We start from the raw sequence: 144,179 nt of genomic DNA, 5'->3' as shown, positions 1-144,179 counted from the left end.
TTTAATCACCTGTATTAGTAGCTCTAGTATCAATCAAATTTAAAGTATGGCTGATAAAATTCTGTCAAAATAAAAGGAGAATGGATACTACGTAGGATACAAGGTAAATATGGAAAAAACAGAGGCTATGGATGTCAATGGTAACATCTCAAGAACTGTAAAACTCCAAAGTGGATTTAAGTGGTCAAAAGACAGTATAAAATACCTTGGCATACACATCCCCCCATCCTTACAGAATTTGTACGAGGCCAATTATAGTAAAATAATTCGTTGCATTAATAGTGACCTGGAACGATGGTCTGCGCTCCCTTTATCCCTACTCGGTCGTGTTGAAAGTATTCGCATGAATGTTTTGCCCAGAATTCTCTACTTATTTTAGATGCTACCTATAGAAATTCCAAAATCGGTATTTGATAATCTAGATAAAATCATTTCCAAATTTATCTGGCAAAAAAAGCGCCCTAGAATTAGACTTAGAACCTTACAACTATCTAAGGTAAACGGAGGCCTTAAACTTCCAAACTTAAAATATTACTTCACCACTCACAAGTATTGGATCTATGAAGACCTTCACACCTAACAATCTAGACACTGGCTTTAGAAAGTGGTCAGATACGGGATTGGTCTACCTGCATCAACTATTTAATGAGGACAACCTCAAGACATTTGAGCAGCTGAAAAGGGATTTTAATCTCCCCAGAACAGATTTCTTCAGATATCTACAATTGAGAACTTTTCTAACATCACACAAAGAGTGGGGAAAGCTTTTAAAACGAACCCCTCTAGAGGAGTTCTTAATAGAAATACAGATGGGGAGCGAAGATAAGAAAACAATAAGTAAACTCTATAACATATTTCTATCTATGGACCTACATAATTCCCTACAGATAAAGCAGAGATGGGAGGCGGAAATGAACGTGGTCATACCACAGAATATCTGGGAGGGGATGTGCACAGAGGCACACCTAGCTACAAATTCAAACACCTGGAGGGAATTTAAATGGAAAATAATTACCAGATTCTTCAGAACACCAGAAATATTAGCCAAGATAGGCCCGACTCATTCCAACTTGTGCTGGCGGAACTGTGGAACACTTTCTGCCAATCACACACATATATTCTGGCTATGCCCTAAGTTAAACACATATTGGAGAGAAGTCTTTGATGCCCTCAAAGAGATATTCCGACAGGACATCCCGCAAGACCCCACAGTAGCACTACTGGGAGCAATGCCTGAAGGCCTGAATGGGAGGGCCAAAGAATACCTGCTAAACATACTACTCACAGCAGCATTGAAATGTATAACCATCAAATGGTTAAAACCAGACCCACCCACATATAATATATGGACCCAAAAAGTATGGGACATCTACCAAGTGGAGCAAATCACATATTCATTAAGGCTCCAAAAGTCTATCTTTACTAAACGATGGGGTCCTGTCTCTGCGTTTTTTAATACAATGAGGGTTACTAATTAATATCGCTCTGGGCCTCTGATTGTGCGGCTATCTGTCAACTCTCCCTACTTACGTACACCATACATCATCCTCTGTTAGGAATTTCAAACTTTTAACTATAGGTTGTGTCTGAAAGAACTCTTAATAATAAAGCTAGAGGTAGTTTTAGCTAGATATAATGCACATACAAATTAATTTAATAACCGTTGCTGTTTAGTGCCAATAATGTATCTTTTAGTTGTCCTCATAATTAACTTCTTGGATATTAAAGCATATTTTCATTAGCTGTATTCAACATCAGACAGAATTCAAGGAGCTGTCCTTTCTGGGACAAAGTCAGTATGACATTGTTTAGTTTCGAGGATGCGAATGTTTACACATTCACAGTCAAGATTGTTTTGATGGGCCAAGACACTTTCTACTCAAGGCTGAATTACGAGACAACATCAGACTGTCAGGGTAGATAGAGTTGCCCTAGCAACTGGTAGAGTAGCGTAGGTGCATGACGGAGAGCTGCTCGCTGTCACTTCCTGGATTCGGTGACAAGAGGCGTGGGACTGCGGCTGGACCAATAAGGGAGATCCAAAGTGATTTGCGGTGACTCCCCTCCAAATATTCATAACCAATCACATCAAATCTACTGTTATAACTATACCAAACCCCTTCTGTTCGGGGCCATTTTCATCTTCCTACTGCTAACTTAATTAGCATAGGTTGTGATAATTGTCCATAGCTATGAATAACTCTTCATTGTATCTTTAAATAAAACATTTGATTGAACCAAAATCTTGGATCGGCTTCTCTCATTATATAGGATAAAACAACACGCCTTAACACCTCTCGGGAAAGCATATATAGCACCTATGATACTACATTCTGGAGTGGACAATAACTATTTCTTTATCCCTGGTTTTGTTTTCATTTACTTGTTTTGCTTTTTTCTTTCCTCGTTTAATTTAATATATTATGTATGCAATCAATCATCTATTCTTATTTTTATCCCCCCTCTTTTTCTCTTGGAGTGAGCACTGTTTGATGTTTGTTGTTTCTTCTATGCATTGCACGCTATACTTGAATGCCATGTATAACAATATTGTATACAATTGAAAAATGGAAAAAGAAAGTAACTGTCTGGACATGCATATTGTTTTGTTGAAAACCAAATAAAAAATAAATTAAAAAAAAATAAAAATAAAAGGAGAATACATTTTAAGTACTTTAAAAACTATTGATGCATCTTCATATTTAACCTTGTCTCCTTGAGAGTATATTGCTGTGCAACCTATGTCTTGATCATGTTTAGAGGCAATATATACCCTTTTAACAACCAAAAATGGGGTATAAGAGAATTTTGTAAAATGTGGCTAAACCTGCTAAAAAGGTGATCATTTTTCCATTGCTGGTCGAGGAGTTTGGCATTTCTGTGGGTTTCCCCCTGGTGAGTCACAAACGTGCCAGTCACTGAGAAGCTCTCTCACCTCACTGTCTTGCCAGTGTTGCATTTTGCCAAATACAAAGAAGACAAAATCGCTCCCAAGCTGTAGAAAACAATAAGAATACAAATGTTCATGGGTATTTACGCGCCAATGCCCATAGGTTAATTTTGTGTCATAATGTAAAGTGCTGTATCAGAAAGGTTGTGGTTCAAGCCTAGTCTCCCCCATTCGCTGTACACTTAGATGCACTTCATGGATGTGTGGCAAGACTGTACTGTAAATCACGTCGTCATCAAGACAAGGAAAGTGTTTCATAAAAAAATACTGAATGATCGGAGTGCATTGAGGTAAGTAATACAGACAAAGATTATATAAAGTTAATATGAATGTATAGAGACATGTAACCATATTTCCTTTATTGAAATAATCATAATGAAGCAAAATGTTGTAATGATGGTGACAACAGCTTTATTTTATAGTTCTCAAAACTCTTTAAGCCTCTGATGTATTATATTGCATGATCAGATGTCTTCTCTTGTAGCTGATGAAAAACTGGACTTCCTCATTTCCTGTTGTTCTGTTGCTCCAAGGAAATCAAACTTCATGTCACGTTTTGTCAAAATCAGCGAAATACTTAATTTCCACTGCACATCCCTGTGTGTGTGCACCAACTTTACAGTAGGTGCATGGTCGGTGCCTTATAATTCATCTGCAGTTGTTCACATTGTGCACAAAAAAAATGTCTTCCCTTGATGAGAGTTTTATCTAATTTCATTGTCTTTCGTGTACAGATGCAAATGAATATTGGAAGTTGTGATCTTATTATAGCAGATATTTTCAAAACACTGTTAACGTTTGCTTGTGCTGTTGCATTGCATGAAGAAATACAAAACAATTCAACTTAAAACAAAGCTTGTTCCTTTATCCAACTTGAATATTAATAATTGAAGAAGGATATCGAGAGAGGGAAACAGAGACAACTTGCCATTAAAGTGAAAATGTCAGATTGTAAGGCATGTTTGCTGCATCAGAATGTATTATTTAAGCCTTCAAAGGTTTATCCATGCATTTGAGGCCACTGTGGCCTATGTTAAAATATGAATGTATTCATATTTTATGTAATAACATCGCGTGACTTCACTATCAAAGCTGTAAACGTGACAGGAATATCCCTTGGTGTGTGGCAGCAGGGGTGGGTTGGCCATCGGGACATTCAGGAAGACTCTCTAACAAAACAGTACATTCCTGGCCAAACCAGTGGAGAGTATATACTGACAGTATTCTCTCTCTACCTACTCACCACTATGCCGATATAGGGGTGTGTGAAGTGCTTGGGTCCAAAGAACACTTTCAGCGTTCCAGCCATATCCAATACATTTAAAGTAAATGGTGACCACTTCTTCTTCATGCATCGATCACAGCCTTTAAAGGCGCTAATCGCAGTTTACTTTCTATCAGGTTTGTGTAGCAACAGAACCAACTCAGCAAAGAAAGAATTAATAATTAAAAAGAGAAAATTGTTGGTTCTAGATGAAGCTAAATGCACCAAACTGATGGAGAATTTCCCTGGTGGCAGCTGATCAAGCAGGACTCGGCAGCAGGGACCCAACAGGTGCACCATGAATAATGCATTAAAATGATGTATGTTTATATTTATATGCAAGCCCATATATTATATATTGACTTTTACTTCAGACAATAATGGAGTTGTAGACAGAGTTGCTCAGCTCAGACGCTTGCTGGTAGTGTGAGGCTGGTGTGTAATGATCAGACAAGTTCATTGAACTATGCTGTGCTGTGCTTTAAGTCATTGTCTAAATTTCTCACATATGATGTCTCGTCCTCCAACCTATATAGCATTATAACTGTAGCTATTTGTTTCTCTGTAACATTATAACTGCTGCTGTGATAAACGTAACCATTATATATAAAATAAACCATGGGATTAGAAGCAGAAAATGATTGTTGTGTTATTTCTTTCATGCCAATTGTCCTTTTTTCAGTTGTTAAAAACATAACAACAAAACTCTTCTTCCAGCTCTTGCCTTTTCTGTTCCTCTCTCTCTCTCTGAAACACATCACTCTACACAGAATACCAGATAATCCTTTGAAGGTGACAATGAAAGATGGCTGATAGTAAAATAAACATTCAGACTGTGATGGATCATGGGAATACACAGAACCAACATAAAGTGAAACTGGATGATAGATGTGTTTGCTCAAAATGTGCATTTGTGGGTGTGGGTGGGGGGCTTTGCATGTATACGTGAGTGAGTGTGTGTGTGTGTGTGTGTGTGTGTGTGTGTGTGTGTGTGTGTGTGTGTGTGTGTGTGTGTGTGTGTGTGTGTGTGTGTGTGTGTGTGTGTGTGTGTGTGTGTGTCTGTGTGTCTGTGTGTCTGTGTGTCTGTGCGTGTGGGACATGGGAGGGTGCCAAACAGAAGTCCGGCTCCGTCCCATTATCCTGGATTCAGGTGCAAATTGTGTGTAGATACCTGATATCAGAATGTGCTTGTAGTGACCACTGGTGGTCAGCTTTCCCCCCCTTGCCACCCCCCCCTTTGATCTGTGGGGTAGCTTCTAATGCTGTCGGTCACTGTTTAAACCTCTGATTCATTTGAATCATGCCTGGTAGTGACAACAAAAAGTTGAACCCTTTCTCCTGTCACAAGTGATTTAGCATGTCATTAGGCAATATGAAAATATAATACATTTCATATCACACCTGAAGCAGTGACTGGAGCAGCTTGCCACTGCCAACAAGCATATCTAGCTGTGTTTGTTGTGTGTTTCTCCTCACATTGTATTGTATTGTTGGTAAAGGAATAGAGCTAAGCATCAAAATGAATCCATGTACTGTATATCTCAGCTGAATAAACTCCATGGAGATGGAGAGGATTATCTTGTTTTGTTGAAATACAAACCCATTAATAAAAAGTTATCTGTAATGGCACATCAATAACAAATGAGATAACAGTTTAAAGTAAGGATCTCCAAGTGAAAGAATAGTGAATTTCATTTTCCCTCCTTTAAGCTGTTTATTCATTTAACTGATGCACCTTGGTTGAACTGTAAGCTTACACCAGACTTGCTCTCCACCTTAACGCGCTCTGTCTGTCACCGCCCGGCTCTTAGGGCCTCAGTACATGTAGCTAAGTGCTGCTCTTTGTGGAAAGTGCTTGGATGGTAACCTCTGAATGCATTCCAGACCTGGGCATTCTTTCACGCCTACTCTGTCTTTCCCTCCCTGTCTTCTTTTCAACCTTCTCTTTTTCTTTGTTTCATGATGTGTCTGATCCCCTTCACACATCCCCCCACCACAGAAACGACTTTGTTGTTATCAAACTTTCTCTCTGTCATCCTCGATCTCTGTACAGACACCAATGTGATTCACTGGAGCTGTGGCCAGACTGTACGACGCAGAGATGACTCAAAATAAAACTCAGTTGTGACATCGTCCATTTCTGAGCCTCACAAATATGTGTTGGACTTTAGTTTATCTTCCATAAATACCCATATCTATATAAAGGGACTCATTTTACATTGTTAACAGAGATGGGACCGGAGAGCTCAGATGTAAAGCGTAATCTGACTTTTGGGAAGAGCGATGAGGCCTATTTCTTTTGTGCCATGCTGGCAACATGTTCCTGGGGATAATCACATCTCTCAGTTGGTTTCATCCCACACAGAGATCATTATATCACATTATTTTATTATCACTAGAAATGCAACAAGAACAAGATAACAGTTTACACAGACGCTTAGTCATCAAAAAATAACTCATGTAAAGGCTCGGTTCGAATCTGGCATTAACAGGAGTCATGGATGACCCAAACCCAAATACATGAACGTATGAGAAGAACGTATACACACTGACAAGTGTAAAAAGTACTTTTGGATCGGTATGAAACTGTAGAGGGTCAAAGGATATCATCTGAGTAGGCAGTCGTTCAATATGGCCCAGCATTAACGTTCACCCAACTAAAAGAATGTTGCCATATGTGACCTCTGAATGTGTGTGCGTGTGTGTGCACGTGTGTGTGTGTGAGAGAGAGAGAGCGAGAGGGGTTTTCTGTCGTTCCTGTCAGTTTGATATAACAGCTATATTGGCGTCTGCTCCAAGACAATAGCCTTTTTCTTTCTTTCTCTCTCATCAAAGGACTAATCTTCTCTGAGATGTGGCATAGACCTGTTAGATCCTTTGGCCTCTCCATGGCACTCTACCACACCTTCAGATAATCTGAGGTGTGTGTGTCGGTGTGTGTGTGTGTGTGTCTATCAATGTACATGTGTACATGCAAGGAAGGATAACTGATCTGTAGTGTAAATATATACTTAACAATTTATTTGTTCGATTTTTGATGTCCAGATTAACATGCCTGTGTGTGTGTGTGTGTGTGCGCATATGTGCGTGTGTGTGTGTGTGTCTCCGAGACATCAGAGAGTCTACTCTGGGCAATCAGTGCTTATGGGGCAAGGTGTGGTATTTGGATGTCAATGACGTGTTGGAGTTGTTAACATCACTGGAGGAAAAGTGTTGTTTGTGTCTTTTATTTCCTCTTTATTGTCTTTTTGATGTTTGATTGCTCCCCAGGCTCATGAAAGTGGGGAATCCTTGTAAAAGTTCAGTGACGTGACCCTTGTGACCTCCTCACCTTCTCACCTGCTCTGTCCTCTAATCCTTCCTCAGCCTTTCTTTCAGCCTGAAACAGAGGGAGAATGTTAACATGATACCCGTTGTGGATCTTAAAAATCAGCAGACGTGTATTTGTTAGTGCTCTTTTAGAAAATGTAGGCAGTTCATATTCAGGGTCCTCACTTGAAACGAAGTAGGGGTGGGAATCTCTAAGCCCCTCACAATTCGATTTGATTCAGATTCAGAGGGCTACAATTTGATGCTTAACGATTATCGATGCATCAAAGAATTTCATTTCTGTACATGATTTATTTCTTTACTACTAGAAGCGTGCATCTTCAACAAACTTGTGTGTTGCATCTCTAGCCTTTACTGTATCATTGTGAATTGCTGTGTGATAATCCGTGAGATGTACTGCTCTCCTGTCTGCAGCCTGTGTGTGTCTGTCGCTCACAAAAACTGATTACCACATATGTATGTAGTGTAGTGGTGATCATGAGTCGGATCATGAGTCCTGATCGTTCTGGTCACTCTGATGTCCTGACTGTGCGCATCTCGTGCTGTGGGTAGCAGATGGACTTACTTACACACTGTGCATCTCAGAATGAAGAAATGTTCCACCTCTGCTATTAAGTATATTGATAAATGGACATAATAACTGTTTGACAGTACATTACTCAACGGCAGTTTATCTGATCTTGTTACACGCTTCATACTCCTGGTTTCAGAGTGCCCACAAGATTTTGAATCCTGGCCGCAGTGCTTTACTCAAATTCAACCACGAAAGCATTCAGGGGGATTTATAGAGCATTCAAAGAAGCTATGGAGCAGTATCCTGCCATACAGTACAACATAGCTGAATGCCTACTGCAAATGTGACCAGATACATTTCTGTTGTATCCAAGATCTTAAAGCATGGCCTTTCTGATGTGTTGGATCTGATACAGATTGGGTAAGATTAAATAAGGACTCTACAAGGATGGAAACTCACTAATCACAGGTTTTGACAGGAAGCAGATGTAAATGTTAAACACCCAAGATTGAGCACTTTATCAGAGCAAGCAGCCATGAATGACAGACGGTCAGAGAATTTAAAATAAAGTTATTTTTATTTAAAAATGGAGATTGGATTGCTGATAGAAGTGGTTGTTGGCAGAGATGGAAATGATCAATAAGAAATAAACGGGAATAGCCAATAAGATTACAGCCCTAGAGAATCCAAATCCGCTGATGAGTCACTTATCATTATGAAGAAGGAAATCTCTGTGATCGCTCAACACTCGTTTCCTCCTATTCCTTCAGCCTCCATCAGTGCCTCCATCCATCATGCAGCATGACGTGTGACACAGCAGTATTAATGTTCACAGTAGTCAGACCAATTGATTCACACCTTATCAAATTTATCATGACAATCAGTGGTATCCTATCCTCCACCCTGGGACATCATCTGTAAAGGTAAGTTTGAAGGTGAAAACTTTACTAATATTTTGAGAGTGGTCTCCAGTGCACTCTGTGCACCTGACCTGTCACGTTAACTGCAGATTTAATGGCATTTGAGCATAATTTGGGTTCTCTATGTGCAAACCTCTCAGTTTTACACAATAAAATCACATAATTAACGAAATCCAGCCCAACTTCAACACTAAGTTTTATTAACCTAGGTTGTTTATTATGTATGTATATAAATAATCATATATTTAAATGAAAATAATGGATTTTGTAAATCAGCATACAGCATTTTATGTATTTATTATCTTTATTATATTGTTATGTTCTTTGTACTTTTTTATTATGTTGAAAACTCAACAAACATATTGTTTAAAAAACAAACAGATTCAGCGCTTTATACAGTAAAATACTCTGAACTTATCATCAACTGTCTTCCCTCGCCCACACTGACGTGCTTGTCATTAGGTCACATTAAGAGTCAAACACGGTGCATCCTCTACTTTCAAATGTATCCAGTGCATCACCAGATGATAACTTTGACATGTTCCTTCCTTCCTTTGTCTCCTTCTCTCAGTTTACGGATCACTAATGACAATGTGCATACCAACACCAACTCTGCAAGCTGTTGCCGCCGGGACTTCCCAGTTCTGGACTATTGCTCAGACATTTTTTGCACATCCTGGTATCGGAATCCTTTCGCTTGAAATATGGACACTTTAGATCATTTCGTTTTAGGCATTTTGTGTATGAGGTAACTACTAGCTACCTGTAGGCCAATGTTACGTAGTGCCAGAGACGTATGTACCCATTTTGCACCAAAGTGAACCGCCTTAGAGCCACATCATTATGTCACCATATACACCACTGTCTACGTCTCTACGCCTCAACTGCCCTGAACCTGGCCTTCTGAAGGTGATGGCGTCCATATTTCAACTTCCTGTATCAGATAGACTCTATCTGATAGAGTATAGAGCAGAGGTCACTAAAAGTCAGACCTTGTAATAACCTCTTTTATCTCTGGGTGAAAAAGAGGTGCGATACACATAGAGCGTGCCATCAAGGATCTCTACTTGGAAACACAACGATATTCTGAGAATCTGTTGTTGCGTTGTTCATATGTGTGAAAGGCAAACTCTGGACCCAACTGTAAGGACATTCTCCACAGTTCATGTCTGAAAACAGCTTATTTGTGACCATAGTGATGTTTGCTGTTTGTGTGTCATCATTTCTTTAGAAATAAACACCAGAGTAGTCTAAACCTTACAAATCTCTCACGTCTATGCCCTGATAATGTTCATCTCAACCCAACAACGCAACAACACAAAAGTGTAACTTATTGGGAAACGAACAGTTCTCAAGATGTAGATAAAGTTACTTTAACTAAGATAGTGTTCAAGTAGCCGTGTACTCCTCCTTCAACAGTACCAGGAAAAAAAAAACCCTGCTATCTGGGTCATTATACTTCTATCTGTAATGATACCTGACCTGTGGGTTTCTTTCTGTACCATAGTAAGGTCAGCAGCCGTCAGGGCTGACATGTCGGGACAAACAACCATTTACACTCGAATTAGAGTCGCCAAGGAACCTAACCTGTGTGTGTGTGAGGAGAGGCACACACAGCAGCCTTCTTGTTGTGAAGCAACAGTGCCGATCAGATGCAAACCACTGTGGTCTGTTTAACGCACATTAACAGTACCAGGAAAACAAGCCCTTGCTATCTGTGTTACTGTTCTCATATCTGTGACGACTCCTGACCTGGAGGGTTTTTATGGAAAGTTTACTGCTGCAGATGTTTAGATAAATATAAACTCATGACATCAGTGAAAATGATGGTCACATTGTGTTTGTATGCTAGAATTATGAATACGAGCATGTTTTATTACCTGTTATTGGGAAAACCCTTATATAACTCAAACTGAAACAGTACAATATGGGGTTATAGTTAAGGTTACAATGTGTTTATCTTCTGTGACAAGCTGCATCATCTGAGAGAATAACCGGGGTCTGCATTTTTACACACATTCAACCATTCACACACATATTTTACACATATTCTTAAGTCACACATGCATTCCCTCCCAAGTGAGAAGTGCAGGCACCTGGACCACTGTCTTCAATCAGAGGTTGATTTAGGGTGGATGCTGGGAGAAAAAGACACAAGCTTAACTGAAAATAATAAATGGCAATACCTAGTTTCATCCGTTTCCTGGTTTTGCCTGTGACTATCTCAAGTGTGTCAGAAGTTCATTCATATCCTACTTTGAGGAGCCGTGTCCAACAGCTTACTGTGACATTACAACATTTGGTTTTGGTTACAACTTTTGGTTTTCACCATCCATCCAAATCTAACACGGAAGCACAGAGATGACATATTCTTTAGCTAATCTTTTCCATTCCTTTTCCCCTTTGTCCTTCATCTCCACTTGTGCTATTTAGTTGACAGGATGACAGAGGGTGTTCTCAAGCTGTCAGATGTTTTATGTTCAACTGTGAACGGTGAAATCCTCTATAGCAGCTGAAATGGACACACTGAATCAGAATGGCACCCCCTGCTCCAATATCCCTTTAGCAGCACAAACTGTCCCTGCTCAGTACCAATGAGTAATACTATTTACCTTAGCAACGTTTTGTTTTTGTCGTTTAAACCAAATTCCCAGATAATAATGTAAGGGGATAAAACAGGCATAGTTAGGGGAATTATAGAACTTTGAGGAATCTGGTGCAGCTTGATTGAATTTAAAGGCCACTGGCCATTGTTGGAGCCCAGGTATAGCACATGTTTTAATTACATTTAACATAAAGAACCTTTGAATGTCAGACAAGCTGTTCATTAGTTAACAGCACTAGTTCTGGTTAGTTTGAAGCAAGTTCAATCAATTTAAACCTTTCCATAATTTACACATGTAATTGGAACGTAACTATGGAATCCATGACAAAATATAAGCTATAATCTAATTACAGTTGTCAAACATTACTTGTTTTTTAGTTCAATTCAATTCAATTCAGTGTTATCTGTATAGCGCTGAATCATAATATACATTATCTCAAGGCACTTTACATAGAAGGTCAAGACCTTACAAAAAGATGGAGAAACCCAACAGTTCCCACAATGAGCAGCACTTTGGTGAGTGTGGAGGGAAGCAACTCTCTCATTAACTGGAAGGAACCTCCAGCACAGCCATTCCCAAATTGAAGGATGCCGTGGACCAATTTGAAACCTGAAAAATTTGTGCGGCCCACCCACACCTTTGATCACAACTATATGATCCACATTCAAGACTAGAATCAACTATTACCATATATATTATTTAGTTTATAGCCAAAATAATTGTGGGCAAATCCAATAACATCCACATTTATTCAGCGTAACAATTTGCAAAGCAACAAATGTAAAAAAACATGAAGTGCAAATAATGGATTGTTAAACATATATTCTTGCTATTTGTATAACAGAGCACAACAAGAATATCATGGAGACGAAAAACACATTTGAGGCGTTTAAAGCTCACCTGCAGTGACTATATAGCCATTTTCAGATATAAACTCAAGAGAATGTCTGCAGACTTGGGCCCAGCCTATCTTTCTCGCAGGTTGCCTTTCACTACGGATCAACACAGTGGGAGATTCTCCTCTCAGAAGCTTTTAGAACACAGGAATCTCTGGAGTGTTCAGGCAGGAGTGGTGCAGCAGCCAGAGGCAGGATGTAACAAATTTAAACTTCTGCCGAGATTATTTATAGCTCATTAAGACCGATGTCAGCCCAGAAGCAGAAGGTCCCTAGACATTTTTGAATAGATGTTTTTAGTTTTTATAAAAACAAGCCCAGTCGCTCATGGTGAATCCTGCAGAGGGATCTCCTGTTGTGTTCTCACACTGACTCCTGTGGACATTCTGTGGACTTTTTACTAGGGGGCTGAAACTGAAACTGAATGTCCAGAGTGAAAGCAGCTCATTTGCCCTTTGGGTGTCCCTTAATGGCCCTTGTGTCTGACAGAAAGTAAATGAGACGTGACTTGAAGATTCCAGAGACTCTGACAGTCAAATAGTTCTGTCCAAGTTATCTGCAACTAAGCACAACTAAAGGTAGGGTAACTCTTTCATGGGGACCAACAGTGCTCACTGCTCCTTCAGAGGCGCCCCCCCCCCCCCCACACACACACACACACATTCATGCACAGCCATTGTCAAGGTGCACCACTGATCTCCAATAGTTGGAATTATCCATCACAAACAGTAGCATTATCTGCAGACAAAAAACAGCCTCTGTATTTATACAAACGTTCAACAAACCAGAATCAGTCTCGACAGTGATTGTCTGTCTGCTTTAGAAGACGCACACATTCAGTGACTGATGCATCATTACCTCTGTACCACTGGTGTTCGTGTCTGGGGGCTTCCCACTCAGAAAACTCTGTTTGGTCGCGGTGGCCCGCAGTGTGGTCCGCAAACAGGAGGCGTTGCTGATCACAAAAAATTTAAATTAGCCACAACAAACATAATCATTATCTGAAGACCAAATACACCCCCTGTATTTACACAATTAAAGAGTGAATTTCACTCCTTTGCTCAGGGAAAACACAGAGCCAGAGAGAGTAAGGATACTGAAACAGAAATTGATTCAGTGTTCTCATCAAGCCAGATCAAATGCTCAACGTTGTACAAAACAACCTAAATCTGGTTTGGCTTTTCTACCTTTTTCCTGTTTATTTACAAACATCAGTGGTTGCAGCGGAGGATGTGGTATGCAGGTCATCTGAATAACGCAGAGGGTTTTCTGTTATGAACGAGTCTGTGCAGAGAGCCTTCCGCTTTGAAAGGAAAACTGGGGGCGAAGTCTATAGCCAATTCCCCATTTTTTACCTTGACGTCATGTCTGAAAACGGCTAAAGATGTGATCCTATGTTGTCATGATGATGTGGGCGGCTGTGGCTCAGTAGGATGAACGGATGGTCCATAAATCAGTGGGTTGGTGGCTTAAACCCAGTCTCCTCCATTCCGTGTGCCCAAGATTTACCAAATGTTAATGTCATCCTTAAACTCACAAATTTGATACAGACACCTACCTGTGTGATATGGGTTTAGGAGAAAGAAGAATGATTCCAATCTCTGACCTATCTAAGATAAGACTAATCGTGATGAACCCTTGGTTCATACAGTTCAATGAGAGGTTACAGTAATTTGTGAAAGAGACTCTATAACACTGAATGCATTTCACCATTACCACAACAAACAGTAGTTGTTGAACCTTGATCAGAGATAGTGTGATAAAGAAATGTTGATGCAATAAGAAGCTCTCCCAGAGTGCTCACCTCTATCTGACCTGCTGAACTTGTCAACGCTCTCTCAAATTATGAATAATCACAGTGAGCCACTAACAACCATGCTAACGATCCCATTAGCATCTCTTCCTGGGCACGCATACAGCTCCACAGCAGGGGCCAAGGGGCCATCAGACGCTGTGCAAACGCAGTTTGAGGAATTAACACTTTCATTGACTTACATTGACTTTTTCACCACAGATGCTATAAGCCAATTGACTCTCTGTGAAACTCGGTCATCAAACCAAACAGATGCCCATTGACATTAAAGTGCATCCTTACTGTGCGCGATTAACCACACTGACTTTCATTTGATAAGACTATTTGCCCCCTCTACCATATGTTTAATGCACGCATACATTTAGGCCCTGATCAGTGAACAAAGGCCTTTAGAAAAGAAAAATATGACATAAGAAGTTTTTGTCTGTGTAAAATTGTAAAAAGCCCATCACACAACTTATTTACATCATTTAAAAACATTAGCATTTCCAGTTGTTGACCAGCTGTTGTTATATAATAGAGCTCAATTTGCCAGAGTTGTGTTTACATTCTTTGATTTTATTTTGGTATGCAGCATGACATTCGAATAACCTTCTCTCATTACTGTTATGGAATCAATGCTATTCAAACTGTGTTTACTAAATATACTTTTCTGTGCTGCATATCTGTAGTAGTGTAAAGAGGCAGATGTAGAGATAACATGCAATAATGTTGTCAAACACTGGATGATCGTTGCTCACGATATTGCTGCAGGAATATTATCATCTTATAAATTCAAATAGAATCTTCAATCTCTTGACTCGCCCCCTCACCTCTCCTGTTCATGGCAACAAGTGGTTCAGTGTATAAACACGCTGCCCTCAATAACACTACTTCACCAGCTATTACAATGATTTACTCTGGACCGTGTTCAGGCCTGAGGATCTAATTGAAAGCAAGCTAGTTTCAAACCTCTTTCAACACTGTGTTGTAAATTCACTACAATGGTCACGAATGTAGACAAAAATGGCCTTGGCTGTGGTAAGTTTGGTCTCCACTGGGTGATGGGGAACAATGGAGGGAAGCAGACGGTTCTTTAGAGGAAGGACAGGAGGCAAAGTTCAGAAAAGTTCATTCACATCGTTCGAGGGCTGAACCAGCGTGGATAGGATGGCTGGACATAAAGGTGTCAGCTACAATTTAGTATTACAATCTGGCCATTAAACTGAAACTCTGAGCCACTGTGACTAACAATAAGTACAACAGTTCAGCATTTGTGGATCCAATAATTGCAAGTAGCACAGTAATAAACAATGACCAGGGACAACAGTACAATGCTAAGAAGTCGGTGAGGAGTGGAGGGATGCTGGGTTTAAATCAGAGCGGCACCAGAGAGAGAGAGAAACAACCTGTGAAAAAGGCACATCTGCCAGTTAGCCCACCATCAGCCTGGAGGCTTTTATTTGGCCACCTAAGTGAAGACTAGTGTCTTACAAATCAAGCAGTGAAAGTGTTCCATGCTGCAGCTGAGACTGACAGCACCTCAAAACATCCACAATGAGTTGTTCTTATTACCAGGTAATCTACTGCAGGTTTATTGTAAGGGACATAGGGTGTATACAGTTTTTAAATGACAAAGATCAGCTCTAACCTCCAAGCAGAGAGGGATATTATCCAGCATTGTTATTTCTAGTCTTTCTTAATTTGTGTAATTAGAGAATGAACAAATGTAAAAATGAAAATGTGTGATTTGTGTGTGTGTTACATGCTGGAACTATGTATTCTGGTAAGAAAGAGCAGGTGCAGGGACTGTATCCAGATTCCTGAGGTTTTGGCATCACAGTGACGTTGCCTGTGCCTGTGTGCAGACCAAAACCTGTGCTCACCAACCGTATTCCAAGAGGCCGCGCTACAGCTTCAGATACTCCACAGAAGGGCTGGGTCGATAAATACATTGCTTCAGGGGTGCTGGCAGGAGTGTGAAGTTAAGATAAGATAAGATAAAACTATATTGATCCACACACCAGGAGAGTTCAGAATGAGGTAGACAAGAGAGCACAAGATAACATTTAATTACAAAAAAATACAGAATATACACCTTTCACTACAGAAATACTGTTTGTATAGAAATGTTGTTGAGTAAAGTGCAGTGGCAAAGTATTTAAAACTATACTACTACTACTACTATACTACTAGTATTTTAAATGTGTGCATAGGTAGGTCTAATCAGTCTAATCTGCACATATGTCCACATATGTGCAGATTAGACTGTTTATACGTATATAGGCAGATATGGTATACAAAAATAATAGGTCTAATATATAAAGGCTGTTTGGGTAATGTTTTGGGGTTGTCTTGTTCATCCCATTCCTGTTGACACAAAATCACCAATATAAATTGGTACAAACATTCCCTCCGACTTAAAGATGAACGCATTTGATTTGTGTGGTCGAAGGTCAAAGTTCAAGGCCACCCAGACTTCCCGTTCTTGTGCATGTGATATGTCAGGAACATTCATCAGTAATTTAAATACATCTGGAACAGACACTCACTTGGACTCAAGGATTAACTTGGTCAAGGTCACAGTGGCCTCACAAAAAACGCTCTTGGCCTGTTGATCATTAGGTTGCAAGTATATCATTGTGGAATTTGGTCAAATTTGGACCAGAGATCACAGGTAAAGGTCATGGTGAATCTGGAAACAAACGTATTTAACTGAAACTGCATTGGTTGGCGGAGGCATACAAATGCAGGACGGGATTTCTAGTCTCAAATGAAACTGTTAGAATGAGCTCCACTCCCCTTCTCCTTACAAAGTGTTGAAATAAAAATAGTTTAAATGGTGTGATCCTAAAGATTAACTTTGGTAAATCACATGTAACAACAATCCATTTACTGGTTGTTACCCTAAATATGCAGAAGGAATGATCCCTGTCAGTGACCATGTATCCATACTGCTGGCCCTCTTCCACTGTTCCAATGGGGGCGGAGTGTCCTGAAACTGAGCTGAACAGTTTGAACTCAGTTTCACCCTCTCTGCTCATCTGCCAGGGTCAAATTTGGACCAGAGATCACAGGTAAAGGTCATGGTGAATCTGGAAACAAACGTATTTAACTGAAACTGCATTGGTTGGCGGAGGCATACAAATGCAGGACGGGATTTCTAGTCTCAAATGAAACTGTACGAATGAGCTCCATTCCCCTTCTCCTTACAAAGTGTTGAAATAAAAATAGTTTAAATGGTGTGATCCTAAAGATTAACTTTGGTAAATCACATGTAACAACAATCCATTTACTGGTTGTTACCCTAAATATGCAGAAGGAATGATCCCTGTCAGTGACCATGTATCCATACTGCTGGCCCTCTTCCACTGTTCCAATGGGGGCGGAGTGTCCTGAAACTGAGCTGAACAGTTTGAACTCAGTTTCACCCTCTCTGCTCATCTGCCAGGGTCATTAGCCTGTTTTGCCCCCCCCCCCCCCGATGGATTTTACATTTGTCTTTTATTTTCCTTTTCCTGTCACAACGTATCAATTAGATAAAGTTAATGGAATGTTTTTGTGTTTCTCAAACCCACCCAGTTTAGTACATTACTGTCATCAGTGAACATTAACTCAAGTTCCAAACACAATCTCACTGCTAAACAAAAGTGTCCACACGTGTCTTTGTGTTTCTCCATTCAGACCTGGCTTTAGAATGTGACAGTGTGATTGGACCTCACTTCCCAGATGTATATGCTAATAAACACGTATATCATCTCTGTTCGTGGAGAACAAATGATTTGTTTTTAGCCAGCCTGACTGATATGCCTGCGGTCAACTGTACCTGTTGGTATGACAGAGAAAGCGTATAGCCAGGAGGGGCTGAGCAAATCAATGCACTGTTCAGAGCTCGACCATTGAATACGAATTTAACTAATTCGAAAAAAGAAAATAATGTGTGCCAGTCAATGTTACTACTTCGGTGGTGGACACTACTAAATCGATGTATGTGACACACTGAGAAGTGTAAAGATCTTTCAGTTCCATCAGGAATCGGTTGTGGGTCAGGAGATATCAGGTGAATAGGCGGTTTTCAATGTGGCCAAGAACACAGTTGTGATCACACCGCTAAAAGAATGTTGCCACCTGCGTACCGTGATCGGATCTCAGATGAGATGAGAGAGAGAGGCTGTTGTCGGGAGGGAGGTTCCAGTAGATGTTCTACACATTTAACCTTATTCTATCTAGTTTAAAATAAAGGTAAAAATCAAGATTTAATGCAAAACAGTTTTATTAAATAAAAAGCTGATACAATCTAACACAGGTCATTTAAATAAGGTGGGATAAGAAAAAGAAGTTATATAAACAGACTCTACATTATATATGTACATAATCCTATAGATACACCTCTGAGTTGATTTAAGTGTTCCATGTTTGTGTATAGTGCCTCTTGTTTAGTTTGTTCATATGTTCAAATAATGAATATATACAAATTCAAAATTAACACTATCATATAAAATATGAAATACATTCTCAATTCATTTACAGTATATACAGTTCATGCCAAATGACCACATGGACACAAATCCAAAAGAACCTCTTTTCTCTTCACGTCAAAATGCAGCCTTTGTTTCCTAAGAACACCTGAGTGCTTCCAAAACCTTTGGATTTGGAAGTAAAAACATACACGCCTCATATTTCACACCACTTTTAGGAAACAACCCCTTGTAGTCGCAGTTTAATTTTGTACATAGCTGGTAAACTTGGTTGGCAGATTGTCCACAGGATAGACAGTTGGTCCTGTTTTCATGGTGGGCAGCCCATTTAAAAGAGTCCAGTGACACTGTGTGACCACTTCCACCAGGAAGATCTTCAACAGGACTTTGGCAAATTCCTTGCCCACACACATTCTGGAGCCGCCTCCGAACGGGATGTACTGGAACCTGGAGGAGTCGGCTGAGAATTTGGTCATGAAGCGCTCTGGCTGGAAGGCTTCCTTGTTGGGGAAGATCTCTGCCACCTCATGGGTGTCACAGATACTGTAGATGACGTTCCAGCCTTTGGGGATTTGATAACCCTGAAGTGGTGAGGAGAAAAGAACGAGTGAGCAGCTTGTTTGGACACATTCTGTGAAATGCTTGTGGGACCCTTAGGGTTGCATGATCTCTAAACAGTGCAATCAAACAAACTTCAGAAATCTTTGTTAACATACATTGAGTTTAAAGGTCTTGAGGGCCACTCTGAAGCCCCCGGGCACAGGAGGGTTGATCCTCAGAGTCTCTTTAAGGACACAGTCTGTGTATTTTAACTGCTCCAAGGACTCGATGTTCAGATTCTGGAAGTCCATCCCCTGCTCCTCCTGAACACAATGACACAAAAAGAAGCATATTAAGAAAAGAATGGTTGGTAATTCAATAGTGCTGGTTGGTCATTTCAGCTTGATTTTCAGATTTGCTAATTTATAGAACTGAAATAATCTCATTGGTTGAATCAAATTACCACTGGTTTACTGTTGACACACTTGCTAGTTCAGCTCTCCTTCCAAGCTCGGACAAGACTTGATATCCAGTGACTCAAATTGCATACATAAATAAAGGCATGTTTGTCATTGATGTGAGCAGCTCGGTGCTGTTCATAAGACCTGCCTTCTTGATCAGTGTTAAACATGACCAATTTATTTTACTTTGCAATAGTGATCTCTATCGCAGGCACAGGCGATACTAAACATACCCAAAAAACTACCAGCCTTGATTTATGGAGCTCAAGCTATGTAAATAACTCACCTTTTCCATTAGTTCCTGCCTCAGTCTGTCCACGACTTCAGGGTTCAGGCCCAGGAACATGATCAGAGAGGTGGCTGTGCTGGCTGTGGTTTCATGCCCCCCGAACAACAGTTCTGTAGCAGACTCCTTAATTGCCTAGAAACACAAAGGCAGACACTGCATTAGGGCCAAACTTAGGCAAAGGCTTTATGAGCAGGATAGAGGCAAATGTGATCATCCAGTCATTACCTGCATACTGAAGGGCTCTCCACTCTTTTTGCTGCTGTCGATAAGCTGCTGCAGAGCGTCTGTGTGATTACACCCCCGGTCTGACTCCTGCACCTTCTTCTTGATGTTCTCCTCTATCTTGGAGTGGATGAAGTTCCTCGCTTTCAGACCCTGGAGAATAGGAAGGATGACAAGAGCGTGAGTCAAGCAATTCCCGGCAGTGAATATCATGTGTTTGAAGCTGATGCTTTAGAATGTTAAACATTGTTAAATATCATGTGAAATGACTTGTATGGTCCTTCGAGTTTGGATCCCTTAGCTCCACTTTAAAACATTGAAAACGCGGCGTAGCTACAAGACAATTAGGTGTTGGTCTCTTACCCTGTACAGTCCGCTGAAGGGCACCTCGATAGGCAGAGAAAAAAGATTCTTGGTCATTTCCTCGAAAGCCTCCACCAGCTCATGTTCATCAGTCTTGATCTGCTCTGGCTCAAATCCCAGCAGGATCCTCATGGAGATACGGAACATAAGCCGCTTCATCTCGGGGTACACCAGCACGCAAGGGTCCCTTGCCAGCCACTCCTTCACCGAAGCCTGCACCTCCTCCTGGATGACAGGGATGTAGAGCTCCAGAGCTTCCCTGGAGAAGGCTCGCATGATGGCCTGGACAAGAGCAGAGAGGTGAACATCCAAACTTAATTTCTAATGACAAAAAGTTACTCTTTGGCCAATGTGCTAAATCAACAGATACGACAACTCAGAATATACATTGTTTTAGTGCATGGCAAAAATCCTATCAGATAATCTGTGTGTAGTTCTGTCTTTAAAGTGAATTATTTTATTTTATTTTATTTTTATGATCAACCACTGCTTTAAGAAAGTTGACATTTAAAAAAAATCCTGTAAAGTGCCAATTTCTAGTGAAAACAAGTTCAAAGAGCTACAGAGCAGATATTTTTGTTTGATTTGAAAATAAGAGGTTTCTTGTGAACATCCTCATTTGGTCTCGGATTAATATCAGATGCAGTACTTATAATACAACAAGCTGTAGATTGGGATGTAATATAGATATTTTCTTCTCACTGAATAACATGCACGTAAATCTATTATTTGCTTTCATCAGACTGCAGTGCCACAGGCCGGGCCATATTTATGAGGACACTGAAGTTTCACAGACTTTCTGCAGACTTTCAAAAAGAATCCGGACGTACCTTCTTCTTGCTCCTGTGCAGGGCTCCGTGCACATTGGACAGTGTGTCCGGGCCCAGGATGGTGCGGACAGACGCGGGCCACTGCACAGACACGAGCTTGTGCTCCCCCAGCAAAATCTGCTTGACGTTATCCGCTCCGGTGACGCGCACCGTGGGGTTCCCGAAGAGATGCGTGCGGTAGATGTAACCGTACTTCTGCCGCTTCATCCGCAGGAACTTTCTCCTCTGCAAGAACACACACACACCAAGACCTTTAAGCAAACAGTGGAATACGCCTGCAAACTGGTGGCAACACACAGCAGCAATGGATGGGGCAGGCAAAACGAGAAAGAATTTAAAGTAAGTACATCATTTAAACTAGAATATTTTACAAACATACATTTCAAGATCTTTAACATTAAGTAGATATGGATGGAGTTAATTTAAAAACGTGCATTTCATTCATATAAAGAGCTGGTGGAAACGCAGGAAGTTGAATAAAAAGTTCTAATTGATCTGGTCAAATTGGAACATGTAAGGTGTCTAATCCCTCAGTGTGTGGAGCAGCCGTGGAAAGTCCCCTTGAGACAGATGCATCTGGGTCGTGCAGTTACCTGGAGGATGAGCTGCAGCGTCTCTCCAATGAAAGGTAAGCCCATAGATCCGGGCGGCAGCGGGCTGGAGCAGCTCGGATCTCTGCCTCGGATCATGTAAACCTCCCACAGCTTCACCGCCACCAGGAAGAGCAGGACGGGCAGCACGATGGTGCACAGCAGGGTGGCCAGCAGCGCGCTCATAGCCATGGTGAGTGGGTGTCAGGCAGCGTGTCGCGGTCCGAGGAGCTCAGGTGAAGCGCTGTCAGCTACTGAGGCTCCGGGCTGCTCATCCAGCGCTTTTATAGGCTGCCGTGACTGCGGGCAGCCCGTTACCTTCTCCTCCCTCAGATAAATTAGTTCACTCAAAGTTCATCTTTAATTGTGGGTGTCGCTCGGCTCCGCCTCCGGCCTGTACCGACTGACTTGCCTCGGCCATTTGTTCCAAGGGCCGCATCTTTTAATCCCTACCTCCTGTTGCACGCAGACAATCCGCGGCGGATTTCACTGAGAAAAGGTGCCAATTCCCTCCGAGACAATGGCAGCGCGGCCCAAGACGCCTTTGTTGGCGATGCGGCAGCTAGTTTACACACTCATTACCTTGGTTTAAGGCCGCTGGCAGGCTCAGGACTCATGCCTGCAGGGCGGCCTGCATTCAAGAGCAAAGCGCTTTACGCAGCGCATTTTCAGCTGCTTCACGAAAAGGAGAAGAGTCTCGAGAGCGTCCTAATTCGTCTCCTGCGGCCCCCACTGGTGCCATTCAGAGTTTAGCTGTGTTTCATTTTCACATTTTTATTTATTTTTATGATATTGCCTGACTGACAATTGAACCATCTGGGATTACTCCAACATGAGGGTGGTGCCAACATCAGGAGGCATACGAGTGAAAGATGATTAACAGTGGAGTGAAGCGGTCCTGTCCTCTGAGTGACACAGCTTCTATCTGACCACTTTCACATCCGACCTCTTCCTAATCTGGAAGACTTTAAACCCTCTCTCTCTCTCTCTCTCTCTCTCTGTGTGTGTGTGTGTGTGTGTGATAAAAATGATCTCTCTCTCTCTCTCAGCGAGTTCAACCCTGGGTCAGCAGCACAGGCAGCCGGAGGGACGGGCGCACACATTGGCGCACGCGCACGCAAGGTCATCCCCGGCTCCAGCTCTTGAAAAGTAAACACGGAGCAGAGGCTCATCGGCCGTTCACCACATCCTCACCCCGCGTTTGGACTCTTGTGTTTTTACGACCGGCCATAACGTCAGGGTGTGTGTGAGCCGGGGCGCAGTGAGACAGCCTGGCTACTGCTTTTACTGCGACACATTATGCGGACGGATCCCTCTGTTCTGGCTGACGGAGAAGCTGCCCTGAGGTTCACCCTGGTGGGAAAGAACGACAACTATCATTATTACAGTCTCACAAAAAAACCTGGACATATAATCTGATCTTCCATTTTGGCTCGGATGTAACATTCTTTTAACCAGAGGACACATCCTCCAGGGATTTGATTTATTGTCTGTTTTTGGACTGATACTAATTCTTCGCTATATGATTGCTGATGGATAGCCAGTAAATAAATAAACAATTTCGTTAATCTCTACCTGGATTTTATTCAGCGGTAAGAAGAATTAGAAAAAACAGCCACATTTAGATGCTATGGGGCCCTGGGGCAAAGATTAGCCAAAAGGCCCCTCATGACCCCCACCTTTTCTTTCACTCTGTGCAACATGTGGAGTATTTCTCAGCTTGGATATGACTTGGTCCTGCATCTATCATGTTGGTCCATAGTATACTTTCATGGTGTGGTTATACCCCAAAAATGTTTCAGTTAAATTAAAAGCTCCAGGGGCCCCAGGGCTTCTCCCAGTCAGTAGCCCAGTCTTGGAAACAGCAAGTGGACCTTAATTTCACTAAAAAAGCAGTTATACTGTAATGAGTGTACACTTTTCTGATAAGGATGAACTCCCGGAACTAACAATATAATCAATTACTAATCCTTTCAATACATTTATGTGAATTAGAACAAATTCTGTTTTCAGAGGGATGTCCTTAGAACATCCTTTCCAAACAAATATGCCTTACTGTCTGCTGTAAAAAGATTATAGAACAACCAACAGTTGCACATGTTTAAAATAATAATAATATATATATATATATATAAATATATATATATATATATATAACTCTTGGCTATATCAACAAGAGACATTATTTTTTACTTTAACAGTCGACTTCCATTCCAGTAAGTCGTTTAATGTGATGACTCACTGCGGTTACATGTGTCCGATTGAAACCCGATTTCTGGCGTTGTCGGGTTTCAATCGAAGATCCATTTCATGTAACTCCACAAATCTAGAATTCTTGTGTCCGACTGAAGTCGGATAACCACCCCCAGATAAGTACATCGGATTTGGCTGTATATCGGACAACGCGCGCATGTAACTCTGGAAGCTAGACAACAACTGGAGATGACGTCTTTGCGCATGCTTGAGATCCTGCCCCCCCCCCTCCCTCCCCCGTTCGCCGTTCGCATTCGCAGTACTCCCAGAGTAAACATGCACAACATCATGTAGAGGGACGTAGCTTCACCTTGCTCTCCGTTCGTCATCTTTCTCGCATACTGAGTTGAAGGCTGTTGTTGTTTTTTGTTGGTAGTGGTGACGAGGTCAAGCGGAAATGGCTGTATCACCACTAGCTGTAATGAAAACAGCGCCACCTATCGTAGCGGGGTATGAAATGCTTTCGGACAAGAGTCGGATTTCTCAGTGCCATGTACCCTGAGATAGAGCAGTTAACCCCCCATGGATAGAGAAACCGGGCTTCAGCCGAAATCGGGTTTATGCCATCATGTAAACGTAGTGACTGAGTACGTTGGAAAACGTGGGCTGCTTTAATATTCTAAGGGATCACTGTGTTGATGGCAGCAGTAGTGGACAAACCCTTGTTTACTGTGTGTTCAGGCAGAGGGCAGTGGGTGATGCATGTTCAGGGTGAATGGGTTTCCAGCTGGTCATGCTGTAGCTGGTGAGTTTTTCTCATCACAGTGTGAATGTGTGAAACAGGATTCTGCAGTTCAGGTGCGATAAAGCAGGAGGAAGGAGGAGTGGGTGAAGTGAAGTTCAAGTGTAGACAATGTTTCCTGCTTGTTTATATGTCCACACTCATGTATATGTCCACATAAGAGCATAACGGTATAACTTAATTCAACTTTTTTTTAACCTGGTCAAAATACTAATTTCCAGGTCCAAATATTACAGACTGGAAACATCAAAATATTTGGATGAACCATTTCACTACATGAACTCTTATCAAGCACCAACAATATCAATTTCACTTATAACATCCTCTCCACCCGTGTATCCTACAGTCTAACAGTAATCAAATAATGGAACATGGTCCCCACATGTTCATTCAGCTTATTATTGTGTGAGCTAAAGGACACTGCAGCCAGTGGGGTCCACAGGAGGGTCTTTGGGCCTTTCAAAGGCCACGTCCACACTAATGGGTTTCAGTCTTAATACATCACTGTTTCTATTTATGTCTGGCATCAACACCACACGTTTTTGAGCCCATACAAACAACTCTCTGCTATGGATACACCTGTTGTCCACACTACTCCGGAGTTTTAGAACAGCTAAAACGGAGAAGTTTTAAATGCTACTGGTCCGTTTTAGCTTGAAAGTCAGTGGTGGCGTATTTTTCAGGACAATGGGTGGAAACAATGACATAATCACTCACAACCGCTTGCTGATTGGGCCATTTTGGTCCCGACATAGCTTTCACTGATTCGTCAGAATTATGGATGTAGCCAGAGACTTTTGGAAACACTGCTGGCCCCGTTACGACACCGGCTTATGAGCAGCAGCATAAGGATATGTGCCAATAGTCTGGTCCACATGTAAATTCTTTAAATTTTCTTCATTTTAACAATGCATGTCACAAAAACGTAAGGGCCTTCCTGTTAACACAATTAGAGAAAAATGTGGCTCCCAAAAGTACAATATGAATGGTCAGGTATTGAAATTGTTTAAAAAATGTATATATATTCATAAATAAGACTCAAAAATAATATTTGCGAAAAACTGAGAATTGTTTCTTTAAACATTTAAATTTGTATGTGAAAAAGAGAAAAATAATTACTTTTCTATATTTGTTAGCTGTTCTCTATTTCCTCCACCAAATTTTTCCTATATTGAATTATTGGTGCTACAGAAAAGAATGCAACACCTTTTTCTTTATCACCAAATGAATGGGGATTAAAGAAAAAGTTTAAGGCTTTTTAAAACTCACTTAGGATAATTGGATATACCTGCCTTCAGTTAAAATCTTCACTATAGAATTTGAGCCTGTGTCTGAATAGTTCAAATAGATTTGGGTACTTTATTTTACAACAGTTCTAAACTTGTCATACAATATTTTGTAGGTTAAACAATATGCTCCTTAGAATGTACATTTCCCAGCTCCGAGTTACAAACTAAAGAGTATATTTCCTCTGAAATGCAGTGGAGTACCTATCATCTGTCATTAAATTGTAAAACTGTACTTAAGTTGCCTAAGTGTATTGATTTACTTTTCATCTGTTTTATGGTGATGACGGAAGCTGCAGGTAGCATGGCTCTGTTGCAAAGCTGCACGCTCACAAGTACACATGCACGCACGCTGATACACTAAAGCGCGCAGTCAGCACAAGCGCTAAACAAGCGCTGTGCGTGCGCACGTTTGTTCTCTGCTTCCTCCCCCAGCTCGCACACTGGCTGACCTGCTTGTGACCCTGACATCTTGGTGAACTCCATGGCGCAATCAAGTTCACTGGCCGTCAAAGATAGGGAGAGGTTGGGTGAGGTAGGGGGGTGCTGCAGAAACATTAACTGGTAGGTTACTCCCTTTTTAAATGATTGAATATGGTTTGACCCCTGTCTACATCATGACTTTTCTCTGTGCTGTAAGACTGTGGCAATGCAGGGCCACTCCAATGTTTTTTGGGGGTTCTACTTTAAATTTGACGGCAAACAGGCTCCTGTAAAGAAAACACAACATACACAGTAAAAGAAAACCAATGTCTCTTTCTTGTGAAGTGCAGCTTGAAGCCTGTGCACCCTCCCACGACCCTCAGGACCATGTGTGTGTGGACAAATTGGCTTTGACTGACAGCTCCACACTCCTGTTAACTTTGTAGCAGCCGTCGACTTGTTGACCTGTTGTTATTCTTATTGATAGTTAGAGTTTTGTGAAACCATAAACTCTCAGGGATCAGGCACTGTATATACTATGCATTAAAATCCATCTGTGGTGATCCAATCACAAACAGACAGCTCTAATTATTGGGGCCCTATGTCGCCACAGTTTTTGCATCGTGAACCTGAATGTGAACATTGAAAGACTCAGCTGACTAAGTTATTTTTACTGATTCACTCAGTTCTCAGCTGAATGTTGAGCTATCTTTGTACTTGATAAAAAAAGACCAGAACATGCAGAGAAATTGGTTTTCTTCTTCCTTTAGTCTTTATTTTTCTAACCAATCAGAGTGGGTGCTCACAGCTTTCAATCAGTGTGTGATTGGTCCTCTGGTCTTATACTCCCGTGGCACAAGACTTTGAGCTAGTGTAGTTGCATGTAACATCCGGAGAGTTTACCCACAGTGTACCTTTCACACATGCAAAACACAGCGGGAGGTTCTCTGCACTGATGCGTTCACAACAGAATCAAATCCTCTTCATTATTCCGGCCAGAGGTGGAGCAGCCGGGTGCAGCAGACAGACGCAGGAAGTGACATATTAACTCCGCTGCAGAGATCAACTGATTTTCTTGACAATGCACTGACACCGTTGTCACCTCTTATCACCACAACTCTCTTGACACCTTTTTCAGTGTCTTCTACATGTGTGTCACTGCTTTTTCATTTTGAGATATTTGTTTTCTTTTAACTTTTTTTAATTTTTGCATCTGTCGTTCGTTAGAAGCGTCATCAACCCCCCCCCCCCCCCTGCACTCGCTCACTGTCAATCCAGCAGGAGATCCCCTGAAGTTTTTAAACATCGGATTTTCCTGGATTTCTTTGGAAATTACATAGTATGCAAAGTGGAGAAAGTCCGCAGAGACTGTGGAGCGTCTCACTAGGACATTTGCGTTCACACATGCACCTCCTCCTGAAAAAAAAAAGAGGAACTGCGGAGTCCAGTGCATGTCTGAAAGCAGCTTATGACTGAAGGCTACAGGCGCCTGATTCCTGCATTAGCTGACACAGCAAACATGATAAGGTGCAGGTGAAGCTCTGGGTGGAGAGTAACACCACTGTGGCTGGAGGAGGAAGGGATGAGACAAACAGGGTGGTGTTTCTGCATTTTCTCAGCTTTTCACGGTCTTTTCGCATCTTTCTGCTCATTGTTCTTCTGTCTGGACCAGAACTTAGCTGTACTGGTTCACTGTCACCACTCTCATAGCTTTGTCTCTGCCAAACAGCTGTAAAAAGAAACTGTGCTCCACCTGCTCAGCAACAAACACGGAGATGGTCAGAGAGCAGCTGGTGAACATAGTGGAGCATTTAGCAGATGTTTCCCTCAGGAGGTGGTGGAGACCAAATCAGAGGTAAAGGCAGAGTGTATATTGGAATATTTGACTTTCTTTAAACATTCACTTAATAATTCCTACCTCTAACACTGACCTTGTAATGCTGTATACATATTTATTTATATATATATATATATACTTTGTATCTGTTTAATATTATATTTCTAAGTTACTTAACATTTTTATTTCTGTAATTATATTCTTTTGCTTCGCTACAGCACTTTGAATGTCCTTTGTATGAAACGTGCTTTATAAATAGCTCAGGTCTTACCTTTGATTTGATTTCAGGAGGCAGACTCAAAAATGACTGAATGAACGTTAATGTTGTTCTGTGTGCTTGATCCTTAACTGTGCACTTAAAGGAAGACAATACTGTATGTCAGTATAATGCTAACGATGCAGCTTTAATAATACATTTGGACGCATCCCACTCAGTGTCCTTGTTGGGAAATTATGGCAGAAAATGTCCGAAATGTTACAACTGCCTCCGGTCACTGTCATGACTCTTGTGGAAGAATTCTTCAACTCGGTGAGCAGGACTACATTTATGCTGATTTACAACACACTTTATGGTAACTGGTCTGCGTGACTCCTGCGTTTTTTAGTTTGAGGTGCAAATCTGAGGTGCATTCCCAGCGGGAGGAGGTCAGAGGGAGTGTCAGGCTCCTGGTTCAACACCAGGTCACTCACAGTTTGTCTCCTGATGTCACGGTCTCTCTGCCCCTCTGTCTCACATTGTGAAACTCTTAAGGATTTAACAGGAGAGAGTGAAAAACAAATTATGTTCACTAGCTGCTTAATAATAACAGTTAAACCAACAATCCATGGTGTCAGCTAGATACAGAACATTCTGGGTCACAGAGTGGGGTCTTCTCCAGACCATATTCTATTCATCACTATAGATATGCACTGTATCATAAGATATAATGCAGTATGGATCGGTATATAAGAACTCTGAATAGAAATGATCCCGGACCTTAATAGAATCACCTCTACCGAAGTAAACAAACTAGGGAGATTCCTGCATAAAAATCTGCAAAAGCAAATCGGGGTACTGCAGAAAACTTTAAAGTGAGCAGACTCACAAAAGATTGAAACTAAGAGAATGTGACTTTTTTACTTTTAGTCTCCCAACATGGTTAAAATACTGTATCCAAGCTTTCCCAACTACTTCCAAGATTCCCTCTCTTTTTCAGACTCCACACCTGAACTAACTCTGCTTTAAACTTTCTGTTAAAATGTTAAGTCTCAGCCCAAGCTCAGCTTCCCCTGACGACATCCTCCTCAAGAGCCACAGATGCAGTTATAGCCGTACACAGGCTCTCTACTAAACTGTGTAAGAGGTATCTATAGAATAATTAAATTCAACCCTGTATTCTACAGTCGAGGAGGGTTCATTAGATTCAAGAAGTGAGACTTAAGTGAAACACTACAATACTGGTGAAGTCAGTATGTGGGTCAGAGCATGTGAATAAGCAGAGGTGTAGAAGTACAAGTCTCCTCCTCTGTCTGTCTGCTGTATTGTTGAAGTGAATGTAAAAGCTGTTTACTGCCTTGTTTAAGTGTTTGATCTCTGCACTAAAATACTTGTCACTCTTGTTGACACACAGGAAGGACCCCCACCTCCTATTCTGGTGACTTATAAATAAGTCATAACAGGCTGTAAATAAACACTAGCAAACCACATGTGGCCTTAAACATATATAAAATGTAATATATAACATTTCAGGAAGCAGTAAAGGAAAAAATACTCCACTACATATCAAAATTAATCTAAAAAGTATTATCAGTCAAAGTAGCTTTAAAGTAAAAGCTCCAGACAAGAATGGCTGCCATATAATAATATATATTAATATTACTGAGACTTAGTCTATATTGAGCATTTTAGTGTAGTAGTTCGTTTTATTCATTAAATTTTTACAATGAATCTTATAATCAAACCACATCCATGTTCCGATTGTAAGATTACATATTTGATTACATACATTTATATAGAAATGGGATATTTAATATTGAGCACAGAGTGGACCGACCAGTATAGTGGTGACTGAGCTCTATTTTATTAGACCAATTAGATTTTTAGGTACTAGCACTCAAACCTAAAAATGTACTAACAAGTACTGTACATGACTGCATGACACCTCGTCGCTGCACTATTTCTAAACATGAGCCAATACAGGAGTCATTTACTGTATATCTGGGAATTTGTATCATATGAATATTATGTGCAACTGCGAGGGACTTTGTCAATACTGATGATGATTTCCAAGCACATGAAGTCTACCCAGGCACGACCACTCCTAAACCAAAGGGAAACATTTCCAGGAGGTGAGAGCATGTGTCACATGGACAATGTAGAGTTGTGTGAAAGGGCAACTCCGGACAACAATCCAGACAATCGGGACAAGGTCCGGAGTTCATATGTGAAAACAGCTTAGGTGTGTGAAAACAACGAGATGAAGGTCATACTGTTGCAGGGTTAAGACAGTAGCTCTTTGAGGAAAACAAACACATTTGTGTGTGTGTGAGTTGGCAGGATGGCTGCTGTCCAGTGATAATAGAGGTTTCTAAATGTCTCTCGCTTCATTACATCTGTGGCGACAGGGATCCTCGCATTCAAATGCTGACCCAGGCCAAAGTTCACTGGCTGTTTGTTAGCGTGTGTGCGGTGGAATACAGCGAGGGTGAAGACACAAGACAGAAATCCTTCACACAACAAGTGACGCTTCTGTCTTTGTCTCTGTGCGAGCGTGTGTGAGCGAGAGAGAGAAAGAGCACCTCAATTACAATCTAAGGCTTTAAAGGGCCACTTCACCCAAATTAAAAACAAAACTCAACCTTTCCTGTATGATAGTATCTTAAGCACTATTATTGGCTTCTCTATATACAGATAGCTTTGGTTTTATTTGTCCAGGTTTGGAAAGGTTTGTCTCTTAGATTTCTGCTTTCACCAGTGATGTGCTGTCAGGACAAGTAAGGTGCTGGAATGTTTAAATCTAAAAACAGACATCAACCCAAAGAAGACTGAAGCACGGATTTCTCTTCTCTCTTCTGACCTCAGAACAACGTTCTATACTATACAGGAACTAATATTGCCTGTTTGGATCCTTTTTTATATTTACTGCCCTCTTGTGGCTGCAGCCGGCTAGTGTCTCTAGAAGCTAGCTCCACTTTGAGCCGTTACATTGTTTCTGTCATTGTTGTGATGGTCTTACTCAATCAACATGGTCAATAGGTGTTGACAAGCCGTCAGGATGTATTGTGCAGCAGCTTTAATAACTCCCCCTGGAAGGGAGGGAGACCAGGTGGTCATAAAGGAACGATCTAGATCTTATTATGTTGAGCATTATACCAAAATCATTGCCAGCAATTAAGTTGTTGTCTGCTATTTAAACTCTAAACTGGCCGGATTAGCTCCCGGATGCTTAGCTCACATGATCAAAGCTAATTGGAAACCAGTGCCGGGCTGGCAGAGCCTGCAACATGAATCAGATCCAGTGTCCAGGAACACTGGGATTTCCCACTGACTCAAAGCAGCTCTGGACAAAGAGAGGATTGGACAAAACTTGTGCACCAAGGTTTTCAGCTGAAGTTGGATGTGCATCATTCAAATAATTGAATCACTCTAAATAAGCATGGTGGCATTGACAAAAGTGTTATAATAAGAATCTCTTTGAAAAGCCCTGCAAAAGACATTGAGGACAGCAGAGCAGGAGCGTTTCACCAGACTTTGGGGGTTCCAGGTAAAAGGGACCAAGGGGCCCCTGCATCCAAAACCAATAAACCACTAATGAAACCAGCTGTTCCAACGGACCTCAGGCTATTGTCAGCTTTGCCTTACTTAACACCCCGGAGACCGCACCACCAACCACAAAATGGTCTTCAAAATGGTAAGATTGATAAATATGCAATTAGAAGGTTGATAAATATGAAATCGATGTGCAATACTTATCTTCATGGACATTTTTTTTTCTTTTTCTCAGCTCTACCCAAGTGCCAACATTTTCCCAAAACTGCTTTGAACATGGAGACACAGAAAATTCTGAAAACAAATGACAGATGTTTTATCATTGTTTCTTGATTTGCCAGTTAAGGAACAGAACAGTGACCCCAAACCTTTGCATGATTACACCTCTCATGTCATATGAAATTACCCAAACTACATCAGAGCCAACTTGTAATCAGCTCGGATTAACCTTTATTATTCACAACAAAGTTCATGACCCCTTGTTTTCATGGCAGCGTTACAGGAAAACTCGCTACAGGGCTCCATGAATAATGAAAAATGTTAAATCAGCATTATGTCAGACATTCCTGTTGAATATGTTTTTATTACAGCACACAAAATAAAAATGACAAAAGTAGGAAAACGGTCAGGGTGTCTCACTGAGAACAACAAAGGTAAAGCTGTTAACATGTACCCTCTCTCCATCTCTGTTAAAGCAAGAACAACTGTCCCACCTTTTATCTGAATTCAAAGAATCACTAACATAAATTATGTTAAAACTTGATTTGTGCCATTATACTAGTAAATTTGTACTAGTAAAGGGTCAGATCAAGTCAGCAGGAGATTATGTGACCACATTTTATATTATATAAATCCACATAGATTTATTTGTTAAATATTTCCCTCAGGTACAGAGTAGTGAACCTGCACAGTTTCAATATTTCCTAAGTATTTGATAATTTTTTACCTATCCTCAACGTTCTTTAGCGAGCTTGTATTTGTTTAGACTCGTTCTGCTTACATTTCAGACTTGACTGTAATTCGAGTATTGGCTATTATAAGAGAATTTATGGTAAATTAGGCATGAATACCTGCAGGAGATGGAGAACTGAATGACACAGGCCTCCAGCAAGGAGAACCAGAATCCCTGCCACAAAAACTGATCTGTAAGTGTAACCACACTCTAGTTTGGATGTCTGCCTGTGTTGAATGGAGAGAAGGTACCAACATGAGTCACTGATCTCCTCATACTGCACTCATCTGTGTTCACCAGGTAAGCAAACAAAGAAAATTCAGAATCTTATTAATTACATATTTACTGTAGGTGTAGACGGAGGGGCATATCACAGTGTCAACCTCCAGTTCAGTTTGTTGCAGACAACCTGCTGTAATAGTTTCTTTACAAAATATGCAGTATATACAGTGGCATTTACAAGCAACTATTAAAAAGGCAAAATAAAAATCAAATAAAAATAAAAAGAATCATCAGCTTCAGTGCAAAAATGCTAAAAGTAGAGCACAGACCCGAAACATAAACATAATAGAAACAGTCTCATTACAAAATGATTTTATCAGGAGTCCTGTGCAAGTTTTAATTAATTACTCAACGTGCCTGTGAGGCTGTAAAGGAACCAATTATTATTGCTGTGCTTTGTGGATGTCTGTGGGTTATTTTATTCTAAAGCTTATTTTCACCCTGAGGAACAAAAAGAAAGAATTAAGAACGTGAAATATATAAGTTAATTAATACAAGTGTGAATCAAATCATTTGGGTGGACAGCTATTAACTTCGCATAAATAATGTCCACTACTGTACAGCTGAAGGATTTACCGAGGGAGGAAGAGGGCATGCTCTGTCACCTGCCACAGGAAACCTCCCTCACAGCTATGGAGTCGCCCAACAAAGCTTTAGTCGCAATCACTGAGTACAGCTAAAGGTCGTCAGATTAGACCAGGATGTGTTTGACTTGCCAGCTGGTCTGTGAACACTGAAATGTACCACCCAGTACTAACATGTCATCTGACTCTGAAACACAACATCTGATTACAGGCCTGTGACTTAAATTTGAGCTAAAGAAATGTAATCACAGCCAGTAGAGACGCTTGTTAGAAGTATTCCTGGCTTGGCTAATAAGACTGTCATGTGGTTGCTCCACTCTCCTGAAGGGATACCCTCTCTCTTTCTCAAATGAAATGCATACTGGAAACATATTGTGACACAACTGTCTTATGAAATGAAAGAAAACATAGGTTAACTATAATCGCATACTTCCACCAAGGGCCAACAGTTCCCTTAAATTCAGTCAAGCTGCACTAAATTGCACATAGTCATAGAAATAGACATGTTTGCTATCAAGATCCATGAATTATTCTCTGGGAAGAAGGTGAAAATGTTAAAAATCACCCTATCTCGCCAAGTTATCGAAAGTTAAAAAAATCCTGGATCAACCCCCAGATCCAAATTTGCAACAAAATTGAATGGGTTCTTCCCTGACTCATAACACATCCTTCAAACAAGTTCTGTGGTAATCTGTCCTTTAGTCTTTGCATACAATCAATCAAACAAGGGTTAAAATACAACCTTTATGCCGCTGCTGTCAGATAAACTACACAACAGATTATACTGAAGAATAACAGAGGCTGAGGTCTCACTGCTCTGTCTATTTGTTTACATCTTACATAGTGGGACCAGGCTTTTGGAGCAAGCTGTGCAACCAGATACAGACTGCATTTTAATACCAGGTGTCAGCTTGCTGTGACAGAGGCATACTTCTGATGTGCTGGCATCACAATTTGAAATGTTCTGACCTATGTCTGCATGAATTGCATTAGTTGGTTCAGGTGTTATGTTATGTTATGTGATCCAACTTCTACACACAAATCATTAAACACCTCTATTTATGACATTCTTCCAAGCAGAAAACATGTGACGTCTCAAACTTCAACCTGGGAGTCAAAGACTCACAATCACAAACTCGTCCATGTTGAGTCACTGTGAGGGTCTGTCTGCAAATTTTAAATGTACAAGAGGAGGAAGAAGAAAATGAGACAAAAAAACAAAGCTACAAATGAGAAAAGACAACACTCCACTCTTTTCATGAACATCAGTCTTTCAAGACGTCATCATCCACTCCTCTATTCTTCCACCAATCCATGACCTAAGCATTTCACACACTTGCACGGCCGCACACACAAACACACACGCATGTACACACACACACATGCAGTAACAAGAGTTCAGGTATTGGGACAATGAGCTTAACTTGGTCAGAGCCATCTAAGGCTACAGTCCCATAATTCTGGGGGCATAGACAGTAGGCGAAAACCATGTGGAAGCAGTGAGATTTTCCAGCAGAATCTGCAGCACATGTGGTCACACCAAAAAGTTCCAAAGCTTCACAAGCGTGCTTCTTAATGATTATGATTGTGCTGGGAGTTTATCTGACTATTCAGAATAAAATGATCCATGTCAATTAGTCGGCGCGTTTACAGAGAAAATGGTGTTATGGGTAAGAATTCATGAGAAATAAGTCCTAACATCAAGCAAGACGATTGCTTTAGCCAATTGTTGTCGAGAGGTGTGGTTGAAATTGAAAATAAAAAATTTTAACGTTACACTCAAAATCTGTACAGTTCTTTAAGCATCTGAATTTTCTCCAGACAGTAAATTAAATAATTTAAGATGAGGGAATCTAGATTACACTCATCTGATTACAGTCATTTATAAGGTCCATCTCTCTAGATTAACAATGATTTCCTCCAAATAAAAAGCTAAACAATGTGTTCCAGACACCATCCATCTAGAAGAGAGGTACTGTTATTTTGTTTATAGCACAGGTGTATCTACAGGAAATGGTTCATCCCATTTACGTGAGGGGCAGAAAGTGTTGTTGACCTTAACCTCATTGTGCCAGTACTTAGGAGTGTCACTTCCTGTGCTGTACCAGTCTCCCTCTGCAGCTACAATCATAGCACTCTCACCAATGTACAAACATAGCTTGTCTTATCATCATCATGAAAATACTACAAACATTTTTACTGTTCAGTCCAATAAAACTGTTAAGTGTGTGTGTGTTATTTACATTGGATATTCAATCTAGTTAAACAGTACGGGGAGGACAGGACTTCATACAGATCCTGTGTCTGCTTAATTTCCCTGCATGCCTTGTACAGTGTGTATTGCTGTGCCGTTGTGTGTGTGTGTGTGTGTTTGTATGTGTGTATGCCAGGCATCCGTCTCTTCCTGTTGTGTGTGTGTGTCTGTGTGTGTTTGCATGCATGCTTCATCCCCTCCTTGTGACAGCAATATGTGCGTGTGTGTTCATGAGGACATTCCGTTGACCAGGCTCCTCAGCTGTTTGACCACAGTCTCTATCAGCTTCTGTTTGTCTCTGTCGTTCTTCCTGAACTGGGAGAAAATGTTGTTCTTCTTACTGGTGTCCTTCATCCTGGAAACAGAGAGGCAGAGGCTGTCAGACAGATGTATTCTCTTCACTCTGCCTTAATTGTGACAAAAGAAACTTATGATATTATGAATTTAATTTAGGTCAGTAGACTTAAATTACGCTTTGTCTACGAGTGGAGGTGGAAGACTTTTCTTTTGAGGGCTGGTTTTGGGCATATTTAAGGTGCACCTGGTTCACTTGGGGGGGTTTGAGAGATTTCAATCAAACTCAGCAACTAGTTGGTTAATTTCATTTGTTTATTCATAACTTAAAAACAAAAAACAAACCAAACACATAAGTGATTTAATGTTGATTAAAAAAGTCTGAAGTAAGTTGTGAGGAGCCTACCTTATGTAAACATGGAAACAATATGTATGTAACGCGAAATTTTATGTAATAGAGTGAAAGGGATAAAAAGAGATACAAAATAAAAGTGTGTCCTGCTTGTTTCCTACTTAGTAGGTTTGGTAGTTCTCGAATAAAAGTGAGTGAGACGTAGTAATCACACAGCAGGATATATCCCTCTGTAACGTTATGCTACAGTTGCATATTTTTATCTGTTATTCACTATTTATGATATCCTATATGCAGTTCCCAGTTCGAAGGACTGAACCGGACAGAGAAATGCCCTCTCTGAGCGCCTATTCCCTATATCACAATAAACCCAAACACAACTACAATTCTACGATTAATGTGACAAGTGTGTTAAGCCAGCGGAGTTGTCCGGCTGACGGGGGCTGGTTAGAGCACTAACGGCATGTGTGTACGGTCACATACGTTATAACGAACTTTCATAACGGCGCTAGCGTGCTAGCCACCATGCTAACTGCGGTGGTAACGGCGCAAAAACCCGCTGTCACGACATTAATTCCACGGCTATCATGACACTGTTTCTCAAATACCGTCAGGTTAGAAGCAAACACGGGTAGTAGTTAGTATCGGGAGTCCCTGCTGACTGTGTGTGGAAGCTGGGGGGGCAGCTAGCTGCCTCCTAGTAGCTTCAAGCCGTGGAAATTAGCAACGCAGTTCGGAACAAGACCGGGGAACCGCTGCGCTAAGAAACGATAACATCAGCATTTTGACCCGCTGGGCGTCACTTTATTTTATTTAGTTGCAATCGTTCACTGTGTGTGAGGAAAGCCGGGAGGAGGTAAATAAACAACGTGGACTTCTTCTGAGAACTCATGAGGTAGGCTTCTCTAAGCTCGTCTTCCATTGCGCCACCTACTGTTCTGGTGGTGAATTGTTTTTCAGCGCCCCAGCCTCGCACAAGCATAAATGAGAAAGAGTCAGTCGGATCCGTCCGTCTGTCCGTAACAGATTTGGAGTAGCATACTGGAGCCTTAAGGAACTCCAGGCCTCACTTGCCTCAGTTAAGGTCAGTGTTCATGATTCAACAATAAGAAAGACACTGAGCAAAAATGGCATTCATGGGAGAGTTCCAAGGCGAAAGCCACTGCTGACCAAAAAGAACACAAAGGCTCGTCTCACATTTTCCAAAAAACATCTTGAGGATCCCCAAGACTTTTGGGCAAATATTCTGTGGACTGATCAAAAAAAAGTTGAACTTTTTGGAAGGGTTGGGTCCTGTTACTTCTGGCGTAAAACTAACACAGCATTTCATAAAAACAACATCATACCAACAGTCAAACATGGTGGTGGTAGTGTGATGATCTGGGGCTGCTTTGCAGCTTCAGGACCTGGATGACTTGCCATAATTGATGGAACCATGAATTCTGCTCTCTAACAGAAAATCCTGAAGGAGAATGTCCGGCCATCAGTTCGTGACCTCCAGCTCAAGCGCACTTGGGTTATGCAGCAGGACAATGATCCGAAACACAACAGCATTTCCAACTCTGAATGGCTAATAAAAAACTAAATGAAGGTTTTGGAGTGGCCTAGTCAAAGTCAAGACTTAAATCCGATAGAATTGCTGTGGCATGACCTTAAACAAGCCATTTATGCTCGAAAACCATCCAATATTGCTGAATTAAAAGAACTCTGCAAAGAAGAGTGGTCCAAAATTCCTCCACAGCGATGTGAAAGACTCATTGGCAGTTATCGCAAACATCTGATTGCAGTTGTTGCCGCCAAGGGTGGCACAACCAGTTATTTGGTTTAGGGGGCAATTACTTTTTCACAGAGGGCCAAGTAGGTTTGGATAGACTTTTTCACTTAATAAATGAAATCATCATTTAAAAACTGCATTTTGTATTTACTCTGGCTATCTTTGTCTAATATTAAAATGTATTTGTAAGTGTGGCAAAAATGCAAAAAAATTAAAAATCAGGAAGGGGGCAAATACTTTTTCACAGCACTGTATGATCAACCATGCTAAAAGTAAAAAAAAGTTGAATAGATGAAAATTAACAATTGGTTTATAAAAATGTGATTACGCATAGTCAAACAATTAGGCAGCATTTGTGCTGAACTTAAGAATAGGAAGTAGAATCAATCCTAGATGTGAGAGTGTGTGTGTAGAAGACAAAAAAAGGATAGGAAGCTGCACCTACCCCCGGTAGACTCTGAGTAGCAGCAGCGGAAAAACAGTAGACAAAATAGGATTTAGAGGAGCAGTTAGAAAATCTTTACCGAAAAACAGAGGGGGAGGAAACAAGCAGCCACATTCAAATTCAATCAAGATTGAGACCTTATTTAAAGTAGAGCATGCAAACTAGTGAATGTAAAGTCAATGCACAGTCCAAACATTGGGCTACATGCACCAGCCCCTTAAGAGCTCGACGTGGACATTCACATGAACCTTAAAGCCTTTTTTGAGAAAATTGGATTGATTTTAATTTTTAAACATTCAAGTCCATATACCCAGATTAATCTGAGAGCAACTTTGAAACCAATCACAGACTCTTGACTCATCAGTGTCTAAATAAAATGGCACTGAAAACTTTTAGGTTCAAAAGACATTTTAGCTGATTTGTTTCCTGGTTCACAGATCACGTCCCGAGTAGTGTTGCAATATGGAATGCACTCACTTCTCAAGTAGAGCCAGGGCAGTGGCTGGATTCACTCTCAGGTATTTGGAGGTTGGCTGGCCGTAATCTGCCAGATAGGTTGACCAGTCCCACACCATGAACAGGTCCAAGAGCTATGAAACACACACAGCGGTATACAATGTTTAGATATAAACAAATGAGAAGCACTGATCATCACATAATTGATTCTGTCCTTGATTCTACGGACATTTGGGAGTTTTCACACTCCTGAGATGTTTTACTGTTGCAAAGTTGAGGCCAGAACCAGAATCCTGAAACTACATGGTCAACCCATATGTCATAGGTTAACAACTTGTTTGTAAGTGTTCAATCATGAGATAGGTCTACAATATAATTTAAACAACAAAATGAATTAAATCTATGGTAGTAACTGGGGTGCAACTATCAAGCGAAACAGATTCATAGTGACGGCAGCTGAAACTATGAGGTCTGAATCTCATATGCTAGGTGTATGCTAGTGCCAATAACTGGAAAAACTGGACTTCCATTTGATCTTGTGCATTTCCTATACAGAGATGTCAACTTTCAGGCTGAAAAGAGAGGTTTGGAGTTACCACTTGTATATGATTGTTTGGGAGACACCTTCCAATTTTTTCCTTGTGGAGGTTGAGGTGACCGGTGTGTCGGTGCATGAGCGAGATAGCGAGAAAGCAAGATGTGACAGGATGAGCTCTATGAATCAATGATCTACTATGATGAAAGACTAAATATCTTCATATATGGCCCAGGACGTATTTTGCACACAGCAAAAAGCATGTGGCCACTTAAATCCATGACCACCTCTGAAATGTGGTGTTATTGGATCTCATTATGTACTGCGGACACACTTGGGTGCATCCAGACCTGAATTTAGTGCTAACCACTTGTTATCCGGTTTGAATGGGGTGGGGTCAATGTCAGTTTCTGTACGTCCTGACTAAAACCCAATCCTCCAGGTTTTCAAACTAAAACAGGGCCTGCAGCATTTCCAAAATTTTAGGGGCTCAAAATCTTAGGAGCAGTGTGGATGGCTGACAAATGTAGCAGAAGTTAAGTGTTTAAAATGTCTAAATTAGTGTGGATGTAGCCAGAGACACAGAGAGCAGGCAGAAGATTGAGAGTTGCAGAGAGAAGAAGATAAGGGGGGTGCCTCTTCTCCTACATGATTAGTGTTAAGTGTGATCAGGAACATTTAAAATGACCACCCCACGACCCCTGGATAACCTGATGGAGATGACCTCCCTGCCCCACCCACACACACAAAGTATGCTAATGTCACAGGGTGAAACAGCTGGGTGTTTGGGTCACGTTGAAAGAGCGGTGAAAGAACAGCTTAGTGATAATAGCATTATTCAGCTGACTGAGAGACTCTGACACACAGAGAGGGGCTTAGCAACAATGCCACGATTCTCACCTGGAGCTAAGTGATGAGCAGGCACGTAGAGGAAGCCACTCACTGATCTCACCACAGTTCACAACACTTCATAGGATCCAAGTGATTTGGTACAATTACAACTAGCAACTATCATTATTTCTAATAGTTATGGACATATTGTATCCACCAAATTTATTATCGAGACCTGGGAGCATATTACTTGATTGTTCGACTTTGGCCTGAAGTTCTTGCTATAGTTGTCTACACAGTTTTCTTGTGCAATTATTAGTGACATTTCAGATGTGCAAACTAAATGGATAGCTATACTGATGATAGTTTATCAATCATGAACTTCAGCTAAGGATCCCTTCGTTGTGGTTATTTTAGAATAATGACCCACTTTAACAGCAGAAAGCGGCTCCTTCCGTATTGGCTGCACCATCCTCAGGTTTCAAAAGAGCCATATTGCAGTGCCATGTATTTACTGCTGCTCTCAGTCCAGCACGGTTCCCACAAACCCCCATCTCCAAAGGACAGTACTTTTTCTTTCTAACAAGCCGTTGCTTGCTGTATTTGCAAAACTAATCTTATGTTGACAATGTGAACCTCACGTAAACAGACTGATGAAGTTAATATTTTTTCTCTCTTGATATCTAACCTTGCCTGTATCCAGCTGCTGCAATGGTGAAAATCTCCCCCTGTGGGATTTAAGTGATTCTATATCTGACAAAAACAGTGTGTAATCTCACAGGATCCTGCTGGGCAAGCTGAGTCATGTTATCATACGAGTGAAATAGTAAACACCTCTGTGTTGTGTGAGGGGTAGTCCACTGTCACTGTGCAAGGGTTCACAGGTAAGAATACAGAACAAGATCTACTGGGAGTCATTATGTTCACAGCTTGCGCCAAACTCTCATCATCAATTTTTAAAATGAGTTTGAGTACAGAGCCGGGGGTACAAGCAGCCGAAACTGAGTTTTATGGATTCCTGGGTTCTTCATTAGACGTGAGGTGTCAGTGAAGAACTGGCATGTTGCCACCACAACTTGCAACTGTATAACCTGCAGAAAATTGCCTGGGTCACATTAGCAGCATTAGCTGCATGTGTGCATCCCAAAACGTCTTGCTTTTCATTTAGGAACTCATGAGACAGCATCAGACGGGAGTCTCAGGTGTGTCTCAGCAATGCTAATCTTCTAGAGAATCGGAGTCTCGCTTTTATCCTCCCTGTGCTGCATGCGGTTCGCAGCAAAATAGAAGATAAAAAAATATCACAACACAGTTTCAATGTCTATATGTTGTATATGTTACAAAAAAATAATATTTGGAACACTTCCTTATCCGTTATAGAGTAAAACACTCTGAATACACTCTGACTCAATCCATGTATATGTTTTAACAAGATTTTTGTGGACCAGAAGATGCACAGCTTCCCACAGTACAGTCATGGCATTAAGTAATCCAGCTCACTGACTTGGTCAATGTTTATAACAATATGTTTGTTTGAGCATGTATTATATGGATTCAAATAGTACAATTAGGTATTATAAAAATAAAATGCCTGAAAAATACTTGCATATTAAAACAAAAAATAGTTCATACACATAAAGAAATGAAAATTGTCATTAAAAAAACCCTCCATAAATGAGCTAGTTTCTTTTAAGTTGTAGGATATCTCTGAATGTAATTGTGGTGAGGTTATAATATGTCCTCTGAGCAACACTATGTCTTCAGGGCAGGCTGGAAGCTACAATGACGAGACAGACTGGGGCTAGCTCCTTAGCAGGCTAACTTCAGGAGAAGCAGTAAAGTAATAGAAGCAATATGAGAGTTAACTCTGACGTTACATTACACCATGGACTCCTCTTGGTTAGTATAAATTAAGTTGCATGCTGCACTTACATTTCTGATTGGTTGGTAAAGCTAATCTTAACTATATAGCAATAACAAAACCTACAGGTTATTTAAGACCATTTTGTTAAATGGCGCATTTAATGACTGAGGTGTGATATGTTATTAACTGTGAATGGTTTTAATTGATACATTAACATCAACCCTACTGCAACAACTACAAAAATCCATTCAAATCTCCAGCACTTTATAGAAATTCCCTCTATCACACACAAGTTTTGCTTTTCAGTCACTAAAGGCTTACAGGATAACAATCTAAAATGCAGTTACAGCTTAGAAATTTAAAGCCATAAGATAAAGAGAAAGTAAAAGGATGACCTGTGTGTAACCTCAGCCTATGGATGCCTCCAAACCCCTTTACCCAAGGCTGGGATTAATAGGTCAACCAAGCAGCATGTATGAAAGAGAACGTGGACACATCTTGTCTAATGAGGTGCATCACAGGAAACCTAAGGTCTCCTCAGAATAATATACATTTTGTATGGGAATTTAGGCATTTAAGCAATTTGTCGAGATTGAAAAATATATTGTATTTGGAACGAAACCATTTTTGTATCCAAATATAAAAAATATAATAATACTACTAGTACTACTACTACTAATAATAATAATAATAATACAAAAGACATTGCAAAGTTCAACATTTTACCTTAAATTTTGTGGATAAGTCAGTCAACATAATATAAATCAACCGTTTGGATCATCAATTAAGTCCTTCAATTTTTTCTATTTCTTATTTTCTATTCTTTTAATGAAACTATTGTAGGTAAGTTGCAGTGCGAGTTGTGTAAAACTTATACTCAGCGGCTGATTTCTGGTAGGATTTCCCTGAAAGAACTCAAAATATTCATTCTTTATTTATTTATATTTGGAGCTTTAGCTTTACATATATGTTGAATTGCTTGTTGAAATATTTCACATGTTGCGACTTGACTGAAACTAAGACGTTGTTATCCTTTTCATGACATGACATGGATTTATCAGGAAATGACGCCCATAAATCTTACTTAGGTCAGCTAAATAAATAAGACCCTTTCAAGTCTTTAAAACCTGAATTTAACTCACGTCATGCCATGTCAGCTTTGAAACCTCCTTTAGGCCTTAAAAGCCCCTGGACTCAGTTAACACAAGAAACACACCAATACTACACACACACACACTATGTATAACATAAATCTAGCAATATGCCTTCATGTGCACATTGCTTACTACTGGTTTTCCTTTGTTTTGCTTTAAGATTTTAATTTAATAAATAGAGAGGGAAATTTGATTCATCCACAGTACTTTACTAGTCGCGATCTTACTTTTTTCAGTGGGCTTGCAGTGATTTCAAGAAACTCCCTCAGTATAGTGCGGTGACCTGGACTGGATGAAGCACTAAGCCTCCACCTCAGGCTCAGATTAACAGGTCAACACAGACTCAAGTTAATGAGACGAAGCAGCACTTTACATACCAGTGGTGTTTACAACAAAAAGGGAAGGGGGGCAATGTGTGTGCGTGTGTGTGGGTGTGTGTGTGTGTGTGTGTGTGTGTGTGTGTGTGTGTGTGTGTGTGTGTGTGTGTGTGTGTGTGTGTGTGTGTGTGTGTGTGTGTGTGTGTGTGTGTGTGTGTGTGTGTGTGTGTGTGTGTGTGTGTGTGTGTGCGTGTGTGTGTGTGTGTATGTGTGTGCCTGGTTGGTGGGGGGCTGTTTTCATGAGCAGGTGAACTACAGTACAGGTGAAAGTTGAAAAGGCCAGTGAAACACAATATTGCTGGTTGTGATAAAGTGAGGTGAAACGTGGGGCAGCTGAAGTACAAAAAAAATGTATGTAGGAGAAACACATTACACATACTGGAAGATGATTTGGATAAATCGAGCAGAAAATGTGAGCTTTTAATGAAATAACAACAAACGTTTGCTGATAAGTCTGTTTAAACAAGTAACTTTAGCTCAGGGAGAAACTTTACCTGTCGTAGATCGATGAAGGCTAGCTGGAGTGTGTCTCCTTGGAAACCAGGGACGGGCTCAGAGCTGGCAAACACTGAGAAAAAAGATAACTTAAAACTTGCAGTATACAGTACACAAAGCTAGTGTCAAAAATTGCAGCTCCAAATCTTCTTTTTACAACTGGGATCATGTAAAACGACAGTGTTTATGTACCCTATTTAAACTCGGAGCTAAGTCACGAAAGGAACACACATCAGTCTTACAAATGCACCGTGTTACCTGCTTCATGCCAATAAAGACCACTTCCTCTTAAGCCGGCAACTTTAATCAATAAATTAGAATGACCTGTGACATCAGAATGTTTCTAATTTTTAATGATGTGATATGTACTGAGCAAAACATTTGACACTTTAATAAAAATAAACTTCTCAGTACTTTGACAAGCATTTTTTTTGCAAAATTCGCAACTTTTCAATATAAAAGCTAGGTAATTCTCCTTGAAATAAAGCATAACAGCAAAAATAAAACGAAACAATGATAGTTGTGCTTTTACTTTGTAGAGAAATTGTTAAATAGGAAGTGATTTTATGTACGTTGTTGCCATGATGGGGATCAGGATCCATGACACCTGTGAATGTCTGTTTCAGTCCAATGTGGTTAAATAAAAATGAAGATATTAAAAGGATCCTGTAGGCCAAATATTATTCCTTATGGGCCACATTTCTCTTTGATTAATAAGTTTTGCCACTCTGTTGTCACTAAGAAGACAATTACAGTACATTTCACAAAAATATCTGCAGTGACTGCACCAATTACATGTATGCATGTACCTCAATGTACATTTTAACTTTCGCTTTCACACATGTTTAAAACAGATATTGGAAATGTGTTTTTCCTGTCAGTCAGAGATCTAAAAAAATCAATTAATAAATCAATTAGCATTAAAATGATGTCTTTCCAGCTCTAACTAAATAAACCTAACTATTACACATATTTATACTCACATTCACACTGAATGACATCTAGGTTGAATTGCTGAATGGCTCCCATACTGATCTGTTTGAGTTCCGTGTCCAGCAGCATTTGCATCAGTGATATGGAGAGATGCTTACAGGCTGACATACAAGCTGTCTGGGCCACTTTACCCTGCAGAGAGAGAGACAGCGGGAGGGAGAGGTGTGAAGACAGAGGGAAGAGATGGAAACGTGTGGGAAAGATTCGGATGGGGATGAGGAAAGAGAATGAGGAAACAAAGGAAGGAAAAGAGGTTGAATGAGGTCATTGACAGGGGTGAACATGAATAAAAAAAAGGGAGGAGGACATTGTGGACAGAAATGATTTGGTCAGGATAAAGCGAGTAGGAAGGGCAGATGAGTAAAAAGGAAGAGAGTGAAGAGATATAAAAGAGAAAGTTTGAGCCAATTGGCAAAGGAGTAAAAGGTTAAATGGCAAAAGACCAGGAGAAACGTTTGTGAGAAGAATATACAGGAGAAAAATAGATATAGGGGATAAAGAGCAAAGATGAAAAAATATAATTCAGCGTTAGGTCTTGGCTTCACCTTGAATTCTAGATTTTAAAAAATCAAAAGCAGTCAGCAATTTATTAAATCTACTAATTAGCCCAGGGGTCAGGAACATATGGGCTGTAAGTTCTAACGTTTTTTTGACACATACTTTTCTGCGTAACCCCCCCAAAAAAAACCTCTGCTCCTAAAATGCTGAGCGAACTTTCCTCTGAAAGGGCAGCACAAGACTGGAGTATAGAGAGAAAGCACTCACTGCATGCACAGTCAACCTACTCTACAGTATATATATATATATATATATATATATATATATATATATATATATATATATATATATATATATATTAAATCAGAGCAGACACTTAAGTGGTGCACAAAGCTTTAAACATTATGCATGATGTTGAAAAGGTTTTATTGGCACAGTCAATAGACTGTAAATAAAGACAGATGACATGTCCTCCCACTGTTAAAAACTTTCAGGGATACAGAGTGCTGAGATCGTGATACATGGATTCATGCGCTGTTCAATCATCCAATTTTTTTTATTTTTTACGTTTCTTTGCCTTGATTATACTGATAATGACATTTCCTTCAGTGGCAAACACAACAGGAAATAACATCAATGACCACTGACCATTGATTAATGTAGATACAAGACATACTTCTAAAGCTAAGAGAATGTTCCCAATTACAAATTGTACATCTGTGAGTCATTTACATGAAATATGTTATGAATTAATAAAGAAAAGCTTTAGCAAACAGGTTTGTATAATGTGCTAAGAGCCGGGCGATAAAATGCTAAAGATAATGATCCCAGAATAACTTTTCCTCAATAGAAATATAAGACATGGTCGATATAACTCATATACCCATCCGTGTTTTTACAGACGACAAGGAATATAAGTCAATAATAATAACGAATAGCTCCACGCTAATTCAATCATATGGTTGGAATAGAGTTAAAGCCTCGTCAGGTTAGGGTGACGCACACAGTACAGAGCGTAGAAGTAGCAGCCGGTAGCAGCACACGTGCTAAAGTGTGTGCTATTGCAGTCGTGCCTATGAGTACAACAGTCGTGTGAGGGAGATAAAAGAGAAAATGACAATAGCAATGTTAACAAAAACTCGAACGAAGAAAACTACGCCAACGAACATAGATCAAGGCTCAAAAGACGAGGACATTGTTGAAAAGAAGGGTAAGAGGAAAAGGAAGTGCAGATACTTTGGCTACTTTGGTAATATCGCTTATCTTTTTTACCTTCTGAAGCAGAAATGACTGAAATAGTGATTTGATTTATATCGTGATATATATCGATATGACTGATATCGATATGACATATCGCCCAGCCCTACATTTGCTATTAATCTAATTAATAGCATTAACATAATGCAGGACAATTCATCCACTTCAAAAGATGAAAAGGTTCCCAACCCCTGGACTAACGTAATGAACAGCTACTGTGCAAAAGCAATCCTTGCGCATCAAACAATTCAATCTATACTGGATATTTTTAAGACATTCAACATTTCACGTGTCACAAATATATAATAAAGCATGCTTTGATGACTGAAATCTCTCACTATGAGATATAACATTGTTTACGGTGCCGTTAATATACCAAGATGTGATCTTTTCAAAACACCATACACAATTAAAACCAGATTCCAACACATGCAGATGAGGCACAACACAATATCAATCAATAACCATACACATACAATGCTTCACATACTTATACAGCATCATGTTTACAACTCCAAATTGAAATTGAATTGTGAGTTTTTCCATTACTTGATGTGTTCTTGACTTTGCTCTTTTTGTGAGCAGTCAGGTTTTAACTTCAAAGTATGAGTTAAATGTTTGAGGTGAACAGGGACAGCAGATCAACACAAGTCATTCTCACAGATAATCATGCAATAAGTCTCACAGGGGTTATGTGGAAAATTATACAGAGTAATTTGTGTAATCAAAGGTATATGAGTGAGTGTTTAACTTCCTTTGTTGCAGCCCAACAACATCTCTGTTACTATCCTTCATGCTAATAAGTGACTAGCAGAAAGACAGCAGTGATAAATGATGCGCAGCATTAAAACCTGCCTATTCACTCTTAACGCTTTTTCATCCTTAGATATTTGTAGTTTTTTTTATTTTTGCATTTGTTGCATGGTTGAAAAGTCGTCAACACGCCCACTCGCTCAAGGTGAATCCTGCTGATGAGTTTTTACCAGGAGGCTGATTGTAAAAATTCCGGGGAAAGTACATATAGGCTCTCATGCGCACATTTTTCATTCTCACATACAGCCCCTCCGGAGAATGTCCATAAATCAGAGCATGTCTGAAAGCTGCTTAACAGAAAGGGTGAAGAAGGACAGAGAGGACATGCTTTCCTACTGTTTTCTTCACTATAAACTAGACAGAAAGCTTTACGAAAACAAACAGCACTTTTTTGGTGCAATGTTTTGGTGTGTAAACACCTTCTAAAAAAAAAAAGCTTGTAGTGTATGCAGTCCCGTTGCCTTGGCAGCAAGTTGGAATGAAGTCAAATGCAAATTGCAACAGCGTTTGCAGCTTTTCCAACTCATTGTGTACATGTGTCTCCTGCTTCTCTGTATCAACAACTGGGGGCTGAGCATTTTCTCAAAAGCATTTCTATGAAGTGTGCTTTTACTTCTTTAAGTAACACAAACTGTACAATGACGTCATATGAAAGCAAAGGATGTACGATTTAAATACAATATGCATCCCAAATGCATTCACTCAATAGTTATATAACAACCTTTCATATCTCCCCAATATCTGATTAGACAAAAAAGCACAGGAATTAATTAAGGATTTAAAAAAATGTATGTATTAGTTGAATAATAAATAGCTGAAAAGCAAAAAAGTAAATGTTAACACTTTTCTTCAAGTGTTTTCACTAAGTGTTACAAAAGGAGCCAGACCAACCAACAAGCCCGGGGTAGTGGAACTTCCACTGTCAAACATCAGCATGCTTTTCATCTCCCCACTGCCTGTCAGATGGCAGCACAGTTTTGTAACAGTCAGGCAGGAATACTCACCGACATCGAGGCATGGTCATTGTTGTTATTCTGAGCAGACAACCCCAAACCAAGCAAAAATGGAAGAGGGGGAGGGAAGGAAGGAAAGGACAGGAAAAGAAAGGTGGCAACAATAAATGGACTGGAGGAGGTAAATTCAACTAGCGATATTTTGCATGCTTAACAAGTCAACATAATAAAGGAGTAAAGCAAATCAGTTCAAGCACAGTTCTACTGCAGAAGGTGTGGATGGGAGACAAAAGATATTCTTGGGAAACATAAAACTGAGTTAAATTCGGACAGGGTGGAGAGAAAAGCAGGCAGGCGGTCCATAGCGGTCCAACCAACAGGCTGCAGCTGGCAGCCAAAACACACATTGACTGACCAAGTCCTTCAAACTTTACTATCTCCAAATGTGCCTCATCCAGTTATAGATGATGGCACCCTATGAGTCAGTAACAGCACTGTTCCCATGCATAACCACAGACCACCAATGCAACACACTCAGTTCAACTGCAAAATCACAAAATCAATTCACTTTCAGATAGTAGACACACTTTAATAGGGACGTGATGTAGCAAGACAGGGATTGATGGAACACGGAAAGAAGGAAGGAATTATCACATTCCTAATATTCAAAGCCAAAAATCAAAAAGACAATGTCCCACAGAGAGAGGTGCCGGGTTCAGTGGGTCAAAGTTAGTAGGGGGATTAGACTCACTGGAAGGTGTGTGAAGACCTGGAAGGTGGACCGCAGGAAGTTGATCAGATCCATGAGGTATCCAGATGCGCGACCATCTGACTCAGTCATGCCCCATTCATAGTCTGCAAGCTGGATAAACTCGTCAATTTTCTGGTTGAGTTTGGTATAGATTTCTCCCTCTGCAGCATGACGAGCGTCCTGAAAAACATTCGCAATTTGTCAGACTTGAAAAAATCTCTTTCACAAAAACAACAGAAATAGTGTTTGTATAAAACCATTTGGGCTTGTGTGTAGAATTTTGGATATAATGGAAAGCAATAATGAGACATTATTCTAACAACAAACTTCACAGTTAACACAAAGACAAAATGAAGACACAAAGAAGAGTCCACATTCAATTTACCTTAAATGTGGATAAGCCATAGAGTCTTGTGGTGTGTACCGTTTCAGGGGAGACATTGGTGATGTTTGTTATAAACTCCTCCAAATACCTGCAGGCCTGCTCCAGGTGGGTGGTATTTATGATGATCTGCACCAGCTATAGAAAGAATGATGCAATTTCAGACGTAACATATCTCAAACCTCTGTTGCTTTGTGCAACTGACTAGTAACAGCAGTGTTGTTCCCACCTCAGTCAGTCCTATGTGAGGTTTCTTGATGAGGTTTTGCAGACAGCTGCTGAGTGTTCTTGTCAGCAGCAGGTTGGTGGATTTCCGCAGCATGTCATCAATCTCTGTTGAACTGGATACACAAACTAAATTTCAGTTCTCAAGCTGCACAACCAAGATATATATAATCAGGCAAGACTCAACGTATATGGAAGTGTTCTAGTTTCCATCATGAATAACTCACACTGAGCTTAAGGTAATTATACAGTGACATACCTGCGGTGTAGTGACTCCGAGAACTTGAGGCTGGCATAAATGAACTCTTTGACCTGTGTGTAGATCACAGGGACAGACTGGGACATTGGCAGCTTCTTCGGAAAGTCCTGCTGCATATGGACACAGACACACGTTCACAAAACACAGAACTGGCATTAAAGGACTCACTAATTAGTAAGTTAGTCATTTTAAACTCTGCTTCTAAAGATATTCAGTTTTTTTTATGTTTAATTGTAATAATTAAATGACAACCCCCGCGTCCATTCTTCAAAATGCTATAACTCAAATGATTTTCTGTGAATTACCAAGACTGCCATGATCATCTGATGAACCAAAATATTTGAACATTTGCTTTGTGAATATTTGCTCTTAACTAACTTTGTACTTCTCTGGTATGTGTCTATATGTGTGTAGAATTAAGTAATAAAATGCATTCAATGTAAAGCTAGAGCGTAAGAGTATATGGTACTTGAAGCTGTTACCTTCTCTATCTCGGCATCATGGAAGGGAAAGCGACTGACAACCACTTTATACTCATCCTCTGTCTCCACTGGGATGGGACTGTAGGTATCCGACTCAAAGATCTCCCTGTGGAAAAGAACACTGTTTAGTGTTGTGTACACTTACATTTTTGGTAGGAGTAGTGGAACTTTCTTTCTTTCTTTCTTCTACACAATATGTTTTTGGTGGTTCACATCAAATTTCCTCCAAAGAAAACATGCTTTGGGTGTATTATCTTGTAGTAATCAGTGACAACAATCACTGCCAATATTTAAACAAAGACAACAATAGGAAAGAAACACCCCTTTATCTGACAGCTTTTGTTATTAAGGAGGGGCCTCAGCTAAGATGGTTAAGTAACAATCTTGTAAAACAAACAGATTCAACTAATTTAATTTATCAAATTAAAGAACAAATAAAGTATTGAAAGCAAACTTTTTGTGAGAATGAGAAGTGTCGTGGTGGCCAAATAAAGCTGTTCTTAATACTAGATGTGTTGAGATTTGATCTATTAAGAGTGCTTTGTCTTTTTCCATGCACTGTGCAAATGAGTAAAGCTTGTTAAACATATGATAAACAATACAACTGCACGTTTTTTTCAACAAAAAATTATGCAATATCTCTCACATATAATGATGCATAGAAATACAATCAGAGACAGTGACACATCAGCAAAGCCCACCTGAAAACCAGGGCCCACTTCTTCAGCAAAGTTTCATTGTACTGGTCTCTGACCTCGAAAAGTAGGTCGAACAGGCGGTTCACTGGGAAACCATAATCCTGTTCATACACACACAGACAGTACAGGAAACAAAGTGTGTTCATGTCAGTTGTTCTAAACACTTCAGATTTACAAGCTGTTCAAATGAGGTCAGCTCTGGACCAACCTGTAGTGTGTCAGCGAAGATTACTATGAGGTTCTTCAGCTCCAGGACCAGGTCTGGGTCCTCACAGTAAGACTGGAGATAGATATCAAATATTCAGCATCACAAAAAGTATCTGTGAGAACAGTAGCAACAACAAGATGATCCCTTTTGAAGAAATGCTAATAAGATTTGTAAACATCTAATTTACAAAGAAGTAGACAGAGACAGAGAGACAGGTTTATGCAAGTACTGACGGACAGACAGACAATCCCTCAGACAACATGATGCCTCCAGCTCAAGCTTTTTGAGTGTGGGAGCATTTTTATTTATTCAACATCTGTCATGGTGAATTAAGTCACACACAAAAAATTAACATAACTACTCAGATTACCTCACTGTCTTCCATTTCCCTGAACTAATCATCAAAAATATGAGTCAAGGCAGTGGCTGTCCAATATTTGCATGTGGGTTATAAATTATTAATTATTACTCATATAATAGGACTGAGTCTGTTAATCTGCAACTTGCAGACAACTTGTCAACTAAAATGAGTTAGTATGACTTTTTTGGGGGTATTGCCAAAATGCTTTTGACATTTTTTATAGTCATTGAAACACTGAATAACAATGTGTGCGACCATCAGAGTAATTAGTAAAGCTGTAGGCAGTTTGCCATCAAGATCGTCAACCCCCAGGTGCTTCTTAATAACATTAAATCAACTTAAGCAACATTAACTTCCTTGAAGTCAATCCTTCACTTTTGGCCTTCCATGTTATGCTCTTTCAATTTAAATGACAAAACTTGGATTGCAAAATCTACCAGCAATGGTTAAAGCTCAGCCAACATCACTCATGATCACAAAAATGTACCTTACAATGCACGTTATGTAACACCTGCCATTTTATAAGCGTACTTATCCTGAGCTCTTGATATTCAACCAAAAGGAATGGAAAATGGCAAAAATGCTAATTATTTAGATTAAAGTATTTATTATGTAGGGAATAGTGACTGCGGCAGCAAAGTCATAGTTCCGGCTTCATTGCATTGAAAATTACCATAACTTCAAGTAAGAGTCAAACCACAGTTGTCCTTGTAAAGTCAAGCTGCTTTAAGACATGCTCTGAACTCTAGAAAACCTCCAGACATTTTGTGGAGGGACTGTACAGACATTTTCAGGCATGACCTGAGTGTAAGATCCGGAAAATTGGCTACGGAGTTTACCCAGAGTTTGTCTTTCACACATGCACAACACAGCGGTAGGGTCTCTGCACAGACACGTTCACAACAGCAACAAACCCTCTGGATTATTCAGGAGAGATCTGAAGCAGCTGAGAGGAGCAGCCGGAGGCAGGAAGTGACCTTTAAACTCTCACTTGATTTTCTTGACAACAACGTACACCGGTGTCTGTATTATTATTATTATTATTATTATTATTATTATTATTATCACCACAAACTCACTTGACATCTTCGTCTGTGTCTTCTACGTGTATGTCTACACTTTTCCACCGGGAGATAATTGTTTTCTTTTTGAGTTTGTCTTTTTTGCATCTGTCACGCATTAGAACCCGTCATCAACTCCCATCCCCACTCGCTTGCGGTGATTCCAGTGGAGGTTCCCCTGACTTTATACTAGAAGGCCAGGTCAGAGACGGCCAACTTTCTCCAGCCAGTCCCCTGATATAAAGTCTGCAGAAAGTCCAGAGGAGCCCATGTGACAACACAGCAGGAGATCCTCTGCAGGATAATGGTTTCAACACCCCCACGTGACGGGGCCACTGATGAAGATGGCAAGAGAGCTTTTGGTGATAAGGGCCGACGCATGATCGACACATGTTAGCACAATTAATACTTTACATCCTGCCTCTGCCTGATGAACCACCCTTCACCTGAATGCCAGTAGAGTTATGGGTTCTTGTAAACTTGTCTGAGCAGAGAATCTCTCGCTGCAAATGTGTGAAAGGACACATTCACAGGAAGTCTGGACCCAATTCTACGGACAGTCTGTACGCAGGTCATGTCTGAAAACGTCTATAGTAAAAGCTAGACGGAAATAACAACAGTCCCTAAGGAGGGAGGGGCTCTATTTTTCAGGAGGACGGAGTGATTTATGACCCTGAGAGAAAAAGAGTTGAGTGTGTAAATCAACCGAGTCAATTAACACAACCTGAGGTCTGATGTAAAGCAGTGGCTGCCAGCCTCTCTGTTTACTCAAACACACACAATCACGTCAACAATCAGCTGGAGACTCCACTAAACAGCAGCACATCACAGCAGTAGCAAGGATGTATCCTCCCTATATTAGTCCACAGCTTCCATATCATGATCATTAATGTATATGAATATGGAATAATGTTTCAGTCCTGCAGGCTGCAGTATGTAAGTGTATTATTTTTATTTGATGTTATTACTGATGGTGCACAGAACTGGTAATAGTGTATTTAGAGTTTTTTACTGATCAAATCCTGGGAGAACCGTAAACATTTATTACAGGATTCAACACAACATTCTCTGTATGTTTACAGTGAATTAGTGGCGGGTTGGCTTACTTTTTCTCTGTGGGCTGACAATGCAGTGGCTCTTAGTGCAGGAACCTGAGTGGCACTGCCTGAACTGTGGCCCAGCAGAGGGGCTGCAGGCCAGGGGGGACATAGGTCCTTTGTTTATCTTCTCATCCCATGCTGTGCAGCCCATTCTCTGACCTGTTAGCATAATCCTCTGAGTCATTTACAACTGACTGGAACCCAGTGGTCAGGAATATGCCTTCTTAATCTGCTGTTATTGTTGCAATCTGTCTCTCATTAAGGCCCCAATGACCTCCTCTTTGGCTGCATGCGTATGTGTGTTTTGACCTCTTCTCTTGAGAGTGACATCAGTGGTGTGTATGTGGGTGCACTGACCTCCACAGTGTCCCGTTTGTGTGTGTGTGTGTGTGTGTGTGTGTGTGTGTGTGTGTGTGTGTGTGTGTGTGTGTGTGTGTGTGTGTGTGTGTGTGTGTGTGTGTGTGTGCTTGTGTGTGTGTGTGTCAGACTGTGAATGAAGGCTCTTCCAGGATAAATAGATCCACAGCAGGCTCTATTATCTCTCTTAACTCTCAACAGTCTCCTTCTCATTTAAAATCAACTCCCTGCTGGCTGTATGTGTGTGTGTGCGCCCTGCATGCTTGTGTGTGTGTGTCTGTGTGTGTGTGGCACGTGCGTGCATGCTTTTGTGTGTGTGTGTGTGTGTGTGCATGCATGCAAGTTTCTCTTTGAACACCTACAGAGTGTGTGCGGAGCACAGCGATGATCTTAGACAGGGCCATGTTCCACAGTTCATCAGTGAAAGCTCTAGTCACCAGCCCATGTGTGGCATGGAGGATATGATCCTCCACAACAAAGAACCTGATGAGACACACACACACACACACACACACACACACACACACACACTTCAATACTTTTATCACAGTTCATTGAAATTGAAACAGACAGAACTGATTTTCTCAAGACTTGATTTGATTGCCTTATGAAACTGAGCTATAAAGAGAACTTGTGGAAGCCTTCAGTTGTCATAAAAACTCAAAAAGGTGTTTAGTCTGTTCAGTCTGGGCTACTGTAAAAAAAAAAAATGTAGCGGCCTCTGCAGAGAACGCCGCTCCTGATGTAAATATAAAGTATTTAAATATAAAGGGCTAATTCTAGGGTAAAGAAAAACAACAATTCTTACAATTTAGGTGAAACACACTAGTGAAAACATCACTAGGATTACTTTATATTCAATTTCTGCCAATAGATCCCTTTCACCTAAATCTTACACACTGGACCTTTAAGGTCAGCTGAATCTAATATTCAGGGTCAAATTCTGTACAGAAATAAGAAGAACTTCTTACCCAACAATCTGATTGAAGTATCTTCTGTAGCCTTCCACTGTCTCATGCTGGATACACAAAGAAACACGCACAAGATGCCATGTTTACACAGAGTGGATAGATGCATATAATATTACATAGCTTATCATTGTGTAGAATCAATGAGCCAGGATTGTTTTTTCAAGTTATAATCGCTGTGGGTAAAGTTAAGCAAATTTGATTTGGCTATTTGAACTTCATAAATATGCATTATATGTGTGTCATGATATGTGTTACTTACCATGTTAGCCTGTGGCTGCAGCACTAGCCTGGCCTGTTTTTTCCTCTGTTTCCTGTAGTAGTTTTCAAATGTTTCTCGATCACCCTGTGGACAAGGAGAAATACAACACATTTTAATATCCATCCTGAAAATACTGGTGGGGAGAATTCTTAGCTCAAGACTGTATTTTTGTTACAAGAAAAAATTTGAAATTAATTTAAGTGGAGAAACAGCATCACTCACCCAAACAGCCACATTATAAAACGTAATAATGTAACTTTTCCATGAAGTATAAATCTACAATAATTCTTATTTTTGAAATAAAGCTTTACATGACAAGAAGTGCCTGTAGCACCTCCACTGCATTAAGTCATAGCTCAGAGGTGCAGGATATTAGCAGATTTTAGCAGTTTATCAAATTCAACTGTACAGAGAAATGTAGTAATCAGCATATATAGTATACATAGTACACATGTCATTGAACCTTCACTGATCATGTGGTAATGTCATCACTCAAGTGTGTGTGTGTGTTTGTGCACAACACCTACCAGCACAGTGTATATATGTAAACATCTGTAAACAGGTGAGAAGTCCACAAGGTCCTGAGCTGTAAGAACCTGTCAAACACAAATGAGGATATGTGATAACTGTCAAATATTTACTCTACATTGATGCAACAATGTTGTTCCTACAGGAAGTGGGAGCTAGTGTGCATGCATACATATTAGATGTGTGTGGTCAATGCTTTTCTCAGAGGTCTCCCTCTATCTGGACTGAGAGCATAACAAATTCTGAAAAGTTTCCTACGAAGCCATGCACACCAACTACTGAGCCACTGGAGCTGCTAACAATGAGCATAATTCAGAGAAACCACCGCACTAAATTTTGCCTGGAGATTTCCAAGTAAGTTCTACATACAAGCCTGAAGCTAAGAGTTTAAAGCTAACAGAGGTGAAAAACCAGATCCAAATTTAAAATGCTCGACCTAAAGGCTTCCTCTCTGAGACAAAAGATTAAGACTGTGGTAACACAACATACAAGAGGGTGAAGAGGAAGGTAAACCCGCTGAATTTGTTTCAAAACTTGTCGTCACGCACGGTTACAGTGGACCATGCACCCCATTATTTCCAACCCCACCTGGCTACTGGGCCCAAGCTATGCAGCAATGCACAATGAGGTGTGGTTTGATATCACAGGTTTTTTGGTCAGCATTTACTTCTGGTGCCTTCCTGGTCAAGCTTTTCTCTTTCTGACAATACTACAGACCAACATGGCAGGTATATAGTATAATGGCCCCTGGAACCATTCATTTTTTCACACAAACTTTCCTGTACATTTATTACCTAAACATAGACAAGCATTTGATTGAGAATTCTATGGATTTCTTCACATCCTCACCCTGCTCCTCCTTAGAATGATACCCAGCTCTTGGAGAGACTCATTCCAAAGAAAGGCAAAGAAGAAACAAATCTGACCAGTTAAAGACCCATTTCACTGCATATCTTTGATAGAAAGGTAATTAGCCAGATAAACACTCCCTACTTATCTTCCAACCCGATAGCTCATCTCATGCAGAAGCCACATTTATTCTATATGTACTGATCATGGGAAAGCCAGTGTAGCATCGATATCCCTCGATGGATGGAAGGCTTTCAGCTATATTGATTGACCCTAGATGTTTGAGTCCCTTCTGCCCAAATATGAAGGGCTTCCTATCTTGGGGCACTAATTTTCTCCAGGTTACTTTGCCGCTGAGGCCCCCTTGTGGCTGCATATGGAGGCTAACATTTTTCAACTTGTGGCTGGCAGCCATGCTACTGTAGTCAAAAAAAAGAGTGAAGCACCTCAGATGCCACTTCTAAGCAGATTGAATGGGGCTAACCGTCCTTCTACACACAAGTCCTAAAAATAAGACACTGCATCCAATAAAAGACTTGCAACGTGGAAAGCCTCCTCGACAGGCATATCTTTTTCCAGTATTTTAACTGGCCGGATTTGAACGAGCAGAAAACATAAACCTGATTTAGACCTGGTGAAAACATCCATCCTGAGTGATCCAAACACAAGTGCAGGGATTCCGATTCATACTATTTACAGCACTGTCACTTTTTTAGGATCAGGGAAGACGCACATTAGCCCAGTTGCCTTTGCCTTACCGGAGTACTGTCCTCCCTCCCTACTTACCTCGCTGGCCTGCACTAAATTTGCATTTTAACAATAAAAAACAACACAGACCAGAAGTTAGACTGGACCCAAACAGAACTGATAGGGATTACTTTGTGATTTTTTGATTTGTTCAAGAATTCATGATTTCCCATACACACAATGAATAAAAGTCCAACATTAAGTGTGAACACAGTTCATCTGCCTCAAACCACAAAAGACGATCGGGTTTGAGGAGGACCCGAATGATCTGGCTTCACAATCCAACACAATAGATTAATAACTAAGTAAAGCTTCTTTTAGACAGACACTGAAGTCCAGATAATCTCCTGACATTCTCCGGACTGGCTGTATGTTTCTTCTGCCAGCACTGTAAGAACTCTGGATAATGTCCAAATAAGCCCATGTGAGAATACAGAAGTAGATCCTACGGAAGATTTACCACAAGTGTGTGGGCGTGTTGATGTAGAATATCCCGGGATGAAACAGCAGTGCCATACACGCAGAAGACACCTACAAAGATTTCAAGAAAACTTTTGTTGATAAGGGCCGGCACTAGTGTCACTGTGCTTGTGTAGGAGGTTTGTTAATATATTTATTTTAGGGTTGAGGTGTCATGTTAGGTGTAGCGCGAGGTGGTAGGGAAAGACTGACTCTCCACACAGGGGTTGGTACTAACTCACTTTTTAGTGGACAACTCAACACACCTGAGAGACCGAGGAGCATAACGGCAGCTGACGGACAATTGCAAACCAACAAGCCTCCGGTCAAGACAGTAACTAACCTGCAGGTTATTTTCTTCTCCACTATACTTTATTATGAACAGGGACAATTCCCCTAATAACCCTAACTCTAACCCTAACCCTCCATTACTTGAATCAACTTTAAACAAACCACAGCGTCTGTTCTGGCCGAGCCTAGCATGGCTAAAGGGTATGCCCAACAGACCGCGTTATGGTTCACGGCCGCTGGACATCAGGAGGTTCGGCGGAAAAGTGCAAGCAATCCATAATATCCCATGTCAGATAGTCTTGCTGCACATAGGGAATTGAGGCACATGATTCAAGTAAACTGCATACAGGGCAAGAACTGAATTAAATGTTATCTGGTGAACATAAAGGAGCTAGAGATGAGAATAGGGCCAGCATTTATCAAAGGTGAGCCAGTTCAGTTAGTCTCGTAACAATGTGATCTCAGAATTTATGCATTACTTCCTGCCTCTGCCTGCTAGGCGACCCCTCTCCTGAACAGCACGGAGATTCGTCTGTTGTTGCAAACACGCGTGAATGGAGAATCTCCTGCTGTGTCGTTCATATATGAGAGGCAAACTCCAGAGAACCAGAACCAATTGTATGGTCGCTCAGAGGTGGTGTGGGACACGTGGCCACATTCTTTTTTACTGTGTACACAATTATTCCTTACCTCTTCATCTGCTTCATCCTCATCTCCTGTGTCGTCATCCATCATCAAGCCATTGTGAGTGTGTGTTCGTCCATTAAAGGAGTACACAGGCTTGGTGTAGTGACCCATACTGGCCTGCTTTGTTACGACTCTGTTAAAGGTCCTGTGGTGCTGTGCCTGGTGGGACATCGATCACGCACGCATGCACACAGACCAGTTGAGTGATTAATAGCTATAACAGCCAATGGGGAAATATTAAAAACACTTTGAAAGGCTCATACCTGTCTCATGGCAGTCTCTCCAACCTTGTCTGAGTGTTTTCGGATGCTCTCCAGGAAGTCCTTGAGGTCTGACATTGAGATCTCCTTGATCTCCTCTCTCAGTCTGGGGAGGTTTTCAGCCATGATTTGACAGAACCTGTACTGGCTGACTCTGTTGAACCAATTACATTTTGTCAACGTACAATCAAATTCAACTGACATTTATTTTTGTATTCAAATGAATGCAATTCAACTGGAAATTTAACCAAATGAGACCATTTAACCAATAAGGCAACATTACAGTCAGCTGGATTTCCAAACTGATTTGAAATTTATTAAATTTGTTTCTGTACCTTCTCTTCAATACTATTTGAAAACACCTTTAAAAGGATGCTCTTATACTGATGATAATTTTGAATACTCATGAAATGGCATTATTTCTTCCTTGGGGAAATATAATTCCTGTTGAAACAAGTAATTGGAACAGGACAATATGCAAAGCAGAATACGTCTTAAAGCTGCACTAATAAATATCACTAACTCTATTTTTCCCTTTTAAGCTTCTATCAGCTCATTGTTATGGTTTATTGGCCCAGAACTTTATTTTTCTTTTCAATTTCTCAGTTAATCAATCCAGGTTCAGCCTGTGTAAGAGACTAACTGGTTACTATTGTAATCAAGGCTGTCATGATATCAGATTGTCAAATAGAACTGGTAAATTCTTTGCATTAAAGTAGCACTTTTCTGGTTTAAAGAAACACAAAAAAACTTTTACCTAACCAAATTCACAATAACAATATAATTAAAATATCTACAGAATAATAGTATTTATATTAGTCAAGTTCATTCTTAACCAACAGTTGTGACAGCAGTATTGTAAATGGTAGTTATTCTAGTGAATACAAGTTTTGAGAGAGCGAGGTAGACCAAGACAGGGAAATAATTATAACTAAGAACTAATACCATCATGTTGATGTGTAAACCAAATAGTTACTCTGCGTCACGATGGAAAGAAAGAAATGTTAAAAGTATTGTCAATACCAGGTAGGGCTGCCTGATTATGGAAAAAATCATAATCACGATTATTTTGGACAATATTGAAATCACGATTATTCAAACGATTATTAATATGTGCCCTTATTCCGAAGTCTATGCTTTGTTCTTTAAATGACTGGAGCGTGTGTATTAAAGTGAATCACTTCCGGTTCAGGTAAACACAGATTATGGCTGCGTGTCTTATTCCTCCGTGAAACCAGGATATCGGTGCCCGGTTATTCAAACACTTTGTAACTGAGAACTTTGAAATTTCCTCTCATTATCAAATTTCCCCATCTTCCCCCCCACTACAAGCACACAAGCAGACAGACAGAGAGAGAAAGAGAGGGATGGGGGATGGCTATGAGGACCATCATCATTTGCCCCCAAACCCCAACATTGAACGGTTTACATACAACAACAAGCGGAGAATCGCGGGCTGACCGGCACGGAGAAATGCAGGACAGGTGAGAACAGCCAGGCGGCTGGGCCCTTGAGGACGCTCCATTGTGTGGTACTGCTCCTCGTCGGATTCTTTGAATCCGAGGTGTTCCCAAACAAGATAACTTTTTCTACCCTTTTTGTCGATCAAACGGGGCTGCCCTCCCTCTGCCACTTTCCACTTGCACTGTTTTTTAAATACCGCTGGTCACCACACACACAACTCGCCTCCTTCACTTTAGAGCTGCTTGAGAGTGAGTGCCAGTGAGCTGGGCCGTGTTGAATGCTTTGGGGGAAGGAATGAATTATGCATGCCCGTCTCTTTCGAAAAAAATGCCAAATAATCATTTAAACTCGATTATAGTAGTTTCGAGATCGTTTGACCCCATAATCGAACTCACGATTAAAATTCGTTTAATTGCACAGCCCTAATACCAAGGTATTGCGACAGCCCCCAGTTTAAATAATACTGTTGCTCTATGTATTCCTGTATTTGTGGACAATTACTTGCCAAAATGTTTGCCCTCAGAACTTTTTTGTGTTTTCTATTTGTTCTTCATTAAGTGGCCAAAGATGCAATTAATGCAGCCTTCAGATTAGGTAAATGTTGGAAAGAGTTTTCATGATTTTACCTGGGGATGAAGACCTTCTCCAGCTGCTCCATGGTTTTCAACGCAGCATAGTATCTGCAGAAACAAATGGTAAAGCATCAGCAAGGTGGCACAGTCATTTTGTCCTTTAACTATTACAGGACAGATTTTTGAATTAGTCTTTAAAGGGCACATATTATGAAAATTCCACTTTTGTAGTGCTTCTACACGTTAATTTGGGTATCTAGCATGTCTACCATCCCAAAAACTACTCCCGCGATTTGTTGTGGTTCCTCTATGTCAGAAACGTTAGCTAGATGGCGTCGAAAGGGATTACGACCAGAATTGACGTCATAGGCTTGCTACACGGCCCGGCTCCATCGGCCAGGTTAGCTCGCGGTTGTTAACTCGTGGCCGGCCCGGTGGTTAGCTCGCGGCCGGCCCGATGGTTAGCTTGCGGCCGACCCGGTGGTTAGCTTGCGGCAGGCCCGGTGGTAAGCGCGGCCGGCCAATCTTCCACCGGTGGGAAGTTCGGCTGAATAGCGTGAGTACTCCATGACCTCCCTAGTCAGTTAGTTTGCCTACACATAGGTAAGTGAGGCAGACAATACAAATAAACTGCATACACCGCAGGGAATTAATTAAATGTTATAGGGCGGATGTAAAGGAGATAGCTCTGAGTGTAGGACTAGCAGGTAATAATAATGAAATCTGTGTTTCATTCTTTGATCTGTCACAGTGTGCACACATCACAAGGGTTCAGCCTTGGGTCAGTGTGCTGAGCTCCCCTCGTTAGGCTGGTAGGCAGGCTGTGAAGGGATCTAATTGGTCGGTGAGTGTGTGTAAAATGTGTTGCATACACATGAACAGAAGACAGACTCATAAACTGTACAGTGAAAAGGTTTGTCAGAGTGCATGGCACCAGGACAGAGGACACAAAGGCTGCAAGTGGCCGATAATTGAATAGAATGTGACATGGGCATCAGCACATACAGTTCTAAAAATGTGCATTTGAGCAATACAAACTCATTCCAATACATGGTAATAGTGTATAAGCCATGTCATTACTGCTAAAAGTACCCTCCATGCACACAGATCCCACAGGGTGGCCAGCATGGTCTAACTGGCTGTGACAGAGCTGAAGTGAGGGGGCCTTGTTCTAAACAAGAGCAAACTGAGGGTCAATTGTCCTGCCAGTGAATAGCCTTTTCCTTTGGTACACACTAAAGAAAGGGTAATTATTTTCCTGTCTAAAGTGAACTCTCCTCTCCTCTTTATACAGACAGGCATGTAAATGTGGCCAAACATGAAGTTCATGGGGGTAAGAACAAAGTTCAATCAAACCCACAGGGCAGTGGAAGAGTTGAAAAGCTAGTGGAAACCTGCATCATGAATACTGGTTTAATAAGATGTTTGATTAAATTAAATTTTATTCAATTAAATATCATTAAACTAAATGTTATTTTTGTAGCACCAAATCATAACATACGTTATCTCAAGGCACTTTATATAGTAAGGTCGAGACCTTAAAAATTGTAGAGAAACCAAACAGTTCCCATAATGAGCAAAGATTTTTGGCGACTTTGGAGTGAAAAAAATGTTGAAAAAACTAGTGTTGCTGACCACTCAAAATGCTTTACAGTGCAGGTTTTGCCATTCACCCATTCACACACAAATTCATACAGTGCATAGATGGCAGCATTTTGAGGGCAATTTGTGGTTCAGTATCTTGCCCAAGGACCCTTCGGCATGAAAATAGGGAAGACTGGGATTGAACCGCCGACCTTCTGGTAAGAGGAAGGCCGCTCTACTGCCTCATTAACAGCTGCCCCACATATTATTAGTTGGTTAATTATTTCATTAACACTACTATTAACTTACATTTATTTCAAGAACTTAGTTGTAAAAGCAATCTTTCACTGCCCTGTGTGGTTCTGTATTACATTTGATCCGACTATGACAGATTTGAGAAGCACTGAGAATAGGGTGGTAAATGAAAACCTATTTGATTATGTGTATTTTCTATACTTCTATAGTGTCCGTGAGACCCTACATTCAATTTCCAAACGAGAGATGTTTTTTAACACATGCACAACACAGCAGGAGTTGGAGAGGTGTAGCAACCGGCTGCAGTACATGCAGGAAGTTACGTAGTAACTCTGCTGCGTCAATCAAATGATTTTATACACAGACACTGCCGTCAGCCCTAATTACCACAAACTGTCCTGACATATCTGTCGGGGTATTCTACATGTATGACACCGCTTTTACACCCGGAGATATTTGGTTTCCTTTCATTTTTTGAATTTTTCTTCGATTGCTTGAAATTTTCATTTTCTGACTTCATAGTGACTTCATGACGTTGCTTATCAAATGAAATCATCTGATGTGAAATCACAGTCTAACCAACGTTAGCTTTAGATTATCTGTTACTAGATTGTTTATTATCATCTCATCTCTTAAATTGAAACATCTGTCCATTTGCTCTCATGTATTTTACAGACTAAGTTTGGTAAATAGTTTTCCTTGTTGTTGAGTTGAATTATTAATAGTTGTTGAATTATTTTGTCCATGCATACATACACACACACACAGGTGTGAAAACAATACCACTATTGCGCAGCTATCTTGCAGGGTGCAGGGTAATAAGAACATTTTTATTTTTAATCAGCAAACAAAATAACACAAGGACAGATTTTCAATGACTAAACCTGGTAGATTAATTCTGTTCAGTATTTATTTGCTTTATGAGCCAGAGTGGCTACTTGGTCACTCGGTTCTCTCGTGAAGTCACAGCTAATTACTGCCACCTATTGACACAACAAGGGCATAACATGACATGCGACAATCGACTTAGACAACAAATCACGTCGAAGAGGTAGATTATGTGCTAGGAAGATGGCTCAGGATTTCAGTGCTTTGTGTTCACCATTGGCTTGCACTCTCTTCATTCAGTTTATGGGTCTCTCGACCACTGTTTCTTTCTCTTTCCTCATTAAGCTCAGCAGCACATCACTGCAGTCTAGTTAAAATTGTTCATGATCCTCAATTAAAACCAAAGAAAAATGTCTCCCACAAGTGTTTCCCCACTTTTGACGACTTGTCTCTGCTGTATCATTAGCAGTCTTTGCCTCCGCCATTTTTCTAAGCTTTTGTCTAAAGAGGAGACAGTGTTGTCACATGAGGAACACAAGGCACAGCATTGGCTAGTTTATTAACCCCACCTCAAGGGACATTGCCACAGTGTGTACCATGTATCATAACAGACCTGACTAATCGATCATGAAATTAGGTGCCAACTATTCTCATCCTAATTTGTTGTTACCTTTTGGTTTCCAGCTGCTCCTTCAGTTTGCTGTACATTTCTAGCACTGCAAAAGAAGAGAACATGTGAAAGAGGATAAGTAGAAGGCTTTTTTAGGTTCAAGTTTTTATTCAGTTTGGCTCCTAAACAACAAATCTTTAACCAAAGTAAATCCATCAATACATTATCTATACCCTTATCCTGTCAGGGTGGAAGGAGAGCTGGAGCCAATCCCAGCTGAGATTGGGCGAGAGGTAGAGTACACCATGGACAGTTCGCCAGCGCAGAGCCAATATGCAGAGAAAAACAACTATTCACATTGCTCGCGTTGTCACACTATGGTTGTTACTGTCCACACAAACAGTAAGACCTCATAATTTCAGCTGCAGTTGCGGCATGCATGCAGTTCTTTCCCTCACGTGAGAACTTATCCTTTACCCTTCAGCCTGTGTGCCTGTCAATTGGAATGTGGAGACTGAGTGACCTTCATGCACATGCACCCTGTTATTGCCATGGGTGAATCAATTCTGTGGGAAAAGCTGATGTTTGTTATCTCTATATGAAAGCCCTGTGATGGAATGGATAGAGTGTACCCCGATTCTCGCCAGCCTCCTGCGAACCTCAGAGGACAAGCTGTATAGATGATGTGTAGATAGATGGGTAAGTCAAATTTGAGGCTGCACATTTACACTAGAATGAATTGTATTAGTGACCATCATATTGACACACAGGCAACAGCGGTACCTGGTATACAGAGCTGGAGCTTCTCAACAGTCGTGGCCATGTTCCTCTGCTGGATCCGACAGCAGATCACCTCCTGTGTCTGAGCTGTCACCTGAGGGAAGGAACACACAGTAGAAGGAGACAATGAGAAAGAGGCCACCACTGTTAACTACTGGGTCAAACAAGGTCATGTTTGACGCACGACTGTCTTTTCATTTAACAAGCATGCATATGTGCCCACAGCACAATAAAAAGCTTCTGCACATTCATGCATTTGGCGTACGCAGACTTACCTCCCTCCCAGCTTCTTGTAGTCTTCGATTAGTGTCTGTCACTTGACCCTTTGAAAACAAAAACAATCATCAGTTTAACACAGCCTCTTTTCCTTTCACTCTTTTTCCTCTTTTAATGCCTCCTATACTTTTAAATTTCAGACGACTTACTTATTATATCAAGACCTCATAGTATAAGCGTGTGGATATACTTCATTTTTCAACAAACATCTTATGTTACAGATCAAGCTCCACCGGCTCAGTCTGCAACTTGTAATGGTCCCAAACAAATGTCCTGGGGTGAGCAACATTTCTTATAAACTACGGAGTCCATTTGGTCTGTTACTCAGTTGTTTTCTCATAATGAAACATATTTGTTAGGATCTAAAAAATGCTAAATAGAAAAAATGTATATATATATTTGTATATATAAGGTTACGTTTGATTTAATGTGAATGTTTATTGTAACATTTACATTAAATAAGGTAAGTGAAGAAAGCACCTTATCCAAAATATATTTAGGTGTATTTCAAGGGTAATTAATCAAAATTCTGATACAGAGCTAAAAGCTTAAAACGAAAATGTAAGTGTGGAAATAGCCTAGAGTGGGGTTGACGCAAATCTTCACATGTTGGTATGGTTGATAAGTCACGTTTTCTGTTGATAGTCAAATACTATTTTAGAATGTATGAATACCTTTGTTTTGCTTTATCCATACATGCTGTCACATGTCTATCTGTTCTACTTCACTCTGTCTGCTCCCCCTCACCATGCCCTCTCTTTTCCCTCTCTACTTCCCTCGGTGCAGCTGCTCAGCCTTGTAATCAGCTCATTGTCCATGAAGGGTCAAGAACAAAGGCAGGAAAATTCTGATTAACCAGGCGATGGGGACCTGAACCCGTTTATAGTGCACTGGGCCTTTCATGGGGTTTAATGGCTTGTGACAGGCTCTTTCTCACAGATTCAGTGACAAACTTGTCGATTCTGGGTGGGGATTTTTGAACTCTCGGCTCTTGACGTACGGCTGAGAGCCATGACCCAATTGACCAGTCGGCTTTTTGATGACAATTCTTTCAACAGTGAAGCTTTCAAAGTAAATGGTATAACTATATAATTAATATGTCTTAGTTCATCCTGTAAGGGTACGGCACCAGAGCAAGAGTGACGTGACTGTGACATGGCTGGAAACTTAACTAAGACTGTTACCAACAACCTTTGGGAAATGTGAAATGTTTATGGTGCAGTGGACAGTAAAATGTTTTTCCACAGTCAAGTCGAGAATTGAGGGCAGAGAATGTTGCACCTTGTTAAGCTCTATGAGGCCAATTGTGATTTTTGAATATGGGTTATGCACATAAAATTTGATTCAGTTTGATTTGACAAGCACTTCTGCAAAAACGGTAGACAAAAATCAGGCCAAGGGCGGCTATAGAGATAGCTTGGGTTTCTGGTACTGGTGGAGACAGTCAAAGTTTTAAGCTAGTTGAGAAAAGATAGTTCCACAATTTTTTAGTCAAAATCAAAATTTCTGCTAACTGTGGTCACTGCTCTGTGTGAATGAATGAACATAAAAATTATAATTTTACAGACTCATGCAGTTTAGAGTGAAACCCAGGATAGTTTCTGTAGCTACAATTTACAGATGTTCCCTCAACACTTCACATCACTAGACATTAGTTTGGCAGCTATACACAGACAAGCCTCTTGTTGCCACCCAGTTAGTGACCCCATTCAGACTGGTCAGCAGTAAATACAGGTCTAAACGCACCCCAATTTCTCCTGAACACGTCCTGAGATATGATCACTAAAACCACATTCGGAGGTGGTCTGGGACACATGTAGCCACATTCTTTAGCTTGGCTAACACAAATGCCTCCTATGCCACATATGGACTGCCTACTCAGCAGATGTCCACTGAACCACTGCAGTTTAAACATATTTTGACACTTCTCAGAGTCCACTGAGACCCCAATATCAACACTGATCAATCAATTAAATTGTATTTGCATAGTGCCAAATCAAAACATTCATTATCTCAAGGTGGAAACCTTCCAATATTATGAAAAAACCCGACGGTTCACATTATGAAGGTTCCCATTGGCAACTGTGGAGAGAATAATAAACTCCCTTTTGATAGGGGCGAAACCTCTAACAGAACCAGACTTAGAGGGCGGCCCCAGAAAAGAGAGAGAGACTAGTGACCATTGTTTATCCATCATATTTAAGCTCCGTCACCACAAAACCACTGATATTTTCTTAAATTGATAAAATCTTTCTTCGTTGTTTTACGCCTTTATTCATACAGCTTCTATGTAGCTTAAGTTAGTAAAGATGATAAATGCACCTTCTGACCTTTTCAAATGTGAATGCACAAAAGCAAACAAGCTGTAATAATAAAAATTTAACTCAAGTGCTGTACTAACTAATAATATGTGTATAATGTCATAATGTTGTTCTTTTGATAATCTAGTGAATAGCTGGTTCGAGTTTACATGGCTTCTGCATTTATATAGATTTAGTAGATCATGTGAGTTACAGATCAAATGGTCCTGTTATCAGCTGTAACTGAGATATTGTAATCTTCACTACAGTAATCTATCTTACCATCAGTTTCTCTGCATCAGTGCGGACTTTGAGGAGCTCTGTGATGGCGTCCACAAAGCCTTGGTGGTGGAAATTGCACATTTTCTCAATTTCTCGGTCATGGTTCCTTATCCTGGCATCCAGCTTTTCCATGAAGCGCTTGTGGGCATTGGGCTGGTCATCGTAAATAGACCTGAAAGACACAAAAGAGGTGAGGAAAAGAGATGGAAGAAAAGAAAAAATAGACTATTACAGAGTACAACTTTCGGAATAACGGTCTGAATGATAAGGATTCACCTTTTATCTTATCTTATATGTCACTTTGCATGATGGAGGTTACTAAGCTGAAATAAACAGCCTTGATATGCCCAACAGGCAACTTCTATGAGCCCATGGCCTACAGTTCTCCTCCTGGAGTAACAGCTCCATCTAGTGAAGCCAGGAGTGAAATGCTAAATTCATAATGCTGTAAACAGTGTAATTTTGGGATTCTGAACATCTCTGACACTGATATTTGGCATTATGACCTCATATCTACTTTTACTGATACAGGATAACACATGGGCTCTTATTATTAAAAGTGCCTCTACATTTGAATACACTGGAACAGTATTGATTTAGTAGTGTTTTTTCTGTGCAATAGCTAAGACTACCAACCAACTAGTAACCATTAAAGGACCAGATTGTTTTATTTAGAATGGACGAGTGTCTGCATCACAGTAAAACAATACCAACAACGCTTATATTGGGCGGCTGTGGCTGAGGGGTAGAGTGGTCATCCTCCAACCTGAAGGTCGGCGGTTCGATCCCCAGTCTGAAACCATCTGCATGCCGAAGTGTCCTTGGGCAAGATGCTGAACCCTCAATAGCCCCCCATAGAATAACAAAGTGCTGCAAGTAGATGCACTGTATGAATGTGTGTGTGAATGGGTGAATGTGAAACTGTACTGTAAAGCGCTTTGAGTGGTCTTCATCAGACTAGAAAAGCGCTATATAAATACAAATCCATTTACCATATAACAAGGGATTATTTTAAAGGAGCATGAACAACAGAAGAGATTCAGACATCACACACCTAGACTGTGCAGCCTCCAGAGTCTAATTTATCCTGCCATTGTCCAAAAGTTTTTACAAGCCACAAAAACATAGACCAACCATAACTTGTTGTTTTGCACTGTTGCTTCATTGAGCAAAATAGTTAAATACTATTATGATTTGTTTACTTTTAACTGAAAATACTTATTGACTGTTAACATTTGAACTATTAATAATGGAGCATTACTGTATCTGTCATTTAAAGTGTAACAATAGAATGTGATTTAGACACACACCCAAATCTCGCAATTAGCACGTTGCCACTAACTTGACATTTTATAGCCTTCCTTTCACATAGAATCTGTTATCACTATACTATTTCCATTTTCTTAAAATGGACTGTGCATTTCATCATAGTCTCACACAAAGTTTAAAATAAAGGCTTTAATAATTTGATTACTTTTTTAAAAGATCAAGGTTGGATTAAAGCTGCAAGCAGTATTGACGAACACTCACACTTGTTGGAGGCTTCAACGAAAACATTGCTCATTCACTTCAAATGGCGCAATGCCTTGAGTTGCCAAACTGCTTTGTAATTTTGTGGCTTTGCTTTACTTGTACTAAATGAAGAAGAAGTTGAGATAAGCACAACTTTTAAAACAGCATCGGTACTCGCCAACCAAATCAAGTTAATGTAAATATTCACGTGCAGGCAACCGCCATTCAAATCACATGGATTCAAATACACAATGAAATCAGATGTCAGAATGACCTGGAGAGATGAAACAGAGACAGCAGGTGAACCTGGCATTTGTTCATCTGGTGCAGTTCCTTTTCTGTGCATTCCCTTAAACAGGAACTTAACCTACTTTCAACCTGCTTTGTATTGTTACAATACTATTTGAATATGAGCAATGTTTAATTTCCCACTGTGTTGCCTGGACCGAGATATACTTGATCTTTTGTTGCAAAAAGTCTGCAAGATGACAAATGTTATGTTATAGTGGACTTCTGCAAGCTCCCTTGCCGTTAGCTATAACTATATACTTTCGCATTTTTGTATGATCGAGAGAGGGGCAGTGGAATCAAAACATCCAAACAACATTAGAACAACTATAAAGCATGGACGATATGGAGGAAAACTATATTGTAAGTGTCGCAAATGAGCCTTAATAGACTGTGGAGGAACTACAGCAGATGGAGGAGGTAGAGGCCACCATTGCTGACAGTGAAGAGGTGCATAGCTGCATGGTACTGGGGGACAATTGGGGATGCTACCGTGGAAAATGTACATCTATGCTAACAAAAGAGGAGTCGCTGTGTTGCAGGGTATTTCCAGCTCCAGCATGTGTAACGTGACACAAAATCTTCAGGCCACATAGAAGAAAAGGAGTAGGAGACGTACTTCAGGGTCCCGAAAAATACAGGAGAAAACAACCAATCAGAAGTCTGAGCACAGAGTAATTTCAGTGACAGTGCTGCTGACATTGTAAAAATGTATATTCCCAGAGCCTACTTGTGCTGTTGGTTTTTAATCAGTGCTGCTGGCCGTTCTGTTCTGTATTAGATAAGATAAAATGTCCATCTTAAAAGACCATGTGAATGTGTTATATAAATGTAAAATTGTAAAATCAAAAACCGTGCCAGAGTTTGGTACCTGAGGGCCAGTCTAGGTGACAGAGCGCAGAGCATAGTCCACACTCCAGATCAGTGGGTGGCAATAATGCACTCACAGGCTGAAGAAGACAGGGTACTGGTGAGCCCCAGCATCGCAGTAGTCAAGGCAACAAGCAGGAGGTATTTTGTTAAGCAAATCAGATGTTTCCTCACCTCATCAAATGTTTACTTTCATTCTGAATCCCTTTTAGGATTAAACCATTTTTTTCACTTTCATTAATGATACATCTTTTTTTCCCAAATGTTCATTTAATCTTCAAAATGTAAAAAAATATATTTTAAATTGCTTTAGTTTGATTAATCTGTCAAAGATATTCAGTTTAGTATATGCCACAAAGATAAGCAGCAAATCCTTACAATAGTAAACTTGACTGAATTATGTTTGTCTTCGATAACTAGTAGATCCTCCCATAACTGAAGCAATGCATTAGACCTGATATAATGCCCAGCACAGCATATGCAAACTTGACTGAAGCCCATCCATGCAGTCCAGTCCTCATTAGTTTGCATGCTGCCTTATGAGCTTCCTCTTTCCTGCTATTAATAATTGAGAGCAGGTGCTTGTTGAAACAAATAGATTACTGTGTTCCTGCGTCCTGTCAGGACAAGATGAAACTTCAGCTAGTTTAAGTGGCCTGTGGGTTACAATGCTTAACCATGACACCGTCCAATATGTGAAAAGTCTCTTAGTCAAACCCCCAACCACATTTTTATCAAACAATAAATTTTGATATCTGTAACAACTTCTTATTTTAACCACCCATGTGTCATGCTGTCAAAGTCACGTTAAATTAATTTCCAATTTGTGACCTCCAAGCATCCCAGGTATCCCCAAATAACATGGCGAACGTGTTGCACAGCTCAACTGTTTCACCTGCATTTTGGACTAAAAATAGATGTGTGTGGGCTGTAAAATGTATTTATTACGTGTGAATAACATGACTCATATTACAAAATGTAACCCAATACAACTATGATAATAACGCCATCAACTAAGAATAACTTCCTCATCATAGCCAAAGCATTAACCAGCAGAAAAAAAGTGAATGTCAAAGTGAATTTACTATCAAGTTCAGACACTGAGGTTGTAAAAATACGAATGTTCACTGAGGTCCAACAATAATAAATATTAACAAATCCATTTAGCAGCAGTTTCTCATTTTTATCTGAATGAGTGTTACTCTCATCAGTTGAAATAACATATCATATCAGTAATTTAATCTTGAAATGTCTGAACAATGACCTTCGGTATTTAGATCAAGAGTTGAAGTTAATGAGATGAACTAGTTGTCAAGTGAATAAGTCAGGGGCTGTTCAAGATATAAATATCATTAGTATAACTTCTGGACAATAGCAGATATTTAATACTAAAGGACTCAGCTCTGAATCAGTAACAAACATCTTGAAACAGAAAAAGTCAAAAACCTTGTGAACTTCAAAACAAAAAAAAACAAAACAAAACTCTGCTTGTATATGTCTGGCAATATATATTATTTTAATAATGTACATTGTGCCCCAAAAGTTTCTGAATTTAAGGAGCTTAGGAGCAAAGGTGCTCCTTGGGGACAAAGTAGACATCATAATGTGACAATTGAAGTGAGCACTGAAGCCTCCTTGCACAGCCTGCATACATAAAGTCGAGATTTTAACTTAATATCAGTGACATAATATTTCAAATCAATTTACAGGAACATATTTACTACACCATAGTCTATTATTTTCATTGAATACATGTAAATATCCTTAAATATGCCATTAAACTAAACTGAGGGTAGGAACCTAAGCTGAGTGGTGGTCCCTTGTACTTTTTCTAGCAGGAGGTGAAGACAATCTTGACTTTGAGTCGTCTGGAAAGCAGTGTTAGCCCCCAACCAGGAGAGAGGAGCCCAATGGCCAGGTCACAGTGGAGGACACTTCTGTGACCTCACTTGCATTGAGGACACAGAAGAATGAAATCTTTGGCCGTGAAATCTAAGCAAAAATCCAACAGCTTTGAGAAACCTTGGTGTTAAGGTGGTTTCTTGGTTCTGTCTTCAAATGATTCGAAGAATGTTAAGTAGCCAATGACAAGGTAAAAGGCCTGACTGAAATCGAACATTATTACATGCTGTTAAAAAGTGACTGTGTTGATAAAGGAATTGCGGAAATGAAACAGGCAGCCAGAGGTGCGCACCTTCAGAGCAGATAGCCACCGATTAGCCCCGGGTGTGCTGAAGGTCCACTACAGCCTGTGACACAGTGTGTGACTCACAGTCTGTGTCCAAGCTGCAGACATTCACCTGAAGTCATTAACATTCATTTGTTGAATGAATGTCGTTCCCTATGGCATTGGAAGCTAGCTTGGCACCTGCTTATGATGCAGCATTGCTGGAGAAGGTTAGCCTGAGTAGTTCCTCATCCAGTTAGACCGTCATCCAGCTCTTTGACCAACTGACAACACAGCACTAGGAGGTCACCATGACTCATCTACCATGACACACAGGGGTGTCAGTAGCGTTACTTTCTATTTTTGTTGAACGACAACCCGGAATAGTTAGCAGACAACATCAGTGAGACGAAAAGTCCCACAGCCACACCCACAAATGATGTTTACATTTTTTGACAGGTCACCAGCCGTCATTGTGAACACAGGAGGTGGAAACCCCCCACACTCAGATTTATAAGAGCTGCTTTTACCTGGTAGAATTGCTGCTCGGTGTTAGCCGTTAGCCTGTTAGCTAGCATGTCAGCTAGGCTGAGGGCTCATTTCAACCCCATACAGCCTGATAGCAAAGACCGTTAGCCTGCCGGTGGCTAGGTTAGCTAACCTAGCTAATGGACAAAAGGTCTGATAATGTCAGTGATGCCAGCACACACATAGATATTCTAGCGTCGAAGTGCTCTCTGAGGAGCCGTGGGTTCCTACCGAAGAGTTGGACCAACACATGCCGTGTCGGTGCTCTCTATTTCCTGTAGAATCCGCTCGTGCTCCGTTATACACTCCAGGGTTTCATTCTCCGCCATGATTGTTATGTGTGTATTGTGGCTGCAGCTGCAGCGGAGCAAAGGCCAGTGCGACATCTGGTCTGTAGGGGGCGCTCTACAAGTGTCACCTGTATAACAGCAGCTTTGTTTCCATACATCAGACGTTCACCTGAACTATAACTATATTATTTTCCCCCTTGTTGAGGGTTAAAGGCAGAGGATGTCACACCTTGTTAAAGCCCTATGAGACAAAATGGTGATGTGAATATGGATTGCTGTTATTTAAATAATTTTTACTTTTACCGTTGAAACTAAATAAAAAAGTACTAGTCCATAAAAAAATATTTGCTTATATTATTATACATGTATATAATTTATATATATATATAATGTATATAATTGAAATGAGCCCTGCAAACAAACAATGCAGCATTTGCACCTTTGATGAAATAAGTGCTTTGACTGATACTCAGTTTAATCGTCTTTTACAGATAATATATTAATTAGGTCAAAGCACAGATTTATAGAATATTGCCACACACACATCCAAACTCAGCCCTGCAGATTGTAATATCAGACTGCAAATCAATACCTGCGCTGCTCTGGAGCTAATTCTTTTTCTATTTTAAGTTTTTTTTTTTAAGTACATTCCAATATACTATACATATAAGCAATGTCCCTCTTAAAGGAATAGTTCACCCAAAAATGAATATTCAGTCATTATCAACTCACATCTATATGCCGATGGAGTGTTGTGAGTTCACAAAACACTTTTGGAGTGCAAAAAGTCAACTCAAAACGAGTGTATTTACACCATGTGGTTCTGTGATCCCTGCACGAACGAGGCTCCGGAGGGGGTGGACATTTAGACTAAAAACATAGTGTAAATGATGCTGTTTGGTGATTAGATCATTTGTGAAGTTTAATTTTTGGGTGAACTATATCTTCCAATACATTGCGTGCAAATATCCATCGATGCTCATGAACTTGTTGTTAAGTTCAATCCACATTTTACATGTCTCACTTTGTAAATCAGATCAATGACTCCACCATAAATCTTGGCCACCAGTTAAAAAAGGTCCCAAATGAGTTTGAGTTTACCTTAAGGTGGTTCCTAGGGGCAAGTCCACAGATTCTAACTCTGCAAAAATATTTCCAAACACTTTCTCCTCTTCTCTGTTGTCCTCTTCATTCTGACTGGGAGGGTCAGGTAAAGCAGCATGGACCCTGTCAGAGGCCATTTCTCTTCACACTCCTGAGTATGAGGACTAGATTTTTGCATTTATGAGAGGTGACACCAAGAGCTGTGTGTTTGTGTGCACAGTTGTGCGTATGTGGGGACTTCCAGGGCACCTGCTACGGTCAGCAGAAAAAGAGGGTGCAACAGGAAAAGGAGACCTTGTGATTCACTGGACTTTGAAACCAACGACACTAACTTCTATTGTCCTCTGTGTTAACATTTCTCATATACTGTGAACCCTGAGAACATTTATGAAGAGGCCCAACCTGTTGGTTTTATTCAACAGACATTTTGAACACATTAAGCATTCAGACTTGCAGATAAGATGCATTTTAGATACATTTTTGGTTGTGGGAAACAAATGAATGCTGGTGGAAGAATGGTGGGTAAACGAGATTCTACTACAATAGAAATTATAATTTGATGTAATACCAGACCCATAGTGACACAGAGCCAATCTGAGATAATGTGTGGGTGTCAGTGCAATTACACAAACTCTTACTTCTCTCAGCTAACTTTAACAGAAATATTATTAACAAAATGCCTTTAAGTAATCAAATAAATACTTCAGTGAATACCTTACATCCATACATTTTGGGGACTTTTGAGAGACAATTTAAAAGAGAGTGAGGGAATGGTCAAATCTGGACTTTTATGGACAAAGCAAGAACATTGCATAAAGGGGGTGAAAAGGTTACTCCCTTGGTGGAGGTGATAACTCTTTCAGCATACATTTAAGCATGGCAATAATGTTAATAATAATAATAATAATAATAATGTTAAAACACAGACTATTCATATGGCTCATACTCACAAATCACAACCAGTACAATTGTTTACAGTTTGTATTTCATACAATTCTTGGTTGCTGCAGAGTAAAACATCAAGTAAAGCCACAGAGGTGCGACACATCTATCCCCTTGTGCCATATATGGGAGTAGCATTGTGCATTTAAACACAGTACTGTAACATGTGGTCTCAGACAACCTTCATGCATAATAGTAATAACAACAGTAAATACATAATAACAAATACTTGAACATCCAGTTATATATGGTTTTTTCGGGTTCTGCATTGTGTATTAACAATTCATTGTTGTAAGGTATTTAACACACTTGTCACATTATGTCACTGTATAAGTGTATTTGTGAATATGGGCTATACAAATAAAACTTGAATGCTTAGAATGTTTTCTGAAATTACATTTTGAGTAAGGCAGCAGACCATGACCAGCGCACACAACCACTTTTTGTGGGCCATTAGGACAGTGGATGTTGTAGTTGACAATAAGCTCATTACAAAAGACCTGACTGAGTTTCCGTATTACCCCACAAAAAAACAAGAAGTGAGTATCACCAATCTATGATTGGTGGTCATGGCACTACATGAGTCAAATGTGTTTGTTACCCAGGTCTGCTCCTTTACTCTCTAACTCTACCGCTACTGAGAGAAACAGTGGGACCATGAGTCCGGCTGCCACTGGGTAACAGTTCGCTCATGAGGTCAGAGGTCTTAAAACGACGAAGGACTGTGGGCTGTCTGACTACAGAAGACAAACAAAGCTGAGATTTTACATTCAATGTTGTCATTGAAAATGTATTATTCATCATTTATTTTAGGATTGATTCAAATGATTTATTGTATTTTCCAATGATAACAGAGTGCTATAATTAAGAATGGAGCATTTCACAAAGTAAACACATTTTTATTGCCAGTCTGTTGTGCCCTTTTCTGTTGTTGACAGGAGCTACAGGTCACAGAGGAAAAGTCTCTGAAAACAAAACCATCAAATTATATACTCAAGCAGGGCTATATATAGATTATAATAGTTTATCTGCATTATTATTATTATTATAATTTTTTTGTCTCACTACTGATTGTGGAGCTTGTCTTACTTTATACCTTAAACACAGGTTTTATCTGGCAGTCTTGTAAACACATGCAATGTCATCGGCCGATATAATTTGGAAAGAAAACAGTTGGCTCAGTTAGTAACTGTCATCAGCAGTGGTGTTCCATCAGAGAGAAAATGAATTAGAGAAAACAGGAAGAGAGGAGAGAGGAGAGGGGATGTGTGTGTGTGTTTGTGTGTGTGTGTGTGTGTGTGTGTGTGTGTGTGTGTGTGTGTGTGTGTGTGCGTGTGCGTGTGCGTGTGCGTGTGCGTGTGCGTGTGCGTGTGCGTGTGTGCGTGATCCAGTTGGACATCCTGTCCTTCAACTCATTAGCCCTGCAGGTTTTCCTCTTGTTTTCCAGTAAATCCCCCTCTTTGTAATGTTTGATTCTTTTGTGTCCAAGACGGACCTCCTATCATATAGTGTTAGAGGACTCTCGGAGTTCTCTTTTCATTTGGTTAAGGTGCTGCACTTGAAGCTGCTTTCAGACATGCACTGATTTTCAAAGATCCTCTGGACATTCTCTGGAGGGACCATGTGTGTGAATGCAAATGTCGAGCGTGTACCTCCTTACTTTCTCCGGCCAGTCCCTTTGTATTTATTCCGCAGAATGTCTGCAGGAGCTGGTGAGAGAACATAGCAGGAGATTCTACACAGGATTCACCTTGAGCGAGGGGGGTGTTGACACAAATCAACTACAAAGATGAAGATGTCAAGAGAGCTTTGAGCGATAAGGCCTGACACTGATGTTGATGTGCTGTAAACAAAAAACACCTGATCTCCACAGTGGTTACATCCTGCCTCAGTCTGCTCCACCAGCCCTCACCAGAATGCTCCATGGATTTCTATGTTGTTGTGTACACATCTGAGCAGAGAATCTGCTGCTGAGTTGTGCATGTGTGAAAGGCAAATTATGGACGAAATTCTCCGGACATCCTCAAGAAACGAAAATGATATTACAAAATGTACTGGTTCAATCACTACTCATCTGACAGAACATCATTCCATTTAATGATGTTTTGGCCAAATCTTCAACCAGTCTGTCTTCTTGCTTGTCCTTTCAAACTGATTTTAAAATGCGGAACCCAACTTGAAAGTCTTGTGCTCAGAATCGTCTGCTTGTTCATTGTCTGCCCAAGCAGATCAGTCAGCTAGCACACCCCCTGAGGTACAGTACATGCTCATTGTGCCTCGTCTTACCTCTTGCTTGTCAAAGAGTGGATCATCTTGACCCTTCATTTTGAGAATAACAGCATTGCCAGCACCCATTGTTGAAGCTCATTTGGTAGTACCATCTTGTCAGCGCATGTTTTGTATTACAAGACTCTTGGTTTTTACCTGAATCATGTCTCTTTGCTTGAGCTACATGTTAGCTTAGACGTCACTATTTAAGATTTGGTTATGGTTATTTTAATCCATATTAGAAATTTGAAGTGTTATTGTGACAGACCCACTGCAATACTTCCGTTTCACAATGTTGATTGAAAACTGTGACCTCAACAGATAACCCTGTGTATGTTTTTAGCCATCTCTTGAGAAAAAGAATGATGTGGAATTCATATTGAGCAATAATCCTTGTAAGTGCCCAATTTGAAAGAGGAGGATATATGGATCACAGCCGTTAGGGTCAATGTGAACTATCACCTATTCTTCTGTCCTTGTGCTTTTCCTTTCCATGGTCTGCCAGCTTCCTGCCAGCTTCCTGAGTCTGTCCAGGGTACAGGCTCCCAAAAGACTGCTGACCTCCACAGTATGTTACACTCTAAGCAAATAAAAGTGAGGGACATCCGGGAATAGGGTGGGGACAGTTCACTGTGACAGCCAGGGAGGTTGTCCAGATGTTTCAGGACAGGCTAGAGGTCAACTGGTTCACATTTTAAATCGTCATGGGAATACTTAAATAATATTTAAATAAAAATAAACTAAAACTAAAAGAAGGGCCCCTGGTTGTGTTAAACCTAGCTTAGCTGAAGACCTGGAGGCAGGATTTGTTTTAGCCTAGCATGTTATGATACATTTGAAACAAAACCCAAACCACCTTTTCAGCAAAAACTGAACATTACAACATTCATGAAGGAGGATTTATTGCAGGACTATTGGATTATTTGTTTTCAAGTGATATACGTTTTTAATGTTACACTCACATTTCCATATTACGGTCCACAACTAGTTACAACAATAGAATGCCTTCTGCCTGTATGACCATATAACTGATTCGAACCACTCACAATACAAACTGAACACAATTATATATATTTAAATTTATTCTATTTTTTACTTACAACCCTCTGAGTAAGTAGACGTGTGGATGCCAAGTGTAAATTCAACAAAAGCCATAAAACTGAAATGTATTTGTGTCATGATTTTGGGCCCTGAAGTCTATGAACTACTGAAAGACTCTTGGACCAGAGGTTCTGTTGTTTAGCCTTTTTGGTTTGTGGACGCTATCTTGTTTTTCCTTGTGTTCTGGATTCATGTTGTGTGTGTGGTTGAACGTTTCCTGTTTTATTTTACATTTCGCTCTGTGTGTGGCTTTATTTCCTGCCTTTATCTTGCTTCTTGCATTTGATATCATCAGTAGTCTCTGTGCATCCCTTTGAATTGGTCAGTGCACCTTGTTCCACATGAGTTGATACTTGTATTTCCTTTTGTTTCAGTTTTGTTTTTATCGTTTCTTTCTTTGCTTATTACCTGCCACTGTAAGTCTGTTTGATTTTGTGTTATCTTTCACCGACCAAGCTGTTGTTCCTGCATTTGAGTCCTTTCCTGAAACTCTTACATAGACAATGTAAATGAAACAACTGACAGACTTGTTGTGTATACTGTACGCTAGTTTTAATGTAATAGCTTACTGGGGTATCATTTACATTCTGATTCATTGTCCACCACTTTAATGAAAAAGCTCAACTCAACTGACTGATGCTGAACTGCAGAGGGAGCCAAAGAGAGTATAGAACCTGTAGGCATGGTAATCACCAAACATTTAAACTTTCTGCATCTGTATCTATGATTTGTTCAGTGCATCTAGTAAATATTCATTTAAAAACACACTACAATAAACTCCAAGCATGCAGAGTTCCATGTGTGTGCCAGCCTTTGGAACTTAACACTCTTTTCCTCCATCCCTTCACTAGACTGACTCTAATGTATTTGGTATAAGGGGGGGCTACAAGGGGTTAGTGTATGAGGATACGAAATACACTATCGTTAAATCATGATCTAAAGGCTAGAACCAGCAGTATAGCACAAATATAATTGATTGACTACACTAACCAATCAGAGGGAAGGGGCACTGAGGGTCCACCGACCAATGAAAACTAAACTTTGAGTGACAAATTAGTTTGGTCAGTAAGAATAGAAGACAAGAAATTGGGCTGAATTTGTGTTTCCTGTTCTATAACCAAAATTGTAAAAAGGTAAAACAAGGCCTGGATTTCTGTCATCTGTAACAAAAACAATGGTTAGAAGTTACTTAGAACACAACTTTGTCAGTCCGGATCCTGAAACCTGCATTAATTCTGTAATTCAAAATGGGACCATGGCTTCCTGATGGGTTTAGGGTGTGGCTATAGGCAAGTGAGAGAGAGGATGACATTCAGCCTTTTGCACAAAGATTCTTTGAGCATATCCTCTCAGCAGGACTGGTTTCAACTGCCTGGTAAGCAGCAGAAAAGGTTGTTTATTTGGAGAGGCAAGTGAGGAAGATGTTTTGTGATCAATGCTAACATTTGTGTAAAATTATTTACCATCTGTCAACATTTTAAAAAGTCAGTAATGCTTTCATTCTCTGAACATTAAACAATGTGTGTTAACAGTGTATTTTGCATCAGTTTTCCTATCCGCTCTCTTTTCCTGCACATGCTTACGTGCAAAAAGTTGTTCAGAAACAAGTGTAAGGGTTTTTCATGAGCGCTTGTTGTTCTTAAGGAAATCAACCTGGACGCTGCCTTACTTAATCCCTTAACCTAACTATGGATATAATTCTCCTCATTTTCATGACATTTCACACATTTAACTGAATACAACTTTTAAGTGAGAGAAGATGGAAACACATAAATCTTTCTATAAATATAGAAGAAGCGTGTGCAAGGATGTCAATTATGGGGGTGCTTGGAAAATCAGTGGAATAATTTAATCTTTATTGTGCTAATAGTCTGTAAGGTTGTATGCTTTGCTTAGAATTCCATGGAGGTATGAACTAAAACTGTGATTGATCTAATTTTGCAGAATTACTAGTGTGTAGTTTATCAAGGTGAGATGGAGGCGATTGAGTATTTGTATGGGGCCCTACAGTCATCGAATGAGTGGAACACCATGTCAAAGTGATGAGCTCTACTAAAACATGTATTAGTGCTGTTGAAATAGAGAAAAATTACATGTTTCCTTTACAGAAAAAAACGTTTGTGTAGAGTAAAAAGAAACAATATTGTGGGGTAATCAGACTTACATTACATTTATTCTCTTTCCTAAAAGACATCTCCTGCTTGAAAAGATATTGCAGAGGGACTTGTTGGACCAAATGCAGAAGCATTTTTGTTGCGCTTAGAGTGCTGTTTTGTTAAGCCTTTTCTGCAAAGGCTTTAAATAAAGTCAGTGTTTGTTGCCATGAGAGCTGTGCCTGGATTTGTTATTTCTTAGATGTGTTAACACCCTAGAATATGTTATGTAATATGCCTTTTGTGCAAAATGATGTTTTTTGCCTCACCGTCTGTGATTTTGTCAATTCCTAAACCTTTCCTATCGTGAACGTTTAATAGTAAGCGATCACTAATTCACACATGGCAAACAATTAATGCTGCACTTATTCTAAATGATTAAAAACGTCTCTTACTACTTCTGCGACTTCCAAAACCTGGTTGATCTGGTTTTGCCTTTACACATTCTGCTTTTGTCAGATTCATTGGGATGAATGAGCTTTATTCACTGTGACATCACTAAGTATGCCTTTGCCTCAAACATCAAGAGCAATGCAGCTTTGAACTTTACAAAAGCAAGCATTATGTTTTCTATACGGAAAATAGTTTGTTTGAATGTAAATGTACACATAAATATACATCTAAGAAGATTTACCTTGAAATTACAAAGAATAACCTTAAATATTGGTTATGGACATAAACCTTTAAAAACCTGTGGTGGCTTAAAATGGAAGACACAATCTCTGTTTATTATTTGTGGGTTTTCACAATTCCTCAGCAACAATCACATACAGCAATGCAATAAACATTCAGTTTTGCATATGGATCAAATTGTGGCAAATGATGATGTAGGAAGTAATTACTCAGTAATAACTAAGATCAAAATGAAATTGGCAGAATTGACATTATTTTTTAATTCTGTTTTGGTTAAACTTTTGAACCACTTGGGGACAGCAGAACACCATGTAAATATAATTGAAACCAACTGTATATGTTATTGTAAGTTTATATAAATGATTAGGCAAACATGTCAGCCAATTGCACACTAAAATTATAGATAAGGATTAATTTGGAGTGTTTGCATCGTGTTAATAGATTCTCTTGAGAAAAATACCTGGCTGTTTAGCTAAATGCTTCATGTTTGTTAGTCTGCCATTCACAAGAACGGTTGGAGTGAAGCAATTTTGCTTACAACAGTTGAGGGAAGCTGATGAGTAAAGTGAGAATCAGACAAACTGTGAACTGAATCATTGAAACCATAATCTGTAGCATCAAAAGATGTGGATTATATAATAATGTTGACTATGTCTACTTCAAAGCAACTTTATATTTTTTTCATATGATATGTGAAGGCTACATGTCCTCTGCAGATATATGGAAGGATCTATCCGTTTGACATTGACGTGTTTTGTTACAGTCTGCAACAGCATGATCTGATTCTAAAACACTTGCATCAGGACTACCACACCCGGCTGGTGTTACTGGCTTTCACTAGCTCAGCACCAAACAACCGGAGGCCCCGGGGCAAGATGACAGCACTGAGGTTACATCATGCATGAATCTGACTTATTCCAAACCTGTGTGGCAAATTTGTGTGGGCTGTGGTTTCGGCAAGAGGTTTAGATTGCTTGTGGGGGATCAGGCTGCTAATTCTGCTTGTATCCATTATATTTGTATCATCCATGTAAAAAAACTAGTGCAGTAGTGTGTTGTAAACATGCATGTTTGGAATGGGTCCTGTCCTGTGTTAATATTCTGGAGCTACTTCAGAATTACTCCTCCTAAAAGACAACAAAAGGAACGTTGTGCTTTCGGCGATCAGCACCCAGTACACCCGTCACTGTCTATGTCAGCCGGATATAGCTAAATGAAAATAATACAATTATCAAAATCCTTGGTAACATTTTTACCCAGTGCTGTAGCTTATCCAATGACCTAGAAGATGACATGTCCAAATGGGTCTGCTGACTGTGTCCCACCCCCGCTGACTGCTGTGGAGTGCTGGTCACCTGTTTAATTTATTTATATTAATAAAGAATGAATCACTTGTGCATTCGCACCAAACTTGGTCCTGCACTTTCTGAGGGAAATTTGCAATAAACATGATAACTGTAAAGGCCATAAGAACAGTTTGAGGGATATTTTTTCCACATACAGACAGATGTTTGTGGAAGGTAGATGGATATCATCAAAAATAAATGTCTGCATCATTACTCAGGTTGTGTCTTAACTCATTCGTATGACCCATGTTTTATTTGGGGTTTGAATTACGTAATACTCCTCCAAGCAGTAGGTGGTGTGTGGTGATGCCAAGTTGGAGATGCATTTTAACCTGATGCTCTTACATAAGTGTAATTAACACAAGAAATCTGTTGGTTGTGCCGCGGATTCATTTTATTTAGTAAATAATACAAACGAGACAAGTAGTTTTTCCTCTTAAACTGTTGGAGTGTCCTCATGCTGGTCAGCATGCCAGAAAGCCTCCGTCCACCGGCAGAGTGACACCATTAGTCATGTTGCTCTTATCACTGAGCAGGAATAAAATACTGTTCACTACGTCCTCCACCTCTGCACACAAACACACAAACACACAGGCAGCAGGTTTACACATTGGATAACATATTTATAAAGTGCGTGTGTACACTTCATGATTGTAGCACTGGGAAGGAAAGAGTGCAACCTTCCATTTGTTGATCGTGATAGCGCACTGACTAAAACTTACATTTAGTTTATAGACACACGGACAAAAAGATTAGTTCTATGTTTGATTATTCTTTGATTGCACCTGAACGCCCTCACTGTGAAAAACGACCAACAGAATTAAAGAGTCAGCAGAGTCTTGGTAGAGAACAACACAAACCAAGAACTTTCTACACTCACACCCAACTCTTATAAGAGGAGACTATAAGCAGGCAAGGGTGAACAGCTGCTCCATTGTTCCATATCCAGGATGGAATCCACATTCCTGAATCTGAATCAACCTTCATGCTTCTTTTCAGCGCCCTGGTATGAACACACACCCTCCAGGTCCCTTCTCTAGGGGGGGCCACCTAAACGTCAAGTTCAACTTTAGGAGAAACACTTGCTTGATTTAATTTGACTTTATATTAACTAGTGTCACACCTGTGTATTAAATCTGCATTTGATTTTATCTCAGATTTTACTTTGAAACGTCAGTTTATTTTCCAAAAAAGATGATCTACGCCATAAAGGTGTGCAGATATCAAGACAGACTAGTGTCCATCCAACGTGTGCTAGGATAGTCTCAGTTGCCATGTCCCTGTACCTCAGAACAGAACAATCGAATAGGTATGTGTCCATGTGGCTGAGATAACAGCAGTCATCTGCCGCACCCTGCTGTACTGAAGTCAACAGTATGCGTTTCAGTCTGCTGGGTCTTACCTGCAAAGCGGCCCAGGGGGATCCGCACCATCATCGTCTTGGCTTTTTCGGGCTGACTCCAGCCCAGACGACCCATCTCAGTCATCACCACTGTGGGGTTCACGCTGTTCACACGGATCTGATCACAACAAAAAACTGGCACTTTAGTTAAAACTCCTCCATTCACTGAGTGAAAGCTCCATGGAGATCCATTCATTGAGATCTAGCATGTCTTCAGTTTAAAGGTATTAAATGGTTACAAATTAAGTAAATTCAACTCTGCTCTATTGTTCTCTATTCAATCAAACTAAATAATTGTCATTATTTAATGATGCAATACTATGTGTATAATGTACAGTAGTATAATGTGACAATAACAACAATACAATGTAAATGTAATAATTGTAATAAAAGTTGTATCAATATGTGTTGAATTGCATTATAATATACCTGAGCATCTAGTTCTCTAGACAGTAAATTAATATAAACTCTATAGACATAATATACGGTCAAAGGAACATTTAGGTCTCAATTTCGTTCAGGGGCCCTGGTTCTTGCCTCTTCCTTCTGAGGATGGTTTACTTTACAGACAATCAGAAACTAGACCTCTGTATCTCTGTCAGAAACAACCTCCATCCGTCCAAGATTAGATAAATTGTGTTCTACCCATCAGGGTCCAACATCTCACTAATGTGGGAGTGTGTGTGCCATCCACAGATGGCTTGAGGATTCACAGTCTCTTCTACATGCATGTTTAAAATATAAACATGAATCTGTGAATTACTTTAATAGCTCAGTGTTGTATGCAAGATTTTATGAATGGCAGTGGCATGGCCACCCTGTACCTTGCACTTGTTTAAATTAAAAACATGAATATATGAACCCGTGTAATATATGAATAGCCAAGTATTGAATGCACAATAACCGGGTAGCTATGTTTATACATGGCACTATGCCCAGTTTAATATAAAACACCATTTTATACAATATATATATAGTAGGGGGTCCCTGCTCCATCTCTCCATCAGTTTGGGGGTCCTTGGCCTGAAAAACGTTGAAGACCCCTGCTCCAGAGTATTCAGGTGTGGGGTGATGCAGCAGGCAGAGGCAGGATGTAAGGTATTATTCCACTGCAGAGATCGCATGTTTTTGTTCACAGTACATCAACACTGGCATCGGCCCTCATCACCAAAAGCTCTCTTGAAATCTTTGTTGGTGACTTCTATGTGTATGGCCTGAGATATTTGTTTGCTTTTATTATTTTTCATTTTTGCATCTGTCATCATCAACCCCCACCCCCCCCCACACTCTCTTACGGTGAATCCTGCAGATGATCTCTGTGTTCTCACATCAGCTCCTCAGGACTTATACTATGGGGCCAGGCTTCAGGTTTACCATAAAGTATGTTGACAATCTCCCTATTTTAAGTTTTTGTACCATCAAAATTATTTTAAAGTCATAAACTTAATGTAACAAAACCCACAATGTGCTGCTTTAAGATGGATTTCAGTTTGTAGGTCCAAAATGGGCTTAAGAGTGATGGTACCTGGTGAGGTCCGAGCTCTAGAGCCATCACTTTAGTCAGCATGTCCAGGGCTCCCTTGGTGGCACCTGGGACACAGAGATACAAAGATCAGAGCCGGCTGTTCAAAAACAGAAATAGTCTTCTTTCCCTGAAGTGTACTTGAGGTGAGTGTGGTCACATGGCTGCTCCTCTCTTACTCACAGTACACAGCATGGTCTCTGAGGGCACACTGTGAGGCCTGGCTGGACACGTTGACAATGGAGCCTCCAGATCCTCTGGCCTTCATGCCACGAGCCACTATCTACCCACAGAGACAGAGGCTGTGTTTTATTAAGCACAATCATTCAGACATTTGAATTTAAACTAATGGTTTAATCCTGTCAGATCTTTTTTATTTGACATGTTCAGGCATTACAGGAGAGACAGATGAACCTTTGCTGTGCTTGCCCTGACACCAAACCAGAGTTTACTGTACTTTTTCTGAAAGAAACATGAAATGAAGGGCCATCCAATCACAGATTTCTGAAATGTTATTTTTAAGATGTGCAACAGGGATCAGACCCTGAGTTAATGTGGATATATGAGGCTGTGTGTCATCTCACAGGAGTGGACACAGTTTCCATATTTGCAAATAAAGAATATTATGTCAAAATGGCCCAAAGACTTTGGGCCACAGCTCTAGAAATACAGTATTAACTTTCTCTTAAGGGAAACTCCTCACTTATTTGGTAAGTAAAAACTAGAACGTCTTTAATATCAGAAGCTTGGTGACACTCAATGATTTACTATGGATTTGTGAGGGTGCAAAGAAATGTAGATGTATGGATGTAAAAATTGCCTTTGACCGTGTGTGAGGGATGAACGACAGAGAAAGTGCTGCACTTAGATGCACTGTATGAATGTGTGGGTAAATGGCAGCTTTGAGTGGTCATCAAGACTAGAAAAGCACAATATAAATATATAATATAATATATAAATTTACCATGGATGGATTTTTCAAATACAGAGTTAAAGCCAATAAAGTCTGACAGATGAACAATAGTTTAAATTGTTGTCACTGCAGCTTCTGAGATATCATGTCCCTTCATCTACAGAAGGACCAATCTACAAAATGGAGGTGAGGATGCAAATGCAGTGCAGTGATCTGGGTTTCTTTTGTGATATCCACGGTTTTACCTGTGACACGTGCAGCACTGCTTTCACATTCACATTGAATGACCTGGAAATAAAAGACACCTTAGAACACAGCAAACACATGCCACATGACATCATTATACATTGCACTGTGACTATTTGCTAGTGTAGCCTCGTATTTGGGGGAAAATAGAAGTATCTTACTGGTCAAACTGATCGGGTGTGACCTCCAGAAATGGCTGCAGACTGGCAAAGGCGGCGTTATTCACCAGCAGATCGATGGGGCCGATGTCCTGCAGGGCTGCCTCCGTGGCCCCCCAGTCTGCCAGGTCCAAGCACACTGGAGTGATGGACGCACACTGCGAAGGAAAGAACGCATGTCTAAATGGGATTCATTTTATAAATCGGGTTTTGGTGGGCAACAACATCAGATTGTTTTCTTGATTAGGTGTTGACTGACTTACTAAAACAGTACAGTACTGTAACATACTGTGGAAATAAGAATAAAGCACATCGCAGTATTTAGAATTTAGTGATCGGCTCCAGTATCCTCACAAAATATTGATCAGTTAGTGTTGTATCCAGAAAAGAGGCTAAAATGTCTTTTGCTTTCTCAGTTGACTCTCGTGCTTCTCATATCAAGCTTTACCAAAGGTTTCATCTCACAAGATTTATCTTTCAAACTGGAACTTTTTTTTAACGTTTGAAATTACTTAAAGAATATAATAATATTTTGGTATATTTTTAGATTAACTTGGTTTTTACAAGCAAGAACTGCACAATGTCACTTCCTTTAAATACCAGGTCTTACGTGAAAAATAAATCATAATTAAATAAGATAAGCAGAGCTGTGTGTGTTGGAGAGGAAAGTCAACAGCTTAGATGATAATGAGTGGAGAGATGAAGTAGGGGCGCAGTGGGTGGGATGGATCAGAGAAAGGTGGGGAATGAGAGGTCAGAGGTGGGGGACTGAGCCCCTCCGTTGGTTGACAGGGTATTTGTGTGTGTGTGTGTGTTTGGGTTTGCACCTCCTGCATTAGCGTGTCCAGGTCAGCTTGTGTGCGCGTCACCGCCGTGACCTCCGCTCCGCAGTGTGCCAGAGCCAGAGCCGTGGCCCTGCCAATCCCTGAGACACAAAACATCCATAAACACAAAGACTTATTACTGAGTGGATCTGTGGCTGTGACACCAGACCTGACACACACACATTCCACACATGTCTCAGACTATGCCAAACTGTGAACAAAGCATTTTTTTTATTCCATTTTCTCACAGTCTGAACTGGCGAGACTCTCTCAGAGCACATTGGAATTTACATTCATCATCATTACTTCAGCTTCATTACTTAATGTTTGTTGACACATTTACAATAATCATAATAATCATAACAATAATTCCTAATCAGATATTTAATAAATACGTCGTGTTTAAAGTTGATCCTTCTGGTACTCTGCAGATTACCTCATAGTGTTTGGAGGAGCATAAAAAAAACTTCTATTGTAAAAGTACGAGGTGAACCAGTTAAAAAAACAATGACAGACAGCTTGGCACTCAGTCTATGGAAAATAATCTGGTGGTCCGCAGTGTCAGCAGCACTCAAGTAGCACTAGCACTGAAGGCTTGTTTCTATCCAGATTTGTTCTATTATCGTTGACTACTTTTAGCAGGACTGTCTCTTAGCTGTGACTTGTCCTAAAACCTGTTTGAAACATTTCTAATTTACTGTTTAAAAGGGTACTCAGTTAATTAAAAACTAGTTTCTGTGAATTTTTCTTAAAAATGAGAGATTTGAAATCTGTCTAAAATTGCTAGGCGTCAATATTCTCTTTCTTTAAAAGAGGTTTTACCAAAGCAGTTTTAAAATCAGTGGGGAAGTACATCAAGTTGTAGGGAGTGATTTGCTAGTTCTAGGATGCCTTCTATTAAAAACTGTTTTATAAAGGGAGGTTGGAATTGTGTAAAGGTAATACGAGGAGGGCTTCAGTTCTGATATCACTTTCCTGAGAGTTTCAGCATTAACCAGGCTAAAACGTTCCAACCTGACATCATTGTTGAAACAGGGTATGGATAAAGGTGCAGTGTGCTCATTCTGTTGGCAGATACCAGTTCAAATATTGATTATTTTATCCCAGAAATAGACAGCAAATTCTTAAAATTTTTGGTTTGGGGGTTTACCAGAGAATCTATTGTACTAAAAAGGAGTCTGGGTCTGGGATTGTTAATATTAGTATTATTAGGTTTGAGAAGTATTGTTGCTGTGATGTTGGAATTCCTCTTTTTTTTATTCCATGGTAGGTTTTTTTTCCCAAGGGATGAACTTTTTTGAAGTTATTTTGCTGGCTCTGATAGGAGCAACTGCATCAAGCTCTGTTTTCATTTTCTGGTTGAAACTACTAACTTTCTTCTCAGGATGACAGTATTTTTGTAGGTTGTAATTTGTGACATGACAGATGTGGCTACTTCAGGGGTAATATGGCTTTTTCGGACGACATGCTCTGTGGTAGAGAGGGATCAGAACTGAAGTACTGGTCATTGGTTCAAAGGCACAGAGAGAGAAACTGGCCTCCAAACTAAAAACATTAGAACCCAGCCCAAGCCAAGAGGCAAGAATTCTAGGGGTGATTTTTGACTCTGCTTTTAATTTCGAGGCTCATGTGCAAACAGCATTTTATGATTTGAAGAACATTTCCAAAGTGAGGCCATTTCTCTCTCTGAGCAACACAGAGAGACTAAAGGCCGGCGCATGCTTCTGCGTTTTCACGGGAACGGAGACGCAAGAGCCCTTCCGGGCCCCTCACGGCCCTTCCTACGTCCTTACGTGCGTCGGCCAATTTTTCTAACTAGACGGCAAAGCCCCGCAAGCGTCACCCGGCCGCGAGGGCTGTGATTGGTCTTCTGACTACATCATTTCCGGAGTCGCATTTCCGGTTCATGCCCGGAAACCACGGAGGATTTAGAAGAACGAATATGGACCAGATAGAAGAGCACTTGGCAGAAGAGATCCGACACTATGTCCACTAGTATAACCCGTCACTAACCGGCGGATTTTTCCGCCAGAAAAAGGCTCTGCGGAGCCGCCGTGGCGATGTAAATAAATCGCTCTTCTTCGTGCAACACACGAAGAAGAGCCGACTTCGACAAAAAACATTACTGCGCCTAGTGTTCTGGCGGGGAATTGCATGGCAACACGCGCAACGGTTGGAGAACCATGAATGACAACGAGTCCTGCGTTACAGCTGCGTGCCTGCGGGCCCCTGACGACGCAGAAGCATGCGCCGGCCTTTATCCACGCTTACAAATCAGCTACAGTTAATTCAAAATTCTACTGCACGAATGCTAACTAAGACCAAAAAGAGAGCACACATTACACCTATATTAAAATCCCTATACACTGGCTGCCTGTTCATCATCGTTTTGATTTTGCATATTAGTTTATAAAGTACTACATGGCCTTGCACCTGTCGCTTTTGGTTTATGAACCAGGGCGGCCCCTCAGGTCCTCTGGTGCTTCTCTTTTAGTTGTTAAGCAAAGCAGAACAAAAACATTTGGTGATGCTTTTTAAACATATGTATAAAAAACAATTTTTTTTAGCCTGGCATCATGTAGTGTTTTTTAATTTGTATGCCTTTTTTAGAATTTAAACTTGTTTTATTAATCATGATATATACTTGCCTGAAGAGAGTTAACTTTACCCCAAGAACATTTTAACTTAAAAGCATCCACTTTAGCTACATGTTTCCATCAATGACCCTCAGGTTTGGCCTTTTTCCATCAATGTTTCATGAGTACGGTCAGGTTCTCCAGAATCTACTCCCAATTAAGTCTCAGACTCTAACATCAACCATTGTTGCAGTCTGATACTATTGCATAGGAAAATGAAGATAATTAAATAGAAGAGTTTCATGAATGAACACTGATCAGAACATTCATGGCATTTTGTGAGGGGTGTGTGGACCAGCCACAGCTATGCTGTAGTTCTCCCAGCAGCCTGCAGGTGTCAGTGCACTCTGAAAACATCTTGCATGGGCAGTGTTGCCAACTTGGCGACTTTGTCGCTATATCTGGCGACTTTCCAAACCCTCATGGCGACTTTTTTTGTCAAAAGCTACTAGCGACAAATCTAGCGACTTTTTCTGGTGTTGTTGGAGACTTTCTGGTGTTTTGGAGACTGACGTGAAAGCACGTATCGTTCTGCAGTTTCTGTCCTCAACGAGCAGCGGGTGCTGCCGTAATCCCCTCCGCCGTCCCAGAGCACTCACAAGCGGTCAGTCTCCCAGTAGCTGCAGTCACAGCAGAGAGGAGAGCAGACTGCAAATGAATTGCGCATGCGCAAAGCCGCCGCTGATCCTGCCCTGGTTTACAGAGCGAGATGTAGGCGCCGGCCTTTACGCAAGACCCCTCACGGCCCTTCCTACGTCCTTACGTGCGTCGGCCAATTTTTCTAACTAGACGGCAAAGCTCCGCAAGCGTCACCCGGCCGCGAGGGCTGTGATTGGTCTGCTGACTACATCATTTGCGGAGTCGCATTTCCGGTTCATGCCCGGAAACCACGGAAGATTTAGAAGAACGAATATGGACCAGATAGAAGAGCACTTGGCAGACGAGATCCGAAACTATGACCACAAGTATAACCCGTAACTAACCGGCGGATTTTTCCGCCAGAAAAAGGCTCTGCGGAGCCGCCGTGGCGATGTAAATAAATCGCTCTTCTTCGTGAAGAAGAGCCGACTTCGACAAAAAACATTACTGCGCCTAGTGTTCTGGCGGGGAATTGCATGGCAACACGCGCAACGGTTGGAGAACCATGAATGACAACGAGTCCTGCGTTACAGCTGCGTGCCTGCGGGCCCCTGACGACGCAGAAGCATGCGCCGGCCTGTCAATGTATCTTCACTGTCACAGGAAAACATGAGTCATTGAGTTCAGTCTCATCGATGCAGAGTCCACATCGGGATGCATCTAAGAATCAATCAATCAATGGCAAGATAAATAAAAAAAAAGAATCAACAGAAAAATACAGAAGCGTATTGCATTCACTTGAGAAAAAAAAAGTTCTGTTTTTTATTTTATTGAGAACTTGTTTTTCAAGTGAATGTAATACGCTTCTGTAGAAGAAAGCTCATTTGTAGTTCTGAACATATTAAAGGTGATTTTTTCTCACTTTTTGTACGTCCTACAGCGACCATTACAATTATGCAAATTATGCGATGAGGTCATTTAGCGACTTCTAGCGATATTTAGGACAGCCAATAGCTACTTTCCTTGCTGAGGAGTTGGCAACACTGTGCATGGGTGTTTGTGTGAATTTTTGTTTTAAGTATTTTACCTTTTCCAGCTCCGGTGACCAGAGCTCGTTTACCCGCAAAACCAATCTCCATGGTCGTTTTGTGCGCAGAGATCCGAGGCAGACGGACCTGGAACAGACACAGTTAAAGGCTGAACAGACGCGAGCAGTCATGTGACTCCTGCAAGTCTGACTTCAGCGTTGATTGAGCTAAACTTAGCTGATCTCTCCTAAATCCTAAAAAGCATGAGCCTGCATCCGAAAGCAGTTTCCTATGGTCTGTTAGAGGTAGTGAGAGACTCACAGGTAGCAGCAGCAGCAGCAGCAGTAGACGTGTCTCAGCTCCGGGCTGCAGGAAGCTCAACAACAAACCGCCACACTGTTAATGTTTGGCTTCCAGGTCAGATCTGCACAGTCACTGTGAACACCCTGTTGAGCATATCCAAATAACAACTAAGCATATTGTGATATCTCCATACACTGTATATGGGTTTAAATCCGTTAATGAAATAAAATCAACGAAATAAATATATCAGTAAATCCTGTGTGTTCTGGTCAATCCACTAACCTCATCAAATTTCACTTTACTCTTTAAGTACATAATGTTTTTACGATCATGATTCACACTTTTTCATCATTATGGTGTTTGAACATTAATATAATAATCAATCATCATATAATGTGGATAGTGGATACAATGGGGATCACAATCATTGATACAATGTCATCACTGTAAAAGCTCAACTAAAAATACTATATTTGAAATGAATGTACAAATAAACTTGAGATTTGGTGGATTTTGACTAATTATATTATGCTCATTCAAATCTACACATTGAGTGGTTTCCATAAAAATGATCTTTTATTCACATCTGTAATCAGCTGCTGTGATAAGTGAATATCATTAATAATTTAGTTATATTACTGAGCGCACTCACACTTTCTACTTTCAGGATGATACCCATTGACATAATGCATTCCCTTTACACACATATATATATGAATGTACTCACACCCACTGTTACATAGTAGTGGAAAGTCCCACAGCAGTAAATCATGTTTAACCTCCACCAGCTTTAATCATCACACACACACATCCCAGTGAGCTCATCATCCATTGTTGACACTTCCCAATGAGAGGTCTCCTATAAATCAGATTTTGGGGCCATTTCATTCAAATTGTACAAGTTTGCAATGACCACATTACTGCCAAAGCACAGTCTTCCCGCTCTGACCCAATAAACAAAGACATTACGGCAGTTCTTCAAGCGACCAGTCAAACACTTGAGAATGTAGAAAGATTTTATTCTTAAAACAAAATAATACATCAGCGGTAAACAGTTCAACCATCACTGTCCTTCAGGCTCACTCACTGACCTGCAGTGACACACAAGCTCTGCATTTTGGATTTTTGTCTTGTGTGCAAAAAGGAGGACACCTGTTTAAAACAGACACGCTTTACAGGCACAAATACTGCGGCTGGATTGTGTAACATGTGTGGGTGCTGCCAAATGAACCAGTTTATTAAGTCAAGGCCACAAACCTGTATGCCAAAGAAGGTCTAGCTCTGATATAATGGCCCCAGAGATTTTCATTTTCCCATTTATAAAACTTAAGCATCGCTGTGGCAGTGGTAGGTCAACAGCAGGGTTTCAATTTAGCATTAGCTAATCAGATACCTAATCATCAACCAGGAAACTTCATGTTAGGACTAAACAGTCAATTATTAGCAACCATCCTCGGAGGACCCTTCATAGCAAACGTTGAGATGTTCTTTGGCTCCACCCATTTAAGTCACACGGTTCAGTTTCTATCCTTTCCTGCTCTTGACCATTTCTCAAAGAGGTGACCACAGAGCTACAATTACAACCTACGAAAAAATAAAAGAATTTACAAGACCCAACACGAATATACAAGACCCAACAAAAACATTAACTAATTTAGACATTTAGCTACAGTCAGTAACTTATAGGAAGCGATACAGTCAAAGTAGTGCAAAACCATAGATAGGGACCAGTAGGAAATAGGCTGAAACAGGGAGAAGGTGTTAGGCTGAGAACATGAGGGACAGGACAGTAACAGACTGAATATAATGTGCACACACAGCAGCCCAAACAGCACAGTCTCATTTCTGATCATATTAAACTGCAGTTCATATTTGAAAGAAAGAGAAATAAAAACTTAAATACACGCTCAGGCCCATTTAAAGTACCTCAATCATTTTTCACTACAGGAAACCATAGTGATGCTATGTTGACTTTGGGCGGTCACGTCACATCAGCAGAAACAGAACAAGGAGATGAAATGAACCTGAAAACACAAACTGATTTGTTGCTGAGTATGTCATAATAACACTGTAGCCTCCTTCACATACAAGGGCTTCTACCTGATTGTATCATAGATATTTACAACCTCAGAGCCATCACACTTCAGAGCAGACAAGCTGGAAATCATGCAGTGTACAACTCTCACATGACTATGAGCCCAAAAAACTGAATGCAGTCAAAACTTTGTGGTATGAAATTCCATCTGTGTGTGTACACAGTGTAATTTGGACTGAGCTGTGGTAGAGGCGCTCCTTAGGGTTGTCCCATGTATGGTTGCTGTCATGCAACACATCCTGAACAACTGCCAGAACAAAAACTCCCACTTGATTTGTTGAAGCTGGCCCGCAGAGTCCTGGTATTAACTTGCTCTATGAAAGTATTGCATCACAGTGACCCGTAACTAAATTGCTGCTGTAGCTAACCGAGACTGCTAGGGTTAGGAAGAGAGAAAGGTTTAGTCTTTTCCAATCAATGTCTTTGTCACTGAGCCACAAAAAATCACTTGGATCCTTCCACTGTGGTTTCACTTAACCTGTCAAATAGCAGAATTTACTGGGACAGGCTAGGTTTACAGGAATCTCCAGGGTTAGGGTTAGCTACATAAGATGACTGGCCAACTGAAAGCTTGCACTTGGATGGGCATGAAAATCTATTAGTACAAAAAACCTGCTACATTGAACATAATTCCAACATCCAAGCCACAGAAGAGAAGTTCAGAGGTTGAGCTTTATAAAACTTGGATTAAATTAAATGCTTTAATTTCCTCTTCTATTTTGGGTCAATTTAGAAACCATGTTGCAAAGTTGGTTTCTGACTGCAATGGCAAAGTGAACATTGTCTTATGCTTCATTGATACCTTGTCAACAGGAATGGGAAAATTTACCATTATTAAAACACACATCACATGACTTGGAGGAAACACTTAGTAAATAAAATGAAGTAATTTAACAACACGTATCAAATGAAAAAAAGTTCTACACAGTGGCATGAACCTATAAATTGTCTTAATTAACAAGGGCACAGTTACGTTAATAGTCAACTTTCAAAAGCTCATTTACAAATGTAGCTCAAGACACTAATGGCTTCATCCACTCTCATGCTCTACTAGCCAGAAAAGGTCCTTCTTTGGTTCCACCTGTTAGATTCAGCTCTGCCGATTTAAAAGCTTCTCACAATAGCACTGGGTTTTCATGAAGCATGAGGTGAGGCTGCTTTGGGTGAAGGCATCCACTTCATGACACGTGAGGTATTCCCAGCTACACGTGGCTTCACCCAAACATGGCAGAGTGAGGCAAAGCTCCAGCAAGTGTCAGTGCTGCACAATTAAAACACTGTGGCATTCAGTTTTTGTGGCGAGGTTTGATCTTTGGACACCAGTCAGTAAATGGGTACAGATGGCAGTGGACTGTCTTAAACCTGCAGGATTAAAGAGACCAGAGTCAGGGAAAGGAACACATTTCAAGTGTTCAGGGTTTCCCACAGTAGACACTTTGGTAAAATCAGGCATATAGAGCAATGCACTGTTCTACAATCAAGCACCAACACTAGGTAGAGATCTTTTGTTTTACTTTAACTGTATAAAAATGGTGGATCCTTACCTGTGTCAGTGTAATTATGTTATTGATGTGAAACAGAAAAGGCTCACAGCAAAATGCTGGGGTTTAAGACCAAAGTAAGAGTTTTACTTACATTGAATACCACCATTCAAAAAAGCTTTGGTGACATATGGTATTAAGAAGACAGCTTCAGAGGTTGGCCACCTGCATTTGTTTACCTTGTGGGATCTTCAGCCAGTGAAAGTCCTCCAACAATACTGACCACATTTCTTCTGTTCTCAAAACCTCCGTAGCTGAGAGTCACCTGGAGCAAGAAGCAAAATTATATTGTTATTTGAAATAATCTCAATGTTGATTTGAATTCATATCGCCCAGCCCTAGCACATTGCAGATATTCTGTATCTCAATGGGTACCTTTTAGGATATATGGTTCTTAAATGGAAAAGGTTTTTTTAGTCTCAAGTTGTAATGAACATGAATTTATAAACAACCAAACAACAGCCATACACGCACGCATACCACTCACCTGCTCCAGGACAGAGTCAGTGGGCAGCTTCTGCAAGTTCTCCAGGTGAGAATGGAAGAGGTGTGTGTGTGTGAGGGAGACCTCCAACAGCGCCTCAATGATGTAGCCGATGGTGCAGTCGTCTGGGAGACGGATCTTCTCTGCTGTGCTGATGAAATTCCCTAAACTGAAAGCACAAAACATTTTTGCCAACAAGCCTAAACAACAGAGCAAAGTCAATGTCTTCCTATGGGTAGAGTTATGTTTGATAAAATAAATTTACAATGTGTTGTCCAACCGCATAAGAACATGAAATGACAAACAGAATGATCGCTACAACGCCCCCTGGATTATATTTCAGGGGAATAGAAATCTATCAGAGATGTCAAAGGTAGTGGTGGGTTTGCCTAAAATCCACGGTTTGTGTACATTTTAAAAGCAGCAGGGATCAAACTTCCTACGAGGGTTATCGAAAAACATTCTGTTAGAAAAAATTTTCTCATTTGGCTGCTCAAGTTTGTGTTGTTCTTACTTTTCATAAGAAATTTACAAAATGCAGCTAAGTGAGTACCTCAGCTTTGAAAGGTTCAATAACTTGAATAAGTCAAAAAAGCAGAATCCACGACCTACCTGGCCCATGGGCTCATTTTCAGTGCCAGACCTCTGCTGATACAGAAACCTGCTCCACCCGTGGCAAACCAGAACTTAACCGACACCTGAAATGAGATAGAAACAGTCAGATGCACGTTACTGCAGGAGCACTCTGAAGATTTAGAAAGATAACATTATCAGTCTAAAAAGATAGTGGAGTCAGACACTCCTAATAGGTTGTAAGTTGACTGACTGATCCATCACTCTTGACTCTCTCTGAAGCTTCAATAGGGTGATCCAGACTAGGCCGGCCCAGGTAGACATCCTGGCTGTGGTGGTAGGAGGAGAGCATCCGCAACAAGCTGGGCAGAATCATATAGTTATCATCATCCACATGGCAGAACCACCTACAAAAAAACAAAACGCGTGCGTACAAACACACGACAGCATACATTAGTTTGTGCCCTACATAGTAACAAGTTTTTAGTTTGGGAGCAAAGAGCAAACAAAACAAAGATTTTTTTAAAAAAAACTAGAATTACTGCCTCATGCCTGTATCCGTGTGTCTCATTTCAGATACTTCTGTTATAACACAAACATTGTTCAGAAGTTCACACAAATGTGTGGCAATGTTAGGTTGTTGTACTTTCACCCTGTGTCCAGTTCCCATTAAAGCACCATGAGGCTACAGTCTAGAGTCTGTGCTGCTCTTCATCATGCAAAGCCTCCATCTGCTGGTCTCTTCCTCTATTGTTGTGGTTTATTATGTGGCTGCAGGATGAAGCTCTGACCAATCCGTCGGTATTCTGCTGCACTTCTCTCGACTCAAGGCAGTTTACTGCAGACCTTTGTAACATTTAATGTAATCCAAAATCTGTGAAACTGGCGCTGTTCTAAATCTTTTGACCCTTTAAAAGCATGCAGCTGTTCATTGTGTTAGTGGTATTATAATCAGCTCCAAGAATATCACTACACAACTGTAACTGTTCATTGTGTCCCTGCTGTTTATTGGGATCAGGGACAGACCACGATTCACTCACTTTTTCTGAGACTCAATGAATTTGTCGTACTCCACAGACATCTTGCAGCACAAAGCCTGGCGGGTGTGAGCTGCTGAGCAGTTTGTGTTGATGATGTTGGCTCCTGTGAAAGACACGGCAGAGGACAAACAGTTCAGCTGCAGGCTGCTGTGTATAGGATATTACTGTGAAGTGTTTATGCTGGTTGCTGATCATTCATATAATTATCATTGATTTGTTCATACTGCTGTGACAAACTTCCTCTTAGTTTTTCTATGCTGGTGACCAATGAGCAGAGATTGAGAGCGGCTCCCTGTCAGCCAATTGGCTATGGACTATATAGGCATTCTAAACCAGAGTCATAATTGGTCAATCTAATTGCATGTCTTTTTTTTGTAGATACACACAACATGCACAATTACTCTAATCTAAATAGCCCATTTGGCAAAATGTTAAACCAAGTGTTAAAAAAAATTAAGATTATTTTTATTAACACCTAAATGACCAATCAGAATACCATTCTTCACAGTTGCAACAAATGGTCTTACATGTTTGTTGTGATTTGACTTTGTAACCACATGATATGGCCAAACAAAAGGCATGAGGACATATTGTAAATTTCTTTGACCCATGACAACTGTTGGCATCTTACCTGTTCTCATCCGTAGCTCGTTGTCCTCACCATCAGTGAACATGAAGGTCTGAAACAGACATAGACACAGTGTTAAAAGTACACATATAAACACTCTCCTTTAAGGGCACAATCAAGTGCTCCATCATTTTCTCTTGACCATGGGTATTTGTGCAATGTTAGAGATTCAAAGGACACACACACAACAGAGTCAGGTAGATTTAAAATAAAAGACATGTAGAGGACATTTCACACAACATCTAATTTTGAATGTCACCACAATTTCAGAATTAATCAGTGATGCTATTAGAAAGTGACATAAACAATAACATACAAGACTATGATCTGTACGCTTCTATTCCTCTTTCCTTCTCAATTCGCTTTAGGTTAAATGTGTCAATGTTTTTAGAGCCAAAAAGAAAAAACTTTTAAAATATCAAGATGTCTGCTGAGACACAAGGACCCCCTAGTTCTGTGTGAAATGGCCAGGCACAACACCATCCAACAGGACAAGTCAAATTCACACATTTCATAGAATCAATATTTTTACTATTCATCTAACGAGAATCAAAAGGAAAGGTAGAATTATTATAATACATTTTTTTAGAGATGAAAAATTCACTCACGACTCACTAGGCCTTTAGGGCTTGATAAAACATATTACTAAAACTGGACATTCTGGGTCGTGTTTCATGCCTAAACCTGAACAGTGTTTACCAAACCAGACTTTGTCCTAACTACCAAGGGGTGCAAACACAATGAGGGACAACTCATCTCGACGAGGGAAACAGAATTCATCACAATACTGGCACAAGCACGCTTTCATGCACGCACACAATGACACACACAATGCAGAGGGTGAGGGGGGGGAGAGAGAGAGAATCATTGCAGATCTACAATGAAGCAGTCTAAAATACTACATAAGAAATGTTCTCCTAAAATGAACAAAAAATTTACAAAAAATACAGTGTAGGTCATAAATGAGGAGCTAAATAAACAACACACCTCTACCAATGCAGGCCCCTGCATCGTCTTGACACAGAGATGTTTTTGATCTCAGTACCAACTAAGAAACACAAATTTACAAATGACTCAAAATGATCCGTCCTGCAAGCTCTAATTTGACAAGACGTATACCATGCCAATTTATCAATCAAATTTCATTTGTATAGCCCATATTTACAAATCCCAATTTGTCTCACAGGACTTAACAAGAGTGAGGAAAAACTACCCCAAAGAAACTTTAACAGGGTAAAAATCATAGAAACCTCAGAGAGCCACATGTGAGGAATCCCTGCCTCGTGTAACTGAGACCATCGGCAAAATAACAGTATTTACAACATTGACTAGAAGAAACAGTTTGTAACATAATGTGAAGTCATCACATGTGATAGGTACAATTATCTACTTCTATAAAAAGTACAACAGATTATTCCAAGATGAGAGTTGGTGTCAGAGCCTCTGACAGTGAAGCCATTCCCCACAGACCGCTGCAGAGACAGCTAGTGATGTACAGTGCAGAGAAGAGGGAGACAGACAGGCTCTACTTTCTCAAAGCCCTGCGGCCCCCACCATAAAATGAGCCACTCGGTCAAAGGGTCAATTGAGTTTACCTTGGCCTTCTCATAAATAACCATTATCGGGGATCCAGAATAACTTTTTACATTGGTTGCACTGATGCGCTTATTTTTTTTTAACTTTATTGGTAAAGTGTTAGGTGAGTCACACTCTGGAGCCCTGTTTATGTGAAGATACCTTCTCCATACACCAGATGAACTACTGCTGTGGAAGAGCTTCACCGACACCTTCAACACAAATTACTATGAGCAGGTTTTAATTTTACTGCGAGTTGTTAACACAGGGGGGAGACTTTACTGACCTGAGAGCAGTAAAATAAGGCAGTCACAGTATGTGAGAGAGAATGGTTGGTTAAAGCTGACAGCTAATACAGACGACTGACTCACTGTGTAGCCATTTCGCAACAGACCTGGAATCTGAGACAGTACGAGATAAACTGTTGATACTGGGTAGACAAACTGAACAGGGAATCCCTCAGGCATGGAAACAGGCTATATGAGTCTGCCTGAATATTAAAGTAAATGTTTTGGTTAATTTATGTAAAACTTGTACGCACACAATAATTTTGATAAAATGCCTGACTATGCTCATGCTGCTGCGTTTGAGTGACAGATCACAATGTGTGTGCTAGGTTCATTCAAGTCTCCCTGTGAACCGTGGTGCTGGGAAGCTTGGTGGCGTAGTGACTGCTTGTGCTGTGTTGTTAAGTCAATAGTAGGCGAACACAGATATTTCAAGGGAACATAGTACATTTGCAGAATGCACTTGTGTGACATGACTGACTGAAGACCGTGCACCATCTTGTTTGTGGAGCAGCCTTCTGTAAGGTACTGGTGATGGTGCTACACATCATTACCAGGACTTTTACTGATGATGGTTTGCAGTTGCTCAATACAACAAATCAGGCACAGTTCTGACATCTGATCATTGAACAGATTGTGGGGATTCAATAACAAGTAATACATTTTGATGGGTTATTGTTAGAATAATATACTCACATCAAACGCGCGTGCACGCATGCTCCTACGTCTGTAAGCAAGTCACTTTACATTACATTACACTTAACACTAAATTAATGTTATGTAATACATATACTGAAGCTGTGAGGACATACCAAGGCAGATTTGGTAAAAACTTTGGTGAACGACTCTGACCCTGGAACAGAGGTAAACCCTCAGCTGGCAGCATTTCAATCGAAACCCATTTTCTTTGGACACAACTAAAGCCTTACATAAATCATTACTCCACATGTTGAGCTGAAAAGCTACACAAACACTCACAACAGCTGGCTTTTGTCAGTGAGACTACATCCATATTACAACATCTTAGTTTTAAAACACATCACTTCTAGGTTTAACCCTGTCATCTACACTAATCCAGAGTTTTAAAGCTCCTAATAAGGAGAAGTTCTGAATCATTGCTGGCCTTGATTTAAAATTTGAAAAATCTGAGAGACGTCTCCATCTGTACTGTCTGTGACTCTTTGGCATCTCAACCACAAATTCCATCTCTGTTCAAGCAACGCTGAATCATCGTGTCAGCATTGAGTGGGAAGAGACTGAAGTAAAACATGAAAGGTAACTACCACAATGATTGCAAACAGAAGCTGGAGCATAAAATATTGTTTGATAAATTACTTAATTCACTAATAGATACATTGTGCACACCAGTAATTGAATCAGTGTGTGTAACTGTTAAATGTTTAAAGGGATAGAGCCTATGCGGTAGTCCAGCCTCATAAAGAGCAGAGTGCTGTTAAAGCCACATCTACAAGTAAAAAAGACAGCAGCTCTACTCACATGTTCTTTAGCTTGGGAAACCCAGGTGCGAATTAGCAGCTCCAGTCGGGACTTGTGGTACTTCTTGGTAGTCTTCACAGCAATAAAAATGTCCTTCAACTCTAATGGGTCATGGGATGTAGCTCCTAAAGGTCCACCAGCTTTTCGTGCAGGAAAAGCCCCTCTTTCAAGGCTTTTTGGGGACTCCACCCGTCTATAATTATCACCCCCGGTAACTTCCATCTCAATGGTTTCCCCTTGGCCCAATGAGTTTTCATTTAGCCCTGTAGCTGTGTCAGTTCCCCCAGCAGGGACAGACACTGCTGGTACCCTGGTATGAAGTGATAAGTGTGCATGTGTGGGTCTGATTTGAGGTCGGGGCTGAGGCAGGTCCACCTGGCGAGCTGGGGGCTGGAAGGCCGGGATTAACAGAAGCAAGAGGCCACAGAATGCAAGAGAGAACAGGAAGCAGAACTTGCTGACACCCACTGAAGCTATGTGCATCCTGACTGGCCAATGGAGCAGGTTCATCAGCCTCCAGGGCTGCGGTCACACCCAACACCACCTTGTCCCATCCTCACACGGAGTCCTGCACAGAAGAGGAGAAGATTCAGCAGCATATACTTGTGCAAGAGTAAATAATGTTCTCCTTGTGTAGTGGGAAGAGCTCTGTCAGCAGGTCGTTTTTGAAAGTGCCCACAGAGAAAGACGACAATAGTTTAAATCAAATGGTAATCAACTAGAAATACTCATAAGTCTTTGGCTTGTCTTGGACAATCTCATCTTGATTCAACAAGTTTTTAAAAGATTTCTTGAAAGTGTTTTTGTGATTAAACATACTACTATACAACATATAGTAGTTTATCCTTACTCTTGCTGAGGGTTAAGGACAGAGGATGTCACACCATGTCAAAGCCCTATGAGACGAATTGTGATTTGTGAATATGGGCTATACAAATAAAATTTGATTGATTGATTGATTGATTTGAGGATCAGTGAGGGATTTCTCCTGGTGAAGCATTGTGTAGAGTGTGACCCTGTGTCACCATTCAGTCCCAATTCAAGACACCAGGTCGTGTAGAGCAAACTGTGCAGTGATCCGATGACCTTGAAAGTTGTGTGTTTGCGTACTAGGCATTGGTGTCACCAGCTTGTCCCACAGTTAGCATTGCATAATAAACTACTTTAATCTGCAACACCTTGTGCAGCTTTGCCACTTGTAAAGCTAGCAAGCTAGCTCGTAGGCTACATCTCCAATCCTGGGATATGTTGACTGGAGAACAATCCACCCAGTGGATGCAGTGTTGCTTGGGTAAAGAAGGACGCATTTCTAGGCCCAGTTTGAAGGAGACTTCAAATTGGACATGCTACGTAGTACGTAGTTGCAATTGGCCTTCATATGCAGCCTCTGCACGGTGGAGCTTGTCAGTGGTGCACTGTTTGTGCCTGCCTGTTGCTAAATGACAAGAGTTAGTTGGACATGCTTTTCATGTAAAATAATGAAAAGTGTTTCCAACTAATTATGAACAACACATCACATGTCATGCTCTCACATTTAAGCTTTATCGCGTCTCATTTAGCAGCAAACAAATGAGATGCTTACTTTTGGTCAGTGTTAATATCATCCAATGAAAAGAGAAAACGTCAGATAAGTGCAGTTAACATGTTCGTTGCCTGATACAACCATAGGTAAGAAAACCTCCACACACATACTTTAACTAAAGTGCACTCGCGTAACATAACATTCATTTACAGCTGAGATTAAAACACTAACTTTATTTTAAATGAATGTGTCCACGAAAAGCAGTTCTACAAGTGGTATTTTATCATAAGTCATACTGGTTTAAATGTGCACACACAGAACGATTTGAAAAGCTTCTATCAGTTTCTCTTAAGATTCACTTCCAGGATCCACAACGCAAGGCAAAGTAAATGGAGACGATTCCCGAGTGGACTTTGTGCGGAGGCAGCTTCAGGAAGAACAACATCCAGGCTCCTCTGCGGCGCTTGGAGCACCGAGCCCCGGGGGACACGTGAAGTGGCACAACACCGTTAAACGAGTCGGGAGGTTAGAAGGAAGCAAAAAAAAAGACCTGTGAATTAAAACAACGCTTACTTGAACACCTCTGTGTGTACGGAGGGAAACGATGAATGCCACCGGATCCACTGCTCGACACGCTGTGTTGCTTTTCTTCCCGACGTGACTTGAACTTCCCAGCAGCGTTGTTAGCTCCTCTTCTTCATTCTGCGTTTAACAACTTATTCGCAAGTCGTGTCGACACTCGGGGTTTCTTACACTGCAGCTTTCTTCTCAACTACAGATCCAAACACTCAGCCGCCTCGAGTTGGCCTGAGTAACCGCAGCCATGTTCCGGTCCGGTCCTTCAAAATAAAAGCTTCCTTAGTAAAATAAAGCTACTACTAGGGGCCACTGGCCATGAAGGGGCCCCTGAGGGCTGACAAACTTTACTCTACAGCTGTGTCTCATAATGTGGCCACTTACTTAAACCACCTCTTTCTTAAAGGGATAGTTTGAATTCACTCATTATCTACTCACCACTATGCCGTTGGATGGTGGGTGAAGTGATAAACAGTGTTGCAGTAAAATCCAATACGATTGAACTAACTGGTGATCAAGTGTCATCTGACATCCTCTTCTGGAGCTGTGTTCACGTATGGATCACAGGGGACATTAAGGCTAAAAACCTGGTGTAACTAATGCTTTTTCCATTCAAATGTTTCAGGTTAAATACCTCTTTTTGGGTGAACAATCACTGTATATATATCTCTATATGGAAAAAAAAGGTAAGGAAAAGAAAGAAAGAGTCAAAAGAAAAACGAGATGATGACGAAAAACAACAAGCCTAGTTGAACAGAGTGTTGACACTGTTTGTATTAATATTTTCACTGACATTCCTAGAATAGCCTTTTCATATGGGACACCAATACCTAAAGCACTGGCGTTATAATGTGTATATATTTATATTTTGTACTATATTTATATTGTTTTTATTCAAGTTGTTTATGATGTTTTATACATTTATATTGTGCCAACTTTTAAATATATGTGGGTCTTTTTCATTTGTTATTGGTGTTTTTTATGTATTGAATTTTTTTAATGTTAATGTTTTTGGTTTTTAGAAAAATTTAAAAAAAAAAATGGTTACTCTTCCTCCCCTTTAGTGTAAGATTATTATAACATGATGTTGATGAACAGAGTTTGAGGGGCCCCCTGGGAATTTTTGCTTGGGACCCCAATACCCACTAGAATTGACACTGGGTAAACGTACAGTAGCTGAAGATGGTCAGAAGGGAGACTGCTATCAGAAAGGAGAGATACAAACTCTGCTTTTGTAATTGTTATGTGCTAATATAAGTAAGAACATATAATTTCTGCTGCAAATTCACATTGTACCCGCTATCATCTTGTATATCCTTCTATTTTTTGTTGAAAATTGTTAGAACATATCAAAGATATTTAACCTGATCCATTCGTCATATTACACTTATTTAACCTTAGGGCTGTTTATGTTCATAAGCTAGTCCCAGCCATGTGAAAACCGGTATGCCTATGAACAACTGGTAAGAGTATACAATCATTCACAAATTTGTCAAGAAAGAAGAAAACTGTCTGACTAATGACCATGGTTGATGATGGCATGCAAAATGCAATGCTTTTAGTTTGTCAAAAAGTGCAGTGGTATGTTTCTGGCTACACTCGTGAGCTTGACACAGCTCTCAGTCGCCGCTCTGTGCTGTGATTATTGTTTTTTACCAGCTGAAGCACAGCGTCCTCTGTTGGTCATGATGCTGACTACACACTAGCTTCACTCATAAAAGCACGAATCCGTAATAATTACATTGCCAATACTCATATTATCTGTGTTAATCCCACTGTGTTAATCGCCAATAAAGGCAAATTAACCATCATAATCTGCAGAATCGAAAACGTCAACTGTTAATTTAACTTATTTGTAATTTGTAATATGCTGGAAAAGTTGTATATTTTTCTTATTACAGAGTCCAGGGACAGTCTCTCCTATCAAAATTGAGCATGCTCCAAAACCCTGATGAATATTTTTCCTCTGTGTAATAGAGCTTCATTGCTGTTAAAGAAATATTACGGTGAGAAACACCATTGTACTGTGTACAGCACCTTTATTACAGAGAATACATTGTAATTTATTTAGACTCAATCCCAAAAACATCGTCCTGCTGCCAAAACTATGCACTGCACTGGTGCAACTAATGTCAATACATTTACTCTCGAAAAGGGGTCTACAAATTCACAATTTAGGGATACAGGTCAGTGTGTAAGATTTAGGTGAAAGTAATCTATTGGCAGAAATTGAATATAATAAATCCTAGTGATACCCCTCACCTCACCCTCCGCTTCCAAAGATGAAAGAGAACCTGTGGTACCCTTCAGGTGTCATCAAAACTCAAAGGTGTTTAGTTTGTCCAGTTCGGACTTCTTACTTTTCAAGTAAGTAGTCCGATCTGGACGCATATAATTTTGTTCCTAAATCTCCATACCAAGTCCGATAGGTGGCGGTAATGCGCCTTTAAGCTGGTTTGTAAACCTCCAATAAAAGACGAAGCAGGAGAAGCAGCAGCAGAAGAAGGTTGTTTGTTTACATCCATGTCCATGTCGATGAGACCATGGATGAGACGCTGCTCTCTCAGCTGCGAGGGGAAGTCCTCTCTGTTTTCTCTCCTAAGGACGAGGAGATGAAGACTCGCTGGTTAAGAGTGACCTTTGACGCTCCTCCTCTACAGTACGGTCTATATCCAGCCCTGTGTTCACGTCACTTCACCCAGGAACTCTTTGCAAAGCGACTGGTCCTGAGGAATGATGCACTTCCTACTTTGTTTGGCCCATTGAGAGGTAGCCTACAGGAGATACAGGATCACCACCTGTCAATGTGAATTATTAGCTATTGGCTCAGCTGCAGGACAAGTTAAAAAGTATAATGAAATGGAAATATATATATATATATATATGTGTGTTTTATGTATGTTGTTTTGTATGTGCAAATTGGTGGGGGTTTACGTTATATTTTTTTACTTTGTCTCTGTATTTCAGAGAACATCACCAACGGCTCCCGTCCCTGGACAGACTACAGCACACCTAGCATATATAGCAGAGGTCTTCAACAGGGGGTCCGCGGAGGTACTGCAGGGGGGTCCCGAAATCTTTGGTTGATTAGACAATTTTTTAAATTTCTTATAATTTCTTTTTTTTTTTTTTCCACGAAGTCTTTCAATACACATTAACATGCATCCAACATATGGTGTGGCTGATTTGACCCTCTGCCTGACAACCTCCATCCATCCAAGATTAGATAAGTTGTGTGCTACCCATCAGGGTCCGACATCTCACTAATGTGGGAGTATGTGTGCCATCCACAGATAGCTTGAGGATTCATTGTCTTCTACATGTATGTTTAAAATAAAAACATGAATCTATGAATTACTTTAATAGCTCAGTGTTGTATGCAAGATGTAAAGTGGGTACGGAAAGTATTCAGACCCCTTTAAATATTTCACTCTTTTGTTTCATTGCAGCAATTTGCAAAAATCTAAAAAGTTCATTTTATTTCTCATCAATGTACACTCAGCACCCCATCTTGACAGAAAAAAAACAGAAATGTAGAAATTTTTGCAAATTTATTTAAAAAAAAACACTGAAATATCACATTGTCATAAGTATTCAGACCCTTTGCTGTGACACTCATATTTAACTCACATGCTGTCCTTTTCTTCTGATCCTTCTTGAGATGGTTCTACTCCTCCATTGGAGTCCAGCTGTGTTTAATTAAACTGATTGGACTTGATTAGGAAAGGCACATACCTGTCTATATAAATCAAATCAAATCAAAGTTTATTGTCACATGCAACAATGACAGCGTCATTGGAGCAGTGAAATTCTTGGGACATGGCAGGCAGCATCTATGCAGGCAGCATCTACACAGTAGACGGGCTTTACAAAAATTAAAAAAAAATTGACATACCATATAACATATAACGTATAACATATTAAAATGAAGCAGAAAAATATTAAAATGAAGCAGATGTTTACCGGGTGGAGTGGGGAATATTAAATTTAAACAAAAAAAAATATGAACATATATGTAGTAAGTACGTAGTAAGTGGGACCTGTGATCTTTTGACCTGGCAGGCAAGGGCTTTACAAAATAAAAATAACATAACATATAACATATAACATATAACATATAACATAGACATATAACATATAACATATAACATAGCAAACCAAAAAGAAGCAGCAGTTACCAACAGTTGAAGCGGGGGGAATATTAAATTAAATAATATGAATATGTGTGTAAAAAGTGTATTTGTATGGTGGTGGAGCAGAATGTACATTATAACTGTTCAGAGGGTCAGTGTTGCTGATTAAGAAGCCTTACGGCCTGGGGGAAGAAGCTGTTTTTAAGTCTGGTGGTCCGTGCTCGGATGCTCCGATAGCATCTCCCAGACGGCAGCAGAGTTAGAAGTCCACAGCCTGGGTGGCTGTGGTCCTTGATGATTTTCCGTGCTTTTCTCAGGCATCTTGTGCTGTAGATGCCTTGCACGGAAGGGAGATGTCAGCCAATGATCCGCTCTGCTGTCTTCACCACCCTCTGCAGGGCCTTGCGATCAGCAGCAGAGCAGCTACCAAACCAGGCAGTAGTGCAGCCTGTGAGGATGCTCTCGATGGTGCACCTGTAAAAGTTTGTCAGGGTTTTTCCAGCCATGCCAAACTTCTTGAGTCTCCTCAGGAAGTAGAGGCGCTTTTGTGCAGTTTTGACCACTTGTTTGGACCAGGTCATGTCATCCGTGATGAACACACCGAGGAACTTGAACTCTGAGACTTTTTCCACCACAGCTCCGTCGATGTGTATGGGATTGTGACCCCCCCCTCTGCAGCTTCCTGAAGTCCACGATCATCTCTTGGTCTTGCAGACGTTGAGAGACAGGTTATTCTCTTGGCACCATGTAACCAAGCCACTGACCTCATCTCTATAGGCGGTCTCATCGTTGTTGGAGATGAGGCCCAGGATGGTGGTGTCGTCTGCAAATTTGATGATGATGTTAGAACTGTGTGTTGATACACAGTCCTGCGTGTACAGGGAGTACAGGAGGGGGCTGAGCACGCAGCCCTGAGGGGCCCTTGTGCTCAGGGTCAGTGAGGAGGATGTGTGCTTGTCCATTCTCACCACCTGGGGTCTGCTCGTCAGGAAGTCCAAGATCCAGTTACACAGGGGGGTTTTAAGACCCAGGCTCCTGAGCTTGGCGACGAGTTTGGCAGGAACAATCGTGTTGAACGCTGAGCTGTAATCCACAAATAGCATCCTCACATACGTGTTTGCCTTTTCCTGGTGGGAGAGGGTGGTGTGTGTTGTCAGGGCGATAGCATCATCCGTGGACCTGTTTGTACGGTAAGCAAACTGCAGGGGGTCAAGGGTGTTTGGAAGGGTCGAGCAGATGTGGGTTTTGACCAGCCGCTTGAAGAACTTCATGATGGTGGAGGTCAGTGCTACAGGGCGGTTGTCGTTTAAACAGGTGATGGATGGTTTCTTGGGTATGGGGATGATGGTGGCCTGCTTGAAGCAGGTGGGGACTGTTTGCAGATGGAGGGAGAGGTTGAATATGGAGGTGAAGACTTCTGCTAGCTGGTCGGCGCACCCCCTGAGGACACGGCCTGGAACTCCATCGGGCCCAGATGACTTTCGGGGCTTCACTCTTTGAAGCTCTCGCCTGACGTCAGCCACGGTCAGGGACAGAGTGCAGTCATCGTCTCGGTCCTCGGCCAGTCTCGCGGATGGAAGGGTGTTGGTTGCCTCAAACCGTGCGTAGAAGGTGTTGAGGTCATCAGGTAGAAAGGCGGCGGGCTGATCATCACTGCTATTTCTCCCTTTATAGCCTGTGATGTGTCGCAGGCCACCCCACAAGCGTCGGGGGTCAGAGCTGAGGTAATTGGATTCCAGCTTGTCCCTGTAGTCTCTTTTTCCATCTCTGATGGCCATCCGCAGGTCCCATCTGGACTTCCTCAAGGCCTCTGGGTCACCGGAGTTAAAGGCAGAGGTCCGTGCTCTTAACTTAGCACGAACATTACCATTTACCCAGGGCTTTTGGTTAGGGAAAGTCCTGACACTGACCCTAGGGACGACATCATCGATGCATTTGGAGATATATGAAGAGACAGTGTCTGTGTATTCGTTGATGTCCCCATCCGCTGCAACACAGAACATCTGCCAATCTGTTGTTTCAAAGCAGTCCTGGAGAGTGCTAATGGCTTCAGAACTCCAGCGTTGAACTGCCCGAAAAACCGGTTTTTCCTGTTTTAGCCGCTGTCTGTAGGTTGGTATGAGCATAATGGAGGTGTGATCCGACTTCCCAAAAGCCGGGCGGGGGAGGGGTTTGTAACTATTCCGTAGTTGTGTGTAACAATGATCAAGAGTCTGGTCACCCCGGGTGGGAAAGTTAATGTGTTGCAGATATTTTGGCAAAACTTTCCTCACATTAGCCCTATTGAAGTCACCAACAACAATAGAGACTGCCTCAGGATGTGCATCCTCAAGTCCATTAATTACTCCGTACAGATCGTCTAACGCGCACGTTTTGTCGGCCTGCGGGGGAATGTAAACGGCTGTGATGCTGACGGAGCTGAATTCCTGGGGCAGGTACAAGGGGCGCACTTTTATCGCTAGCAGCTCCAGGTCTGGTGAGCAGCGTGTAGAAAGCACAGCAACATCCGAGCCCCAGCGAGAGTTCACCATCAAGCACACCCCTCCACCTCTGCTCTTACCCGACTCGGAGGTTCTGTCCTGCCGGTAGATGGAAAAGCCGGCCGGAGTAACGGCCGCGTCAGGCACCATGGGATCCAGCCAGGTCTCCGTGAGCGCCAGCACACAGCAGTTCGCGATGTCCCACTGGAAGTTAATCCGTGCGTGTAGCTCGTCCATTTTATTGTCCAGGGATTGAACATTCGCAAGCAGAATGCTCGGCAGCGGGGGATTGCAGCATCTCGTCTGAGATCTGCACACGATACCAGCGCGCTTCTCTCGCTTCTTTCTCCTCTGTCGGCGTATTGGTAAAAAGAGCGGCGGTAGAACAAAGGGGCCGCAGCAAACACTCCGGTAAGTTGTGAAAAAGTCCGTATTTAGCGACGAACGTATATCCAAAAGTGCGAGTCGATCATACTGTATGAGCGACAGTGCAGTGTGTACAAAAAAACAAACAAGAAAAAGCGAAATAAACATAAAACTGCTTAGTGCATGCGGAGCCATTGTCAGTGCGACCATTCTCCACGGCGCACCAGCTCACAGTGCATGTCAGAGCAAATGAGAATCATGAGGTCGAAGGAACTGCCCAAAGAGCTCAGAGACAGAATTGTGGCAAGGCACAGATCTGGCCAAGGTTACAAAAGAATTTCTGCAGCACTCAAGGTTCCTAAGAGCACAGTGGCCTCCATAATCCTTAAATGGAAGAAGTTTGGGACGACCAGAACTCTTCCTAGACCTGGCCGTCCAGCCAAACTGAGCAATCGTGGGAGAAGAGACTTGGTGAGAGAGGTAAAGAAGAACCCAAAGATCACTGTGGCTGAGCTCCAGAGATCCAGTAGGGAGATGGGAGAAAGTTCCACAAAGTCAACTATCACTGCAGCCCTCCACAATGAAACAGAGTGAAACATTTAAAGGGGTCTGAATACTTACCGTACCCACTCTATGTTTATAAATGGCAGTGGCATGGCCACCCTGTACCTTGCACATGTTTAAATTAAATACATGAATATATGAACCCGTGTAATATTTGAATAGCTTAGTATTGAATGCACAATATCAGGGTAGTTATGTTTATACATGGCACTAGGCCCAGTTTAATATAAAACACAATTTTATACAATATATATAGTTGGGGGTCCCAGCTCCATCTCTCCACCTGTTTGGGGGTCCTTGGCCTGAAAAACGTTGAAGACTCCTGTGTGGGATACCAAGCGGACCCTCCATAGAAGGTGTCAGTTGGCACACAGCTGTCCCTGGGCACTCTTAAGGTGAAGCATGTGAGAAGCAACGGTATAATGCATATGCATGTAATGTGTATTTGCATTTGAGATACAATAATTAGAAATATTCTATAACACTGAACTACTCATCTGTGTCCTGGAGAAAATGCAATGCATTTGACGTTGCCTTGAAAACGACACTATGTGAAGCTTTTGAGCTCGATAAAACTTTACTCTTTTTATTCATTAGTATCAGTTATATGTGTCTTGTGTTGGCACAGACACGACTTTCAGCGTGCAATTTGTCCCCACTTTCTTCCACATCGATAAAGAAATAAGACATAGCACTAAAACGTGCCTCTTGACTTGATTATTAACTTCGGTGACTTTGTCACAGAAGTGTCATAGGTTTCACAGTTTGACCTGATGAAACATAGAATTATCAACGTACTTAAGACAAAAAATGTGTTGGCACATAAAAAGCAAGCAACATGTGTTTTCTGTTTCTGTAAGGAATGCACAAAGACCCACGTACAGGTATGACAAGTACATAGTTTTTTTAGCCTGCCTCAGAGAGCTGTTTGAGATGTGTCTAGAGAGAGTGTCGCGTCCAGTGGCGATATTTTTCAGGAGCTACACCAGAGGGGGAAGGTTGCACCTGGTGGAGATATGCAATCATACTCACCAGGTAAGCCAAATATCGGTCCAAAAAGATGTGAATAGTGTGACAGTGCTGTATTCCCCTGTTACAGTGTCTCTCTTTAATCTGGGTACACCTAATACTAGCCCATAGGCCCCTGATGGGAATTTCTTGTAAAACTCTTGCAACCTTCTCGTTTTTCTGTAAATCAGCGATATGCATGAAAACCCAAAACTGCAAAACCTCTTACTGCTGTTTTTTTCACCATCTAGGTCTTCAATGTATTCATTCAAGACCTGAGGGTGGGCACACAAGATTCTATTGAAGGCTTTGAAACTCTCTCTGGGCAGAAAATGAAGCATTGCACTCATCTCCGCAAAAATGGAGAAGGAGGAAACCTGAGGGAAAACAGAACGCAAGAGGAAAATGTTTGGAGGAGAAAGAGAAGAGAAAACAGCAGAAGGTATACAGGGAGAAAACATCGGGGGGAAAGGTGTTACAACAGAAAGAACCCTACAAAACAGCAATGACAGTGAACCGACAAAAGCTTCTTGACGCATCTACATGTTAGGGCAGCAAGGTTGATGACACCCTATGAATTCACAACTAAACGAAGAAACCTGTCCATATTTTTCATTAATATACATAATAATACATATTCAGTAAATTCATAATCATATTTGATTTTGTTCACTTTGTTCTACAACCATGAACATACCATGAAAGCTGTGTAGTACTATCATGTATGTATTTGTGAACATTGATTTGTGGACTGATCAGGGTGTAGCTTGGGGAGAGACCAGAGAAAACACAGGGACACGGTACAGGGACACAGACAGTACAGCTGTAACAAAACCTTGAGTTAACACCTGCTGAGGGGAAGTTGCAATGCATGAAGGAACATAGTGTACCCTGTAAAACTGAAGGATTCTGCTACTGCTATCTGAACAGAACAGTTTGTCAAGAGTTATAATACTGTGATAACTACAAGGTCAGTGTGTGTGTGTGTGTGTGTGTGTGTGTGTGTGTGTGTGTGTGTGTGTGTGTGTGTGTGTGTGTGTGTGTGTGTGTGTGTGTGTGTGTGTGTGTGTGTGTGTGTGTGTGTGTGTGTGTGTGTGTAGGAGAGAGCATGTTTCTGAATCAAATTAGTGTATCAGTTGTTGACTGCAAACTTATATTATCAAGCATTTTCTTGATAAATTGAGTTCTACAGCAGTTTGAGCCCCCCGTGGTTACCCTAATCCCATCCCCCCCCATTCCCCAGCCCCATTAGATTTGTTCTGTGTAATTCTGATGTAAAGGCAGAGCCTATGTGTGGGCGAGATACACTATTGAGAAAACAAATGACAAAAACAAAACATGAATTATTTTCTCTGTCTATGGTATTCACAAAAAAAATCTGTGTATCTCTGCCAAGGACAAATAAAGGTGTTACTGTTATTATAATAGAAATATGAAAGCTTGCCTTTGTCTTCGCACACACACACACAGTGAGCAATCAGTGAGTGAACAACACATTCCATCTCTTTCTGTACGTTTATTCACTTTGGTTAAGACAATTTGGAAAACTTCTGTCAAAAGAATAGTGGTATGAAGAATCCAGGTCCAGGCCCTCAAAATGGTTTGAAAAATGTTAAAGGCCTTCATTTAAATGGGCTTTAAAATACACCGTCACACATCTTTAGTTGAAACCTGCCTACTTCCTGTCAGATTGATGATAAAAGAGCAAAAAGCGACAACGAAACAAGTCAGAAACAAAAAGGTGTTTGCAGTCACTGTTTCAATTCAGCTTTACATCAGAAAAGAAAAAAACACCTGTCAAACTGGGAATAAATTGACATGACACACATGTTATATTTAGAGATGATCAGTTGCAAAATTGCACAATTTCCTTAATGGCTTGTTGTTGAGACATTAGTCCTTTTTGTTGCTAAACAGCATTTCGTCACCGTCTGCCGTCGGTACAAACATATTGTCCGCACCTCATGTTCCTGCCTTGACCGGAGGGGATGGTGGATCGCAAGAGAGAGGAAAAGAAAAGAGAGAGAAGAAGGCTCTATGAGATGGGAGGGGCGGGAGGTGGGGGAATTGTGGGGGATGCAGAAGGGTATAAAATTGGTTTAAATCTACTCAACTGCAGGAGCAACCAGACCTTCTAAGCTACTACCTCCACAGCTCAGTCAGGTGATTCTCTGTCTCTATGTCTGGTTACTGCTCTCAATCTCACCTTTACTACCAGAGAGTCACTGATTCATCGCCAGACGCGATGAATCACATTGCCAGGATGCTTCTCTTTGGGGTTACCTTTGGATTTCTGGCCTCGTCCAGGTCAGAGCAACTTCAAGGTGAGCTGACAACAGTCTGTATTTATAGAAGACACATGTGGAACATGATTGATAGATATTACCTTTTTAAAAGATTTTATTTTGTATAAATCAGTTTTCTGATTGTTCTTGAACAGTTTTGTATCTCGTTTAAAAAGCTAAAACGCTCTAGAATAAAAACTGATATAAAGTGTTTAATTCCTCCTTGACCCTCCCTGCAGTGAATTCTCGGAGCTGCAGCCATGCTGGAGTTTATCTGGTTGAGGGAGAAGACCGTTACTCCCTTAGCCTGCCTGTGGCTCAGAAGGTGTGTGAGCAGCTTGATGCCACCATGGCAAGTCCAGAACAAGTCAAGGAGGCCTACGCTAAAGACATGGAAACCTGCAGGTGAAACTACCAAGTCCTTGTACAAAAATGATTCATCATTGTGAAGAACAATTTTAAGTAAATTTTATCTGAAGCTTTGTTAAATCAAATTTACATTTTAAGCTGTTAGACATGTACAGAACCTCAGTTTTTCATATGATGTAATGTGTTTAGACATGGTTACCTGGAGACATCCTGGAGACATCCTCAACACACGTCTCTAAATTGTGTCAGAAAATGTCTTGTAATAATAACATTTCTGTGTCCATTCAGGTACGGCTGGATTAATAATGGGAGCTACGCAGTGCTTAATTTGTAAATCACAAGGTGCCGGAACGCAAAGTACATATTACAGCGCAGGGATGACGAGACGGGCACAGGTCCCGGAACGCATACAGAAAACGGTGCTGAAAAAAACATGCAAATGCCCACTGACAATGCTGTGGGGCTTACAAGCCTTAATTTCAAATAATATCCATGGTATAAATTTTATGACAATAATTAACAATTATTTTAGGCTATACTGCACAGCACAGGCAAATGCCCACATCAACACAGGTGGGACTTACAGTCAGCAATTAATTTCTCAACATAGATCTAACTTGTAAAACATAAAAAATAAAAGTTCAAAGCTAACAATAAATCACATAAATCTTCCATTATTATTATTTAAAGATTGGCACGGCGGCCTATTAATAGACAGTATGCTCATCATATTTAGTCCAAAACACCCCACATCACGACCATGTCCGGATTCTCCTCCTCCTCCCGGAGGTTTTACTGCGTGTGTCTGTGGCAGTTCTGTGTCCTTTGGCCACCCACGACCTCACGGACTGGACTGGATTGAATTTAGCCAGGGGGGGTCCAACAAGATTTAGGAAGAGTAAAGATGATATGGTGGATGTGAGCAGAGAGGTACGGTTGTGAGTCCAAATTAAGTTCATTTGCGAAAATCCGCGCTCACATTCAGCACTCGCAATAGGAATGCTGTTGACAGCAACAAGTAACTCCATCAGTTCATCGGGGATGTCTTCTCCTCCGAGTCTCTGTGTTTTCTGTTGGCCCGTATGACTGCGCGCAGGTTGGTAATGTTAAAGCGCTGGCACAGCGACTCAACCTCAGTCTCTCCATACAGCGCACCTGCGTCCTCGGGCCAGTACTGTGCGTAAAGCACCTTCAGCTCCTCAATTAACTTGTTATATCCAGTTTTATCAGGGAGCCGAGAGAGTTGGCAGCTCTGTTATTAATATTTTTTTCTATACGAGAGGTACCGGATCAGCCCAAATAAGTCCCGGAACACGGGCAGGCCAAAACCAAGAGGTGCCGGATCATGCCGGAACAGGATCCAAATTAACCCCTGGAGCTACGCCATCCTCAGACAGTCGCCCACGAAAACTGTGCAGGGAGCGAGACCGGCTTCTTGGTTTTTCCACCCGATGCAGCTGATGAACTCTTTGATGCATACTGCTTTGATGACAAAGGTGACTTTAACCACAGGAAATTGTCAGTTCCACTCATGTGAATTTACGGTTTACATATCTCAGTTCTGTTTGCTTTCACCATTTCGGTAACGTCTACTTCCTGTACACCATGTTCCAGTCGGGCCCGAGAAGAACTGTGAAAAAGCATTTGAACCAGGTCAGTTAAATATGTCTTGAATACAATAAGCCCATTCACCCTCAACTTAATTATACTCATACGTTACCACACTTTAAAAGTTTAAGCATTAATATAAACATATAAACTTAAAAATGATGCATGTACAGCACAGTTTCTATCATTACATTTTCCAGGTTATTAAACTCAGTTGATGAGAAATGTCATTAAACTGAAAGAGGGATAAGCTATAATAGCAAATGTTTGAACTTTACTATTTTTCTTTCAGATGAGCCCACGCCAATGCCTGAGGTCACAACCTCAGGCAAAGCACAGCCAGGGTCCACTACACAGTCACCACCCAAGATTTCTACTGCCTCCACGACAGCGAAACCACAACCTCCCAAAGTGCCAGGTAAGTCACGTGCAAAAGTTACACAGTTATTTATAGTTGTTTATATTTATGTCATCTGGGTTATCGCTTTAAACATGTTTACATCTTTATTATTTCAGTGACTAATCTATATCTGTATCCTTTTGTTTCATCAACATGCAGCTCCAGGAAAACCAACCCCTCCTAAATTTGATCGATGTGCTTATTGGCTGCACTGTAGAACCAGTAGTGAGCATATTTACTATTACTGTTCTCTCCTGACTGTGATTTTTTATTTCCAACTGACTCATCTTTAATACTGTCAACTCATGGCTTTTTATTTCTCTCTCCAGGTTGTTTCTGTTGGTTTCGGCGATGGTATTGTTGGTTCTCTTTCTATTGGACATATTGAACAAAAAGCCACTCACATGGATATGCTGCAGTTTTAACCTTACTGACTTTCTCTAAATATAACATGTGTCATGTCAATTTATTCTCAGTGTGACAGCTTGTTTTTTCATTTCTGGTGTAAAGCGGAATCTGTATACAGTGACTGTAAACAAATTTTTGTTTCTGACTTGTTTAGTTGTCACTTTTTGCTCTTTTATCATCAATCTGACAGGAAGTAGGTTTCATGATCAATTAACTAAAGATGTGTGACGGTGTATTTTAAAGCCCATTTAAATGAAGGCCTTTGACATTTTTCAAACCATTCTCTTCATGTAATTATTCCTTTGACAGAAGTTTTCCAAATTGTATTTCTCACCAAAGTAGTAACCAAAGTAAATAAACGGACAGAAAGAGATGGAATGTGTTGTTCACTCACTGATTGCTCACTGTGTGTGTGTTTGTGTGTGAAGACAAAGGCAAGCTTTCATATTTGTACTATAATAACAGTAACAAGTTTACTCGTCCGTGGCAGAGATACACACACACACTCTGTATGCCATGTGTCATTCCAGTCCTTAATGTATGAAGCTTCTTATATTGTCAGATCTCACAAACTTGAGTTCAGCAAAGCTTTGTTTTTCTTCCGCATGTGCATCATCTTTACAATTGAATTGATTACTTATTCCCTGATTGTCTCTACAGGGACATAAATGACCAAGGCAGCTGGGTTGCCTTAAAAAAGTGATTAAACAGATGGTCCATCTCAGAATATTAAACCATATTAATTTCAAATATTGTAGATAACAGTATTCAAACCATGACACAAACAGGCATTTATCTCTGTGTATGTGCATATGTGAAAATGTGCAAAAATCCAAAGATGAACCAGAATTTAGCAATGAATCAATATTTTATATTTATATTTGTGTTTGAACACCAGAAGGTAAAAGACTTGATATGTAGAAACTGATTTTTTTTGTGAATACCATAGACAAAAAATGAATTAATGTTTTGCTTATTTATTGGGGAATCAAATTAAATAACTTTATTCCAAATCATGCTCTCTCCTTCACACACACACACACAGTTTTACAGGGTACACTATGTTCCTTCATACATTTACTGCATTGCAACTTCTCCTCAGCAGGTGTAAACTCAAGGTTTTGTTACAGCTGTACTGTATTTGTCCCTGTACCGTGGCCATGTGTTATCTCTGGTCTCTCCTCTAGCTGCACCCTGATCAGTCATCAACAATGTGTTTGTTCACATTGTAAATAAATTGTTCAGTAAAACGTTCTGTCACGTCCATGTTTATTCCCAGTTTGTGATGATTAATATTTAATTGTTTCATTAAGTTACAGTCGTCTGGTTTAGTTGATTCATTTGCTCAATAAAATCTAAAAGAATTAGTAAATGCAGCCAGGGAGCCTGTACATAAGGGGGAGGACTTGGAGGCAGAAAAAAACAGCTGCTCAAGGACAGAGGAACCAAAAAAAGCCACACAAAAGATCCATATGTCACCAAAATAAACAAACATACATTCAACACAAGTGATTCTTATTCAGAATTAACCAATGAAAGCAAACACTCACTAAATCCTCTGTCTGTGATGCCTCCTATAACGGAGCCTACACCAGCTCCTGAGGGTTGAGACCATTGCAGGACCAAGACGTTGCCCACACCTCTACCTCCCATCGGTTCATCTGAGAAAACAACGACCACCACCTCTCGGAGCTGCACAAATGAAGGCCCCGGATATATAATGTCATGTTCTCCAAAAGTGAGAGTCAAACTACAGAAATGTCTATTCAAAATCATTTTAGTGACTTAAAGTGACATTTATATGAATCTCTGTCTAGATAATCTGCAGCATTCATAGGAAATGTTGAAGTCAAAGTTTTGATAAAAAAAAAGAGACATTTCTAAAGCCAGAAATAACAGCAACCTACTGAAACATGGTTGATCCACTGAAAGGGGTAATAAATGCAATACAGTCAAATACCAGTGAGATGTGCTTTATCTTGAGTATTAAAACAGATATTGAGACATAAAAGAAAATCTTAAAGGTGATAAAATAGTTTGATGAAGCAAAGATCCACACAGAGCCAGAGAGAGGTTGCAGAGGTTTCAAATAAACAATTGAAAGAATAAATGCCACCAACATCACTTGATTATCTCAACCCGCACTCATCCTACTATGTCGAAGAAAAAACCTCCCGACTTTGATGCAGTGAACTGGACTCACAACATAAGACTGTTTGATTTTTCATTTAGGACCAAACATTCACAACAAAAACATTTCTGTATTTCTTGGCAGCTCACTGTCCTGTGAGTTGCTGCCAACTATAACAAGTGCAGATGGATCTTTACTGGAGCTCTGTACTCGTTTGGACTTTCTGGATTTACTGGATTGTCCCTAAACTCCATGGTTGTTGCTGTCTGATCCACTTTTGCCCCTGCGGCTCGTCCCCGGCATTTCCTGGTCCTTCTCCACAGGCTGGGGTAATTTGGTCATTGCCGTACTGTTGCTTTTTTCTCTGTTAGATTTGCCTTATTTTGATTTACCCCTGCTGGAGTTGGCTTTTTTTGGATTTCCTCGCTTTCGGTTTGCTGTCGGATGATACTGTCTGCGGCTGTGGCGTCTTGCTTTGCTGAGGGGGTCTGACCGGTGGCTGCGAGTGGATGGTTGGAGGATTTATCCCGGAGGGCTGTACGCTCACGTTGCTCTGTACTGCCCTGTTGCTGACGACCACATCTGTGAGGTTGTCATCTTCAGTTTGCTCTTTGGCAAAGCTGACAAATACCTACAGCAATGAACCAGTTTTAGTGTTTCGCAATTAATTCATTATGGAAGTTCATATTAGAAAAGTACCTGTGAGGGAGTGAGGATTAATATTGGTGGGTCAGGGTGATGGTGAGATGTCTGATACTATTTGTTGTTTTCTCCTTTTTTAGCGTGATAATAGTAAACTGAGGAACAGTCGGTTCACTGTTCACCTGGATAAAATCCAAACCATCACGCTCACCTGGTCCAGTGTGGTCTGTGAAACAGAGAAGTCCGAGATGCCCAGCTCCTCATAGTTGTTGGCCAACACATGGAACACACGAGCCAGGCAGCAGGCGTGTGAGGGCAGCTGGAACTGCAGCACGTTGTGGTGAAGCTCCTTCAGCTCGATGCTGGGGAAGGAGCTTTTCATGTAGGTGCTGACGGGACACGAGTCCGGGTTGGATTCAGAGTCGGCCAGATGAATAATGATGGTGTAGCCATCTCCGTACCTGAAAGATAAATTGCAGGAAAAAAAATATCCAAGATTTAAATAAATTTAAATAATTGCTTGACAGTTCAGGTTTGAAATTAGGATCCGGATGAGGTGTCATGCTTTGTTATTATCAATATATTGGAGATAAACAGTGCAAGCGTCCGTTTATACTCTCTTCGGCGATTCCCATAATTTCAGAACTGTTCCGGCCCTGACCACTGCGGTCATCTCATCACCATAAATCTCAACAAGTCACTCAGTCAGCTGCTTCACCATGACATCATAAACACAGAGAGGGTCCTTCACAGATCGCTTCACCGCAATGAGAGTTCAACTCCCAACGTATATTTCAACCTATCATTTCAATGCCCCTAAAATGACCCGTGTTTTAGAGGAGTAGATGTGTTTACCTGTTCTTCAGGTGCTGAACAGATCCCAGACACCTGAATCTGCCATTGACCATGATGCCCATTCTGTTGCAGAGAGCCTCACATTCCTCCATGCTGACATAAGGACACAGGAGTAAATACATTAGCATTTACACTGTGAGTCGATTAGATCAGTCAATCAGAGCTCAAATGATTAAATAAGAATTTGTGGGTGCCTTGTGTTAGATGATCACCCCCCTTTTTATGGGTACATTACATTTACATCTCCTCCTACCTGTGGGAGGTGAGAACTACAGCTCGTCCCTCTTTGGTGACGCTCTGGATGCAGTTCCACAATAATCGTTTGGCCTTTGGGTCCATACCAGTGGTGGGCTCATCCTGACATGAATTACAAAAATAAAAGCATGAGGGAAACAGATGATGTCGCTGATGACTCTGTCCCTGCAGTGGCTGTTTGTAAAGGCAATGTGCGGATCCTTTATTGTACTACATGTCCAAGTTCATTAATGTTTTGGCACTTATGTGTCGTACCCCTTGCTGTAAACACAAACTGCCTTTTGGGAAAAGGGCAGAAAAGGAAATTATGCCATTCCATAATTTCTTATGTATTGAATTCAGTAGATAATATGATGATATGTTGACAGTAAATATTTTATTTGTTGGAAGTGGGGTGTCGCTGCTTCAAGCTGCATTCCCCGGTTCGATCATTGCTCTCCAGCTCTTTCGAGGGATGAATTTGATCCTCACCAGGAATAAAACAGATGGAGTTCCAATAAGGGAGATGGCAGTGCACAGTTTCCTCTTGTTGCCCCCGCTGTAGCTTCCAGCCTCTCGGTCAGCGTACTGCATCAGTCCCATCGTCTTCACCCCCCACTGCGCCACCTACAGCTCAAAAGAGATCCCGTAATTGTGACACCCTGCATCTGCACAAACCTGTCACTCCAACAGAACTCTACTGGACATGTAGGAATTGACAACATTAGTGTTGGATTCTAAGACAGATTTTCATCGTCTGTTTGCCAGCAGGGTTGCATTTCCCCCCCCACATGGCTGCTAATAATTACATTTTAAATCGGATATAGAATTTATGGGAGAGCTGCGTCTTTAGATCCACTTTTTCAAATATAATAACTCATAATTTGTATTCATCACCTTCAATCACAAACTCAGATACAAGTGTTGTTTAACTTGTGCAAGGATCCACAACTCTAAGAGCCAGATGGAGGTACATCTTCATCATTTTGTGTTCATTCATTTCAGTTTTGGGGTGAATTGTTCCTTTACCTTGGTGACAGAGTCCTCCTGAACCCCCCGCAGACGGGCGTGCAGCTCCAGATGTTCTCGACCTGTCAGTTTGTCGCTGATGCCGTCAAACTGTGGACAGTAACCCATCGACCGGTAGACCTGCTCAATCTCTGTCTGCACACTGAGAACCACATAAACATGATTTTACTAACTATTTATAATATGAGCTCCTGCAATTTATTTTATTGTACTGCTACTACTATCATGACTTCAAGCTTAAGGATCTTGCTGTTATTTAAATACTAAATAACGGAAAACTGTTTGCAAATTCAGTCTTATTACAATATCTTTAGTAATTCCTGACAAACAAAAAGTTCACAGCATAACCACGTTATCATATCCATGTATTTGAGGGACATTTCCTGTGTACACTTGTACCTGTAATGGTTGATGGAAGCCTCTCCATAGCTGATGGTTGTTTCTCCGGTCAGCATGCGAAATGTCGAGGTCTTCCCTGCTCCGTTCACCCCCAGCAGCCCGAAACACTAGAGGTCAAACACAACAACACATATCTAAGCACTTCTAGTCGGAAGGCTTATTCATAACACAGAACAAGGATCCAAAGCAGACCTCAAACTCTACTATGAGCTACTTTCAGAAAAACAAGCTGAAGCTTTTGCAGTGGCTGACAGTCCACTGACTTGAACATAATTGAAAACCTGGGATCAAGAGGAGGACTGAGTTAAAAAGTTTAAATCAAGAATAGAAAGACTCTTGGATGGCTACACCAAGCTAAATATCTTCCAAAGGATGGGTTGCCACAACAAACTTTGTAATTTGTCCATCGTTTCGGTCATAATTTCTTCGATTATTTTTAAGTTCATGGACTAATAATGATGAGTAAACATTTGAAGGAAGGTTAGTTTTAATATCCATTTGCTGTGGGGGTTGAACTGACTAAATTTACTTTTCAAATATCAATTACATATGGAATTTGTATTTTTATAAATGAAACTGTGATAACCATGAATTATTTCAGATAATGACTGTATCTGCAGTAGGTGATCAGAACAAAAGTTAGGAACGGTCCCTGTTTTCACTTTAATATGACATGACGAGTGCTGCATGTGGCGTGAAAATGTCTCACCTCTACCCGTGGAATCGCAAGGCAGAGACGATCCACCGCTGGCTTCCTGCCCGCTTTGTAAACCTGAAAAACACAATGAACAATGCTGCCATTTTTGGAAGAGGAAATTCTACATGAAGGCAGAAACTTCCTTGATAGAAGCAGAACTCAAATACACCAAGTGACATGTAGTTTGTATGTGACAATATTATATTTTAAATCATTATGCCATCATAGAGAATTAACTTTGATTGCCTCCTCACAACATGGCTATTGGACTTTTTAAATCACAAACACCATTCAATCACTGTCGACCCACTCATCAGGGTCAATATTGGGTAATTTTCAGTATCTCGCCCAAATGCCAGGAGGAGCAAGGGATCAAACCACCAACCTTCTGGAAGTGGATGACCCCCTCTTATTCCAGGCTCACAGCTGCTTGTGATAATATCAGGCTTAGTGTTTAAAATTGTGAAAAGTGTCATGTAACAGTACAACTTCACGTCCCAGTCTCTTTGTATTGAATTAAACACCAAGCTTAAGTTTAACTTTTTAGATGTGTATGCTGGTTGTACCTTGCTCAGGTCTGTCATGGTGAGGATGTCTGACTGGGCTTTGCCAGTTTTGACCCTCTCTCTTTCCCTGGCGACGTCCTCATCTTCTGGACCCAGAGCAGACATCTTGGGCTTTGTCCACCAAGGCCTTAACAGAGATAAAAGCACAGAGAATCTGATTTACTTTACACTGCTCCACATCTCCACAATTAGTTCATGTTTTAGTCAGAATGACGATAAGCTTAAACCAAGCAACCATTACTGAGGAAGTCAAAGGTTGTGATCCAACATTGACCAGAAAAGGTGTCTATGGAAAAAGGAGTCATAATCCTACCTGAAGCGTATGAAAAACTTGTATTGCAGTAGTACGGTGAAACTTAAGAAGATAACGCCTTGAGCTGCCATCGCAAACACGTCCCTCCCAATAAAATCCCAGCGCAGTGGATTTGGTTGGCTGCCTGGAGAAGGAAGAAGCACACAAACACATACTGTATATTTGGTCATGTGTGTTTGACTGCATGTGTGAAAGTGTGTAATCAATTTCTGTAGGATGGTGATGAAAACACAGCACATAGGGGAGTCCAACAAAATAATCTGCAGTTTAAAATAGAATAAAACAAAATGTATATGAATGCTATGCAGCGACCGATTGATATGTTTCTGATGTTACAAGAGTCGAACTTCCTGGCATCATACCCTGCACCTGGAGATCTCCCCCATTCGGATTAGAGGCCATTTTGTGGATACCTCGTCCCAGAGAGGAATGAGGAAAGATGAGGAAGACATTATTTAGGATCGGGCTGTTCCACTCCTGTGTAAATGTGGAATATTCAAAGGAACACAATGTCAATCATTTTTTTGTCTCGTTAGACTATCAGATTACTAGATTTTTGGCTTTCCTGTCTCACTTTTAAAACTTAAATTCTCAAAATCCTACACAGTTTGCTGATATTTCATTCAAGCTTTAAATGATGGAGAATTAGGATTATTAATTTTTTCATATTATTGTGATGTAGCTGAGAGAAAAAAGCACTTTAACTCATTAGCTCATGTCGTGTCACATATTATCCCCTCTTTGCCCTGAAAGTCCATATGAGGTTCCATGAGATAGCTTACCATGATGGTGCTGCTTCCAATGAACAGATTGATGGAATTTAGAACCACATAAGCTGTGCTTGGAGTGCTGAACACAAAGGACGCTGGGTACATGAGAGGGGTACTGGACCACCTAGAAATTATAATGAAGTTATGCAGTAAGTACAGAGAGAGACATTACTGTTGTTATAGACCATGATCCAAGTGGAAAATGAACAGTAAATTTAAAGTAATATGGAAGTCGTTTAATCTTTTATAAATTTAATTGAGTGTTTATTTCAAGATATAAATCCTGCAACTATAGGGATCATTTAAATATTAAAACTGCAAACATGTTTGTCTTGTAGTTATGCAAAAAGCAAATGACAAGTAAGGATCTTGAACAGGTATTTCCCGGATATGCTGTAAAAATGATAAATTAATAAATAAATTAGTGACAGACTAAAAATAATGAGACAAACAGATCTCAAGAAAAATATCCTGGAGCACATGAACAGATAGTGCAGTGCCTCTCTGGTCATTTGAGTCGGATCTGATTAGATGATTTTGAGAGAGCAACACTACGGATTGAAGTCAGTGGATTCTGCTTCAACGTACCCATAAAAGAAGAGCAGCAGGACGAAAGCGGGCAGGTTTGTCCCCAAAACAAATGATTGCTGCTGGAAAGCAACGAGGATCAGCACCACCACAGTGGTTGAAACAGTGTAGTTCAACTGAAAATGAACATTTCATTAGAGGAAGTCATTCTCCTAGTAGTTTGTGTACTAGAGTAATGGAACATTAGTTCAGTGACTCTCATTTTCCATAGACAATCATGTTAACCAGACTATATTCTTATTGAAAGGCAATATATGACATAAAATATGAGAAATGTGACTCTTTCTCCCAAATACTGACCATGTCCCAGATGAAGTTGGAGAGCCAGTAGAGGATCGGTTTGACCCCGCTGACCAACTGAAGGTGTTTGGCTTTGCAAACTCGCTCCTCGATCAGAAAAAGGACAAAACTGGGCGGCACAAAGGACATGACGATCTGGACAAAGATGGAAACCCAACTGTTCTGTTCTAATTTTGATCTGAAGGAGTGACACACAATCAGCAATGATCAGTCCAATCCTGCTGAATGCAGACATCCACATAAATCGATTTTAAGTAACTGCCGAAGGTTAGTTCTGTAAAATGTATCCAAGATTACCGAACTCCATAAAATCTTCTTCCTTTACTGCAATCAAGTACCTGACAATCTTAAAACCTCATGAATAGAATATCACTCAGTGTTGTAGTGCCCTGATCGACATGAACTACATCTGTAGAACAACAGGGGGCAGTATAACATCTACCAATTTAAACCTGAATATCTTACATGCCCTAATTTTTTAGTTGCTCTTTGCTGAGGTGGAGCGGGTGGTTGTAGGCAGTGATGCCGTGTCTCCTCCTTTCTGTATCTCGCGGTAGACCCGCTCTCAGAAGACCATTGTTCATAACGTTGACAAATGACACCATGGCATGCGAGCCTTTGTTATTGAACCACACCTAAGTACAATGAAGAGAAACACTTTGCTTCATGTATCAGATTTTTCCTTTAAAGACTCACAGCAGAAACCGAAGAGAGACGATTGCCACACAGACACACATTACCTTGACTTTGTTTTGACTGTCCCGTCCTCCGAGAACATCCGGCAGCCGGTTAAGAAGATTATCCAACGAACTGTTCTGTGATGAACCGACAAACATTGTAAAACTTGAGAAGAGTCAGAGAGACAGCAGGATTCATTGAACAAGCCCAAGACCTCAGTGTACCTGTGGAACTCTGTTACGAGTCCTGATTGCCCTGACAAATTCCTGGACCTGAGTTAAAGTTTTAGTGGCGTCGCCCCCGAGGGAGAAACCTCCATATCTGCAAAACAGAAATTCAACTTTAGTTTTTCGTCTTTTCAGTCCTTTGGAGAAGAAGTTTGAATTAGAGACACTGACTGTGGATACTGGAGATAATTTTCTTTCATTATGGTGATTTATTCCTGCAGCTTACCTGAATTCCTTCAGCCCTTTCTTGGTTTTCCAGCTGAATTTGAAACAGTGGAAAACAGTGAATGTAGGAGGAAGATTTTTACAGGAAACACGAGCAGTGTAAAACAGGGCTGAAATCTCTGTATTTACGTGAATGTTATCATTATAGCTATCTTTTAATGTGATATTAGACATATCACTGTCTCTGTCTACCGTCCGATTAAATTATTTAAATTAAACAATAACAGAGCGAGAACTCCACACAATAATCTTATACTTATTAACACAACCTCTGGAACAACACAGGAAACAAAGATTTTCAAATTTGGTCTTTTAAACATTAGATCACTGTCCTCAAAGGCTATTTTAGTTAATGAACTAGTCTCAGACTACAATATAGATTTATTGTCCCTTACTGAGACGTGGCTGCATCCTGATGAATATGTCAGTTTGAATGAATCTACTCCCCCCAGTCATATAAATTCACACGTCCCCAGGGAACTCGGGCGAGGAGGTGGAGTTGCTGCTATTTTTAATTCCAGTCTATCAATTAATCCTAAACCTAAACTTAGCTACAACTCATTTGAATGTCTTGTTCTTAGTCTTCCAAGTCAATCCAGGAAACACCAACAGCCAATCGTATTTGCTGTAGTTTATCGTGCTCCTGGGGCTTATACTGAATTTCTAACAGAATTCCCTGAGTTTTTATCAAACCTAGTCCTAAAGACCGATAAAATTATTATTGTTGGTGACTTTAATATTCATGTTGACAATAATAAAGATAGCCTGAGCGTAGCATTTATTTCAATACTAGACTCAATTGGTTTCAGTCAGTGTGTACATCAACCTACTCATTGTTGTAACCACACACTTGACCTTGTGTTATCATACGGTGTCAAAATTGAACATTTAACAGTACTTCCGCGCAATCCAGTACTATCAGACCATAATTTAATAACCTTCGATTTTTCACTATCTGAATATATGCCCCTAATAAAAAACTCATTTTCTAGATGTCTACCTGATAGTGCTGTAGCTAAATTTAAGGAAATAATTCCGATTACATTTAAACCCGTATTATCCGTCGACATAAACAACAAATCCTTTAAAAACCCGAGCTCTTTTGAGATTGACCACCTCGTAGATAGCTCTGCAGACTCATTACGATTAACATTAGACTCAATAGCGCCTCTAAAAAAGAAATGTGTAAAACATAGTCAATTAGCTCCGTGGTATAATTCCAAGACACATGAGTTGAAACAAATATCAAGAAAACTAGAAAGGAAGTGGCGCTCCAGCAACAGTGTTGAAAATCTCCTAGACTGGAAGAGTAGTGTTAAAGCATATAAAAAGGCTCTCCAGAAAGCAAGAGCTGCCTATTATTCAAAACTAATAGAAGAGAATAAAAACAACCCAAGGTTTCTCTTCAGCACTGTAGCCAGGCTGACAGAGAGTCACACCTCCACCGAACCCAGTATTCCTCGATCCCTAAATAGCAATATCTTTATGACCTTTTTTAATGATAAAATTCTAACTATTAGAAATAAAATCAATCATCTCCTGCCCTCAATTGGCACTAATACCCTCCCAACAATAGAGATTTCAGAAACGGCTGAGAATCCTTCCCATTACTTAGACAGCTTCTCTCTGATCACCCGTGATCAGTTTACCAAAATAGTCTCAGGTTCTAAACCAACAACCTGTATTTTAGATCCGATTCCAACTAAATTACTTAAAGAAATTCTGCCCCTAATAGATAATTCGTTACTTAACACAATCAATCTGTCATTATCATCAGGTTATGTACCACAGTCTTTTAAAATAGCTGTAATCAAACCCCTACTCAAAAAACCCACCCTAGACCCAGAGGTTTTAGCAAATTACAGGCCAATATCTAATCTCCCCTTCCTATCTAAAATCTTAGAAAAAGTTGTAGCCAATCAGCTGTGTGAGTTTCTCCAGGAAAATAATATATATGAAGACTTTCAGTCTGGGTTTAGAACCAATCACAGCACAGAGACAGCCCTGGCAAAAGTCACTAATGACCTTCTAATAGCTTCAGATCAGGGACTAGTGTCTGTCCTCGTTCTGTTAGATCTCAGTGCAGCATTCGACACAATTGACCATCAAATTTTATTAGAGAGACTAAAACAGTTAATTAACATTAAAGGAACGGCCTTAAACTGGTTTAAATCTTATTTTGCTGATCGCTCCCAATTCGTTCAAATCAATGATGAGTCATCGGTGCACACCAAAGTTAACCATGGTGTCCCACAGGGGTCTGTGCTCGGACCAATTTTATTCTCATTATATATGCTTCCACTAGGAAACATTATCAGGACACACTCGGTAAATTTCCACTGCTATGCGGATGACACCCAGTTATATTTGTCAATAAAACCTGATCAAAGTAATCAATTAACTAAACTTCGAGCATGTCTCAGGGACATAAAAACCTGGATGACCCGCAATTTTCTCTTATTAAACTCAGATAAAACAGAGGTTATAATACTCGGCCCTAAACACCTTAGAGATACATTATCTAATGATATAGCTGCGCTAGATGACATTGCCCTTGCTTCCAATGACACAGTCAGGAACTTGGGAGTGATCTTCGATCCTGATTTGTCCTTTAATAGTCACTTAAAAGTAATTTCTAGGACCGCGTTTTTCCACTTGCGTAATATCTCAAAAATCAGACATGTCCTTTCGCAAAAAGATGCAGAAAAACTAGTCCACGCCTTTGTTACATCGAGACTGGACTACTGTAATTCACTATTATCAGGCTCCAGCAGTAAGTCGTTAAAGACTCTGCAGCTGGTCCAAAATGCCGCAGCACGTGTCCTGACGAGAACTAAGAAAAGAGAGCACATTTCTCCAGTATTAGCATCGCTACACTGGCTTCCTGTTAAATCTAGAATAGAATTTAAAATTCTCCTCCTCACCTTCAAGGCCCTTAATGATATGGCACCTCTTTACCTTAAAGAGATGTTAGTTCCATATCAACCTACTAGAGCACTCCGATCCCAGAACTCAGGTTTACTTGTTGTCCCTAAAGTCTCTAAAAGTAGAGTAGGAGCCAGAGCTTTTAGCCATCACTCCCCACTCCTGTGGAATAATCTCTCACTTTCAGTTAGGGAAGCAGACACGCTCTGTTCGTTTAAAAGTAGACTCAAAACCTTCCTTTTTGATAAAGCTTATAGTTAGAGCTAATTAGTGCGATGTTCCAAAATTGATTAAATGGCAAAAACCCCTGATGATGCTAAGACGCACAGGGAATTTATGACACAAGACACACGGAGCTTCTCTTTCCTGCTTCTCCTTCCTTTTCTCCATATTTATCACATCAAGATAATTCTTATCTGATCAGTACATGTTACTAACCTGACCCCTTTCCCGGAGTTTCTGTGCCTTAGCGCCCGCGGATGCAGGGCCACAGCTGTGGCCGCACCATGGATATGATTGTGGATCGCGCGTCAGAGGTCGCAATGGTGGATCCAGTTCGGTGGATTCTGTATCGTGCCAGCTGATCGTCGTTGTAATGGAGGATCCTTTGTCGCGTTGGCATCGGATGATGAGGGACCACGACCGAGGCGGCAGCTGATAATGGATTCTAACTGGCGGCGGTGGACAATGACTGCGGATTATAGTGGATCCCATCCTGATGCTGGATCGCGGTCTTGCTGGCTGCTGGCCAGAGACTGTGATTGCAGCGGGACTGCCTGACACATAGTATTGAAAAATGTTTACCCTCATCGATGCTGCTAAAAATCCTGATGATGTTTTCTTACACCTGACATCTATTGCACTTCTGTCCGTCCTGAGAGAGGGATCCCTCACATGTGGCTCTCTCTGAGGTTTCTACATATTTTTACCTGTGAAAAGGGTTTTTAGTAGTTTTTCCTTACTCTTGTTGAGGGTTAAGGACAGAGGATGTCACACAATGTTAAAGCCCTATGAGACGAATTGTTATTTGTGAATGTGGGCTATACAAATAAAACTTGATTGATTGATTGATTGATTGATCACACCATTCATGCATTTATTCCATTTGGGGGGAAATGTTTGTGTCGCATGGTCTTAATGATGTTTGTAAAATGTAAACCCAAAATAAATAAGCTCTTAAAAACAAAGCTATTAATAATGTTATTAGTTAGATAATAAAAAAAATAATTGCAAGGGACGGAAGGGCACTAAATATGAGCTTTTCACACACAAGATATCAATATCAACACTAATATTTTACAGAATACAAATGTGCCTTTATCTTAGCTTTATTAATTCAAGTTCTATATATTTGGTTGCATTTGTGTTTTAATTTATAGTTATTTATAATTAAGTTTATCATTAAACTGTAACTCTAAGTATCATGCCTCAATTAGGGTTTGATAAACACATCTTAAAATACATGTATTATCAGCCAATTTATTGGTATCGGAAATGTTTTACAACCTAATATCGAATTTCGGCATCAGGCCATAAAAATCATTAGCAGTCTGACTCTAATATTTTCCGAAACAAAATATTTGCTACTTGCATTTATCATCATTCATTTTGAGATGTAAGCTTTAATGTTGACAATAATCACAACTATAAACCTTAACTAGAGAAGAACAAGTATGAAAGGCCTGTAAAAGACAATAAATGTTATTTCATCATTGTTAATGAAGTACCTTTCCGTGAGGATCTGAGAGTAGCTTTTCACCAGATAATCAGACAAATTGTAAGTCGTTAGATTTTGGAGGATGTCTCCAGTCAGGCTCCTAATCTGAAAAGTTTACAAACCAAAAATTTCAATTAAAAGTCAAAGGGAAATGCTGCAAGGCTCAAGCAGAAGTTAGCTCTGTTTTGCATTAAAATTATAACTGAACAAACATCCAAATGATTGCATCAACACTGCTGATCCTGATGCAAAGTCAGACCTGTGGCGGTGGCAGTCCGCCAGCACCGTCCGGACAGTCAGGGAGAATACGATCAACATCCTTTGAGCTGCACTGACATTCAGGAGAAGGTCTGTCTAAGCTCCAGTTTCCTCCGTTGAACACCTGCCAAGTGGAGTTGGACACCTGTGGTCGCATGAACAGGCCATCCTGCTCACCTTCACACTGATGACTCCTGCAGAGAGAACAGGGATTCAACACAGTGGGTGTTTGTGCATTAAACATGGAATGCAGTCAGACTATCTGAAATTCAAAATAAAGTAATATTTAAAAGCATTAAGATTCTTTCAAATCTCGTGAAGACAATGTTCCTGTCACTTTGATGCTTGAAAGTATTTATTTTTTAACATGAATTGTCTAATATAGAGTAGATGATGTTGTCAAGCAAACTAAAGACAAATGTCTACTTCTGTATGATAAAGTGTGGTGGGAATTTTAACATTTGGGCATTGATTGATGGAAGGAACTACTTTGATGTATAGAAAGATGAGCAAATGGATTCTCTTAGTTATCAGGGTGTTTCTCAAAGTAACTGATGTTATATGACTCCCTCACTTACAGGGTCACCTAACAAAGAGGTCACAGGAAAGGGGATGTGAGGGGGTTGTAAAATGTTGACAAGAGACCCTTGAAAACAGATGTTTCACTCAAGGGGCCTGAGACCGAGGAGAAGACAGGATACCGATCACCTATTTCTAAAGATCAAAGAGGTTAATTGATAAACATGTGTTCCTCTCACAGGAGGAGCTTGTGAGTGTTTAAAACTGCTGTGTGTCCTGCATGTCATTGCTCAGTGTATGAAATCCTTGCCATGGTCTTGTACGTTGATGCCCATCTGTTGATGTAGAATTAAAACTCCAGAAAGAATAGTTGCTGACTTGTGCTTGATTATTGGTAAAATTCCACGACAAAAGTTATTTTTTTTAATCTATTTATTAATAATCTATTGTCTCAGAACCTTTGTCCCTTTATGACAAGTGATGCCAGTTAGATATACTTGTGTGTTCACAGAGATTCTCTTACAGGCTGTTGTCCTCTTCCTCTCTCTCCATGCACTTGGTACCAAAACCCGGCTGGTCCAGTAGAGCTTCCAGTAACTTCTCCATGGCTGGGTTCCCAGCGGCATCGTTGCTGTAAATACCAAACCAGAGGTGACGAAATAACTCATAAGTCATTGAGTGAAGAAAGCGAACAGAATTACACCTTCAGTTAGCGGCTTGTTACCTCTGATAGAGTAAAACATTGTCATTCACAAAATCCTTTCTGTGCTGAAGAAGATACTGAATATTGGAGTGGAGGCCAACCTGAAGAAGGTGTACTGTTGTCCGTACATCCACGGCTGCAGCTGCAGACTGGGTAACTTCTCAGACTGCTTTATGCCTAGGCCGAGGAGGAAAACCAGGAGCAACATGGGAGGAAGAACAATCTGAAACATGAAGAAAACTTCAGCTGATTGATTTTCTAACATCAGATGAATGTTTCTCTGATAGCTAATTCCCATTCTGGCACATCTGCAGTCAACAATTCATTTTGTCAAACGACTAACAGTTGCTGTTCTGGCCTTCGTTCCTCCTGTTTATATTAAAGCCAGTCAGACCCCATACGAGACTTCCAACACGCACATATTTATCATCTTCCTGGCCTGAGTTAAACTGTCCTCTATATTATGGAAACACTATGGAGGCAAATGATGACAGATGATTTTTGACTCATCTCTCCAACTACTGCTGCTGGTGTTTGCCATCACCTGAGCGAAGAGTCCTCTGCAGCTCCTCCGAGTATAAAGCCAGCGCTTAACAAAGAGAGCCCCCATCTGCTGCCACATCAGCCTCCAGTCGGTCATGGGGATCCCACCTCGGCCGTCTTTGCTCAGATCTGTCTCCTGGGATTCTGTAAACAGGAGAGACCCAGGATGAGAACTAACTCTAATATATTGGGAGGAAAAATACATAGACTCTTATCAGTGTCAATGTTTATTGTTGTGTTTCTATTTAATTATCTTTCATCAAAAGGCAGTCATGTACCACAGTGTCCTGAATACTAATAATAACAAGGGCTGGTTGTGTGGAGGCTCAATCAGGCAGTGTTTACAGCTACATCCATACTAATATGTTTTAGTTTTCAAAAAGTTCTTTTCCTTATGTAACTTGCTCGCAAAGCCTTTTCCTTCACGACAGCAGCATGAAAACGGACAATTGGAAACATGTTCTGACTGTACATGGAAACACTGTGTGGTTTGTACACACTTCTACTCTGTGTGTCAGATTGTTAGTGCATACCTGTCTCAGCACATTGTCCCTCCCCTCTTTGTCCTGCTGATAGCCGTCGGCCTTGGGATGATTCATCCTGCAGCTCAGATTTCGATTTCCCGTCTGTTTCCTCAGACACTCGAAGGAAAATCTAAAGTGAAGTTCAACTCTTTGGTTTATGACATAATGGTAAATCTACAAAGTCACATTTAAACATCAGACTCTTCACTGTAGCAGCCCTAAAATACCATAGAGTTTAAAATTTAAGTTGACCTATTCGTTCAGCCTGTCAGTGTGAAAGATACAGCTATGTTTCTTGCTTTTGTTAAAGAGACACCCTGGAATTTTTCATGCTCTCAAAGTTGAGTTGGATGAACTATCCCGTTTTAATTGAATATTTGTTCCGTCTTTTTGCTGATCAGTATGAATGTATACCAAAGGCTTAGAAGGTTTCTTGCCATGAGATGGTTGCATATTTATTTATCCATCAATGTAGATGAAAATGCCGTACCTTCTCCAGTGAGCTGTCTGAAATTCCATAGCTACTGATGCCCAGCTCATTGAGCCTCTGATCCAGGTCGGACAGAAAGACGGCCAGGCTACTGTACTTAGCAGCCTCCTGCGGCAGGTTGATCACAGCCTCTCGTCTTGACTCGTCCACCAGCCTCGCTCCCGGGATGTGGTGCTGTGCCAAGGCGAGCAAAGCCGCCAGGTCTGCTATCATGATGATGACGAGAGAGGAATAACAAGAGTTCTTCATGATCCCTTCGGTATTTAATCATTAATAAAAAACTGGTGTTTTAGAGAGTGTAAGAGTACCACACTGCACTTAATAACAATTATTTTCTACCATCTCAGTTTAGACACTTGACAGCTGTTGAACACTCACAGTTGTTCTCCTCACTTCCAAGCCCAGTGTTCTCCCTCAAGGATGACTCACTTTCCTGAAACAGTTGCAGCAGGACAAACATGATGGGTTCACATAATCTACACCAGGCAAAATACTTTTAAAACTCTTGGTTTATCACTAATTATAGTGGTAACTAAGTTAAAACAAAATCAAATCTTGGCACATTTAACTTCTCACAGTTATTTCAAATTAAGAAAAGAAACCAAACCTTTAGAGGTGGAAGCTTTTTGGTGCTGGTGCAGATACTGGTGCTGCTGGGAGTACGGGTGTTCAGTCCTTCCCTCTTCACCACAGTGAGGTAATAACCAGATCCCAGATGGGATTTCAGGAAGAGCGGTGAGCCGCAGGAGGAGAGCTTCCCCTCGGAGATGATGGCAATCCGGTCACCCAACAGCTCTGCCTCATCCATGTGGTGAGTGGACAAGATTATGGTCCGGTCTTGATGGAGAAAACAGCAGAGAAATATATTCACTCAGTCTTGACATTTTGAGTCGTCTCGTATGTTTAGGTTGGCATCATGTTTTCAGGCTGATGAACTGTTTAAATTGTAAATAATTGTATGCATAGCTTTAAGATCTGCTCAACAGCAGTACTGATGGATAGAGAAAAGAATGAAAGGACTAATTTAAAAATATAAGAAGCTTAGTTTGAGAAACTGTAGCACAAATGATAGCAGAGCTTTAAGACTGAACCTTTCCAAAGCTCCTCGGCGGAATAAGCTGGTCAGTTTTATTCCTCCCATTCAAATAAAATGTTTTCACCCATACACAGCAGCTGTTCTTAGCTATTTGATTTTCTTCTCCTCGTTAATATATTTTAGTTGTCACTTACTAAATTCAGTAATTTCTTGATATTATGTTCGGGCACAATTAATCATCTTTCCACCTAGAAAAATGTTCCCAGGTCTTCTCATCCTGACCCCCAACTGCCACCACAGTTGAGATACAGCCCTTAGTTCCACACCTTTGCGATATTTGAGCAAAAGATCCCAGATCCCTCTGCGGGCATTAGGATCAACTCCAGCTGTAGGTTCATCCAAAACAATCACCTTGGATCCCCCTACAAATGCTATCGCCACAGACAGCTTCCTCTGCATGCCACCTGACACAAACACAGAGGGACAGTTTTCATTGTGGAAAAGAACAAGAGATATTCAACAATCAAAAATTGATGAACCCCTCAAAATTAACATAGCTCTACATGTTAAGCTAATCTAGTGATTTTACCAGAGAGGTTTTTGGTCTGTTCATGTCGTTTGTGCAGCAGACCGACATTGTCCAACAAAGTGTCCAGCTCAGCATTCACCTCTGCTTCAGACAAACCCTTCAGACGTCCATAAAACCACACTTGCCCCTCCACTGTTAACCTGAGAGAGACAGACAGAGCGAGAGAAAGAGACAGACAGAGATGCAGACAAAATGTGAAAATCTGTCAAAATCAATCTATTCCTTTAAATAAAATGGTTTATTAAACTTATTTATTTCAAATAATGTGAATAATGTGTCCAGATACAGGAATGGGAGACCTAAATCTTACATGTCAAACAGGACATTGTGTAGTGGACAAACTCCCAGCATCCTTCGGATTATGTCCATGTCATGGCGAATGTCCAACCCCTTGATGTAGACTGTCCCAGAGGTTGGTGGGAACAGGCCCGTCAGAATGGATCTAACATAAAAAAAATTTAAAAATAAAATTAAAATACGTTTCTCATTAGATTAGATCATAATCCCATATTTTATACAGAAAACAACAATAAATTACAATAGGTTAAGAGACGGTTTGCATCTACACCATATGTTTTACATACAGTAATAGCTAAATAATGCATAATCAAGATATGTAAAAACTGAAATATGTAAGTTAAGGTTTTTAGGCTTTTCTTTTTCTTTCTTCTCATTGCTCAACCAAAAAGATTATTTCTGCATCTTATTTCTACAAAAATTTAAAACTCTAAAAGATAATAATAGAAGACATTATAGCGGATATACATCTTTTTTCAGTTCTCAGCTGAGCTCACATGGTTGTGGTCTTGCCAGCTCCGTTTTTGGCCGAGAAACAAGGTGATCTGTCCCTCATAGAACTTCAGGTTGAGGTGGTTTACAGCCAGTTTGGCCCCCCTCTTGTAGATTTTCACCAGGTTACTGATGTTCACGCCCAGGATCAAGTTACTAGGCTCTGCTTCAATGTGATCTGACGACAGACACACAATTTTTATACTTTGAAGATACAACATATGTTATCCATCATTGAAGTGGTCGATCTTCCTAAAAATCAACATCTACAATCAGAATTGGGATCTTTCCTCACAATTTTGAAATGTGCTGTCGCCAACATACAGACTCGAACCAACCAATGAACTTTTCCATTTAAAACACAATATCGCATTACAGACACATCTTCGAACGGCACCATATCTCTAGGTAGATAGGTATTGATCACCTCAGTCACCTTCTATAAAACTGGATAAGAAATTAACTCTCAGGATATGGGAATCTGGTCATATGACACAGCCCTATAGAAAATAACTCCCTAATGACAGGGATTATGGGTATAGCAAAAATCACACTCCTATGTCAACAAAACAATTTGGACTGGACTGATTGCTCATGTTCTGCTTCAGTCTCAATGCAATTTTAATAATTACAGGTAACATGCTTATTGTCTCAGCTCATTCACTTTTTATTTTTAGCTAACTTGCTTGTGAAAACTACCATTTGAGTCTTTGAGCTGTTATACAAAGCAGAGAAGACGTTGGACAGCCAACCTGCCAAAATAATCTGTAACCGGACAGACGGGTCATGAGAACTCTGTCCAATCACTAACCAATCAGTCATGTGACTTTGAGTACAAACTAAATGCTGATGAGACAAAGCCATAGCCAACTGTAAGTGTGATTGTACCTTTGGATGACAACGGAAGAACAGCAGAAATACAACATCTGGAGTCTCATACCTCCATCCTGCTCTGCGGGTGGCGGTGGGATTGACATGCCTGCCTCCAGGGGAACTCCAATCCAGTAGTTAATCTGGAAGATGAAATACCAAGGCTTCGGGATCCCATATTCACCTGGTAGAAACAAAAACAAACATATTCTAAAATCCTAGTTCAAATGGCGGACAGGACAGTTTAATCTGAGACTGAATTTGTTATTAAAAGCCGTTTTCAGAAAAGTGCTCATATAGTATCTGTTGTGATTAAAATGACAGTGATAACAATGTTGCACCAATCTACAGCTAAAATGGCAAAAACAACACTGCATTTTGCTTAACGAGGTGGGAAAGTGATCAAAAAGACTACAGCAACCCCGGCAAATGATTAGCTTTTTTTCAGTCATTAGTTAAGAATTTATAAAAAATTGGTGAAATAAAAAACTTTAAGAGTTACAATTAATCTTAAGCAATTCAATTGTCTTTCTTTTTAAATTAGGTGACAGAATAGTATGGTACTTGAGTCTTGTCATATTCTGAAGACTTACAGATGGATTAAATATTAAATTTCACCATCCTACTCCATCTCAAAATCAGTGATGCTCACTCGACCATTCACCTAGAAGGTTAACTGAACTGTTTGAACTTTGAACTTTTCTCCTTTACATTGCATTCATGGTGCCATAACATTAACTCCTAGACTGGGAATGAATGGCACACTATACTCCTCGCATATCAGATATCCTCAGGAGTTCCACATGTGTACATGGGCAACTTATGTTTCTTGCAAGTCCAGTTGCCCATGTGAACATTTAACAACTCTTAAAGACACCATGACCTGCATGACTGAGAATCTTAATATATTTCCTCACAAATACAGTCCAAGAAAGATTATGCCTGAGATAGAACCTGTACGGTCAAAATGTTGTTCTTAATTCGTCCAATGTATTTTTGAAACTCCAAAACTCCAAAACTTCCGGCAGATTAAGTTCACATGAAAGTGAATGAAGTTATACCAGGAAACACGGCTTCGATGTACCAGGCTGCAATGGCGTAGATGAAGGCGTCCACATAAAGCATGATGATAGAGATAATGAAACTGTAGGGTTCTTCTTCCACAGGGTAGGAGTGCAGGTTGTACCACTGGATGCCCACACCTTGCTCCTCATACTTAATGAAATACTCAAAGCCGAACCCAAACGCCACAGAAGAGAGAAAACTCTGAGGAAAGGAGAACAAACCATTTTTAATCTAGCAGACACTCTTTGATATGATGCCTACTACAAACGCTCCATATAATTCTATTTAATGAATTACATATACTTAACTTAAGTGTTAACTTTGATTGTACCCATATTTATTTGACTTACAGCGAGGATTTTGTGTGTAGTGTTGAGTTGTTGGCTATTCATAGCAATCACTGCAGAAGGCAGGTAGAGGCAAAAGTATATGAGTCCCCCACAGGCAGCAGCCATGTTGGATTTGGAGAAGAAGGTACAAATGAGGAGACACTGCATGATGGTGGCAGTGGCAGACGCCGTGAGGAAGAAAAAGACGACAGACGGGTCGCTGTATCGCAAAATTTCCCCCCACTGGAAAGAAATAAGACAAGAGGGCATTCAGCATTAATGTGTATTAATTTGTATTTTAATATGTTTGCTGCAGAGTGAGTGGATACTAGCCTTGAGCACACCAATAAGAAGCGCTTCAGTAACCAGGAAAGGAACCAAGCTGCTGATGAACCAGCTGAGCCACAGCGCTCCTGTTCCCAGACCCATAATCCTCATGGTTTCCTTCAGTCTCGCCTCCTTCTCGTACACCACACCTTTTATGATCATGGAGACCGGGTAGATCCAGCCCAAAGTCATGAAGAGTGGCATCATTTCTTTCAAATCTTTGAAAAATCTGAGGAAAATCAGGATAAAACTGAGAACTAGTACTCAGAATTTAAATTTCTTCCAAATGCAAAAAATAATGACGCTGTGAAAGCTTAGAGAAGCACATTTTGATTTGGTTATATTAAATAATTAGAATACTATGAATTAACTATTGTCTAAATTAGTTATTTCTAAATTATTAGATTTTAATTGGTTTATGCGAATGTGATCCTTAACGAACGACTGGGATTAAGTCAGTGATCCAGATGGGAGATTGTGGATGCATTTGACTACTCCCAACATACGACTTATAAATCCACTGTATAGCAGGGGTAGGGCATCTGCTGGATGTAGATGCCCGTAGTCTGTTTAACTCCAGTCAAGACGCGATTCACAGCTTGTTCCACCAGGTCCTGCACGTAAACGAAGCCGCCCAAAATGTAGCGCATGTCAAATGATGGGCCAGGAGCCCAAAACCTGAAGAAAAATAACAACAGAGAAGCAGGTTATGCATTCACTGTTATTAAAACATGATGATAAGCAAACTACTCCATTATGTTTTAAGTCTCTTTTTCTCAGAGAAAAGTTAATTATTAGTGAGGACAAAACCAAAACACTATTACTTCTTTAACGTGAAAAAGAAGCAGGATTAGATTCGGTTGTCTTTTCAGTACCCGTCAGGCTTCACGGTGCTGGCCACATTACTCATTCGGATCTTGTAGGTGACGTGAGGCGGCAGCTCAGTAGATGTAGAGTTGGGCAGCAGGAAAACTACACCTGCCCAAAACTGTCCGTCCTCCAGCAGCTCAGATGCTCTGTCAATCAAGTGACCCTCACTCTCCAACCCCTCCAGTTTGTTCAGAGAGAAACACTGCAGCAGAAAGAAAAAATTAACATAAAGTGAAACAATTAAAAACTTACAAATACTTTTATACAAATTCTGCTACACACGTTTACAAACTAAAGGCTGAAATTAAAAATGCGTTGCCTGTTTCAAAAGCAGCATGGAAATTTTGAAAAAAAGAGAGAAAGAACCTCAGTGACTTGTGCGAGAGTGGTGATGATGAGGTTGATGTCATTGTAGATGTCCAGCCAGGTCGGGGGGGATTTAGGATTCATAGGGGCGTCTGGTGAGGGTGTGGACAGGAATTGTGAGATTTTTGAGGTCGTCCAGGACGTTTTTGACAAACGCTGTTTTACCAGGACTTCAACCTCTGGCCTTCTCAGCAAATCCTGCACACAGACACATTATTCAAGAGAATGGCTTTTAGCAAAATATGTGACAACAGATTCATCCCCTAATAGTGGTTGATGAGTCAGACCTGCAGATGTTGATTCTGACTGCTCTCCATGTATCTCTTGACTTGAGGTCCCACCTCCATCCAGGCTTCTTTCAGCTGCTGGAGAATCTGCAGGTCCTCAAAGTTTTTGTTCACCTTCAGCAGACAACAACTTGTAGTTATCTTTCAGGGACGTATTCACCTCATGATGTTCTAAGTTAGCTTACAACAAGTAGAGCAGCAGAAAACACTTGATACAAAAATCATGCGGATTAAATGATTAATCTTCTATAAATTGTAAAGAAAAACATTTGCCTGCTACTAGAGAAATTCATTGACTTTTGTCAAGAAATTCATCTACTTATTCTAGAAATCTCTGTCTGTTGTTTGCATATGTTGACAACCGTTCATCCTACCAGCTCCACATTTGGCATGTGTAATCAACGACTACAAAGTGGCGTTGTCTTGGGTCTGGTGAGTCCCAAAGCCTGTCTTAACTTGCCACGGCCTAATTAATGCATGCCACTTTTACAATTTCAGAAAAAAAATTGAAACCAGCAATACCACAGGCCAAGCTAACAGCCCATTACACACAGGAATGTTTACAACGGGCAATGCACTGAGGCTTTAGATGCTAATGACACATGCGTTAGATATGTAAAATGACAGAAGTGAAAAATGTGTTCTCATTAATCAGTTTCCGTCTATTTAGCAGACACACATTT

The 144,179-nt window shown here is 40.6% G+C and overlaps 4 protein-coding genes, 1 long non-coding RNA gene and 1 pseudogene across 7 annotated transcripts; 1 reads left to right on the top strand and 5 right to left on the bottom strand.

Moving 5' to 3' along the window:
* Positions 1-18,527: 18,527 nt before the first annotated feature.
* Positions 18,528-22,346, bottom strand: LOC133027872 (cytochrome P450 26A1). The gene is made up of 7 exons (XM_061095014.1): positions 22,049-22,346; positions 21,456-21,680; positions 20,626-20,907; positions 20,266-20,415; positions 20,038-20,172; positions 19,467-19,613; positions 18,528-19,331 (listed from the first exon to the last, which is right to left on the bottom strand). Exons 1-7 carry the CDS (start codon positions 22,235-22,237, stop codon positions 18,993-18,995), a joined length of 1,467 nt encoding a protein of 488 aa, XP_060950997.1. The 5' UTR covers positions 22,238-22,346; the 3' UTR covers positions 18,528-18,992.
* A 10,551-nt stretch (positions 22,347-32,897) lies between these two features.
* On the bottom strand, positions 32,898-76,279 carry exoc6 (exocyst complex component 6). 3 transcript variants are annotated; one of them, XM_061094667.1, is made up of 23 exons: positions 76,140-76,279; positions 69,384-69,555; positions 66,801-66,848; positions 66,529-66,619; positions 65,806-65,851; positions 62,523-62,576; positions 60,436-60,586; positions 60,176-60,331; positions 57,139-57,207; positions 56,612-56,695; positions 56,353-56,399; positions 55,744-55,864; positions 52,503-52,574; positions 52,298-52,395; positions 51,597-51,702; positions 51,115-51,224; positions 50,860-50,971; positions 50,634-50,768; positions 50,249-50,428; positions 45,967-46,108; positions 44,983-45,056; positions 39,749-39,861; positions 32,898-36,761 (listed from the first exon to the last, which is right to left on the bottom strand). In XM_061094667.1, exons 1-23 carry the CDS (start codon positions 76,277-76,279, stop codon positions 36,635-36,637), a joined length of 2,448 nt encoding a protein of 815 aa, XP_060950650.1. In that variant the 3' UTR covers positions 32,898-36,634. The 3 variants fall into 3 exon arrangements, with proteins under 3 accessions (XP_060950650.1, XP_060950652.1, XP_060950653.1); XM_061094669.1 differs by lacking the exon at positions 76,140-76,279 and adding an exon at positions 74,980-75,077; XM_061094670.1 differs by lacking the exon at positions 76,140-76,279 and adding an exon at positions 74,980-75,077 and having other exon boundaries at positions 51,115-51,221.
* An 8,678-nt stretch (positions 76,280-84,957) lies between these two features.
* On the bottom strand, positions 84,958-94,303 carry dcxr (dicarbonyl/L-xylulose reductase). Its single transcript, XM_061094916.1, has 9 exons — positions 94,215-94,303; positions 93,953-94,040; positions 89,654-89,751; positions 88,830-88,984; positions 88,668-88,710; positions 87,693-87,792; positions 87,513-87,577; positions 85,988-86,105; positions 84,958-85,153 (listed from the first exon to the last, which is right to left on the bottom strand). Exons 2-9 carry the CDS (start codon positions 94,002-94,004, stop codon positions 85,050-85,052), a joined length of 735 nt encoding a protein of 244 aa, XP_060950899.1. The 5' UTR covers positions 94,005-94,040; positions 94,215-94,303; the 3' UTR covers positions 84,958-85,049.
* An 891-nt stretch (positions 94,304-95,194) lies between these two features.
* rfng (RFNG O-fucosylpeptide 3-beta-N-acetylglucosaminyltransferase) lies at positions 95,195-106,242 on the bottom strand. The gene is made up of 9 exons (XM_061094565.1): positions 106,012-106,242; positions 103,917-104,484; positions 100,561-100,609; positions 99,930-100,032; positions 99,143-99,296; positions 98,929-99,014; positions 98,320-98,485; positions 98,012-98,097; positions 95,195-97,653 (listed from the first exon to the last, which is right to left on the bottom strand). The coding sequence occupies exons 2-9, from the start codon at positions 104,424-104,426 to the stop codon at positions 97,578-97,580; spliced, it is 1,230 nt and encodes a 409-aa protein (XP_060950548.1). The 5' UTR covers positions 104,427-104,484; positions 106,012-106,242; the 3' UTR covers positions 95,195-97,577.
* A 12,900-nt stretch (positions 106,243-119,142) lies between these two features.
* Positions 119,143-119,613, top strand: LOC133027957 (uncharacterized). Its single transcript, XR_009683288.1, has 3 exons — positions 119,143-119,245; positions 119,387-119,452; positions 119,557-119,613. It is a non-coding gene; the product is annotated as an uncharacterized LOC133027957 (long non-coding RNA).
* Positions 119,614-121,877: 2,264 nt separating this feature from the next.
* The window catches only part of LOC133027453 (phospholipid-transporting ATPase ABCA1-like), a 25,094-nt pseudogene continuing 2,792 nt past the window's right edge, over positions 121,878-144,179 (bottom strand).

Source organism: Limanda limanda, chromosome 21 (assembly GCF_963576545.1).
Source record: "Limanda limanda chromosome 21, fLimLim1.1, whole genome shotgun sequence".
Classification (NCBI taxonomy): domain Eukaryota; kingdom Metazoa; phylum Chordata; class Actinopteri; order Pleuronectiformes; family Pleuronectidae; genus Limanda; species Limanda limanda.
The sequence above is the reverse complement of the archived record's forward strand: the minus strand, read 5'-3'. Positions and strand labels throughout refer to the sequence as shown.

What these genes read in the sequence shown, in the direction of transcription:
- LOC133027872 (XM_061095014.1), bottom strand. Translation starts at nt 22,237, where the DNA reads ATGGCTATGAGCGCGCTGCTGGCCACCCTGCTGTGCACCATCGTGCTG. An exon ending in CGCTGCAGCTCATCCTCCAG is followed by an intron (nt 21,681 to 22,048) that starts GTAACTGCACGA and finishes GTGTTCTTGCAG; the next exon opens with AGGAGAAAGTTCCTGCGGAT. An exon ending in CCTTCAGCGGACTGTACAGG is followed by an intron (nt 20,416 to 20,625) that starts GTAAGAGACCAA and finishes CCTATTCTCCAG; the next exon opens with GGTCTGAAAGCGAGGAACTT.
- exoc6 (XM_061094667.1), bottom strand. Translation starts at nt 76,279, where the DNA reads ATGGCCTCTGACAGGGTCCATGCTGCTTTACCTGACCCTCCCAGTCAG. An exon ending in CTGTGCTCCGCACACACTCT is followed by an intron (nt 52,575 to 55,743) that starts GTAGGTGTTCAA and finishes ATCTATCTCCAG; the next exon opens with TCTTACTGTGAGGACCCAGA. An exon ending in GCCCTGGCTCTACTTGAGAA is followed by an intron (nt 36,762 to 39,748) that starts GTGAGTGCATTC and finishes CTCTGTTTCCAG; the next exon opens with GATGAAGGACACCAGTAAGA.
- dcxr (XM_061094916.1), bottom strand. Translation starts at nt 94,004, where the DNA reads ATGGAGATTGGTTTTGCGGGTAAACGAGCTCTGGTCACCGGAGCTGGA. An exon ending in ACACCCGATCAGTTTGACCA is followed by an intron (nt 88,711 to 88,829) that starts GTAAGATACTTC and finishes TTTTATTTCCAG; the next exon opens with GTCATTCAATGTGAATGTGA. An exon ending in CAGTGCTGCACGTGTCACAG is followed by an intron (nt 87,793 to 88,667) that starts GTAAAACCGTGG and finishes CTCTGTGGGTAG; the next exon opens with ATAGTGGCTCGTGGCATGAA.
- rfng (XM_061094565.1), bottom strand. Translation starts at nt 104,426, where the DNA reads ATGAACCTGCTCCATTGGCCAGTCAGGATGCACATAGCTTCAGTGGGT. An exon ending in GAGTCAAGAGTGATGGATCA is followed by an intron (nt 99,015 to 99,142) that starts GTCAGTCAACTT and finishes ATCTCATTTCAG; the next exon opens with GTGTCGGTTAAGTTCTGGTT. An exon ending in CTGACTCTGTCCTGGAGCAG is followed by an intron (nt 98,098 to 98,319) that starts GTGAGTGGTATG and finishes TTCTTGCTCCAG; the next exon opens with GTGACTCTCAGCTACGGAGG.